This window comes from Camelus bactrianus, chromosome 2 (genome assembly GCF_048773025.1).
Source record: "Camelus bactrianus isolate YW-2024 breed Bactrian camel chromosome 2, ASM4877302v1, whole genome shotgun sequence".
NCBI classification, from domain to species: domain Eukaryota; kingdom Metazoa; phylum Chordata; class Mammalia; order Artiodactyla; family Camelidae; genus Camelus; species Camelus bactrianus.
The window spans coordinates 55,599,419-55,743,597 of NC_133540.1; the positions used below are offsets into that span (position 1 = coordinate 55,599,419).

At 35.9% G+C, this 144,179-nt stretch overlaps 1 protein-coding gene across 2 annotated transcripts; it reads left to right on the plus strand.

Annotated features, from left to right (window-relative positions):
• The first annotated feature begins 50,523 nt into the window (after positions 1-50,523).
• Positions 50,524-118,642, plus strand: ARSJ (arylsulfatase family member J). 2 transcript variants are annotated; one of them, XM_010952613.3, is made up of 3 exons: positions 50,524-50,734; positions 51,327-52,677; positions 116,177-118,642. In XM_010952613.3, the coding sequence occupies exons 2-3, from the start codon at positions 52,280-52,282 to the stop codon at positions 117,573-117,575; spliced, it is 1,797 nt and encodes a 598-aa protein (XP_010950915.1). In that variant the 5' UTR covers positions 50,524-50,734; positions 51,327-52,279; the 3' UTR covers positions 117,576-118,642. The 2 variants fall into 2 exon arrangements, with proteins under 2 accessions (XP_010950915.1, XP_045370946.1); XM_045514990.2 differs by lacking the exon at positions 50,524-50,734 and adding an exon at positions 89,128-89,183 and having other exon boundaries at positions 52,588-52,677.
• Positions 118,643-144,179: the final 25,537 nt, after the last annotated feature.

The window sequence follows — 144,179 nt, forward strand, 5'->3', positions numbered from 1 at the left end:
TGCACCATACATGCACTTCCTACCTTGACCTGCACTTACCTATCCCAATCCATTTGTGTTTCTCCTTGGCCTCCCCATCAGATGCCACCGAGCAATGCATAGCTAAACCATGCTGATGGAACCCATGGTCCCTGATCCATATGCTGCTATTCTCCAATCAAATTTAACACCTTGTGAGCCATTCTCTTAAGGTTACACTCTAATTAGAGAGGGCTAATCAGAAAAACTATGCCAGAAAAATATGACAATGATTGCTGATTGCTTTACTACTTTTTGAACTGTTGAACTTTGGAATGAAAAAATGACAAACCTCTTTTCTTTGGTAAATGTTCAAGTCTCACTTTAGATACTTTGATTCTCATAAAAATCCTGTTGTCTGATTTAAATTATTCCTGAACTACGGAAGGCTCAGTTTTTAATGAGATGTTGCTTACATGCTGGTTTGAATTTCTAAAACAAACTGTATTAACAGTAAGATGTTTCCTACCAATTGACTAAACAGCAGCCTAAATTCAGCATTCTTTAGAAACTACAACAGAATTTGAGGTTTTATAAAATACATGTGTTAAAATAGAAGAAATAAGCAAATTATTTGGCCGGATTTTAAGTTATTTTGCTTTATAGTATGATACTACTTTTAAAATGTTATGTTTTTCATTTGTGAAATTAGAAAATGGCCAAAAGTGATCCAATTTTTATGATATCAGACAATTTGAAGACATTCCAAAGAGATTATTACCTAATGAAAATTTTCAGAGAAAAAAATAGAAGAAAAAGTAATATTTAAAAAAAGGTCTGGGGTTTTCTATAACAGAAATAGAAAACTTTAACTTACTGACTTTTTACCTTCAAAGAAAGTGGATAAACGATTGTAGTACGCTCCACCAAAAGTAGACTCGCACACGCATGTCAGAATTTCAGGCAAGCTCCACTTACTGGAAACTTCGGCCCTGCCCTAGAATAAAAATCTCAGTGAAGATTCCACACAAGCACAGGTATTGGATTCCAGATGTTCCTAAATTACTGAGAAGTTGCACCACCACCTGACATTTACATAAAGAATTCATGCATACAGAGGCAATAAGCAAAATCTAAAGTTCGTTTAGTTAGCATTTTTACAGAGCATATGGAAGAGAAATCAAAATTGATCTCTGATTCTGATCTTAGCTTCTGCCTCTCTTCTCTCCCCTCTGTCTTTGGTTGCATATTCCCCATCAGTGTTTGTCACTCATCAGCTTTTCTCTACCTATAATTCCACCACAGAGTATTTGGCTGCTAGGACAAACCAGAACAGTGCTCCGGTCCTGATTGTCAGCCAGCTGGGATGTCCAGCTTACAGAGAACTCTTGGCTACATACTATCCACTCCAGATTGCCCCTGAGAGCTGGTGGTTCCAACTGTTAATGTTTCCACCTTCTTTTGGGGACTTAAGACGTCTGTGCTTTTCGACCATTTCCCTGAGCTCTGTCACTTCTGATAAAGAGTTTTCACCAAACCTGAAGTTTCCCTACAACCAGTAGCAGTGGTGACCTACTAATTTCCAGGAATGGACACAGGCTCTTTACAGGGCTTTCACTCAACTTCTTTAGCCCTCAACAGCCACATCTGTAAAATACTGTCATCATATTGGGTTGATATCTTGGAGACCTCCATAGTTCTTAAATTTTCTGAAATTATGATAGAAAATATTAATTCTGTGCTCAAGATTGTTAAAGCTTGATGATGAGCAATAGGATTTCATTATACATTCTTTCTACTTTTTATACAATTAAAATTTGCCATAATAAAAAGTTGTTTGTTTTTTTTTAAATCCTCCATTATCTAAAGAATAATACCTCAGCTGATCTTCACAAAAACACCAATGGTAATTTGAAAATTGGCTTTGTCATCTTTATCTTTCAAATGAAATAGATATGAAAAAATTGCTATGATGGTAATTTAAATTTTCCATCTGTTCCACATTTTGTAAAAGCAAAATCAGTATGTAATAAAATCAAACAAGAATATTCTTCTTTACTTAAAAACAGCCCCAAATTTTGTCTTTAACGGTTGCAGCTTCCCCTGGGAAGCAAACATTTAATTCCTGTGGGAGCCCACCCTGATGTAACTAAACCCTGTGTTTTATTTACAATTCTACCAGACCTTGCCCAAATTCCTTTCTTTAAGGGGTGCACTTACAAGACAAGAGTTCTATGCTCCGAGATACTTCCATCCTGGGTATGATTGAGTAAAGAGTTTGAGTCACTCAGAGCTGGAAAATCCACTTTCTAAACCACAGCATTTCTGCTGGAGTATGCAATGTTCACCAAAAACCAAAAAGTCTGAGCAAGTTAATCAAATGACAAACAACATTTTCCCACATTACTAGGGTTCCACAAACAATGCAATGTTCTCTTTTGAAAGATCAGCATTATGAACAGTAACAGTTATCCCACTTAAATATTATTCATTCAAATAAGGAAAGCAAAACTCAACCAGATGTTTTATCATGGGTGATTTCATTCTTTTTTTTTTTTTTTTTTTAATTTTGCAGTCCAAAGTCCCTTTACCAATGTAAGAGAAAATACATGTTGTAAGTTTTGTTAATATTTCCTTTAAATTTTCATTTAGCTGTTAAACTCTTAAACTCTAGCCTATATAAATTTAGAAAGGAATGAGGATTCTTGCCAGTTTTATGACTATCTTTCTTCTGGAATGTCGATTTCCCTGCACTATTTAGAATTCAATGTGAGGCAGACAACATTTGATTGGTGGGAGGCTTTCTCTGAAATGGAAAATTAAAGAAGTATTGCTTTATTGTGTTTTAAAATATTTGGAATCACAAATCAATTAACTATTTACAGCTTATTTATGATTCAGAAATAATTATATATTAGATTCCATATATATGATTTTGATATTTCAAAATCTATTGGCTCAAAACCCCACAGAGAAACACAGCTTGAACAAACAGAATAAAATATCTCCATTCCACAGCCACTTGATTGGCACCAGCTCCCTCCAACACATAAATATAAAACACATATCTTTGGACATTTTAAAAATTTATTTTATTTTGCATCTTCAGAACTAGATGCTTTGAAAAGTAGCCATTCTGTAGGAAGGGGTTCAAATGACCAGCTTTAAATAAAGAGAAGGATGTAAGGGGTGATTCTCAAATACAGGAATTCAAAAATGGGCACAGAAGTTCAACTGAGCTTCCAGTGACATGTAAGAACAGAGTTAGTAAAACACAGACCAAGATCCATGTTTGAAAGCAGTTTGTAAGATGCTGCAAACTTTATAATTTTACAGCTTTGTTCATTTCCTTCTCACAACTAGCAGCAGTGTACTTAAATTGTGAAAGACCTGTATTTTGGCTATTTTCAGTAATCAGTATTCCCACCAATCATACTCTCCAGTCTTATTTATTCTCCATGTTCTCCAGGAGGCTGATCTCTATGGGATGCACCAATAGCTGCTGCCCTCTCTGGCCTCTGGTTGGTTTGGTCAATGGGAGGCACCCGCACATTTGGGAGGGTAAAGAAGGATGAATTTAGGGCATTTGTGTATTCCCCCAGGTCCCTCCCTGCTGGACGCTGGGAGTTGGCTCCATCTCCTCTGAATGTCACAGCTTCTGTCAGGGAGCCCTCTCCATAAAGCTATTCTCTCTGCTTTCAGTAAAGCTTTCCCTTCCCCTCACCCTTCTCCTCAATCCTCCTCAAAATATAGCAATCTAAAAGTAATAACACATGCCTGAGTGAACTGAAAACATTAACTCCGTAACAAAAGATTTTTTTAAATGCAGGGGAGTTGATTCACACCACATGTCCATTTCAATAGCCTGTTTGGTTGGTGCAAAGCTTAATAGGTCTTGGAGAATGACTGAGCCTTATCACAAACAATCTGTAGTTATGGATAAGGAAAAATCACTATGGTTCCCAGTAGCTAGTATTCAGCTATTGACTTAAACCATTTTTTAAAAATCTGACAAAGATAATCAGAAGTAGTTAGTTTCACAGAGACAAAAATATATCTTTACCATTTTGCCTCAGGCCCTCTGTCATCATATACTACTTTATAATTTTTATATGCCACAGAACATTATGCTGGATTGTTTATTATATTGACAATGTTATATTAAATGCATGTGATGATCAGGAATTAAGAACCCTAGACGCCTTAGTAAGGAGCCACGCATGTCAGAGGGTAGAAGATAAACTGGAGAAGTTTCAGAAGTCCACATCTAGGAAATGTCAAGATATTGCTTAGAAAGTGAGAGAAATATGCTATACCTTCCACAAAGAAAGGCACAATGCTTGTTGGATCTTTTGGATTGTGAAACAAAAATATACCAGGTTTGGGTTGCCAATTCAGAGCGGCTTCCACATCAAAAAAAGGCTTCACAGTAGCTCCAGTTAACCTTCCCTCCCAGGGTTATTTTGAGAATTAAATGTAGTAATCTGTGTAAATCACTCATTCCAAATCTGGAACACAGTAACTCTGTTAAATGACTGCTAGAAAAAGTCCCTTAAAGAGGTGCGTTAGGAGTGGGAAGAATGTTGAGGGCAGGGAAAGATGTCATACATAGATTTTTTACTCTACTTACACAATGCCCTCAATTTATTGTATTCTAAGTAGGTTTATCTGTAAGTTACATTTTTAAGAATTCTTTCAAATGCCAGATGTTTAGCTTTGAATTCAAAAACATAAGTTAGCATAGTCAAGAAGTTAACTGCCTGCCACAATGCATGAAAAAATCAAACTCTTCTAGTACAAATATTTTCATTTAATGTACAAGCTTCCAACTAAGTCTTTCTCCTACAATTTTCAACCCAGATAGTTTATTTTACTCCTTTTATTTTTATACATTATCTAACAGAGTAATGCTTAAATTAAGTACAAAATACATTTTTGTAAAATTGTTACAGCTGCGTATTTTATAATAATTACTGTACATTTTTCCCTTTCTACAATTCTTAGATAATAAAAGGAACTTGATTATGAGAAAAAAATAGACTATTTAAAAATCGGTCTACACAAATTTGAATAGTGAAACAAGTGTCACTCTTTCTTTATCTCTTAGTAGAGTCAATTGTCATGTAAGTGGAGAATCACATCAAGATTGATGTCATCAGCCCCTGCCATCCCCTGTGCAATTCTTTACAACTTCACACCAAAAAACTTTGGGGTCTGCAGATATTATGCTTCTGCCAATATTTTCATTGGGTATACTCGTGATGTCGGCAACTCACTTCATCTCACTTTACATCTGTAGCATGAGGGTGGAAGGGACTCACCCATAGTGACTGTTCCCTTGTTAGAACCCTGTCTGCATCACGTACAGAACCCCCTCCCGTGCATACCACAGGAAGTGTGTACCATGCCTACACCTAGGCCACACAACACTGACTTGATTTATGCCGACCAAAGAAGATGTAAAACAATTTCAAACATGAGAAGAAACAGATAAATAACACTGCACTATAAATACACTGAATGACTACTAAAAACATTCTTTTTGTTTTAGCAACCATAGTCATGATATAACAAACTCTTAAGTGAAAAGCAAAGTCTTAGTCCATTCAGGCTGCTATAACAAAAGTACTATAAACTGGGTGGTTATAAACAACAGAAGTTTATTTCTCAGAGTTCTGGAGGCTGAAAGTCTGAGATCAGGGAGCCAGCCTGGTCAGGTTCTAGTAAGAGCCCTCTTCTGGGTTGTAGACAGCCAGCTTCTCCTTGTATCCTTATATGGTGAAGAGAGGGAGAGGAAGCAAGCTCTTTTAAGGGTGCTAATCCCATTCATAATGGCTCTATCTTTATTACCTCATCTAATCCTAATTACCTCCCAACAGCCCTACCTCCTATTACCATGACATGAGGAGAGAGGGTGGGGTTTCAAAATATGAGTTGGGCAGGGGGCACCCAAACAGTCCACAACAGCAAATACCATTTCCCAAAATGCTATCTTGCAAATAATTTAAGTACTGCACATTGGATGTTTGCATACAACTTGGAACTCATCTTTTACTCTGGCCAGAGTGCAAATATAGACGAGCCTAGGAAAGTAATGATGATAAAGCAAGAAACCTCCTAATGAAATCTAGTAAAGGAAAATAAAGGTATTCTCTAAAAAACAAGAGAATTCTCTTCTCACAATGGTACTTTGAATCAAGTGCTATTAATGTTCCTACAGATTGTAGGCATCCACCTTTAATAAAATTGGCAGTGTTCAAAATCCCAGAAAGCTCATCGATCATATGGAAGCATCTCTATTCCACGTATAAAATGATTTGTCCCTGTTGAGACTGAGCTAATGACACCATCCATAGCACAGAGGTGGCAAAAAGACACTTTCATGAGCATTACATCCAAAGGGGTAAAGAAGAGACAGTTTTTCACTTCAATTACTACTTATCTATAGCCAAGAAAATGTAAGGTCTCCTGAGAATAAAACAGATTTATTACATGTCCATGTCCATCTAAAACCCTTATTAGGAGAAGTAGCTCAGACATAAGTGTTATTATGAAAGGTTCTAGGATGACAAATGTCAATGAGTGACTGATAGGATGTGATGCATTCAAGGTTAATGTGCAAAACAAAATTGCTGGTTTAGGGATTTGCGTTTATTTTTAGAGGAGAGGAGTCTTTCTGCAATAGTATTAGAATCAGTTCCTTCTTCCTGGACCCCTCTTTTTCCATATGAACAATATTTGAATCTTCAAGGGGATACTTCAGAATTCTTAGCTCTAAGAAAAAGATAGTTTTCAAGAATTCTTGCAAAAAATCAAAAATCAAAAAAATCCCTGTGCATGCAAGGAATAGTCTGAGGAGGAAAAATTTCTAGGAATTACCAAGTAAGGATGAAATCAAGGTTCATAGAGTGGCATAAATGAAGGATTTCTCACTAAAGTAAAAAGGAGTTGAAGTATTTTTAATTAATTAAAATATTAAATAAATTATTTTTTAAAAATATGACCATATACAGCTAAGCATATTTTTTCAGTTTCATCTAAGCATCATTCTAAGTATGTTTTTTCAGTTTCTCCTTTGAGTGATTTATATGCATATAAATTTTAAAGTGATTTTAATAGAATTAGAAAACACAAATTTGGGGCTAGATATAGAGACTTATCCGACAATTACTGCTGACTAACGTTGGAGTAGCTTCTTTTATGAGGTACCCACATGAGACTCATTCTGAGTATATTTGACCAGTGTTGTTAATGGTGCACTGAAGTGGGAGATAAGAAATCAGTAACTTTTAAAGAACATTCTCGTCATAGCAGCACTTTGCAGTCGCAAAATGGTGGAAACAGCCCAAGTGTCCTCAACTGATTAATGGATAAAGAAATATGGTATAGCCCTACAATGAAATATTTTTCAGCCACAAATGGGAATGAAGTATTAACATATGCTACAATGTGGATGAACCTTAAAAACTATATGCTAAATGAAAGAAGGCAAATGCAAAAGGTCACATATTGCATGATTTCATGTATATGAAATATCCAGAATAGGTAAATCCAGATGCAGAAAACAAATTGGTGGTTCCAAGGTCCGGAGATGGGGGGCAGATTGGGGACTAACCTATTAATGAGTACAGGATTTTTTTTTTTTTTGGAGTGATGAAAATATTTTGTAGTTAAATAGAGATGGTGGTCACACAACATTGTAAATGTACTAAATGTGGCTGATTTGTATATCTTAAAATTATTAATTTTATGTTATGTTAATTTCACCTCAGTTCTTAAAAGTGAAAAAAGTTATGATTAGGACAATTTGGTATTACTGGAGCACAAATAAATAGCCCAGTGAAACAGAATAGAAAACCTAGAAGAATTCATATTTACATATGAAAAATATTCCATTTCTATGATATACAACACATTTGTAAATTAAATTAAAATTCTGAATTAGATTTATAATTACTATTGTCATGTTATACGTAACCAACAGAAGAAATTAAGTAAATCATATATATAATTACTCCACTGATTTGAAACAGATTAACTCACATCCCCAAGGTTTTGACTAAGTACTAGTGATATAAGTGTAAGTTTATAGTCCAGTTAACCTTTCAAGTGAGAATTACCTATTTATATAAGTTTCTTAAATTTAATGAGGGTCAGAAAAGTGAGTTGATGAGTCAGTTGTCAATTATATAAGACAAAGGAGTTATAGCAAATGACTTGAATAAATTATGTCTAAAAATGATTCACTTTTTGCTTTCAAAATTGTTATGATTATTTTCAGGATCTGTAAGTCTGTGCTAAAATGTCTTTTTAACTGTTTTATTGTGGGGTGACACAGATCCTGGCCTAGAAGCTGGAGAAAAACAACTCAGAAAAGCCAGTTTACCATTAAAGATCCAAGGGATGCCTGTAAATATTTCATTTTGCAGGCCATTCTCTTGCCATGTCATCTACTATGCACATGCCTTCATGGAGTCTGCATGATGATCTCATTACTGACCTCTGTTCATCAGAATGTTTCCCCCGCCGGGAACTCTGCTGTTTAGATTGGTGGGACTTCAGTGCCAGGAAAAGTTTATTAAACAGGGGATGGGCTCCTCTTTCAGAGTCCAGGACCTGAATTTGAATAGCAGCCCCATAATTATAACTTGTGGGGCCTGAGGAGATTATCTATCCTGTATGAGTTTCCATTCCAATAACAAAGATTAATAAGATTAAAATCACAAGATTGTCAAAGGGATTAAATTAGATAATACACATGAAAAAAAGAATTTATACATTTTAAAATTATATATATATAATTTGTAAATCTATATAGACTTTATACATCTATGTAAATTGTATACATTTATAAAATTTATATATGTCATATATATATGTGTATATATAGAGAGAGAGAAAAATAAATATATGTACAGTGAGAGAATATAGCTTGGTATAAATGCCTCTTTTATAGAATTGTTATTGTACTGGGGACTGTTTTATGTACCTCATGAATCTCGTGGTATCTGGTAAATAGAAGGTGTTCATTAAGGTTTGAATGAATGAATGAGTCACAAGCAACGTCAAAACTATGTGAATTTTACCTTCAAAATATTCAGCACTACCTTTATTCTCTACATAGACACTCAGTTGCCTACCATTATATTTACAAAAAAGGACTTTTTAGCTATCAGAAAATAGAAGTATTTACTTTTAAACAGGAACAACCACACAATATAAAAAATATATGTAAAGATGCTATTTACACAGCACCAAAAAAATTAGTACTCAAAGTAAACATAAAAAATATGTGCAACATTTCCACACAGAAATCTTGTACATGAATTTTAAATGACCTACAAAATGAAAAGAAATGTTGGGATTATACATTGCAGCAATCAATATTATAAAGAAGTTAATTTTCCCCAAATTGATTTATAAAGTTAATGTAATCCCAACCAGAATCTCAACAGGTTTTTTGGTTTTGTTTTTTGTGGAGCTAGACAAACTGATTCTAAATTTTATATGAAAACACAAAGGGTCAAGAACAGCCAGAGCTCAAAGAACCCAATTAAAAAATGGGCCAAAGACCTTAAAAGACACCTCACCAAAGAAGTTACACAGATAGCAAATAAGCATATGAAAAGATGCTCCACATCGCATGTCATTAGGGAAATGCAAATTAAAATAATGATATCACTATACACAAATTAGAATGGCCAAAATCCAGAACACAGACAACACCAAATGCTGCTGAGGATGTAGAGCAACAGAAACTCTCTCCATGCATTGCTAGTAGGTTTACAAAATGATACAGCCACTTTAGAAGACAGTTGGATGGTTTCTTACAAAACTAAACATATTCTTACCATATAATCCAGTGATCATTCTCCTTGGTATTTACTGAAAGGAGTGATACTTGCACACAGATTTGTAGAACAGCTTTATTCACAATTGCCAAAACTTGAAAGCAACCAAGATTGTCCTTCAGCAGGTGACTGAATAAATAAACTAGCATATCCAGATAACAGAATACTGTTCAAAGTTAGAAAGAAATAAGTTGTCAAGCCATGAAAAGATACAGAATAATGTTAAATGCATATTAATAAATGAAAGAAGCCAATCTGAGAAGGCTATATACTATATAATTTCAACTATATTACATTCTTGAAAGGCAAAACTATGGAGACAATAAAAAGATCAGTTGTTGCCAGGGGTGGAAAAAGGAAGGAAGAGATGAATAGGCAGAACACAGAGAATTTTTTTTAACCAATACAGAGGAGTCTTTATTTTTTCGAATTGAAATATATTTAATTTACAATGTTGTGTTAATTTCTCGTGTACAGCATAGTAATTCACACAGCATGTACTCTTTTTCATATTTCTTCTATTATAGGTTATTATAAGATACGGAATATAGTTCTCTGTGCTATACAGTAGGACATTGTTGTTTATAACACAGAGAATTTTTAAGGCTGTGAAAATAATTTATGTATTATAGTGATGAATATACGTCATTATACATTTGCCCAAACCCATGGAATGTACAAATATTGAGAGTGAATGCTCTCAAATATTGTGAGTAAACTATGGAGTTTGGGTGATTATGACAACTCACTGTACGTTTATCCTGAGTGAAAAATTTGCCTTTCTGGTGAATGATGTTGATAATGGGAGAGGCTACGCATGTGTCGGGGTAGGAGATACATGAAAAATCTTAGTATTTTCCTCTCAATTTTGTTACATACCTAAAACTGCTCTAAAAAATAAAATCTTAAAAAAAGAATAGCCAAAGAATTTGAAGGAAAATAAGTTGAGATTTGTTTTACTGATATTAAGACATAAAGCTGCATAACTAAAGCAGTGTTTTGTTGGCACTAAGGATAGAAAAATACACCAATGTAACAGAACAGAGAGACCATAAATATACTTACTTGATTTATGCCAAAGTAGCACCAAAACACAGTGGGGAAAAGATGAGCTTTTCTGTAAATGGTGCTGGTTTAATTGGACACCCACCACATACAGAAAAAAGTTGAATTTGATCCCTACTTCATCATACATAAAAACCAATTCCAGATAGAGAGTAGATCTAAATATGAAAAGGAGAGTAATACAGTTTGATAAGGTAATACAAAATAAAATATTCACAACCTTGAGTTAGGTAGAGACTTCTTACAAAAAAAGTTCTAACGATAAGGTGGGGGGGTGATACATTAAACCACTTTAATAAGTAGAAATTGTGTTCATCAAAAGATGGCATTAAAAAAGTTAAAAACAAGTAAAAAGTGAGCAAATGCATTGCTACACACAACTATAAAGATGTGTATATGCAGGATAAATAAAACATATATAAGGAAAAAACACACAACTCAAAAGAAAAATGGACAAGAGATTTATATACAAATAACCAACAAATCTATGAGAAGTGTGGAACAGTGCTAGTCACCAGGAAAATTAAAGCACAATGAAATACTACTGCATACCCACTAGAATGGCTAAAATCAAAAGGACTTTCTATATCAAGAGATGGCAAGAACATAAAACAACTAGAATTCTCGTATTCTGTTAGTTAATGTTAAATTGATACAAAAATTTTGGAAATCTTTTAAGCAGTATCCTTTAAAACTGAAAGTATACATACCCTATAAGACAGCAATTCCATTACCAGGATGTTCCCAACAGAAATGTTTGCACATGTATCTCAAGAGGCATGTAGAAGAATTTTCAGTATCATTCATAAGAGTCAAAAACTGGAAACAACCCCAATTTCCATTACAGTGAAAAGATAAATTGTAATAGCCTTATCCAGTATAACAAAAAAACAGCGATGACAAAGAATAAAATACAGCCACTCATAAGAACATGAATGAATCTTTGAGGCATAATGTTGCAAGAAAGAAGTCAGGCATAAAAATATATATTTTATGATTCTACTTATATGAATTTTAAAACAAACCAAACTATAGTAGAAAAGGGAAATGATAAAAATTGAGAGCACATGAAGATATAGGTCTTTTATGGTGCTTGCAATTTTTTTTATTCCTTGATCTGGAAGGTGGGTAATCATTAATCTCTACATTCATATTTTGTGTACTTTTGATAAATGTATATCTTAAATTAAAAACTCAAAATCATGGTAGACAATTTTTTCTTTGTAGAAAAGTTTGACAACCATAAAACAGAACAGGGACAGCTATGAGTTAAGTTCAGGCATGTATAAAAGGTAGGATTACTAAACATTTAGATAAAATCCTATCTGAGGATGAATACATTCCTGGTTTAGCAGAGAAAAAAAAACTATGTCTGACTAATCTATTTAAAATTTCAAAACCACTAAAAATTTTCCACATCAAAGACTGGAAAAAATATTTCTACCAACATGACTAGGGGTTGGGAAAACATTTGTCATGGATAAGAAACTGGCTCAGAACAAGGAGGAAAAAAAATGAAGGGGAAGAACAAATTGCACTTTCCAGATAAGTTAATACAAGAATCTGTGCAATTTGGCCTGTTTATAAATAAACTTAATGGAGCAAACAATAGATTCTTTATATTTACTTTTACTATACTGTGTTTATCATAGTCTGCTTCAATGTCCCTCACATTTTCCCTCAGGAATCTTTCTGTGTTGTTCTTTTTTGTTTGTTTACTTATTTGTTAATTTGTTTCATAATATTTACTGCAGGTTATTGCGTAGGTTTAGTGTATACAAATACTGTGCTGAGCACAGAGGCATCCATGACAAACAAGCCAGAAGATGCCCTCCACTGATTTTGTATTCTACTAGAGGACAGTGGCAACAATCAAGCAAATAAAAAAAATGCAAGATAATTGCAGATTGTAAAATCTGCTATGAAGGAAACTAAAGTGGTATGGGATACTATTAAAATAGTAAAGGACAGATTAAATGTAATGTACCCTGGGGTGGGACCTACCTCAGAAACTGTATTTAGCAAAGGCATATCTGAGGAGGGGAAATTTCAGATAAAACCTTAGGGATGAAGTGTATTCATGTATTTAATTCAGTAAATGCATATTGAATACCTATTGTGTGACAGGCACCATTCTAGGCGCTGGGAAATCAACAGTGAATGAGAAAGACAAAGATGCAATTTTTATGGCACTGAAATTGAAGCCTATGAAAAGCCTTTCACGCTGATGCAACAATTACTACAAATAATCTGGATGGGAAAAGTCCTGATGGGCTCATTTAACTTTTCAAAGGCTTGAGTGCTAATACCATAGTGAACTATTAGCAGAGTGGCTTGCAATGGATTTGAAGAGAGGCAGGGACCAGAGTTTGTATGTATGATTCTGTAAGCCAGGGAAAGAAGTCGGCTTTATATTCTTAGTATAATTAGAAGTCATTGATGAGCTTTAAGCAGGGGAATGGTATGATTAGATTTAATTTAAAATCATACTTGCTGCTTTGCAGGGAATAATTTGAAGTGAAAATAGTAGACATAAAGAAACAAGATAGCAAGCTGTATTTAAGGCAAAAAAAAAAAGGATAGCGGTCTGAACTGAGTTAGGAAAATGGAAATGAAGAGAAGTAGATAGATTTGGACAATAATCTGGGGATAAATCAACAGAATTTACTGATAGATTGGTACAGCAAGGAAAAGAAAGAAATAACAAATTACTCTTTTGCTTCCAGGAGAGACAACTAGATGGATTTTGATGCTATTTGCTAAGGTGGCAAAGAAAAGAGTAGAGTTTAAGGAAGAGATTTAGAATGGAAAATTATGAGTTTCTGCTTCTTAACAGGTTATGTTTGAGAGGTACATGAAGCCTCCAAATGTGATGTCAGATAAGTCATTTGAAATACAAGACAAGAGCTCAAGGATAAATATAAACTTTGAGAGTCATCAGAATAAATATTGAATTTATATTCAACTGATGAGATCACCTATAAAAAGTATATTGAAGAAGCAAAGAAGATCTAGGACCTAGAATTAAGAAACCTGGACATTTAAAGGTCTAGTAGAGGAGAAGTAGCCAGCAGAGGAAACAAAGAAGATACCACTGAGTTAAAGAAAATCAATAGGGTCGTGAAACAGAAGCCAAAGGAGAAAGGCAAGTGGGGAAGAAAAAAAAAAAAAGCAATTATCTGTCTACAGGAAATTGAGCAAGGTGTAGACAGTGGAATGTTATTGTTGATCCAGCTAAGATTTTCAGTATAATGCTTGGCACAGAGTGGTGGGCATGGAAGTCCGATCACGGTGGGCTGAGGTGAAAATGGAAGGGGAAGAAATGAAATAGCACAATGATCAATCGACAGTGAAACTGAAAGAGAAATTATAGGTGGTTTGAAGAGAAAAAATAAAGTAGGGAAATTTTATCTTGAAAGTGGAAGTATGATCTCATTAGAAGAAAAGGGCAGGATCAAAGAGTAGTGGAAGTTTGAGATTTTAGATCACAGAGTCATGTGATCTTTCTCTAACGAAGCTTCCCAATTGAAATTTAGTCACAGAAGCAAATGGCAGCATTTTGCAAGATAACTGTAATGGAAGAACAGACAGACAAGGGATTGAAGAATATTTGCAATAAAGCAATTAGAATGGTGAAGAGAGAAGATAGGCTGAACAGGAGAAAAAATGAACTTCGGAGTGGACTGCTAAAAAGATGTGAGTAGGGGTTAGAGTCTGGATGTACTTGAAGAATTCTGGCAGTAGAGATACTTGAGTAAATAATCCAGAAAAATAGATGGTGGTAATGGGAAAATGGGTTATTTAAAACCAAGATTTCAGAAGTAGTGTATTTTCTGTATACTATATTCACACTGGGTCTGAAAGTGGCTGGCCAAGAGAAATAAAAAGAAATTTGAAGATGAAAAGAACAAAGAACCAAAAAGCCACCAACTTGGGAAAAGGGCATAGCTCAGTGGTAGAATGTGTGCCTACCATGTACAAGGTCCTGGGTTGAATCCTCAGTACCTCCATTAAAAATAAATTAGTTAAAACACCTAATTACCTGCCTCCCCCCAAAAAAGTGTAAAAGAAAAGCCATCATCTTAGATGCATTATTTATGTGGTTCTGAAGTCACAAAGAAATACACAGAATTTAGGAATCTCTATTTTTGGATAAAAGGGCTTTAATAAGTATGTAAATAGAGAACAATGACAAAAATACAGAGGAGGAATATAATTTGGTGGCATGAGCCTCAAGAGTAGTAGCAGGCATTAACAGGAAGGAGAAGAATGAAGAGCTAGTAGGGGAAATAAAAATCAAAGAAAACACCAATCCAACCTCTTTGTCAATGAAAAATTAATCAATAGAAAATCACTAAGAAAGGAATGTAAAATTTTATTCGAGCCAACCTGAGGATTATACCCAGGGAGACAGTCTCTCAGAGTGCTTTGAGAACTGTTTTGAAGAGGTGAGGGGGAGGCTAGTTTGTATGTGATTTTGGCAAAGGGGATATATGTAATCAAACACACATCTCAGTAGAAGATCGCTCCTAGTCATGAGGAACAGACCTCTTAGTTAATGGTTTTAGTGCTTTTCTAAGTATGGGAAGATGCAAGAAATTGGGTTCAAAGTTTTCGCCTGAAAATTTCTAACTATCTGAGGACCAGTTCTGTCACTTTTTCCAGAGCACAAAGTGTCTCATCCTGATCTTCACCCTGAATTCCTTTCAGGGCATATCATAGGTCAGTGACTACAGTGGCTAATGGCTTGATTCTTGTAGAACTGGATGGTGGGCAACATTCTTCATTTTACAATCCCTTCCTTTTCGGTCTTAATTTCAACCAAGGTTTGGGAGGCATTTCGTAACTGACTGATCTTATAGGACTGTGTATTTGGTCAATCGTTTCAAGTCACCAAATCATTGTTAATTTTATCTGAGTCTCCATCATACATTTAGTAATGCAGGAAACAATCTTTTAAAAATAGGCAGAATATAAGTTATGTAGTTAGTAATATTTAATAAGGTAATAAGTAAGTGTTTAAACTAAGAACTTCCATTAGGTGTGGCCTAGTGTCTCCCCAGGTTGTCTGACCGGTCTGCTCTGCACCAATCACTATCTTTAAGGGAAATGATATATTGGCATTGTACATAAAGTTCACCAAATATGTCTGCACGTACAAGCTGAGTGGTGGGTCATCATGACTCCTTACAGGATTGAAAGAGGAATGTTATTTTCTAAGGAGTTACACGGCTAATGCCAGAAGGGAAAAAAAAATTATCTTTACGGTTGAGCAGGTATTTCTGCCTTTGGAGTGGTCTAGTTAAGGTGTAATGCAGATGCATAATGAACACTGGAGGGGAGGAGGAGGCCCAAATGGGCAGAGAAAAATTTTATGCTTAAATTTTTCTTGCCTTAAAATGTGAGTTTTTATTTCATTATCTTATAACTCATTATGTCAGCGTGAGAAAGAATAAGCAGCTTTTATTTGAGACGTTCACATTAAAGCTAACAGTATAAAGGGACAGACAGTTTTTTGATAAGGCAAGACTATAAGAGAATGTTTCTAGAACAAATGGAACATCCAGGGCAGTTTTCTGATCAAGAACAAGAGCTCTAATGGAAATACGATGGGAGTGGGAGAATCAAACTAGGCTGGGCAGAGCAGGACAAGGATGAGAGTTTTTGTGAAGATGAGTACTCCTGTAATCAAATTTGTAGTTATGATGGAGATAAACAGGGATATGACCTATGATAGCACTGATTCATCTCCTGGGGGAAGAGAGCAACCAGAACTATTAACCTGCTACAAAAATACTACCCTTGATGGTAAAGAAGCATATTAGCTACGAGTCCCACAAGGCTTGGACTAATGTGACCACGCATAGTCAGTGGCTCCGCAAGGCTAGGGACAGTATGGTACCAACATAGGCTAGTAGCAGCTTCCCAGGACTTTGAACCATGTACTGTTGCATCAGCTTCCAAGCATTTTTCACAACTTTCCTCAGGTCCCACTTCCTTCAATGAAACTTTTCTCACCCCTCGAGACCACAGTGTTTGAACTCCTATTGCATTTACTGTCTACACCATTCTTCTGGTTATTTAACCACGTATCTACTAAATCTAGGAATTGTTTCCCACATATGCAATTTATTGTTTCAAGTATTTAATAAGTTCATAGAACGCAGATACCACATGTTATCCTTAGGGTTTACATCTCTCAAACTGTAAATTCAAGTCTATACGTAGCAACTGTTTTTTTCTGCAACTGCAATTAGTCTTTGCCTATTTCTCTTAATGGTGGAAATTTAATCAGATAAATTCCAGGTATATTCAGACATTTATGGGTTTTCTAAAAACCCACAAATGGTATCTATAAGGTATGTTCATCAGTCCTAAAATACTGAGTTAAGGAATTATGCTTTGAAACTTGAAAGCATAAACTTAAAACAAATTAAGCATTACCTCATATAGCTAATAATGGAACACTTTTTCTCTGAGGGATATTCAGGTCAGTCATTCATTCAACAGGTATTTAATAGCTGCTAGTGATTCTAAAGTCTATAAATAGATATGAGTAGGAGAAAAAAGTTGATAAGACACAATTGCTTGGATCAGAAAGCTTTCAATATATTAATATAAATATAAAATATTTCCTATAAATCGATGCTGTTTGTGTATATATTTATAACAATTATGGATCTATAAAATGATACTCATATACACTACATGGAAGGAAAGGAAAGAGAGAATAAAGAGGATAGGGAGGGAGGAAGAATTTAAAGCAAGCCTTCAACTTTTGAGGATAGTGTCAAGAAAGAAAAACCACGCCCTTCCATATGACCAGGACAGCCACTGTCATTAGCTAATGGCCAAACTCAGAATGAACAAATCAGGAGTGACAGATCTGGTATTCATATGTGATAATAATCTATTTTCACATGGAATATGAGTAAGTCATAGTGTGGCAGTCAGCTACTATTAAGAAATTTTTTCTCAATAAACTAGTACCTTCCCGATATTACAAATGAGCTATTTATTGAGAAAAGAATCTGCCAGCCAAAGCATGTATAAAAGTGGGAAGCCTCATGTATGATCCTTTGAAAATGATAAACTAAAGATTTAGGTTTTGTATAAACATGATAGTTACAGTTTAAATTATTACTGTTCATTTATTCATCCAACAAACACTACTACAGTTCTACTACGCATTAAGCATCTAGAGCATTTTAAAATACTTGTTTATACTGATTTATATTCCCAAGTAAGTTATTCCAATGCAACAATGAAAATACATAAATGTTTCACCTGCTCTTTAACATGCAAAAATATTCTCTTAACCCAAGTATATAAGCAACAGTATCTGATTTCAAAATAACAAATATGTAGGGTTAGAGAAAAAAATGTAAGGGCTTGTCAAAACATTTTAAAAATACACAGGAAAGATAACACAAAATTAACACAATTTTAGTAGTACTAGCATATTCTATGAAAGACATTTGTTCCTTGGTTTAAATGATGTAATTTTGAGATTAAACATGTGTTTTGACAAAAAAAAAAAACTAACAGACCATGGGGGAAAAAAACTAAAAAAGTCATGAAGAAACTAACGGTAACCTAAACAAGGTTACAAAGTATGCCTTATTCAATTAAAGTTCAGATAAACTAATGTACACATACTGAAGATTTAAGATGTCCCTAGGCATTAGTAACTTGTATAACTAAAACTTACATAATTGATTTTTGTTAGGGACTCTAGCATTACCACAGTTTATAGTCAATATGTCTTTAAGTGATTCTTTTCAATTTTTGCTTTCTCTCTTAGGTAAATGAACCAAGACATTAGCCAAGAAACTAGCTTAAACATAGTTTACAAACAGTAATTAGATTTGGTCTTTAAAGAAAAAGATCAACACTAAAAGCGACATGTAGGTTGGTATCTACAACTTTAGATATGTTTGGCCTCATAGAAAGAATTATCATTTTAATTACTTTTCTAAGGTTTAATCATTACCTAATCTTATCTATATTCTAAGTTAAAATGGACATGATAGAAAATAATAGACAGGCAGACAGACAGATAAACATACAGTACAGTATAGGTTGTCTCTAATAGGTAATTGATAATACACATATATATGCATATATAATATACATACACATACAGAAATCTTAACCAACAGAAATTTTAATGGCACGTTAAAGCATCATAATACTTTTGCCTATTTATTTAGTGGTTTTCCCAATTTTGGACTTAGACTAAATTTATATCTTGAATTGGGATTCAGATTTCTTTTTGCTTGCTAAGAAGGAAAGAAGAAACATCCATAGTCACCAGAATAAAGAAATTTACATTAAAGTGTGAACAATTAAAACAGTGGCAGATCTTCCAAATTGAATCAATATGAAGGGTGCTTTGCAAGAATATAGTAAACAAATATATCCTATGGAATGGATTTTCACTCCATTTACTCCATGCTTAAAATTTGAAAGAAAAATCTGAACCACCATTGTGTATTTAAGTTTCCATAGGAAGAACAGTGAATAAAACTTTAATAAAACATGCAGATTTTATTTGATAATTAGGTAGATTCCATCCAGAACTCAGTAACATATCAAAGAAAAACTGTGAAGGACCGTGTCAGTTACTGTCAGAGATAGTTTCTCTCTGTTCTTATAATAGTAAACATACAACTGATAGTCTAAATTTCAGGTGGTCCACTGGGACACTAAAGGCAAAAGTGGAAGAGTACTCCCTTCACATCCTTATCCATCCCCTAAATTAATTCAGCATCTCTCCCAAGAAGCAGTACTAACAACAAAAACTATAGTAAGTTTTCAGTCCCTGTTAGTTTTTGTATTAGTTTTCTATGGCTGCAATAACAAAGTACCACAGATTGAGTGGCTTAAACAACAAAAATGTATTTTCACACAGTTCTGGAAGATAGAAGTTGAAGATTAAGGAGTCAGTCAGAAGTTCAAGGTCAGGGATTTGGTTTCTTCAGAGGCCTCTCTCCTTGGCTTGCAGATGACTGCCTTCTCTCACTGTCCTCACGTGGTCTTTCCTCTGTGCTGGAGCATGCTTAGTGTCTATTGTGCCAAATTTACTCTACTTATAAGGACACCAGTCAGATTGAGTTAGGGACCACCCTAGTGACTTCATTTTAATTTAATCACCCCTTAAAAACCCTATCTCCAAATACATCCAGATTCTAAGGTACTAGGAATTAGGGCTTCAAAATATGGATTCTGAAGAGGACACAATTCAGCCCATAACAGTTATTATTAGGGTTATTATCATGGTTATTTTATTATCTGTTTAAAAACATCATCTTACGTAATCTGCATACCTATACTGAAAGGTAGGTGTTTCATCTCCATTTCACAAAAGGTTTTAAGACCTCGATTAAGGTGTCTTAAACAAGAACTAGAGAAACTAGAATGCCTTCTCTGAAATTGTTTCTTCTGGAAGGTAAGTACCAAGACAAGTTCCAAAGTGGACCTACTTTCCCTATCATCAGTCTTTCCAGCCTAGGGTTAGAAAAATTCCAACTTGCAGCTAGAGATAATGCTCCCTTTAACCAGGCAGAACACTCACACACAAATAAACATAAATTGTTGGCCTGGCAAAATGTGTTAATTCCTACTTCTGAATTCTTTCCCCTCTGCTCATAAGAATTCAAAGTTTGATCCTGGGTAGTTGATGAACATGTGTTTCTTCATCACAGAACTGCTAGCATTAGGATTTGGGCTTTAATGTTTGGGAAAGAAAAGCCACCATCTTGAAAATGGCCAGAAGAGTATCACAAAGTACATGAGATCAAACACTCATACCTGTTTGAAAGTGGAGTATGGTTTCCATGGCAGCAGCTTTGGGGAAGGAGAGCTGCAGCTATAGATTTTTTTAACAGTGCTTTTTTTTTTTTTTTTTTAAACATGAACCAGATTTTCAAATATATCATAAGCCATCCAATTAAGTTCAGCAAATACACTTTGGGACCCTACTCTGCGGCCTCTATGTTTGGAAATGTTTTTATTTTACTTAGACTAAGCTCTTGTCATGGGTTCCAGCACTTTCTCAAATCCACAGGGATCTCCCTACAGGATTCTGTATCACATTATTCTATCAGACCACACAGATGTCTTTCTCCTTGCTTCTCTTTGCACTCTTTATTTCATTCCCTTTTCTTTTCTCTAAGGAATAAATACTTGCTTGCACATGCTTAGGCAAAAATCTAATGAGTTGTTTTTTTCTATTTAGAAGCATTCAGATGTAATCAAAACTTGTTAAGGAAATATACTGAAAGCTATGACTAAAATGGTACATTTCGTCCTATATAATTTTCATTTGTTTATGTTTCTTTCTTTAGGAATATAATGTTGTAAGATTCTCTAATGATTTAAGCTGGCTAGATATGTTTGCTTCTTTTGTCACATGATATTATTACAAATTCAAAAACTGCTAAATGATTTCATTGTTCTCTTGCTCCTAAATGCCATATGGTAGAATAATATTTTGAATTAATCCCTCTTACTTGTACATATAGGCAATATTTGTGGAATATTTTTTATGTTTTTCCAAATAAGTGACATTTTAACAGGTAATATCAGCTCCTTTTAAAATAAAATTTAAAAAAAGAATTAGAGAAAAACAAATTTGATTTCAAAATGAAAGTCAGTTCCACTATTTCATAATAATTTAGGACAGTTATGCCTACTTCATCATTCCATTCTTCCACCATTTTATCAACTGTTTCTTTTTATTTGACTATAAGAAGAAAGAAATGCTGTAGCCTTAAGTGACTTTCTGAATGTGTCCTGCACCATGAAATCAGTGGTCCCTGTGGCCTTTTCACAAAAAACTTCCTGTGAACTATTTTTTTTTCGTACCTCCACCCAAATTACAAGTCTAAGGCAGTTCTCAGGCTTAGATGTGAACTTTACCTTTCAACACCATTTGATTTTAAACAGCTTATTTTCCAGTTGAAAAAGAAAAGTAGATGAGATTAGACCTGGCATAGATATTATATATATTGGATTCTACTATGTTTATGAAACAAATTTCCTTCATACTTAGAAAATTAACCAGAAAATTCTTAGCAAAGGAACCAGTTAATTTGTAACAATTTTATCAGCTAGTCTGTAAAATGGCAGATGTTCTTTTTCTACTTATATATTTAGTTCACTGCTGGCATTCAACTCAAAAACATATGCAAAGACGTAAACTTTGAGAAGGTTATTTTTAATACAAAGACTCATATGCTAACCTTTAAAAATGTTTTCCTGTTGGTTAGAACATAGTAAGTCAGCAGTAAGTCCCTAAATATAGCACAATCAATTTATTGGTAACATGTTTCACAATTTCTGCCAGTTGACACCAACATAGGAACTATACTCACAATGTTAAGCCAAAGTTAAAAAAAAGAAAAGAAAAAAAAAAAAGGTGTTTAAATTTGAAGGAATAATTAACCTATAAATTCTTGCTAAGTAGAAGTCACTGGACTGATCCTGAGGATAAAATGAGGCCTAAAAAGGAAAGTTATGCCTTAAGAAGTTTACAGGCTACTTTAGGAAAGAAGCCACATAACTATAAATATATCAACCCCAAACTAATCACTATATCCTATTATTTTAAGAATGCGATATTTAATGGATCAACAAATATTCTCTCTACTCTTTTATAATGACTGTTAAGATGTGTTTTTCCTAAGAGGCTATCCTACGTATGTAAAGAAATCCCTACTCCTAGGCTAGTTGTTTTTCCATAAATCTTTAAAAGTAGTACATCTTGGACTTCCCAGATTTTCAACACTCTCAAAATTTCCATGGGCTCAAAAATATGAAAAAAAAATTACAAATTGAAATTATTTTAATTGATTATAGCAAATGTACAAAATTGTGTGTTATAGCAACTATTCAACTGTATTGAAACTGGACTAATTTAATTATATATAAATAATGTTTAAAGTGGAATGTGGGAACATTTAATATATTTGTTTTAAGAAAAAGTCAGACTTAGTCTAAAATTGCCTAGATTTTAAGAAGGCTTTTAAATGGTCATGTCCCAACCAAAGTATTCAAATGACATTGTTAAACATTTTGAGTAAACAACATTCAAACAAGAAATTAATCTTCAGCTCTCTCTGGTACTTACACAATTAAATAGTAGGATTAAAACCATATGAATAATTTTATGAACCTCAAAGGAATAGAATGTCTTTACCAAAATCAAATAGGAAGAAAAAACACAAAAATAGGTTTTGTAAAATCTGTAATAATCCTATTATCTGGACTAGGTAGTAAAATTTCAGTAAATGCAACATCCAAATAAAGGTAGCAATAATACTCTGCTTGTTCTATTTTCAATCACTGCATTCACTTGCAATCTACTAGTAACTCTGTTGGCCGATCACTTTCCACTCTGAAATGATGTTATTTTTACTTCTAATTCTCAGTTTATGTTTTCCTCACAAGGAAAGTCTTTATCTTTCTCAGATCCAAAGCCACCCATTTTTTTGACCTTTGCATTGAGAGAAAATCTTCTACACTAATTAATAAAAACATGGTGTCATGTTATTGTCATGAAAGATACATCTATTTCTTCACATTCAGTTCAAATTTGAGAAGAATTTCAACTGCCTTGGTCTTTTGATCAGTTTCTTTACATCCATAGAATGAAAAGCAAATGGGGAGAATTGTACCATCACCTCAGACACTGTGGTGCCTGTGCTTACCCATGATCCATTATTATGTGCTCCCCATTCCCTGCTCCCACCCCCTAAATCTAGGAAGACTGCTCCCTAGTGCTGGACTGTATGCAACATTCTCACGCATGGAGGGTTCTGATCTCTGCTGCCCAGGCTCTCTCCACTGGTTCTTGATCTAGGGTTCAGGGACTTTCTCCTGGAGTTCTGGGTTGGTTCCCTCTCCATTATGATCCTTCAGCACAATTTGACAGCTTGGTTTTCACTTTCTCCATGGTTCTGACCTTTATTATTCATGTTTGCCCACTTTAGTGCCTTCCTCATTACTCTGAATTGCTCATCTACTTCCTCATGTGTCACTTTTCTTGTTTATTACATTCCTTAAGCCTCAGCTTCTTAACTCTTCTCAAATCCTACTTGATAAATCTTGTTCTCTTGGTTAAAGTTCTTCATCTTGCATTATAATATTTATTATCAATTTTTAAACATAGTGATTGTCCTCTGAGTGACCATTTTTGACAGGAATTCTGCATATGGTTTACTCTCATATTGGAGCACTCCGTAGAACAGGTATCATTTCCCTCTATTTAACAATGAGAAAAGCCCTGAAAAATTTAGAGCCTGGTTTCTCTGACTTCCCGTCTACTCCCTGCCCATTACAATGATAGCTCCCGTACTAGGAGAGTTCTCAGAATATACCTAGAATTTCTGATTCTAGCATTGCTGGGGCCACACTAAGAGATTCCAACAATAAGCCAGGCTTGGAGCCTATCTACTGCACATGTTGCCACAAGCCTACTGTAACGGCTACTGTGAGCACCCCCCAACCCTTGAAATGAAACTGAAATTGTTTTTAAAATCTGTAGTGTGTTCTTACAGATTCATGAGGCATAATTTTACTTGGAGGAGTTTCATGTACCAGTCTACTTACATGAAGAATATGTTACACATTCTGAATTATGTGCTAACCTCATTCTCTCCCCTTCTCTGTTTTTATACTCAGACCTCACATTTGAATAGCAGTTGGTTAACACTACTAGTCTTGGAATGAGAATTTTTTCTCTGTAGGACAAAAACCATGACCAGGAAGTCAAAATCATATGGACATCGCCAAGTTTCCATTATGTATTGGGAAGAAATTAATAAGATGTAAGCATGCTCCTCTGTAGTTACTAGCACAAAAAGAAGTATATGCAATTGTATTGCACATATAAATATATCAAATTTTAACCTAAGTATTCTAAAATAAATATTTCTACTAGAAGATAACCATGAATGTTTTCCATAACTTGAAAATATACTTTTTGTTTCACCATTTAAACTAAAAACAGGAAGCAAACAAAATTATTAATTCTTTCCTCTGAGACTTTCTAGGTGCTTAGCAGATTGAAGTATTAATTCTTCTAATGCAGATTGAGATAAATAGGATAGTTGCAATTATTTTTGCTACTTGTACTCTACATCAAATATATTGACATTCAAAAGTTTTAGAGGAATAGTGAGTAAATCTTCAAACTGATGAATTAAAAAAATAAGAACAAAACATTTACAAAGCTATTTTACCAAACATGGTAGTGTCCATAATTTTTTCCTCATTTATACAAGCAATGGAAATGAGGTTATGGAGATATCCAGTAACCCTCTGAATCAATTAAGGATTTACTAGAAGATACAGGGAAAAAACCCAGGATGTATGACATGAGACTGTGCACTGGGCACAGAAGTGCCTCATGATGCTAAATTAATGTTCCTACAATGCTTTCCCATTGTTACAGATCCTCTTAGTCAACACTATCAATTGTGTTTTATCCACAAGCCAATAAAATAAAAACTGATGTTTAAAGTCCAAAGTAAAGAAGAACAATAGCGGTATGTTGTTTCTGTCTGGTTATCGGTGGTAGAGCTAAAAGTAAATGAATCTGGGCCTTGGTTGATCAACTCTTCACATAAAAGACCTTAGTTGAATACAGTTGATCTTGGGATAAGTCCCAAGAGGGAAGAGAGGTCTACTGAGATGGCAGCCCAAGAAGGCACTATTCCAGGAAAGAATTTTAAAAGTCAGGAAGTGAATCAGAATGGTTGTGAATGGAGGTAGTCAAACACATCACTAAATCAGGAGGACCAGGCAGACGGGAAACCAGAAAAACATACTCCTCTTTGGAAACTGCTCATTACAAATGAGATTTAGGCCAGATAAACTGATATTCTACTGGTTTATTCATGCACCTCATTGTTCTTTTTATCCATAACACATGCTGGGGAGGGATAATTTCCATAAAGCAAGATATATCTACTCTCTTTATGTTTTTGTGTTCCTTTAACAGAGAAACCACGTATCCTTAATTCTGACCTGCTGTCTGGTGTTGTGCCTCTTGTGAAATCTAAAGAAAAGGCCAAGAGGAAGATCTCAAGATTAAACATAGATGGCATCTTTTTTCAAGGATGGAAATTTGGCTATAAGTTAGTATTGAATTTCTGGCAGTTATTCATTTATCTATTCAACTAATGTATTTGTAATCTAGACAAAGTAGGATGACACGAAGTCCTAAAACTTTGAGCATATTACCAAATAAAGGCAGCCTTGCGATTTAGTAACGTGAATTTAAAAAGAATAAGAAATTCTCTAGTTCTCCTCTCATAATCATATTGCCTAGAGCAAGCAATCAGATACAAATCTCAGAAATAAAAGAAAAACCAATTAATCTATTTATGCCTTGGAGAGCTAAGCAAAGTGAGAATGCCTCTAATTTGTTTTGCTTTGATAAATCCTATGAGCTTTATACCTTGTCAAAAGATTGCCCTCTTTTCATAACAACTTGATAGATGGTTTTATAAATCTTGCATTTATAATTTAACATTGGAATAAGGCAATTCAGGATCCTCATCAATTATTTTATAGGTCATAAAATTGGTATTTAGTGACTTGCTTAAGGTTTACCTGCAAATCAGTAGTTAGAATAATCAGATCCTTATCTTACTTAAACAATATTACCCTCTTACACCAAAGAAGTTTTCCAGTAATAAAAAGTACATTTACTATTTTATCTGTTGTATTTTCTCCCCTGCAGGCTACAGGCTTTACCACATTTTTTGTTGCTGGGGGAGTGGGGACAGAGGATGCCCAATTCTGTTTTATAGATCCTTAGGAAAGGGAGTCTGTAGGTAGAAAAACATTCCATTGAGATACGTATGAAACCCAAGCCAAATTAGCCGCAGCATTGGGAAGTTTATTCTTGTTTCTTTCTGCTTAACCTATATGGTCATTGATAAAATAATATTTCTAAAATAGACTTTTGAAAGCCTCTGAATAGCACTTTGAATGGAGGGAGTCAAATATGTCACTAAATCAAGAGGATCAGGCAGGCGGGAAACCAGAAAAATATACCCCTGAAACAAAAATATGTTTATTTCTCCTCTAACAAAAATGTAAGGAGGTCTGGACAGTGAGTTGCTTTCTGTGTATATGTGTATATTTGGAGTGTGTATAATTTCTTAGTTCTTTAGTTTTTTTAATAGTTTAATTTTGCTGCTTATTTTAATACTAAGTCATGTAAAGTGGTTAAAATAGGCATATATATGTATACATATATATATATACACTTTTATTCTTCACAGTAATCCTATGAGAAATGAATTATTATCCTTATTTTATAGATTAAGAAATTGAAGCCCCTAAAATGCAAATAACTTGCCATGAACATGACTGCCTTATATTTCAACAACACCACTTAAATTTGCAGTTCATATATCACAAGTAAACTATTTCTTGAAGGGTTTTCATGTACTATAAAATAAGCAGCAAGGGAAAATTCCCCAAATACTGATATTTTAAATTAAAATATAATTCCCCATTTAATATATTCTGCTTCCTTGAGATTAAACAACAAAATACAATGTGAATATGCATTTAGGATCAAATCCAAGTTAGGCATTTTCATTAGAAATTAACAGATTTTCACATGAATCATTACTTAGAAATTTTTCACCTATCATACATAAATAGCAAAGATTTTTATATGAAGTAAAAAAGATATAAAATCTGTCTTTTTCTTTCCTCTTTTCTCTCTAGACCTTAATTTTTCCTTTTTCCAAATATAAGTGCTTTCAAAATTATTTTTATTACTTTACTTTTGTATAGAATCCAGAAAGTATTGAATTGTACCTGTGAATACTTGTGCGACAGCAATTTCTTGTTAGAGTGATCGTAATAATAATTACACAGTCAGATATGGTCTAGACAAGTCTTTCATTTGTCATTTTAAAGTAACACAGTTCTACTCCGGATGTTAGAACACATACCTCCACCCAGGTGTGGGATGCATGATCATTTCCCAAGAGAGGGCTTAAAGCCCATCCTTTCCAGGTGTTCGGTGTTTTTTTGGCAGTCTTCAATTTGCTTCTTCCACAGGGAACAGCAGAATTCCAAACACCTCACTCATAACTTTCAAGGTAGATCTCATTGTTTGGAAAAAAAATATTGTGACTTTAAAAAGCTGCTGCCAAAATTTTAGAATATTTACGCAGAGCCCAGTATGAATCACAGGGAATCATTCTGTGGCCAAAGGCTGACTCTAATAATCTAACTTGGTGAGCAGGTCATTGAAAGTGTTTTCCCTTACTTTATGCTAATCTTTCTAGAGGGTGGGGAGAGGGGGTGCCATAACCAAATATCAACAGGATCAGTTTTTCTATAGTTTTTAAAGACATCTAGAGAAAAGTGATGCCTGTGAAATCATATTTTAGAGCTTAAAAAGAAGCCATGGCTTTGCCCATCTCTCTCAGGTATGCTAGCAATGGTAGTGTGACAGAGGCTTTTTTTTCTGCTCCTGTCCGTCTAACTTACTCTCTACACTGGGCCAACTTATAACATAAATGTGCAGTCCCTGCTTTTATTTTTTATGATAATGGTAAAAGCATTCATTTTTCCCTGTTGCCCCTATGTCTCTGTATTTTTTAACACTGAGACTTGTGTGTGCTTAGTTTTTCCATTTACACAATTCCATTATGAACAATTGAGCTCATTTTTTAATTTCACTGATTATTCATATCCCATTTTTAAAATTGACTATGAAGTTAAAATTCCTATGCTTCTTTCACTTTCAATTAAAAATGGAATTATTTATTGAACAAATGAGAAAAAGGCAGCAAAACATGGTAGAAATCACTCTAGACCTGAGTTAAAGGATCTCAGTCTAAAATGCAACTCACTAACACTATCCATAAAAGTGTTTCTAGATCTCAAATTCTGTGTCCAATACTGAAATAATATGGTACACAAAACATTCATTTTCTCTGCTCTCATGACACAGTCTGGGGAGGAAGACAAGTAATAAAATAATCACACAAATAAAAATATAATTACAAAATGTGACAAATGCATTAGAATGTAGAGAAAATTTGACTGCATCAGAAAGGTTAAAGAATGCTTCTTAGAGGAGGTGATATCTGACCCAAAATACGAAGAGGTTGGACATAGGGAGAAGAGAACACCAGTCCAGGCAGAGGAAAGTCTTTAAGGGAAGGCCCTGAAGTAGCAGAGTAGTTTAAAAAGGAACTTTAGGCCCCTAGGTAAGCAAAAGAGAGGATCCAGATGTGATAGGAGAGGCCAGATCTTGCAAGATCTAGGAGGACTTGTTAGCAATTTTGGTCTCAATGTTAACAGCAATGCAAAGAAATGGAATTGGTGTCATCAGACTTGCATTTAAACAAATTACTGTGCCTACTCTGTGGAGAATGGGTTAGAAAGGTGCAAGAGCAAAATCAGGGAAGAGACTTTTATAAGAATCCAGAAGATAAATTATGGTCATTTGGACCAGAGAGGTGTTTAACAGAAAGAAAATAAAGTAAGTGGATTCAAATATTCTTTACTTTAAGAGTAAAATGAATAGAACTTTATGATGGATTGGATGTAGTAGATGAGAGCACCAACAGGGACTTACAGGTTTGGGGCTTGCATATTACCACAGCCTGAAATGGATAATATTTGCAGGAAAAGTTATGAGTCTGGATTTAGATGACTATATTTGAGGTATCTTTGAACCATAGCTTTCAAACTGAGGCTTGTAGGGGCTCACTTTCTGTATCTCTAAAATGAAAGAGTGAGTAAATCATCTCTAAGACCCTTCCAGCCATGTACTCTGATTTTATTCCTTCTCCTTTAAACCTTATCTATAGGAGAAACTAGAAAACTGAATGTCCTTGTTCCATTTAAGGCCTGATTATAATCATAAACTTTTAGAACTGGGGAAAAAAACCTTTATCCTAATCTTGACTAAGTATATTTTCAAAGTGTAGAGGAAAAGATCTTTGGGGTTCAAACTGTCAACATAGTTTATTGTTCTTGGCCCTAAACTGAATACAGCATCTAATTCCCTAAACAGTTCCTCTGCCTGTTGCTCTCAAACACTTTTACAGTTCTCTCTTCCATCAGGGGAGGGTGGAACAGTGATAACCAAGAACGGGTAAAAACAGAATGCCATCAAAAATGCAGAAAGGCAGTAAATACACAAAAAATAAAAGGTCAGTAAGAGTAAATTTTACAGTCAAGTCTACAAATGTATTAAATAGTGCATACATTTCAGCAAATGTCAATCATAATTAGCTCAAGACAACACTACATTTGCAGAGATAACACAGGGTCCTTCCAGAAAATGACAGTAATTCCAACTATCTACATAAACATGTTAGAAGTAGGAATTCAGTTACTGTGGAAGGCAGCCTCTAAGATGACCCCCAATGACCCCTACCTGCTGGCATTCACACCCTTGAATGAATTGCACCCTTTCTGGATTGCACTGTGTCCTTAACTCCACACCTAAAGGCCAAGAGTACATCAGCAAAATATTACTCACTTATATTACATGCATAGCAGAACTTTCAATTTTTATTTGTTCTCTGAAAGATTCACCTGTCAGTAGGAAGAAGCAGTACAAACTCCAGCTATGACTCCAAACACAAGAAAATTATATACCCTAAATATATCTCCATGTTTTCTCTTGACAGTATCATTCATCCCCACATCAACTGTATATATCTCCACCTGAACTTTGAAAAACCTTAGGAGGATATAAATAACACGTTAACATGGTAATCACACTTTGAAGCCCCTGTGATATGCCAATTCTTTCATATAATCTTCACAATAACTTTATAAAGGACAAGCTAAGCACATTGTTCAGGGTCTTATCTAGGAACTACTAAAGCAGAGCTTGTATACTTCTGGTTCTGATTCTGCCATTTTTCCATGGTCCTGTTCCCACCTCTCAAAGACATGACTGAAGAAGTGGCATCCAACTTCCCAAAGAGGCTACATTCAATATCACCAGCTATCATAAGTCTTTGTCTCCTCGCAGGACCAGTAGCAGATTTCCTTGCATCTTTCAGAGTTGGGGATGCTTCCTTTTGTTTGGGAGTTCTCAAAAAAGAGAGAGAGAGACCCTTCAAAGAATGCCTCCAGTGGTCCAGAATGGCTTTTATTTCTATCTCTGTCAATTTACTTTCTCTCTCATATTCTCTCTTTCTGTCTCCTCCTCTCCTCTTTCCCTCCCTCCCTCCCCTTCTCTCACTGTCTCCTATTGCCAGATGTGTATTCCTTTCATATTATTGAGATCTTTACATTCTTTTCTCTTTTGTTTTCACTTCCTGCTTTAACACCAGCAACCCTTCACTCTCTAGACCTGTAGACTGTGGAGAAGTGCTCCTTAAGCCCTTTCCCTCTCTCAAGCATTCTGTACAATCTGGTTATGATACTGGTGTTCACCTTCAGCAGGAAGGAGAAACTCTCCCACCAGCCACCCAAACAGCCTTCCAGCTTTCATCTTTAGTTAGGGGTGGCATTCCTAATCTTGTTTCTTGGGGCACAGCTATCAACAACTTGTTTGACTAACTGTGCAATAGAAAAACAAATACATACGTTAAATACGTTCTGTTTAAGCTGATTTGAGCAGGGTTTCATTTTAGTTTTCCACAGGGGGATGGAAGGGTAGGGTTGGCAGGGTTATTTTTCAATTTGGGTTCCATATTCCTAAAGATGAAAGAATCTCTGCTCAGCCAGCTAAACTGCACATTAATTCTTCAACCCATCCTTTCTGGGAAGGTAACACAGTCCTCTCAGGTGAGTTAGCTCTCAACCACAGACACTGTCCTGTAAGCCAATGTGCCATTGCATTCTGCAGCCATATTGCCAACTGTGAAAGTAGACTTGGCTAAATGGTCAAAACTTCACTACTCTTTATTCTAGTGTTTGTTGCAACGTATAACCTCAATATTTGTTGAGGGGAGATAAAAGAGCAAATTAGTGAATATAAGAATTATCTCAGTGTGCCTGTGAAAGATAAAAGCAATTTTTTTCAGCCACACATTTGATGGAACTTGGCAGCCCCCAAAACTTCCCAATCAATCTCTCACATTCAAAGGGCAGGGGGACGGAGGGTGGAGTTCATAGAGGCATTTTTCAAAGCTAAGAAACAATATCAAAGATCCCAGTGTTGCAGAAAAAATGCGTTACAGCTCGGTGTTACAGCTCAGCTGTGACAGCAACCTGGATCCGGGTGAGAGACCAAGCAGCACTCAGAGAGTTGGAGAACTCAGGTTTATTACACCAACAGGCACAGAGGAGTTAACACTCCAAGCTCTGGACCCTGTGTGTAGGTTTACACAGGCTTTTATAGGCTGCCAGTTTATACTTTGCAACATCATATGCAAATAAGGTATAACAAAAGTTGACTAATTAGGAACAAGCTTTGTAGAAATGGATCAATCAGGAGGGAGAGAAATAACCAATCAGGAGTGAGCTCCATGCAAATAAAGTACTACAAATGGACCAATCAGAAGTTAGGGAAATGGACCTATCAGTAGTGAAGGAAATAACCAATCAGGAGTAAGCTCAGGGAACCAATAGAATTTTAGGGGTAAGTAAGCCGTTTTAGAGGCAAAAAGTGAGATAGAGCTTCCAGGTCAGGGAACTGGATGGTGCTGACAGGAGAGTAGTGGCCCTGCCTGGGGGTCCTGCCGGTCTTTTTATGCAGCTTTCCACCTCACCAGGACCTTGATATTCACTGAAGAAAATTAGACACAATGCAGAAGAAGACCCTGGTTCCAAACAACATTGATTTCCATGGCCCCTCTTCCTGCAGCTGATATTTATTAAGTACTTGCTATAGAACAGATACTGTGTTAAGCCCTAGGCCTAGAACAGTGAACAAAATCTGACAGTCCCTACTCCAGTGGGGGCGAGGAATGGGCATTAATCAAATACACTATCATTATAAGTCAAAACAAACAGTCTGGACAAAAGGAATACGGGGTAGATGGAGGGCAGGATTGGTGCATTATCTGCTCTGCGATTTTTTAAAAATAAAATTGCTGAAAGCAGAAAATCAACTGAAGAAAAGCCAAGTAATTAGTCACTTTGCAAGGGAACTGATTTTTTAATATTGCATGGAAGAAACCTCATCTTATGTGCACTTGTCTGAAACTTTGAAAAACAAATTTTATATTCCATAAGGGAAAATATGTAAGCTGAGCAACATCAAGGCAAAGTTACTCTATGTTCATGGTACTTTTGATGTATCATTGTGTATTCTTTTCATACATGTTTTAACTGGAGTTGGGCCTGAGTGAGTGTCAGGCAAGTACCCCTTGTTAAAACTTGCTCTAATCATTTGCTCTAATAAAGCTTCAGGATATGGTTACTAGGAAACCAGATTCAACTAGTTGTATGTTATTTCTGAATCAAAGTACTAGGTCAACAACACGGATTCTTAAAAGGAATCACAAATACAAAATATACCTTGTCATAATAGATTCCTCTAGTTATTTCCAGAAAATAACAGTTACTTATATTTAGCTGATATACATGATATAAAAATGCTCAAATTAGAATAGTATGGGAAAATAATATCTTTTTATTTAGTGATTTAAATAAAATATATTCAAAATGTATGAGATAACTCTCCCATTTTAATCTTTCCATCTTTATGTAATTATATTTGTATATTTACTGTTTCTAAAAAGTCAATTACTCTTCCATTATTGCTCTACAATCTTTTCCCATTTAATCTCAAATTATTTGAAACACCACTGTTTGCTTACCAGCCCCTATACAGTCTAAAGTCCACTCAGAAAGTTTCTAACATTATATTTACTTCCTTCCCTTGCATTTTGACTTTTTCTACTTCACAAGGTATAAACTAAATTCTCTCATTACAAATGTCATTAAAGTTTACAGCAGTGAGGGAAAGAATGCTTAACCAAATCAGAATTATTTTCCACCTATCAGTTTATAAATTCGAAAAGTTCCCATCACACTAGCTGCACACCTGTAATTATTGGTTATTTTATGTTGAATTCAAATACTCATAAATTAATTGGATAGTTCCACAAGAAAGATACTATATGATTAAATGTATATTTACATGTAAGTTTTTTCCTAAAACTATTAACATATTATCATAAAGGAAATACAGATTCCTTAAATTCATTCATATCAAAAGAAATTTATGAATATTACAAGACTAGTTTCCAGCTGTTATTAAACTGAAAGAAAAAGAATAAATACCTTCATTTTATTTCCAAAAGCTTTTAAGGTGATATTTTTTATAAATTAGAGTCAAACTGTACTTTATAACCAGACTTTATGACTCAGAATTCTCAATATGCTAACAGAAACATCTGCAAAAAATCTACTTTTTTATTTATTATGGAAAGTAAAAACAAAATAGCCACAAGGGGAAACATGACATATAAAATCTTATTCTTATGAGCCAGATCTTTGAAATGAAAAGGAAATTATATCAATAACAGTAATGTTTAAAACAAAAAAGTGCCTTTCTCATGGTATTATTTTAATATGAAAATCTGAGAAAAAACTTTTTAAAATTAGGAATGTCATTTTAAAAGACATTTCAAAAACTCTTATCAGCAAAATTAGTGTACCCCATTTTGGACAAGGAATAATGCAAAACATCTGCATTTGTTTTAATGTTGCCAAAAGACGATATTATTACTACAGTGGACCCAGCAACTTAGAATCAAAAGCTTCCTAAGAGGCTAGGGTGGGGGCTAAGCATTGTATTCTATTCCATTATAATGTAAGAGCATATTACTGCCAATTCCACTTTTTTTCTGAAAATCAAATTCCTTCTGAATAACTGAGTGTAAGAACTGTCCTCATTTATGATATCTTTACAGAGGGCTATGCTTTTTAACTTTTTCTAAGTTATACTCTTCCAGCATTTAATTTATTAAAAAGAAGGAAGACACCTACTTAAAAAAAAAAAATAAAGAGCATGATGTCATGAAAAAGGAAAGTATGAAAGCAGACGCAAAAGAGAGGTCCTCCTTTCCTTGCCTCTTTAGTCACTGATTTGCTACGTGACCTTGAAGAGTCAACTAACAACTCAAAGCCTCCCTTTACTTGTCTATGAAGCAAATACATAGTAATAGTTACCGCTGTTTCCAGGGTCCATGAGTCTGGGCGGGATCTTCCCATATTACATAAATACACCTCAGCTGATCCTGGCTGAACCGGGCCATAACCAAAGGATGGGTTCCGGCACAAGCCTCAGGCCCAGCCGGACACCACTCACGAGGCGCCAGGCTGGAGTCCGTCCAAGAAGGCATCTTCCTCCCACGGACGCACCACATCTACAGCTACATATGGAATAATTCCCTCTGAGAGAGACCTGAAAACTGGCTGAATGGCTCCTTCCCCTCAGAAAGTGAGAAAAGGGCCAGGTTGAGGTACTGGGAGGGGCTAAGCACGGGTCTCGCGATAACCACGCCTTTTCCGGAACCCACAGTCACGAAGGAGCTCAGAAGTCTAGAGCGTCGGTCTGAGGAGCAAAGGGTTCCTTCACCGCATCAGGCCTCTCAGCTTCTTAAGGCCTGCACCTGAGAGATGAACCCCTGAAACATATTTGAAAACCAATGGGGTCACGTCCATGAGACCCCGGACTCTGCAGGGAGTTAGAAACTGCTCTTCAAGGTCCCGCGTAGACCCACTCGCCCCAGGACCCAGTGCAGAAGCAGCGGACTGTAGGTGGAGGTTCAGTTGCTGATGTTAAAGCCTCCACCAGAGGGTCAGGGCCTGTCAGGGTACCCCCCGGGCTCGGAGGAGCGCCCCCTCCCCCTTGCTAACACCGCCTGGCGCCATTTTTCCCCTCGGTGGGCGCCATCTTCAGGCTGTCCCTCCACGCGCTCCAGGGCGCCGGGAGAACTTTTACACACGTCTGGTGCCCCGGTTTTTTGCGGCTTCAGTTTAGGGGACATCCCTTGATCACCTGGCTCTGGAGGCCCAGGATTCTTGTGTTCCTGGGACCCACGGGACTGCAACAATCGGAGAGACACTGCTCAGCTGACTGCCACCCCCACGGTGATGACTGAAGCAAACCTCCAGCTTTTCTGGGAAAGAGGCCTGGTTTTTTTCTCCTGAGGAGCAGGCTTTTCTGGTCGGCACCTTCTACAGGCTATGAAGGTGCTGTCAGAGAACAGAGGCCAGGACGCCGTCTCTGTGCTCCCGTCTCCTCACTCCAGCTCCCTGGCATCTCCCAGGAAGGAGTTTGTACCCCTGTCTGGCGCCCTGGTTTTTACAGCTGCTGCCAAGGGACACCCCTACATCACTTAGCTCTGGTGAGCGGTTGGGCTTATTCTCATAGGTTTCAGAGGACTATGACCAAGGGAGAAAGAGTTCTTACACCGCTACCACTCTCAGGGCATGGCCAGAGGCAGCAGAGCCAGGAGCCCAGCTTTCTGTGAAAAGAGGCCTGTAAGCTTATAAGCAGAGCTGCAGATTGAGGGGCAGGCTTCTAATTCAACATACATCTAAGGGCCTACTGTGACCTTCCCTGGGAGCTCAGAGGGTGGGCGCTGTCCTCACTCCCTCTGCCCTGCTCCAGAGCGGCAGCAACTCCAGGAGAAAACTCTCACGTGTGTCTGGTTTCCCAGTTTTTGAGGCTGCTGCCCAGGGGATGCCCCTTATCACCTGGTTCTGCTGGCCCGTGGGGCTTGCATTCCTGGGCCCCAGGGGACTGTAAAAATTGGACAGAGTTCTTGGCAGGCTACCACCCCCAGGGCACTGCACAGACTGCAGACTGAAATGCATCCCCAGCCTTTCTGTGAAAGGCTTGTTTACTTGTCCTGGAGCTCCAGCCTGAGGGGCAGGCTTTAGGTTTGCCACAGATCTAGAAGCTATGGAGGTGGTCTCAGGAAACACAGGCTCGGGGACACCAATTTTGTGCTTTTCCTCTGCCCCATTCCAGCTGGCTCATATCTCCCAGATAGGAGCTTATACACTCATTTGGAGCCCAGATTTTCACACCTGTCACCCAGGGGCACCTCCAGATTGCCTGGTCTGGAGGTAGCAAGATTTACAATTACGGCCCCGCAGGACTAGATATATTTGCATGCTTTAAAAGCTGTTGCCTGAGGGTCTGTCTTCCAATCAGCCTGAAACTAGGTGCTGAGATCTTTTTCTTTGGGACACTGACAGGTTTTGGCATGCCCTCAACAACTGGGAGCTATTAAAAGTAAAATAGACTGCTTGGACAACCACAAAGGTTCGAGGAGACAACCAAGAGCTAGGGCAAGATTGAATGATAAGTTTCGTCTTCCACAAGGCCACTCTTTCAAAACTGGGAGATGCAGCTGTTACATTTACTACATAGAAACAAACACAGAGAATCAAGCAAAATGAGAAAAGGAATATATTCCAAACAAAAGAACAAGATGGAAACCTCAGAATAAAACCTTAATGAAATGGAGATAAGTAATTTACCTGGTAGATAGTTCAACATAATTGTCATAAGATCCTCCCTGCACTTGGGAGAAGAATGGATGAACAGTGAGAACTTCGACAAAGAGAAAATGTAAGAAAGTACCAAACAGAAGTCACAGAGCTGAAGAGTACAATAACTTAACTGAAGAATACACTGCAGGGGTTCAACAGCAGACTAAATGAAGCAGAAGAAGGAATGGCGCCAGGCAACTCAGGTGAGAGCACGCAGAGAAAGGTTGGGTGCACTGGGAGACAGGCTCTCTTCCAGTCACTGCAGAATCAGGAGCAGAGAGAGCAGAAGTGGAAAGGGAGGAGAAAAGAGAGGAAGGAGGGACACAAAACTAGCACATTTTGAGCAGCTGCTGTAAAATGCAAATGGCAGTGGCACCTCAGAGAACGTTGTGAGCATTGATGAGCTTGTCTCTTATTGGAAAAACTTTAGTGAAATTCCTAAAATAAGAAAGTGCTCAAAAAAAAATTGGTTTTAGAAAGGTGGCTTAGGAGCCAGACTGAATGTGTTCAAATCTCTGTTCCAATATATTAACGGTATGACTTACTTCCCTCTGTCTCAGTTTCCTTAATTATAAAATGGAGATAAATACAGTACCTACTCATAAGGCTGATGGAAGGATTAAATATGTTAATACACACGTAGCGCAAAGAGCCCAGTACCAGTAAGCCATTCAATGAGTGTTAGAGTTGGTGAGCATATCACATCCTACCAGGTACTGTGCACGATGCTTTCATAAAATCATCTCATTCTCCATGCCCAATTCATGTTCTCTAGGGCAAAAAAATGCTACATAGTAATCTGTAATCCCTTAAAGAAAGATATCATGAGGATGGTATTATGTTTATGACCCTCAGAAAATCTTACATCAAATAATCTTTTAGAAGTTGATAGCACTGGACAGTATGGTATTATTAAATCCTAAAAAATCCTAATGGAGAAATATTCATTGAATTCACTTCTTTTCCACAAGTATTTATTGATATGTGCCAAAAATATGTTGAAACTCTGTATGCATAATATTGAAGGGATTTCTTTCAAATAGGCCCTTTTATTATATGTCAAAAGTTAAGGTCAGAATAGACTTTCTACCATGTACATGAGATTCATAACTTTTATTTCCAGGAGACTTTTTTTCTCTAGTTTTGGATCTCCTTTCTAAGAAGCCATTCAACTTGTTTTTTTCCTCACTTTGGTCCCTGGAATCAGTCCTTGTTGGTCTTTCCATTCTCACTACAGGATGGTTCTCTTTTAGGAGCATCCATTGATCCTGACCCTTTGTTGTCAGGCTTTGTATCATGGTCTGGGTATGGGCAGAGCCAAATTAACCATGGCGTGGTGACTGCTGCTGTATAGCAAACAACACCCAAACAGAGTCACTTTAAATAACAGCCATTTTATTTGCCCATGATTCTTTGAGTAAGCTGGGCAATTCTCCTGGTCTGGGCCAGCTTGGTAGATCTCTGTGGTTAGAAGTTAACTCAGCTGGGGCTGCTTATCTAGGATGGCCTCATTCATTGCTAGTTAGGTCTATCAAGCTTCATCTTTGGAATGAAGACATCTCATCTCTGCTTCGTGCAGTTTCCCATCCTCCCTAGGTTAGTTCTGGTTTCTACCCATAGCATCTCAAGGTTCTGAAAAACAGAAAGAGCAAAGGCAAGTCCCAAAGTACAAGCACTTTTTAAACCTATGTTTACATTAAGTGTACTTGTGTTTAATTGAACAAAGCAAGTCACATAGTCAAGGAGGGAAAAATTGATTCCTCCTCTTGATGGGAGGAGCTCAGCAAAGGGCAGCATACAGAAGTGAGAAGAATTTATGACCAGTTTGCACAGGAGGCTAAGCCTAAAAAAAAAAGTCAAGATATCACTATTATTGCAGAAAAAATGAAATTTTTGGTATTTGAAATTTCAGAAGGCATTAAAGTGGTTATAATGGAAATATCACTACTAAGTTGAATTTCCTTATACTTATAATGATATGGGATCTTGATGTTTTAAGTTATATGTGGAACAAAGATGGGCATCAACTTCTTTTCATTACTTAATGTCTTAGTCCATTTGGGCTGCTATAACAAAATACCACAGATTAGGTAGCTTATAGGCAACATAAATTTATTTCTCACAGTTCTGGAGACTAGGAGTTCAGGATCAAAGTCCCAGCATAGTTGTGTTCTGGTGAAGGCCCTCTTCTGGTCATATCCAGCGCTTTCTTGCTATGTCCTTACATTGTGGAAGCAGTTAGGGGTCTCTCTGGAGCCTCTTTTATAAGGCACTAATCTCCATGAGGATTCCACCTGCAAGGCTTAAGCACCTCCAAAAGGCCCCACCTACTACTACTATCGCCTTTGAGAGGTTAGGATTTCAACAAATACATTTTGGGGCGATCATAGCACTTAGAAACCCTAGGGATCTTCCCTCAGTCCTCCTTCTCCTCTCTCTTAGTATCCATAATTGATACAGTGTTAGAAGAAGCAGTTTCAGAAGTAAACCTAAAGCTTAACAGCTCATCCTAGTTTTATGGCGTCAATAATATTACCATGGATTCAGGGTACATTCTCAACATTCTAGGTTCAGAAACTCCAGCTCTGTTGCATTATTTCATCCAAGCGTGAGCATATTAGCAATTTATGTGAGAGTAATTTACACTAACCAAAACTACAAGAAAGCAATAAAAAAATCAGAAGGTCAATTTATTATTTTGAAGTGTATTTATATTTTCAGTAGCCAGATAGGTTACATTTGCTAGTAATGGTAATTGCGTTCTCTTTTCCTTATACTGTGACTACTAATGAAAGTTCAATCAATAAGATACGAATCAAGGCAAATAAATGTGATGATTCTTAGGAGACAGTTCAAGTAGGTCTGAATAGAAGATGGATATCTAGGCTCCAATATGGAGAAAACCTACATATGTTATGTTTTCTCTGTTAAATTTGGCTATATCCTTCTGGCATGAGATTACCACATGTCAGTGACAATTACATCACAGCCTATCTTACATTGATTACATTTTAGCCTTCAAAAGCTATAGGAGAGAACCTTTAAAAAGATTAAAAGAATAACTAAACAGCAAGAAAGACTCTGCTGAGACTGAATAGCATGAAATAAAACATTACTCAGCATCATGGAAGCCACAAAAAGAAAAAGAGAACTGTTTACCTAAAGTTGGGGTGTGATTGCGCCCATATAGGTTAAAACTCCTGTTTTAGACTCTCATAGAACTATACACACCACCTTCATAGCACTCATCATGATTGTAACCATTTTCCCAGTAAACTGCAATCTCCATGAAAGCATGGGCCATGCATGTCTTATGCCTTGTATGTATCTCCAATGGCTGACCAAAAGTGGGCCCTCAATAGGGGATAGTTGAACGAATGGCAAGGCAGGAGGAAGGAAAGAGCAAAGATGTAAAGACATGAGGGTATCTTTGAAATGAATCAAAAGACTGTGAGCTGAGTGAAAGGAAAAATAGTAGATGGGCCTGCCTGAACAAGTTAAGAAAGGAAATGATCATCCACTGAAAGAATGATAACAAATAAAAATATATTTGGTAGGAATGAAATTAGAAGTAGGGCATGAGCAACAATTTCCCATTTTGAGGAATTAGGAGGCCCAAAGTGAAACTGAGCCTAAGGGTGGTTAAAGTTGAGGTAAGTAGATTGGGGAATTAAAGAAGTTGATAAATCAAAAAGCCAGAAATACTACTCTATACCTAGGCAAGAGGAGCACCTGCCCCAGATCCTACCCTGTAAAGGGCCTACTCTCTGGCCCTCCTCCAGTTCTGCTCCTTCCTAGAGAGCAGGAAGCCCACCCAGAGTCCACATGCCCTCTTTTAGATCACATTTGGAGTGTCTGAGGCCCCAAAAAAGATCCCTTCTCTAGGTCTGTTCTGAGGGTGGACCCCACAGCTATAGTAAGCTCCCAGGATCAAGGGGTAAACAAGACAGAGCTGTTTTGGGGGGGGCTGTGGACAGTTTGATCATGTAGTCTGTTGTATCTACACGCTAGGTATCTAAGGGCCTTCTGGTGCAAGAGCAAGGACAGAAAGAGGTGTGTGAACTGGGGACCACCCAAGCCACAACTAATGACAGGGAACTCTGACAAGTGCAGGAATTATTATCTTGATAGGCTTCAGATCATTTTGAAGGTGGATATACCCTCCAGCTCTCAAATGATATCTTTGTTTCCCATGTATATTCCTTTGGTCTTTCTATAATATGAAAATGCAGGATATCTAGAGCAGAAACAAGTTAGACACCAGCTGAGTTGATGAAGTCAGAGATTTCAAACTGAAGCCAACCAGAGGAATTTATTGTGGATGGGAGAGTAGAACCTATTTTATTTAACAATTTATTAGCTTGACTTACAACTATTAAGTATTTAGATATATGGCATATTAGCCTCTGTTTTCAATCTTGACACCAGCTCTGCTATGTTAGGGGTGGGCCTTTTCACTACGGGTTGCTCTTGGCTGGTGGTGGATTAGTATCCATAACTCTTATTTTTATGTGGAAAGTTAACCAGACTATTCTACAACCACTGGCTTAGGTTTAGCGTTCCACCCATTCTTTTCAAATGGACACAGACTCATTCATTTACTCAGGAGTCCTCAGAGGCAAAGGGTTTTCTCAAGTCAGAAAAATTAAGAAAACTGGGAGGAAATGAAGGACCAACACGTATATGTGCTTGATGATGTCAAAACACTTTCATATTTATAATCTCAATTTGGTTTTTAAACTACCCTCTAAAAGTAGATAGGGAAAGTATTATTTTCTTTCTTGACAGCTGAGAACACTGAAACTCAAAGACCTTGCACCATGGTGGGTAGCAGAACTAGAACCTGAATCTAGTCTTCAGATAACCTTTTATTTTTCAAGTAAGGAAAGAAGTAACATATTTACAAAATTTGAGGATATTTTTTAACAAAACAAGATATATGAACCTACAGTGAATACATATGTGTAATTTCGCTCTGAGAAGACGTTATAGTACTCTTTGAAGAGACAAATTCTTCCATTTGTCTTCTGTTTTGAAATATGACTTCATCTATTTAGCTGGTGTCCAACAGGCTTAAGGCCTGGAAATCCTATACTTTTATTAAAGAGAGAGAAAAGGAATATAAAGGTAAAACAAAGAATATAATTTTAGGGCTAGAATTCATTTTACTCTTTATTTTTACTTGAGGTCACCAAGGCTCAGAAAATCACAAACAGGTAGAAGGAAGAACTTGACCATGAAACCACAGCTGATTCAGAACTTCTAGGTTTCCATTCTCTTTGTGTCATGCGAAATTGTCTTCACTCCCTCTACTATAAATAGTGGTCCCATGACTGTTTTCATCAATATACCTTTTTTGTTCTACTGAATTATTTTCTTAGGATAAGTGTCAAAAAATACTATTACTGAGCTAACACGCTGAGATATTTGTGTGCTTTGTGACATGAGATTGTGTTATGTATTGCCATGTTAATTTTTTAAAGGATATACCAAACCAATGCCCTCAGCAAGTGCCAGTTTAACCACAATCTTACTAATGTTATATATCATTACCATTATTTTTACTTAGTAAGTATAAAAATGTATGATAGTTTGCTTTACTTTATATTCTTTTTATTACAAATAAGATAAATAGTTTTACTTTCATTTGATCCACTTCTATTTGCATTAATTGTTTACCCTAATTCTTTACATACTTATTATTGGTGGTCAAAGTATTTTTCTTATAAATTTGAATGAACTCTTTATATGGAAAACATATGATCTCTCTTCTTGCTATAGTATGAGAAATATCTTACCAGTTTATTTCCCTTTAGGATTTAGTTTTGTAATTAAATTTCATACTGTTAAAATTTCATACTGTTAAAATTTCTGCCCAAACAGCAGGTTTTTACAACTTTGTTTTTATTTCTGTGTCCCTTTAAATTCTGTGGGCCTAACTTCTCTTGCCTTCAGACTTTTGGAGTCATCCCCAAATAACAAATAGTCTTCTGGAAGCCATATATCACAAAACCTAATCTGAATTCAAAATTAGGATGCCCAGCCATATATAATTAGGAAAATGCTAGCCTTCATTTAAAGTAAATCTTTTGTTCCTTCCCCAGATCAGTACTACTTCAGCCTGGAAACCTAGAGTGATTCTCTGGTTCCCTGTTCCCTGCCTAGTATTTCCACTCCTCCTTCCCTAGTTTGTTAGCTTCAACTTCTACTCCTCTAGGATCAGTGTGCAGGGAGAGGTGGCATGGGAATAGGTAAGGGAGTCAAGTAAGTTCCTGAATGACCCCCTGATATATCTGGGCCTGGCAGGTGCTCAGGGGTGACTTTTTCTCACATGAGCCCCTCACCAACCTTTGACAATCTTATCTGCAATTCCTTTGACATGGGAACAGGCATCTCTAGGCATATTCTCAAGAGTCAGCCCCTCAGAATGGACAGCTACCCCTTGATTCTCTTTATGGAAGTCTGCCTGAGCCTGTAAGAGGCCTTCCTGAATAGGACCTGAGACAATTGTAGACCTGCTTCCTTTCACATATGGTGCACACCTGTTTCTCAGGGAACACTCAATCATCCTTTGCCCCAGCAAACCTTTACAGAGCTGACCAGCCCCTGTAAACTCTTCTCTTCCTCTGGTTCATTGGCAGCTGGTCTTTGGGCTTTCTCAAGCAGCAGCCAGACCACAGAATCTCAGAGTCAGTATCTTCCACCTCAGGCCCATGTAGGCAGGTTTAGGCTTTCTCATGGCACACCAACAACTTTATTAAAATGTCTTCACAAATCCTCTCCAGTTTCTACACACTCTGGCCCTTTATTACCTTGGCATGAGTAAGAATTTTAAGAGTTGTCAAACTGGTTTTTAATAATCTCCTTTGAAAACTGGTATCTTGTTCTGGCATACCTCTTTGGAAAATCCCAGCTTGAAGCTTGGCACCTCTGTTGAAACTTCTGATTTAATAGTCTGTTAAAAGTATTTCATAATCAATCTTTTACCATTGTGATGTCTATATCACTTCAAAACTGAAAAGAGAATAATTTCCTCCCACATCTGACATATAGTCAATTAAATTTTCTATTGGGGTTTCTTTTCATTTAAATATATATTTTAAGCTCTCCAATATCAACTAGATATATTTTTTTTCTCTTGGTGTGTGATAATTATTCATTTTTTTTTAGTATGGTCACATAATTATCCAAATGTTATGGTCATCACTCTGAATGCTTACCCTTTCTCTCATTTCAAAAAGTTTATTTTCCCATATTGTTTTCCGATAACATCAGATCCATTTTTGATCTCTTCTTTCTTTCATTAATCAGCATTTAATTATTGTAATACAATATGTTCTATTATCTGGTAAGGCTGGGGACTTCTTGTTACTCTTCTTTTGGGGATTGCCTTATGTTGAGTTCTGCATTATCAACAAATTGAAGTTTTGGTTGAATGACACGAAACTTAGGAAACTGTTGCTTTTAGCCATTGAGTTTTGGAGTGGTTTGTTAAGCAGCATTGTTTCACAACAACTAAGTAATATGCCACATACACTATCAAGTAGGTACTATTCTTACCCCCATTTTACAAATGAGAAAAATGAGGCAAAGAGAGATTAACTTATTAGCTAGCAAGTGGTCAGAATGGCTCCAGAGTACATGCCTTTTACTCTCTTTACAACATTTGGTCCTTAGTTTTGAAGAAAGTTTATTCAAACCATTTATTCCAATTTTTTTTTATCTCAATGTAAATACTTTGTAGGAACTCTACATAGGTCTCATTTAGTCATTCTAACATTTATATTATTGGATGATTATTGGGGGTTTTCTTTATAGATTTTGAACTAAAACTTTGTTTTCTTTTCAAACCTACTTTATTCATCAATACTGCAAAATCTTAGAACTCTACTGTTGTCAGTGTTGGTACACACAGATAGGTAAAAAAACTTTAGTAAACTAAAGAGTACTTACTTACTGCAGTGAACTAACACCTACTGTGTTCTTCATCTCACTGTCCTTTTCACTCTTGACTCTGTTGACCTCCTACTTCTTGGTGTGCTGGTTCTCTGGCCCTTGGCTATTTGATATTCTATTCTCTTTGATGTCCTTCTCTTACTTCCCACTCCTTTGTGTAACCACTTGGTGTAGCTCAACCTTGTTTTCCTGACACATAAAGTGGTAATATTAGCACTTATCTGCATAAGTAAAGATACAGTTGTGAAGAGCACTCAGACAGTTCATGGAAAACCACATCATAAAATGCTGGCGCTGGCACCATGCCATTACCAAGTAACATTCAATAAATGTTGCCCTCTTTGTAGTTATATTTCTCCTGCTCCTTCTTAATCTCCTTGTGGACCCTGTTTCATCTTCCCTATCCTTCAATAGTTCTATCCTAGACCCTTTCATGCTCCCATTGTACTCCTTTCCCTGGGAAACTTTACCCACACTATCTAGACATGAATGAAATTTTCTGTTCTGCCCTGTTCCCTGGAGTGTAGACCCACATATCCTATCTGCCACACTCCTCCATTGAGATGCTTCACAGACCTCAAATTCACCAATACTAAAGTAATTTTTTGCCATCTATTCCACAAACCTGCTAGTTCTTTCATGACTCCTACCATTACACATGGTACCACCATTCAGTCAATGTCTCCAAACCAGAAACTTGGTATAATCATTCATTCCTCCCTCATTCTTTTCTCTAGTCACCAACTTCTATTGATTTTACTATTTATTATCTTATAAATTCATACAATTTTTATTCTTTGATTCTTATGATTCTTATATTCTTAAATTCATATGACTGTTATAAATTCATAAAATCCATGGTCAGGAATATACTACTTCCTGGATTCCAGATCAGGCACTTACTCTTACTGATTAGCATTGACTCCGGATTTCACATCTCAGCCCACTGAGACCAGACACCAGATTACTCCAATCCCAGGTCAGCACCTTACACCTTTGGCCAATGCCACAGGGAGAGTACCAGGAATTTTATCCAAAGAAATCACAATGGAGGAGATGGACTTACGACTTAGCTTTTCCTGCTGGTCTTCCCTTTGAGTGTCTCTAAATCCAGCAATGCCTGCACAGACTGTTGTCCCTGAGTGGGTATTCACCCACCTACTTAGGCTTTAATTCCTCACCCTTCTTTTCTAGATCCTGGTGGCTTAGCCATATCCCAACTGTACTTTTTCCTGCCGTCTTACAGAAACTAGGTGCTTAGTCCTCAGATGTTCTGACTCTAGACTTACCCACCTATTTTTCAGCTGTGTTTCCCATGTTATATTTGGTAGATGGCACCATTATCCATTAAGCAATCGCATTAAAACTTTTTGATGCTTTAGATCAGTGGTGTTCAAAACTCAATACACACAAGAATTACCTGGAAAGTTTTTTCTAACATAGATATTTTCAGACTTTGGATATTTGAATTTACGGTTTGGGTGGAACTGTGAATTTCCTTAAAATAAAAATCTTTAAAGGGTTCTTAGAAGCAGCTAGGCTTAGGAACTAATATAATATTCTAAACAGAAAATTGCTATGTAAATAATACAGAATTTTATTTACAATTTAAACAATAAAAACAGATTTTTAAATTATAGAAATTATCAGGTTTTTCCATTATGAACTTCTGTTTAAAAGTCTGCTTTCACATAAAGATGTTTATAGAATGGAAGAAAGATCCCTTCTTTGACAATTCAGATTTTCTGAGTTTCTAATGTTGAAAACCTTGCTACTTTTGGGTAGCTACATTTATACATAATTGAAACTTTAGTGTCTCACCTTTCCTTTATAAATTATTACAGCTTGTTTCAACAGACTTTCAAAAAAAGGGAGGTGATTTTAACTTAATTACCAAACCATGTTTTTTAAAGCATCCTACCGGATCTTATTCAGAGACCCGTTGTTTCTTGTGATAATTCAATGGCTCAAAGTAGCCTTAGTTCTATAGTGTGATAAAAAGTTAATAATGATTAATGAGGAGTTTATTATATGGGATCAATGTTAAGATCTCTGTTTTAGGACAAACATATGTTTTAGACACTTTGTGTATGAATTTAAACTTGGTGACATCCTTTCATTTTTGTATACCCAAACAAGCAGCAATTAGGATTTTAAATCTTTTTAATAGTCTATAAATCCCTGGATTGACCACTGTCACATTCTTTTAAACCTGTATTTAAAAAATAGCTGTATCTTGTAAGCATCTGAGAACATGTTTATTGAAAGCAAATACCTACAGAAGAAAAGAATATAGTGTAGCAGGCATGCTGCCCTACTAGGCAAAGCAAACAAACAAATGTTTGGTGTATGCAATTTGTAAGGTAGGGCAATTCTGTCCATTCAAAATGGGAGGAAATATCTTTATGCTGAAGAGTAACATAAATGTTTCAAAGAAATACTGTGCAACTACCTATTTCACAGCTCATCTGTGATTTTCTTAGCTTCTCTTTTTACCCATAGGTTCCTCATATCCACTCCTTCATTCCACCCTCCACCCCTCACCATCCACTACCCTTGGTCTGTCCCCTGAGAAGCCCCAGGCCACACTGTGGTGACTTATTCTGATCTCCCCTCTCTGGTAGTGACCATCCTGCCAATTTACCCACTCTTTTCTTCTTTAACATTATCCAATCAAAGGATATCCTGTCTTGTGTCCCTTATTTCTTTGTTCTTTGTGTTCCTTTCTAAACTTTGAATGAATGCCCATCTCCCATCAGATGGCATACTTTCAGGTTAAAATTACAACTCTTCAAACTTCTACAGACTGAGGCAATTCACTTGCAGCCCTCAATCTCTGTAAATCCCAGAAATGATTTAATAAGATTTAATAGAATATTTTATCATCTTATGTCTTGTTTAAAGAACCTCATCACTCCTAATTCCCCCAAAATCAAGTTCCAGTCCTTAATGTCAAAGACCCTCAATGTCTGGTGTCACCTGAACTTCCTAGTATTATTTCCCAAACTCTTCCAGCACAAATGTGTCTCAGCCAGTTGGTCTTCTCTTTTCTTTTGCCTAAAATGTCCTTCCTTTAACTTCTCCTCCTCCTTCCTAAATTTCTATCACATTTTATAAAGCATGACTTCAGTTCCCACCTCCTGATTAAGCTTCAACTGAATAATCAGACCACACTAATTACATCTCTAAGCAATTCTACTTTTCTTATTTTTAAAAACTGAATCAAAGGTTACCTTTAGTTTTTATATAGTCATTTCTTAACTAGAGGAGTGCCAAAATACACCTAAGATGTGATTCCACTAGGAAAACTGATGCCTGAACACCAAAATGCTAGCTCTAAAGTCAGGAAAGAACTCTTTGGTTACAGAGGGTCTTTAACTTGGGATTTCATGAGGATGTTAAGAGTGTTGCTTAGAGTGCATGAAAACCAATCCTATAGTTAAAAATGTGAATTTTTGTACTTTTATAATATCAGGATATGTACAAGAAAGCATAGAGCATTCAACAGCCTCTGATACTGTTCTCAAGTCTTCCTTACAGACATGGGAACAACCCTTCCCTATTTCCTACTGTGGATTGGGCACCCAGCTGCTGAATTTTCCTCTTTGAGTTACATGTCATTTGGTCTACCATGGCATGACCATTCTTATTTCTTAGCTCTTATTACTAATTGTAAGTAGTTCTTAGTCTTCCTTAGCATTAGTCTTATTTACTCCAGAAATGACTTTTTGAGGGCTGAGTCCTGCCTTTCTGTCATAAGTGTGGAGAGTCTGCATTCCTTCTATGGGGATTAATAGGATTCTCTGACTCTAGCAGCTGTGTTCTTTCTGTGCTGTGTGGCTGGAAAAGATCTTAAAGCCACTTGTGGGAAGAACAGCTTTTGAAAAACATGGGTTTTAAAGTCAGACAGATTTCCAAGTCTAAATTTCCTGCAAAAGGGGGATAACAAACAAAATAATATCTCCCTCAGTTTAAAGGTCACTTCTCAGTACCACCTCACCCACTAACCACACCCAGTCTAAGTCAGCTTTCTTTAAAGCTTTAAAATTTCATTAAATTTTGTTCCTTCTCTTTTGAGTATTTGTCTGAATACTTATTTGGAGTAGTACAGCATAGTAGGTAATGGAGTTTGGGGATAATTAGTTGATGAGTATATTTCTTTCCCACCACAGTGTAAGTTTCACTAGAACAGAGGCTGTGCCTGACTTAGATCACCATTATGTTCTCAGCCTCTACCACTGGCCCAGCTCCTCAAATACTTGTTGAATCGGTGAATACCTTATAAGGTTGGTGGAGAAGGAAAGGAGGTAAACTGTATAAAACACTAAAACAGTATATAAATACTTAAAGCATATATACATATGTTTATCAGTATATAGAGTACTGTTGTTAGCACATGGTAAGTATTTTATAAATATTAAGTTTCTTTTTTTAACTCTTGTTTGAAATCTGAACTGAAAATGGACCTGTTTCCTGCATAGCCACATGGACACTTCTTGTGTTATATCATTGATTCTCCCCAAATAAAAGTAGCTGGATTGATCTGAATATTTATTGCATCTTTTCTACTCAAGCACCTGGTTAGGCCCACAAAACCAGGAGCATTACCTCACAATACTTTCAGTCTCCCAATACTCAGTTTACTCATTACATATTTGGTGATTTAATTCACAGAATTGCTAAGATCCCATTTCCAAGCAGGACTTGTAAAACTGCCCATTTCTCCACAGACTAACCAGAATGGCCTCAGGGAAGAGAACAGACTAGTAGCAGGCTACACATGTTAGCAAAATTAACTGCAAGGAGCACACTGCAAATTTCAAAAGTGTTAAGTTTCCATTTTACAAATGTTTTGCCCAGAAACTTAACAGGAATTTTAGCAACAGGGTAGAATATAACATTGTAAATAAACTACATTTCAATAAAATAAGTAAGTAAATAGATAAATATAAATGTAAATAAATAAATAAATAAATAAATAAATAAATAAATAAATAAATAAATAGCTAAGTGAAATCTAGATTTATGCTTAGGCAACTGGGAGTATCTGACGTTTTTTGTGCCAACACATAGTAGGTGCTCAATAAATAACTTAGATAAAGTTGAGGGAGGGAAAAGGGCAAGTCTCGGTGGCTCTTGGCATGAATTACCTCCCCTACTGATCCTATAAATCCCCTTCCTGACTTTGAGCAGGGCTTTAAAAACCTACAATTCTAGCAAAAGCAGGCGTATCTTCACAATCAGGACAAACTTTTGCTTTACTCCACATAGTTATTTTAAAAAAACGTCAGGGGAGCGGGACGAAGTTCATCAGATTTCTAGGTGGGAAATGGTGGTTTCTTTACTGCAGGAGTGCAGACTGGCCTCGCGGTTCCTGAGGGTGAAATGTGTGACTCCTCTTCCTCTCAACTTCCTTGGCTGGAGACACGCTGTGGGTAAGTTTGGGGAGAGGTAAGAAGGAGGAGGCGATTTCAATATCTTCACGTAGGGACACGCTAAGGAGGAAGTCAGGCAGTAAGGGCCAGCAACAGGGAAAGGAAATTCAACTTGTAGTCGCGACTTTAAAAAAAAAAAAAAAGGCGGGGATAAAAGAAGCAGGAAAAATAGCGGGGTGGTGTGTATGGGGGGACTGAAAGGAAAACCAGAAGAGGAAGAAAGGAGAGAGTGCTACGCAGTTTGTTGTTTCTCCTGCTTTTCTCTCCCTTAAGAATCTGGAAAAAGTTTGCACGCGCAGCATTCGGGATGGGTGAGAGGGCTCTTCATTTACAGACCCACGAAGAGAAGCTCCCTTCACCCTTCCTCATTCCCGCCGCCGCTGTTTTTCCCTTCTTCAGAAGCTGGAGGGCAGCCCGGAAAACCCAGGGAAGCCGGAGCCCAGGCGGATCCTCCTGGATCCCGCAGGGCTTAAGCAGCGTGCAGCTCTCTCTAGCTCTCCTGCAAAGCCTCCCCTGCCTCCATCCTCCTCCCAGAAAGGAAAACGGAACGATCAAACTTCTAAACTGGCTTTATCCCTCCCCCTCTTCCTAGGGGAGCTAAAGCAGAAAGTACCGTTCTGTGATTCACTGGAGAAAAAAGAGGGTGGAGGCAGCAAAGAACTCCGAGTGCCAAAACTAAGTAAGTTCGCTGACAAAACGCACGCAGCTGGCACCATCCCCGGGTGCACCATCCCCGCGGAGACCAAGTGGGCTTGGCGTGGAGTGGGCACAGAGTCAGGGGCCAACTTCGGTCCCTACGCGATCCAGCGGCCGGGAGAAGGAACCGCTGCCCGAAGTTCCTGCAGAGAAGGGGTGGTCAGTGGAGGGAGATCAGTAGAGCGGGGTGCTTTTCCTCACTTGGCCGCCTGGTGAGTGTCGGGGAGATTGGCGAATACCTCTTAAAGAACCGAAAGAAATAGCCGTGGAAAAGTGGAGAAAAGTGATCGGGAAGCCGGTCCACTCCGGGCAGCTCTTCATCTCTCCGGTTAAGAGCGAGGTGCGGGGATTGAGCTTCCCAGCGCTTTCCAGGTGAAGGGACTGCCCGACCGACTGCCGACCTTCGACTCACAGCCATCGGTGCTCGCGAGCCTGGGAGAACCTCGCTCCTCAGCATCGAGGTCGAAAAGTTCTGGTCACGTCTGGCCAGGAAAAGTTCCTGCCCCAGGTGGTTCTCAATTCCTTACTTGATTTTTTCCCCCTGACAACTTTTCGATAGAGGTATTAACTTTTTGTACGGAAGCTGCTTTGGCGAGCGAGGAGGAGGAGGAAAGTGAAATTTGATGGAGCAGAGCGACTCCTCCTTGTTTTGCCTTCTTCCCATACCTTAAGCCATCACCTCTGGAAGATTAAAGCTGTTGGACGTGGTGACAGCTGAGCGCAGGATTTCTTTCCAGGTGGAGACCCTCCATTGCCTGTTGGGTCTACTCCTCCTGCGTGCATGTGTGCGACAGCTGCGGCGCAGGGTACTTGGTTCTGCTCGTGGAGTCTCAGCTGCGACCCGAGTGAATGGCCCCCAGGGGCTGCGCGGGGCCTCTGCCTCCGCCACCCTCGCAGGCTTGGGTCTGGCCGGGAAAGATGCTAGCCATGGGGGCGCTGGCAGGCTTCTGGGTCCTCAGCCTCCTCACCTATGGTTACCTGTCCTGGGGCCAGGGCTTGGAGCAGGAAGAGGAAGGGGCTTTACGACCTCAAGCTGGAGAGAGCCCAGAGCCCAGCATAACTGCCAACTCCCAGCCTCATCTCATTTTCGTCCTAGCGGATGATCAGGGATTTAGAGATGTGGGTTACCATGGATCAGAGATAAAGACTCCCACTCTTGACAAGCTTGCTGCGGAAGGAGTTAAACTGGAGAACTACTATGTCCAGCCTATTTGCACACCGTCCAGGAGTCAGCTTATTACCGGAAAGTAAGTATTACTGCTTCAGTATTTATTCCTTGAAGATATCTTAAGCATATTATTAAGATCCAGCTCCTAATTTAAGGAAGTAGCAGAAAATATGGGGAACTGAATGAATAAATGGATGAATGAATGAGTAAAATGTATTTAGTTATGATGGGTATTAAAACGCATGCCCTCTTAATGATCTTGAAAGTCTCCTTACTAGTTTAGTCTCAGCTTGCTTTTAGAGCTTGCTGTAAAAATGCCTTTGGGGGTTTTAAAATGAGATCAGAACTTGTAAACTCTCACCTACCAACCAGAGATCTCCAGAAGAGTTCTCCTTTTCTAAATCTATTTTGGCTTTTGAGCATGCTTAGGTTTTCTTTCTGGTGTCACAACAGAATTCACTGTCACCATCATTGCTAAGAAAAAGAGACCAAAATTCTTCCATGACTCTTGGTGCATTCTTAAATCTAGAACTGAATAATCAAAGCTACAGGTAATCACAGAGAAAAGAGGGGCCAAGGAAACATATGGAAGGCAGTATAAGAATCTCACCACTGTATATACGACTCTGTTTGAGTCTTTGATAGGTAATTTCCTCATACAGGATCACTAAGAAAGGCAATATGTAATTAGTAAGGCAGTTCTCAGATGTGGACAAATACAATGGTAAATGCTCAACACGAGTCAAACTTCATAAGTTTTCTGCTGCTCCTCCAGGAGAATTTTCTGATTAGCTCTAAGAAAAGTCAGATTAGTTGGATGCTTAAGCAGAGTGTTTTTAATATTATTATTGCTTTGCTAAATAGCTAAATCTTCCACTTAAGAGTGTTTATTCATTTTCATATTTTTACTCTATCCTGTCAGAATTATAGGTTATTGTGAATGATTTGAAAGTGCAAATTCAGCGTATGGAATAGAGATAAACTAGGAGACCAGTAGACTAGTGGTCCATCTACCACTGGACAGAGGTAGAAGAAAAGCTTTAGTGATTTCAGTGTATGAATCTTGTGATTTTCAGTTTAAGGAACCCCTTCTTCAGTGAAGTTGTTCTTGGAATTGGATCCTATAAAAGTAGCCAGTATCCATTGGAAAAATAAAGACTATTTTGTAGGAATCTCTGTCTTGCAGAGACTTTTGCTTACTACATGATTTCCACTGCTTAGCAAACTGTCAGAACTTAGCATCATTGCCAGAAAGTTAAAAAATCCAATCCTTCCCTCTCTTGAGAAGGAGAGAGAAAAGAAGTCTCACTGTACTTCGAAGTCATTTTAAAGGTTAATTGTGGCATCAGAAAGTCAAGGGTATTTATGTTTATAAAGGAGCAGATTGTTGGCTGGAAAGTAGCAAGTCCATCCAGTGGCCTGGGGTCAAATTCTTCATGTCTAATCCCAAACATTCTTATATGTGGTTTACGAAATAAATGTGCCATAAAGTCTCCCTGAACCTCTTCAACTAAATTTATAGAATTTAGATTTATTCAGATAGCCAAGAGTAGCTGAAAAATATGTAACTGAATTATATGAATTTATCTTTCACAAAGGAGCATATGTTTAAGACTTTTCAGCAAACAGGAGCATTTAACTCCTAAACATTATCTTGTGCTGATAAAATATTTAGGTTTTATCTTTTAATCTTTATGTTTACTTAATGACATGAAGCAGAAATGAAGGTGGAAGTAAATCCTCATTTTCCCCTTTTCTCAAAGGTTGAATCTCATGTTCTTTCATTGCAAACATCTCACGAGAAGATTTATTCTCCTATTAAATTTTTCTGTTCAGTGCAACAAGTTGTGTAACTGTCTTACAGGCAAGAGTTCAAATAGCTACTGTGATTTGACTTAAATTTCTATTTGAATTAAACAGTTGAATTAAACATTTGCACTTTAGGTTCTCCTTTTAAACAAATTGCTGGAACTTTTCTTAAATGAACACAGCTGTAAGAAAGAAAGTGGCTATGGACACCTAGTCCTGGGCCTAATAGTAATAATGCAAGGCTGGGGATGTGGTCACTTGTGCTCTGCATGAGCACGTGTCTGTGCTTCCTGGATCCTCTAAAGTTAAAAAGAAAAGCAATAAAATACCTAACTGGACTGAAGGGATATGAAGGGCAAGAATAGGTTATGTGAAATATGATAGGGTTCAAATATCTTCACATTTATAAAGAAAGAATTTAAGTCTTTGAAGCTGGAGTTACTTTTGATACTTACTTTAAACAAAACAACCCTCCTTTTATATTTTGCTGGAGTCAATATGTAAAAATCTGTTCCCTTATACTGCATAAATCTATAATAAGTTACAGATTCCTTAATAATTTACATCATATCAGTCTGGCAATATTGAACATAAGTCAGCCTGTCAGTAAGCATTCATTGTGTGCAGATCCCTGTATTGGAACTGTGAGGAACAAGTAAGCAAGCCCTAATGTCTGGACAGTGATTTTCAAATTTGAGTGTGCAAAAAGAATCAGCCAAAATGCTAACTAGAGTGCAGATTTCCAAGCCCAACCAATGATTCAGCTTCAGTGGTCTGGGGTTGAGCCCAGAAATTAATAGTAATTTAACAAATGTGTCAGGTTATTCTAATAATAGCACTAATATAAATTAAGAGTGTTACTGCTAAAGGCTAGCATCTACTGAGCAGTTACTGTGTTCCAAAATAATGCATTTTTATCACATTTAATCTTTACAACGTTCCTGGAGGTAGTTACTATTGTTACCCCATTTTATGTGAATGTGCCAATAGAGTCCAAGAAAGGTAGTGATGCAGAGTTTCTGTACACTGGACTTTGAGAAACAACACTATAGATGTTCAAAGTTGAACTGGTGATATAAAGGTTGATTGAGAAAGTGGCTGCCTACGTTTGATTTAGTACAAAGTACTTTTCTCACCTTTTTTTTTTTTTTTACAGTTTTTAAAATAAAGACATGGAGAAATGACATCATTTCTTCTTTAAAGAGAATATAGTGAAGGCCTCAGAAAGAGAATTACAAGTTTTGCAAAATTTAGATGTGTTTTATGCAGACTTTAGAGTAGGAAAGATTGGCAGTATGAGCTGAATTTATATCTTTGGCAAAAATTTTGTGTTTTTACTATTTTGTTATTCATTTTTCCCACTTGAAATACCACAATGATTATTTTTAACAAGTGCAAAGGTAACTCAAATAGTGTGTATTTGTAATAGGATACTTGATACATTAATTCTTTTTAAAAAAGAATCCCTGCCTCTCGCCATGGGCAGTCACTCTGCCAACTTCTCACAACTTAGGTTAATTTTACCTGTTTTTGAACTTCATATAAATGAATTATAGAGAAGGGTTTTTTTTTCATATTTGGCTTATTTCTCTTAACATAATATTTGGAAAATATATCCATATTGTTGCCTGTAGATACAATTTATTTATTCTCATTACTGAATAGTATTCTTTCGTATAAATCTACTATAATTTATTCATCCATTCTCTTGAATGACATATGGGTTATTTCCATTGTTGGGCCATTGGCCATTATTAATAGTGCTACCATAAACATACCTGTATATGTTTTTTGGTGAGCATATGTACACATGTCTCTTGAGTATCTATCAAGAAATAGGATTACTGGGTTATCAGGATGTGTATGTTCCATTTTTATAGATAATGCCCAACAGTTACTGAAAGTGGTTCTACCACTATACACTCTCATTAGCAAGGCATGGAGAATTCTGTTTGTGTCACATCTTGGTCAACATTTGGCATTGTCTTTTTCATTTTAGTCATTCTGGTTGTTATGCATTGGTATACAATCATGATTTGATTTGCATTTACCTGATGACTAAAGAAATTGAACATCTTTTCATATTTTTATGGGCTATTTGGATATCTCCTTGTTATTTATTCCGTTTTTTGGCCTTTTTTTTCATTAGGTGAATGCTTTTCCTTATTGATTTGTGGTGATTATTTTTATATTCTTTTCCTTTGTCAAGTATTTGTATTGCAAATAGCTTCTCCCATTCTGTAACTTGCTTCTTTAGTCTCTTAATTATGTTTTTTGATGAACAGAGGGTTTTATTTTTATTGTAGCCTTATTTATAATCTTTTTCTTTAGGTCCTATTTAGATATCTTTGACTAAATTAGGATCATGACAATGGCCTTTTTAAAGTTTTATTGTTTTATTTTTCTGTTTACATCTACAATTCATCTGGAATTAATTTGTAGTATGATATAAGTCAAGGTTTAAGAATATTTTTTCCATCTGTGAATCTATTTGATCCACACATTTATTAAAAATATCATACTTTCTCCACTTTACTACAGTATTACCTTTTTTATAAATCAGATAAATGCACATATTTGGGTCTGTTTCTGGACTCTATTCCATTCCATTAGTCTCTTTGTCTATTCTTTTACCAATCCTACATTCTCTTAACTACTGTAGTTTTATAATAAATACTGATATCCGGAATGTAAGTCCTTCTACTTGTACCAGTTTATTCTTTTTAATATGAAAAACATGAGGGTATGGGTGTACAGATTCAAAGAGGTTGAAAGATTTGATTTTGGAGAATATGAGGTAATTCTCTTCTGAATTATCCTACTTTCTATATGAAATAACAAATGAGGTCACTAGATGAGAATAAGGATCTGATGGTTTAAAGACAGAGATAGAAAATATTCTTCTAGGAGAGTGAGAAAGTGAATTAAGTAGGGAAATGCTGTAAAAATACCGGACAGCAATGAGAGCCTATTTGAGATTTGTGGTCATAAGTTTAAACAGAGACCAGTCATCACTTGTTTGTTTTTCCCACTCCATGTTCAGGTGCTTGTGTGAAGAGGTGGCTTTAACTAGATTTGGAGCTTTGACAAATGAATAGAGTAGGATCGTGCACTCTAAACCAGGCAAAGAAAGGCAGAAGACTTTAAGGGGTTTATGTTCTCAAAAAAAGTGCCATGGTCAATGGATTGACTGTCTGTCCAGGGTTGAAGTGAGGACATTACAATAAACTTGGAAAGCTGAAAAGATAGATAATGGTAATTGGGGTAATGTGTGCTTGGGATCAAAATTTTATAAGTAGTATGGTTTTTAGAAATGATAGGGGAATGGGTCCTAAAATGAGATGGAGGAAAACATCTTTAGATGTGAGGAAGGTGAGGTATTAGAAAGGCAGGGAGTTGGATAGATCACTTAGGTGGATCTTTAAATCATTAAAAATAATGGGAGAAGTTGAAGTTAAAAAAAAGCAGTGAGCCAGTTACTGAAATCATCTATAACAGAGGATTGGGAGGGCAGGGCCTAGAATTGGATAAAAGACTCTAACAGGGAAGATACTGAGTCTATAGTCTGTTGCCTCACTTTTCAAAAAAGTTGAACTTTTAAAAAGAGACAGGAGCCAAACTGTGTAGAAGTGCCAGTGAGGAACTAGAGGGATACGCAGCCCTGCTTCAGACTCTGTGATAATTGGGGTTATCACCAAGCCAGCACCAGGCTGAGAGAATAGCTAGCAATCAGCTAGCGGAAGAAGGTGGGAGGAATGTCCAGGAAAAAGATGAGGTCATAGAGGATTTTGCTAATGACAGACTTTCAGTAACAGAAGGCTCTATGGAAAGAGGGAGTTAGCAGGGGAGAATGACTGAATCAGAGCTGAGAAATGTATAGAGATATATAGAGATTAGAATCTGAGTTAAAGCAGATACGTTGGAAAGATTGACGTTATGATGAAGACTCAAATAAAAAGGGCTGAAAAGCATAGTGGGATTTTTTTCCAGACAATCTCTTAGGAAATGGTTAAGTGTCAAGTTTTAATTACAGCTTCTTTCTGGAGACTGATTGAATTGGACCTCCTGCCTGTCCATAGCCAACTTCTGCATCCACACTGTGTACAGTCAGGCACACAGTCAGGAGGGCTGGGGGTTTGGTCCAGGAAGACAGGATCCATGGAGGCCTCTGAGGACTGCAGTGGGCTCTAGAAGCTAGGGGAATGTGTCTTCCAGGAGTTTGAAAGGTAGTGTTTCTAAATACGAAATTATCAATGAACAACTACCCTAGTGTTGAAAACCTCAGAAAAGTAATTGAATTCTTTCAGCCACTATCATGGGAGAAAGACTCAAGGAAGTGAAGGGGAGTAGGCCTGTGGCACATAGACACATTTTTCCTCTACTTAGTTCGTAATCATCAAGGGTCATGCACGCTTCCTCTTCCATCCACTTCTTTTATCCAAGGGCTGGTTTTAAGTAGTGTTCTACACCCTCAGAGTATACAATATCAGTTACTAAGAGTTCACCTTTTACATTCATAAATATTTAGTTAATACATAAACATTTAGAAAAATATTTATGGTTAGAAGTTTAGAAGAAACAAGAGTTTTTCCAAGCCTCACTTTGGCTTTGGACAATGAATGTAACAACAAATGGAGAGGGTAGTTTTAAAACCTCACATATCCATTTCAAAAAGAATTCAATAGGCAAGACCTTTCAACAAATAGCTGCCTCTTCCTTTTTGACTGTATGGATTTTTCTGGCCATAGCATCATGGTCAATTAAGCTATTGGCACACCTTTATGATCAAAGTCCCTACTTTGAATGAGTCTTTTTAAAAAGACGCACTTTGAAGTGAATCCCTATTCAGGTAATTCTGTTGAGCTGTCCTGAAAGGTGGAAGTGTATCCAGGTGCCAAAGGTTCAGATCATTTTCTTTCATCCATATGACCTTTCTCAGAGATCCAAGATGGGAGGACCAAAAAGGCTTGAGACCTCTGCTTCTAATAGGAGCTCAGTATGAAAACTTTTATTTCAACATTTGGCTGCATTTGAATTTTTTCCTAAACCATGTTATGGAATTAATTTTTATGTAATCTTTTTCTATATTTTACTTTGATGTGATTAGAGTATTGCCGCGTTCCTTTATCATTCTAGATATTAAATATTCCCAGGAGTGTTACCTCATTGAGATATTCCTTTCCCTGTGTGCTCAGCTGCAAAACAGACTTTTTATCTCTACTCCTTTACTCCCTGTCTCTAATTCACCCCCCACGTTTCATGACTCTCATTACATCACCACCCTCAGCAAACACCATCCCTTGTTCCCACAGACTAGCACAGAATGGGGAAGAAAGTGATTTTTACTGAGGGCCTTCTTGTGCCAGTCACCTTTCAAACATCCTGTAATTTAATCTTCACATCCATGCTGAAGGTAAAATGTTTTTATTATTTTGAAGAAATATTTATGAAATATTTAACAATGTCCTCATTTTATGGATGACATATGAAGGTTTTAGAGAAATCATGTAAGTTGTTGGTGGTCACACAGCTTCTAAGCAATAGAGCCTGTATGGAAACCTAAACTCTTGTGGCTTCAACAAAACCCTTGCTGTTTTCATCACTCTGTTCTGCCTACTATGAAATTTGTAAGCACTTTAGTCTAGTCTTCAAAAAAACAAAACAAATTTGGCCTTACCTTTCTCTCCCTATCTTCAGACTCTCTACTCCAGAGAAAAGACTGATTCACTGTTTCTCAAGCACATCTTACACCTGACTGTCCCCCTTCTTTTGTACATACTGTTTCTACTCCTTGGAATTCACGGTCTCTCTTGGCCCAAATGCCAGCCATTCATTAAGACTCAGCTAAAATATTACCTTCTCTATGGAGGTTTCCATGATTCCTTAGCCAGAAATATTTATCGCAGTGATGACCTTACATACTTCTTTCTATTACTGTCTTATTAGGCATGATTTTCCACCTCGTTCACAGTTATTACTGAATCTCTTACCTCCATGCCAGTCCTCTGGGCAGCAAGACTGATTTATTACCTCCATAAATTTCACAGTACCCAATCCAGTGCCTTGTACTAATAAGCACTAAGAATACATGTGAAAAATGAATGAGTGAAAAGATGAATAAACATTTATTTATTTCCCTCTGGCAGGCATTGTGACAGAGCAGAAATAACATAGAATATATAGTGAGGAAATCTGAATTACAGTACTAATTCAGCAAATTCCTGACTATGTCCTTGAATGAGTAGTTTAATCTTTTGAAGATGCCATGATTTCATCTGTAGAATAGCAATCATGATAACCTCAAAGGTTATAACACTTAATTGAGAAAACATATGTGAAAATAGTTTGCAAACTTTTATTATATCATTTTAAGTAAAAATTCTTATAAAGTTAGAGTGACATCTCCATAATGTTTCATCACATACTAACTTTATAAGAACTACTTGTTCTTTTTAAAAGCTTTCTGTGAGTATAGTCATATCTCTTTTCCAATTTCAATATGTAAGTACACAAATTTAAAATTAAACTCCATATGTTTCAATTTTAATAAATTTATCCATCAGGATTTTTCACATATTTTTAGTTCTGAGATGTCCAGGAAGGTGATTAAAGTTACATAGTTTCTAAGTTTCTACATTTGAAGATTGTGTGTGTTGCTGGTGGTTGTTACGCTTGGCATGTTGCTGCCGTCATGCTTGGCAGAATCTGTTGGAACCCTGCTAATCTTGTGACAAGCAAAATCAGATGTATATTTAAAAGTACCACACTAAATGAGAAGAATTAAAAATTGGGTAATGGAAAGGCCAGTGATTAATCACTTCAAATTCCTGTAATCAACAATAATTTTAAAACATTTTATTGAATATGATTAATATATCTTATACAATTTTGAAGTTAGCTCACCCCAGGGACTACCACTCAGTAGGTGTGCAATAAAGAGTTCTGAATTAAGACATTGTTCTAGGCTTCACAGTGAGTGGACTTTCATGGGCTCCATGATTACTATTTCATTGACCTCCTAAATGATCATATTGCCTGTAGCATTTGAATCCACATTCCACACTAAGACTTGAGTGAAATCTCTGCAACACAGTGAAAAGCATGCCACTCCCTACTTAAAATCTTTTGGAAGCTGCTATTACCTGTGAACAAAAGCCCAATTCTTAAGCATTCCATATAAACACTTTCAAAATCTGGCCTCTAACAAGATTCTGGTACTCCCAACATGTTCCCATTTATACCCTCTTTGGATTATCAGGGTACTTGTACTTCCTACAAGGGCTCTGCCCCTTAACCTCCCCGCCCCAGTCCTTTCTATGCAGAATTCCCTTTGCTGGAATGTTTTTCATTCTCCTCTGGGAAAATGTTATTGCATCCTTCCTGACCCTCTACTCCCCTCATCTTCCCTCCAATACTTCTCTGATTATTTTACACCTTTATACACAGGCTTTATACACATTTTCTTAGATTTGATAAGATGCGGCAGTCAACATACAGTGATAAAATTCTTAGAATTCAAAAGCATGTTGTACATTGTTTTTTCCAACAGTGAACATAGCTGAACATTTTATAATATTGAATGGGACTCTTCTCTTCACTGACCATATAGAATCGATACCATGTCTTTTATCATATCACCAACAGCAGTTGACCAATCACCTGGACCTGATGGAGAGAAAAGCCAGAAAATAATCACTAAGTCATTGTCTCTTGCTAAGGAGATACATTGATATGCTTTCTCAATATTTAATTGTGCTTACGCTTGCTGGAGAGGGTAAGGGAACCAGCCTTGGAGGAGAAAAAGGCTGGGGAAACTGACAGGACCCTATGAGAGTACTGGATTGTCCCACTCACAGTGTCCCAACTAGCTGGGTAAGGATGGTTTGGCAACATTTACTGTCCAAGAAGGTCCAGCCAGTAGGTGGACACAGAAGCAAGTGCCTGAGTGGCAGCCAGTACTTGATTAAATTAAATTCATGACCACAAATCCAAAACAGGCATGCAAAAATGCCTGGTCATCCTTTAACCTTCCTCTAGTATGTGTCCAATTCTTCAGGACTCCTATTTCAAAATTTCTCTTTCCCTCAAACTAACAGTATCCCCTCACCAGCTCATTACTTTGCTTCAAAATTCCATATTCTCTCTTTCATATTACCAATATAAAATTTACCAACCTACCAGCGTTGTTTTCTACAATCCATCCTCCAGCAGGCATTGAAGTACTCACATCTGTCAAAGATCAACACCTTCCAGAGCTCCTTCTGCCCTCCTCATGCACCTGATTCCTACAATTTTACCCTTTGTCTCCTTCACTATTAATTTTTGTATCTCTAAAAAATCATTCCCCTCTGCATGTAAATGAATTTAAGTTCCTTCTATCTACAAAAGCAAAGCAAAAAATTAATTGATCCAGTTTCTCTGCTCTCCTACCTAGCAAAAATTCATGAGTTATCTGTACTTGCTAACTCAATTCTAATTAGTAATTTATACTATATTAACCTATCAATCTATACTATAATTTTTGTAATATCTTATAATAGTAACTGTATTAATGTGTATCATAATAATATAACTGTAATATTAATATTATACATGATCAATAATCTTAAGACTTTTAAGAAACCTGTAATTTATTAGAAATTTATAAAAAGATTGTGCCATAATCTTGAATTCAAGGAACTTAAGAATTTTTAAACTTTTATTATACTTTTAAAAATTATCTTTGAGATTGAACAATCATGAGGTTAAAGACTGTTATATCCTTCTAACATATCAGATTCTAGCACAAGATAAGGCCATAAAAAATGTATGTGAACTGAGTAATTCATACTTATCAAATTAAAGTTTGATTTAGTTTAGAGTTTTTAACACAGTTTAAAATATAAGCTCAAATACTTGAAATCAGTTTTTTACCTTGATCCTTGTTTGGTTGTCACTGTAATGCTATAAAATTGATTTAATCACACATTTTTCTAGCTAAAGGACTTAGTTGAAGATAAAACATTGGGAGTAGAATTGTAACATTTATTTGGCAGTTAAGTATTAAGGAATATATTTATATGTATGTATATTATTCTCTAATACATATTCTTTATCTATATATGTATATGTCTATGTCTCTCTATATATTCTCTAAGCCTCATAACTTGGGGATAATTAATAATATCCACATTTTACATAAAAAGAAATCAAGCTCACAAAAGTAAAGTATCTTGGACAAAATCCCATTGTAAGTAATGAAAGTAGAATTCAAACCCCAAAACTATAATTTTCCACTACATTACTTGGAAGGTTGACAGAATGGATTTGGTATAGCTGAACAGCTTATCATTAGAGGAGAAATAAATGACTGTCTTATTAAAGTAAAAGAACAGAAAGCTAAGGTATAGTTATTTTAAGAATCAGAAATTTATTTCAGACTGGCTTACCCATTCAATTTGGGGAAACTAATCCTTTCCTGTTCTTCCTTTGTTTCATATATAAATTAAGGATGACATTACTAGTTTACTTTTCAGAATTTGTAAGAATACTTAAATTAATCAAGTTATTCACCATCTGGAGAATTTGTTAAAGCATTCATTCCTCTGGGTCTTCCCCCAGAAGTCTTGTTCCAGAAGGTCTAGGGTGGGGCTGGAGAGTCTACATTACTAACAAGCTGCCTGGTGATGATGAAGTTGCTTATGTAGGAACCACACTGAGTGACACTGCAGTACAGTTTTGGCCTTTAATGCTCCATGACTGTTTATTACCATCTTTATCTCTCTCTCTCTCTCTTTTTTTTTTACCATTTATTTAACACTTACTATATGCATATGACTATTTAATTTAAGTACTATCCAAGTAACAAGTCCCTTGACTGTTTTTCCTCATATACTCTACAATTGAAAGTTTATTTCAGGTCACATAGTTTTTGAAAGAGACATCTTCAAAGACTTTCAAACTTTTGAAAGAGACATCTTCTCTATTAATATGTTTCTCCTCTCCTATAGAATGAACAATAAAAAAGATTCCTATTTTGGACAACGCAGTTGGCTCAAGAGCAAAAGAACAACTGAATTTTTGAGGACTAAATCCTGAAATTCAAAGTACTAGGAGATATAGACATTTTGGCACAATGCTCTTTTCTTTTAGAACCTTTCTACTACAATGCCAACTTGAAGAAAGTGGACATTTATTTCAGGGCCTTGTTTGGATCAAATTATGAATTTGATCTAATTTGCATCTATTTCCAGATGAATATATATATATCCTAATTTTCTGTAGTGTTTTATGTAGTCTGAATTAGCTGGGGAATTCATTCTCATCATTTACCTTTAAAAGCAAATTGGGTCATTTCTATCAGTAGTCTGAGATTTGCTAAAATAATTCAATGATTTGGTTCCAACAATAGAACTTTTCAAATCTCTTTTCTTTTCTGATGTGGCTCTGAATGATCTCAGATGTCAAAATAACAAAACAAAAAACAGAAGTAATTTAAAATTGAGGGTTGTTTTTTCTTTTGAGGCAAATGTTTGCATTATGTCAATTAATCATCACCATAAATCTATGGTGTAGATAAATGTTATTACTTCTCAGTCTTGTAAAGGAGACTCCCAAAGTTAAATGCATATCCTTAGAGGTTCTATAGGGGAGAAAACAATGCATTGACTAATTTGTCAAACTCATTTATAAGCCTTCGTGAAGCTTCCCATTACCAGTTAATGGTTCATGAGGTAATAACCCTTGATTTAATTGGGCTTCTTGTTTTTATTTCCTTGAAATTCATTCCTTATTCATTCATTCATTCAATATTGAGCACCTACTCTTTCCCAGATACCATTCTAGGCCCTGGGAAACATATCAGACCACACAACCTCCCAAAGTCCCTGTTCTCATGATACTTATATTCTAGTGCAAGGAGACACAAACAAGTAAAATATATAGTATGCTACAGGGCAATATGCCCCGTAAAGGAAAGGATAGCAGAATAGGGGTGGGAGTTAAAAGGTTAAGGGTTCAAGGTGAAGAGGGCAATATCAAAGGCTGGGGAAGGCCTCACCAAGAAAAGAGATGAAGGAGGGAGCCTTGTATGTCGCTGTTCCAGGCAGACAGAACAGTAACTGCACAAGCCCTGAGACAGGAGCACCCCTGGTGTGCTCAGGTACCATCAAGGGGCCATCCAGCTATGCTGGATTAGAGAGCAGACAAGGGAGATTAAGAGGAGGTGGGGTCAAGGCAGAAAAGAGAGCCAGATCCTGTAGCGCAGTGCAGGCCAAGGCAGGGACACTTCCACTCTGAGTGAATGGGAGCCAATGGAAGGCTTGGAGCAGAGGGGTGACATGACCCAACTTGTGTGTTCACAGAATTGCTTTGGTGGATGTGTTGAGGATAGATCCTAGAGGTAAGGTCTGCAGCAGGAAAACCTAGCAAAGAGACAATCGCACTAACCTGTGTGCCTGTGTGAGATATGATGGCGTGCGGAGAGGGATAATGGAGAATGATGGATTCTGAGTACATTCCACAGGTAGAGCAGACAGGATTTCTGGATGAACTCCAAATGGGTTGGATGGGTTGGGAAGAAAAAGAGGAATCAGGGCCAACTTCAAGGTCATTCATTCTGCTCTAAGAAAAAACAAAAACAAAACAAAAACAAAAACAAAAACAGTACATGCTCGCTCAAGCAGATAAAGTTACTACTGATCACAAATTACAGGAACTTCTTTGACAATTACGTTTTACACTTCAAAGCCCACCAATGAAAAATAGCCTTTGTTTTTCCATTCTCCTTTGCCTGACTTCCTAAAGTTTGAAAGACTGCAATATATATATATATATATATATTTTTTTTTTTTTCATTTCACAGTATTGTTTGGGGAAAGAGTGGTGGATGGGGATCAGATGATCTACATTTGCCTTCTGGCTCAGCTACTTACTAATATTCTGAAGAAAGACAAAGTAGCACAGGTAAATGTGGAGGAGAAGGCTGTTCAGGGCAAGGATGGCATTGACTAGATGAATTTGCCATCCCCATCACTTTTACCACATCAGGCTTACAGACACAAACCCCGCCCACTATTAGCATATCCAGAGTTTCTTAGATGGTTGGTGAAAAAAGGAAACCAACCAGAAGAACCATTGTATGAACTCAACTTTCCTCACTATTTCCGTCATGCTGAAAATGCTGCTACTTCAGGCAGATTAAATATCATGTGTACACAAACAAATATGCACACACCCACATGTTTCTCCCTCTCTCTTGGATTGATGGCAAGGCCAGAGAGTCTGGGCAGTAGTTGGTGACTGGCTCTGTACCTGTAATTTTAGAGTTATGATGTTAAGGCTTTACTTCTGGTAATATGTTGTTTTTCATTGAAGGTACACCCATTTTGGTTCTCAGTTTAAAATAGCTAAAAATGGAATGTCTGCTTTCATTTTTTTGAAAAGAGCCATTTAAAAAAACTTTCCACATTGGCGATCTCTTCTTTTTGTTCTTCAAGTTAGTAAAGCTCTTATGAGTGAATGGGAGTCAATGGAAGGCTTTACTGAGGGTAAAGCTCTTATGAGCTTTACTAAGTTTATGAACCAACCCACTGACTTCCCCTGTTGTTTTCTGGACCAGAGAGCAGCTGCTCAGACACTGAGAAAAACTGTCTTGAGAGGAATGTTTATTTCTGTGCATTCACCTTAGTTACCCTCCATGCTATTGAGATCAAAAAGTTCAACCTCCTCTGATATAAGAGTGAGCCCACACTTTCCCTTTCTAGGAGTTTAAAGACAAGCACTGTAAAAAAATCTCTTATTAATGCAAAAGAAACTTTTTAATGGTTTATTTCTTAAAGAATGCTGAATCTAAAGAACATTTTTTTACAATTTCAAATTCCTCTTCTAAGGCTCTTAATTTTAGATCTTAGTGTAAAACTGTAGTCAAGCCTTGTTGTCTTGTCACGTAAGTGTTACATCACTTCCCAAGTGCTGGAGGCCTTCCCCTTGTCTCTGAGAGCAGGGTTTTAGTATCATGTGCCTGGCTGTCTACACAGAAACCGCACCATTGTCTCTTTCTCCATTGCTTATTTTTGACCTTGAGGAGTTGGCCAGTTCACACATGTTTGTCTGCCGTAGGTGAATTGATTTATTTCCTTGTTGTACTTGGAACTTGTTCTGTGATTTAGAAACATTTTTCTTTTTACTGTGGAACTTTTTATTCAAATGAATTCTTTGCTGGAGCAGCCCAGTATACAAAACATATGAAAGTAGAGCTGCTGGTAGAGGTTCCCAGCCTTAACTCCTTCATTATCTAACATAGGCTCAGGGCCCCTCTGCCCAACCTCCAGGGCTCCTGGGTCATTGTTCGAGAAACTCAGGCCTCTTTAATCTCTCGGAGTAATTTTCTCACATGTCAAGGAAGATAAATTACTGACTGAATGCTACAAATGAGTACCTTTTCAATAATGCATTCATTCTCAAGAATATAGAATACAGGCATCAAGAAACAAAATGTGAAAGTAATGATGCAGCAGCATCAGCGACAAAAAGCCACCAAGCTCCTAAACACATTTTTTAAAGAAAAGCTTTGATTACAACATTTTGTTTTTACAAACTATGATGTTCATTTTTATGCTTTTAAAGAATCGATGACAGCTTTCAAAGGTGAGGCAGTTCAGTAGTAATCTTGAGGCACTGTGGGACTATAGTAGTGAGGGCATGGAAGACTTTAATATTCAAAGGAGGGGTCGTGGAGCTACCTGGAAAATAATAATGAAACAACGTCTGTACAGCAGAGAAGACTTTTCAGGTGTCAAACTTTCAAGCTTTTCTCTTGTCATAAAATATCATTTCACTATCCCAGTAGAGAGAAAAGAGTAGGAGGAAACTATCATTCAATAACTAAGTTGTAGGTAAGCATGTTGCCGAAAAGTTATTGAGAACTAACATTTAAAATTTGTTCTCCTATGTGCATTTTATAAAATGCTCACTATAACTCTACTGCCTCATTATTAGTTCTCTACCTCTACAGCAGGGGTATCAGCTGTTCAGGTGAGAAATGAGAAGTTGAAAAGACATAAATAACAATAAGAATGGAAAAGAAAACAAAAATTTTAGACAGTTAGTGATAGAATGGACATTACTTAATACCTGAATGAACATAGCTTGAAATAGAGGAGAAATTGGAAGACCTTCCAAAAGTTCTGTTCAGGTGACTGGTAGACCATAGTAACATTACCAAAATAGACATTAATCAAAGTTCAAAGTGTGGAATATTATGACTTTAAATCATGCTATTTGGCTTCATATTTGCCTTCCAGTTTTCAGAAACCAAATGCCATTTGATAATATGCAACCATATACAACATTCTGGTGAAGCAGTTAATCCTATGTTTATTTTAGTTGTCAAAGTCTAAAAAAAATCAAGGTAAATAAATAGAAAGTGAAATATAGTAAGTGTCTATAATGTTTGTGTTTAAATACTACACATGATCATTGTACCTATATAAATAAAAAAGATAGCAAACTGAGTCTCTAATGTTGAAATTCACAAACCATAAGACATGAAGCATAAAAATTGTGAATCACTGTATTATACATTTGTAACATAGAATATTGTACATCAATGATACTTCAATTTTAAAAAAAGACATGAAACAAAGGAAGTGCTGTTTCTCTCTTATCCTGGCCTCTCATGAAAGCTAAAAATTCTGTTTCCCTTGAGACTGTGAAATTGTTCACAGGTTCACATATGTCCCTGATGTCCTAATAGCTAAGTGTCTGAGGGAGCTTTATTACTCTGACTCATGTTTGACCAGATGATTCAATATTAGGGAACTGATTCACTAGGTCAGGATTGGTCTGTGCATTTGAAATGTTAAACAGGAGATTTTTTAAAAGGAAATGTCATGCATATTTAGAGGTAAAGCTGTTAATGGGAGAGAACACTGGACTGAGGGTAAACATAAATTATTTCTCTACCTTGGCACCCCTTCAATGTGCTGTTGGCTTATGAGGTATATGTTCTGGAGGAGCCTTCAAAAAGATGTCTACAGAAATTTGAGGCAGATTACTTAATTTAACAACATTTGCCTGAAAAGAAATGTTATTTTCAGACAGTTCTAGTTATTAGTATAATTTTTATAGTGCTTTAAAGTCACTATTTTAAGAAAAAAGACATCACTTTATCCCTCTCATTACCAAAACTAAAATGGCTTTGATTCTGGAGAGGTTATTAAAAGGGTCGGTGGAGTAGAAGTAAAAAGAGTTTGTGTAACCTGTGTGAGGAGTTTGGCCTTGAAACATAAGCAAGAGAGAAGTAGTGTGGTAATTTTAAAAGTAGCAGGTTCAAAGAGAGGGTATTTTCAAGATAAAGACAAACGCTTGAAGATGTGAGTGAAAGCATACCAGAAAACAGGGGCATTAAGTAGGAAGTAAATGATTAAACAAATGAGAGGTAAAAGTGTACCACAATCGTCCTCTTCTCAGCCTATTTGAAATCTTAATTTATACTTAAATATCTAGATCGATGTCCTCCAAATCTGCTGTGCCTTAAGCCCTGTGATAGATAGATAGATAGATAGATAGATAGATAGATAGGTAGATAGATAACAGCTAAAGGTAAAATATCCAGAATAAAAAAGATAGAGAGAAAAAAATAGCAAATCTATGATGTAGGGGCCTGATATTTATCAAAGCTAATGGTTTACAGAACTTTAATTATCATAATGGTGTCTGGTTTGGGTAACATGATATAATTAGAAACATAATTAATTGATTCCTTAATTTCTCGACACATAGGGAAATATTAGACTGCAATCAGTCTTTAGTCTAACCTTGATAACACTGTGCTCCTGGTTACGCACATAATTTTTTTTTATTATAATTTTGCTTCTGTAACTTTCTCCCCAGTTTGACTGGATTTTCAGAGTGCAGTGCTTTATGTACAGGAACATTAAGTAAGTTGGCTGGCTTTTCATCTTTTTTACTCAGCCGCCTCACTCAGTTCAAGTTGCATCAGGAGAACTGCTGTTCAGCTTTCTTTTCCATGGTAGTTTGGAAGGAGAGGGTAAGAGGAAATAGAGGCTCTGGGCAGTGGCAACAGCTGGAAGGCATCTCTAATTAGATTCCAGGCGGACTTGGGCTGCGTTTATAACTTTCCATATGCTGGCTTATAGTTTCTTTTAAGAAGTTCCCAAAACAACATGCAAATTTAAAAAGATTTGTTGCACTTGTATGTGTCACTCAATCTGAAGCTGTTTTCTTGAGCACCTTAGTATGGAACATAGAATGGTAATCGCTGACTCCTAACTTAGAAGGTGTTGTCCAAGAGGATGTCTTAGAAGGTCTGTGTGCTTGACTGACTTGTTATTTATGCATAAAAGTTCTAAGACTGCCATTACATCATAAAATTAAAAGATATATTTAAGCCGTGTAGATGATATTCTGACTTTTAAGGTTCTCCTCACATAGGCAGTTTGGAGTCTTTTTTGCAAGGTAATGTTACTTATTTAAAAAAATAAAAGCATAAAAGAAGCAAACCATTATATTCAATATACAAACAAATTAGTGACCATAAACTATGAAAACATACGTTGTGCATTTGTGATTATGGTTTTGTGCTCAGCAATAGAGAGAGAACTGGAAGTTGTTGGGTTTTGTTTTTCAATGTTGTATCCTGGAAAGGTTGATTTAAAATTTTCCTACTCAGTGGAGCTAAAAATCACACTTGCTGCAGAAGAACTTTAAAGACCTATTGCCATTCTCAAATAAACAGTTGACTTAATTTTGAATTTTATTTTTCAGTAAAATGTATTTCTTATTAGTTTTATAGTCATACAGGATTTATTTTTGTTTTCACTTTTCTCAGGAGAGGTCTCTGAAATTAACTTTTGAAAAGATGTGTAAAGACGGTAATAAAGATATGTAAATAAAGTGGAAATAAGATATGTAAATACAAGGTGTAAATTTTAAAAATACCTTTGAGAGAGTTGAATATAAGAATTGTCATTATCCCAAAGCATCAGACATCACATTGAAGCCTTGATCGCTATTTACTTACTATGTAATGAGTTCCCCTCAAGGCCCACCTTCCCAAACCTAGCCTTGCCTAAAAACATTGCATAAAATAAAAAGATGTATTTAAGCCATGTAGATGATATTCTATCTGACTTTTAAGGTTCTCCTCACATAGGCAATTTGGAGTCTTTTTTGCAAGGTAATGTTACTTATTTAAAAAAAAAAAAGGCATAAAAGAAGCAAACTGTTGTATTCAATATACAAATTGGTGGCCATAACTATGAAAACATATGTTGTACATTTGTGATTATGGTTTTGTGCTCAACAGTTGAGAGAGAACTGTGCTGCCCACAATTATTAAAGACATTAATTATTCTAAAGTAAAATGTATTCTTTAATGAATGACAACATACATAATTACGTAGGTTCATCTTACCTGTGAAGTGGCAACAGTCTGTGAAATGGTCCTTGGCCACTGTTCTCTTCCTTCCACCGTTTTTTTCCATTAAGCTCCTGGAATTGTCTTACTAAATTGCATATCAGATGGTGCTGTTGGCCATGGGGAGCCCACATCTCAGCACAAAAGACCCGTCACAAACCAGCCCCTCGCTGTCTTTCCAGACTCCTTTCTCACTGCTCCTCGAAGTATCCTATAATCTACTTACATGCCTGATCATGTCACCATTTCATGAAGTTATCCCTTTCTCATACTTTGGTGCCTTTTTGTGCTGTTTCTTTTGAAGTGACTTTTACCCCTTTCTCATCCTGTGTATATGTGATTTATCCATCAGAACTCAAATCAAATTTTACTTCCTTTGCTAATTCCTGCAGATAAGTGTCTCCTTTTTTATTCACATATTTTATTTACACTTATCAGTACTACAGCTCTCATCACCATATTCTCCATTGCACTTTGAGCTCTTCAAAGGCATATGCCTTATCTTAAAAATTTAAATTTCCCCATATCTGACATTACATGGCGTAAACAGTCAATAAATATTTATTAAATGAATGGGTGTCTAACTAATTTCCAGTATATTTGTAATACTTCTTTTTTAAATTTATCTTTATTTTTTATTGAAGCATAGCTGATTTACAATATTGCGTTAGTTTCAGGTTTATAGTAAAGTGATTCAGTTTTATATATATATATATATATATTATATATATATATATATATATTCTTTTTTCAATTATTTTCCATTATAGTTTATTACAAGATATTGAGTATAGTTCCCTATGCTATACAGTAAATCCTTGTTGTTTATCTATTCTATATATAGTAGTGTCCTTCTATTAATCCCATACTCCCAATTTATCCCTTTCTCCCACTTCCCCTTTGGTAACCATAAGTTTGTTTCCTATGTCTGTGAATCGGTTTCTGTTTTGTGTATAGACTCATTTGTATTATTTTTTAGATTCTACCTTTAAGTGATACCATATAATATTTATCTTTCTCTGGCTTACTTCACTTAGTGTGATAATCTCTAGGTCCATCCATGTTCCTGCAAATGGCATTATTTCATTCTTTTTTATGGCTGAGTAATATTCTATATATATGTGTGTGTGTGTGTGTGTGTGTGTGTGTGTATACACTCACATCTTCTTTATCCATTCATCTGTTGATGGACGTTTAGGCTGCTTCCATGTCTTAGCTATTGTAAATAGTGCCACTATGAATATTGGGGTGCATGTATCTATTAGAATTAGAGCTTTCATCTTTCCCAGATATATATCCAGGCATAGATTAATAGATCATATAGTAACTCTATTTTTAGTTTTTTAAGGAACCTCCATACTGTTTTCTATAGTAGATATGCTAATTTACATTCCTACCAACAGTGTAGGAGGATTCCCTTTTATCCATACCCTCTCTAGCATTAATTATTTGTAGACTTTTTGATGATGGCCATTCCAACCAGAGTGAGGTGGTATTTCACTGTAGTTTTGATTTGCATTTCTCTAGTGATTAGAGATGTTGAACATTTTTTCATGTGACTGTTACTCGTCTGTATGTCTTCTTTGGAGAAATATTTAGGTCTTCTGCCTGTTTTTTGACTAGGTTGTTTGTTTTTTGTTATTGAGTTGTATGAGATGTTTGTATATTTTGGAAATTGAGCCCTTGTCTGTCACATTGTTTGCAAATGTTTTCTCCCATTCCATAGGTTATCAATGGGCTTCATTGAATATTTGGTTATAGTTTAAATTATATTTTGTTCCAGATAATTAAAGAGAAGCCTAAATCAAGTTAGTTGGAAATAAAGAGACAAAGAGAAGAGAAAGGGAAAAGGAGAAGTTATCATTAGACTGTAAGCCAAATAGCTACCATTTATTGCTACTGTGAATTTTAAATCAAATCTTTTAAAGTTTTAAAATTGTTTTGCCTTTACTGAATAATTTAATTTTACTTATTATAAGAGGAAAGATTTTTTATTATCTATTTCCTTAATATATTAATTTCAGGATCCAACAAGCAGAGTTTAAATTATGTACTTTGTCTTCTTATAAATAAAAGGATGTATTATTATCCCAGAACAATTTGGGAATGAGTTTTATTTCCTTCTATAGCAGCTTTGGACATGGGCCACATGTTAAGTTGACATTACAGGATAGCTAAACAATCCCCCAAGGTAATTTTCATTAAAAAAAAAAAACAAAAAAAACTAGAGAAAAAAAATCCAAAGCCTTTTCTGATTTAAAAAAGTCATGGTTATTTCTAACCACATAAGCAGGAAAATTCCCTTTCCCAACCAATTTTAAATTCCGGTTAAGCTGCTTCTGTTCTTCCTTATATTCAGTGGGATTAGAACACTTGCCATGAGCTGTCATTTTCATAACTTATAAATACCTTAATTCATTCCTTAGCCTTACTTCCTTGACTTTCTGTTTTTGTGGAGTGTTTTTCTGTTTCATCATGATTGGGTTACACACGTAATAAGAACTCTATGTAAAGTAAATGTTAGCAAAGCACTTTAATTTTCATAAACTGAATAATGGTTTGTGTAGGTATATACTCTAGTTTATATATAATAAATGCATGTTTATGATTCCAAAAGAACATTTTGTGACAATAGCTACTCTTATAAAATAAACAAAACTTATGAAATAATGTAGTATAGACTAGATACAATGCAATAATCCAACCAACATTGCATTCTTCCTCACAGAAGTGAATTTACATGAAATTTTTTCACATAAATAAAAATATATCAATGAAAATGAACAGGTTGCATGTATATCTACTAGTGGTATCATTTAAATTTCTGATATTTGAACATTTTTAACCTGTAAAAATGGCGCTTTTGTACCTAATACATACATTAATAAAAAGATGATACAATGTCAGGAAGTGGTAAATACTATTAAAAGAAAATAAAGCAACTTAAGGAAAAAGAAAATGAGAGGAACTATTTCTATAGGGCACTCAGAGAGGGTGTCTCTGAAGAGGAAACATTTGCAACCTGAATGAAACGAGGAACAAGGTAAACCAGTTGATCTGGGCTGAGGGAGCAACAGTGTTAAGGGCCTGGGATTGGAGCCAGCTTGGCATGGCTGCAAAATGGTCAGGAGGCTGGTGTGGAGTGAGTGAGCGGAGTGTGGTAGGGAGCGAGAACAGAGACAGAGTCAGGGGCCAGACTACATATGGTCTTGCAGCCCATGGTAAGGACTTTAAAATTTAACCCAGAGGTGATGGGATGCTATGGAAAAGTTTTGAGCAGTGACATGATCTAATTCATATTTCAAAATGATTTTCTCACTTTCAGTGCCTCATTCAGACTGTATGAAGCAGAGGACTACAATCTCACAAATTAAGGAGAGTGTGTCTCCTAGGATAGAGTGAGATTTGCTTCCTCTACTCATAGTCACTTGAATATTGGGCTAGGTCAAGGGTAAGTTGGTCCACAGAAGCAAATGTTGACCCACAAACAAGATTTAGAATCAGAAAATTTCATTTTGGAATATGAAAGTTATGGTTTAAAACATTGTCGTTTACCAATGTGATCTTAACTAGTTCTTTTTACCTCCATAAGATTTAGTGCCCTTATCTACAAATGAGGGTTATAACAATTATGAAGGTTAAACAAAGGAATGTGTAGACTGGAAAGTACTCTACAGATGTTTGACATTATTATTTTCATGGTATTTATTGAGCTCCACTCATATAAATTTAGTGCTTAGAAAAACCAAACAGACTGCATCCTAATGGTTTCTCTTATAAGAAAAACCCTGGCACTACCCCTGAAGGATGACATGGAACTTTGGCTTCTGAGTATTTCTGTTGATTTTTTTCCCCAAATTTCCTGTTTATATAATGATTTAGATTACCATGAGTCCATGTAGACTTAGGACCTAAAAGAAGTTGGTTAATCAGTTGAGTTAACATGTAAATGATAACCAGTCTGTCCACTTACTTTGATATATTTTAATGAGAATTTGGGGTAGGGAGAGGTAGATATAGTATGTCTGCCGTAACCATCTCAAGGACTTTCTCAAACGAGATGTCCATGCCACTGGGTCTGACAGAACTCTAGGTGGCTTTAGTGTTTTCCTGATAATGAGCGTCTCCATCTTTCAATTCCTTTTCTACCCTTCCATTATCTCCTGCCTATTTTAAAAGTACCTTGATCTCCTTTTCCTCAGATTTCTCCAATAGCTAATTTCATCCACCTGGCATAGACTCAGAAACAGATGCTGTGTGCTCTCATATGCTAAAGAAAACAGTCAAGAAATTGAGAGAAGGGGATAGAGAAGAACATAGCTCTGTTTGTTAGGGGAACGAAGGGGACCAAAATAACGTAAGACAGATACGTGAACAGAGAATAACAAAGAGGAAGCATTACTGCATTAGAACAAATTGGAAATTATTTCTAAGAGGTTCCAGACATCTGGCTCCTGGGGTATAGGTGTTGAATGTCCATGGACATTTTAGAAACAGTGCAAATTTAAAAGGCATGGCTCTACTTTCAGCAAGTGGGCCATTGGTGGATTGCTGCCCAGGACCAGCTGGCTTCATCTCTCTCGCTGCTGTGAGATACATTCCCACCTATTGGTAATCTCCATACATCGAAAAATGCCTTTAATAACTGGAAATCTTTGTCCATGGGACAGTTTGTGCAGTGAGTTAAAGGAGATTGATGTGGACTTCTAAAGTACAATCTATGTTTAACTTTAAATGAAACAAAGGAAGGTATTTTAGTTTTTTGAAACATAGAGCTTCCTAGGTATTTTGTTTAAGGCAGAATTTGAATTAAGCATTTCATTTATTTTCTTTTACAAATATTTGAAATCTGTATCCTCATAAAGGATGGAAACACAAGGAAATAATATGAATTATGGATTTATGTTCATAAACTTGAAATTTTGTTCTATTTCATACTCCTTGCAGATTATATTCTTTAAGATCAAAGAAAGCTATTAATATTAATGTCAAGAAGAAATCTGTATTAATTGCAAGGAATATTCTCATATGCTGGGAAAGAGGGAGGCAGAGAGAAGGGAGATCATTGTTAACAAATTTCCACATATTCAGATATGTAATGAATATATTCAGATATCTAATGAGAAGTCAGTGACTCTGGGAAACCAGAGGACATCCTTTCAGAAAGCCTAAAATAGATTTTGGTTTTAATATATTATTTTAATTACTTCTTTGCTGAGAAAGCCATTAGAAACACAGAACAGTAAAGCTATAAAGAACCATACTTCTTTACTTACTCCTAGAGCTTGTTCTAGAATGCTTCCTATACATTTAAAAACATTGCCTTTTTTAATCTCACATTTCTTAAAACAACTTTATTCAAACTTATGTCATGCATAAGTGACATGACATCAGTCCATGACATGACATCTTTGACATCAGTGACCTTATCATCAATTCTGCTACCTTTTGAATCTTTTTCCCCCAGAGCACTTTAACTTCACTTCCATCTAAGCTATTTAGCATTCAGCACTTTAAATAACCTTTATGCTACCACTTATCTTATTCTTTGGTTTTACAGATACTAAAATTGAAAATCTTTTTTTATCCTTTTAAATACTTCCTCCCATAATTAATTAGTATGCATTTTTACTAGGACGAGCTGGTGCTACACTTACGTGGCCAGTATTTGAGGCCAAAAGGTGTAGGTTCTATTTGAAATTCAAATTATTACTGAGAATCTTTTTTACACTAAGTTTTTTTTTAATCCATAGGACTAAAAAAGTGATATGTTTACAAAATATACATTTACCTCAAGATTTTAAAGAAAATAGAATATATTTTGTTTTCACCCTCCTTCAAAAGCAGAATGAACTTCAAACTGTGAAGAGTTGATGGGATATGATTACTAACATATAGAAGCCCAAGATAAATGGGATGTGTCTACTCTCCACAAATTCTGAGAGAAAGCCAGGTCTTTGAAGCAGATTGTCACAAGCTTTTACCATGCCTTCTTCCCAGACTTCTAATTATTGAATCAGGATACTCTGTAGCCTTTCAGCATAAAGAATACATGTTTTGGAGCTCAACAGACCTTTCTAGATCCTAGCTCTGCCACTTAATTTCTTAAATTCCGGTTTCCTTTTTATGAAATGGGGATGCTATTACTTTCCAAAGGTTGTTTCAAGAATGGGAGAGATTGTTGGTTTATTGCTAGACATATAGTAGACACTCAATATACTGTAGCTATTATTGCTGAGTCTGTGCTGTTTTGATCTTAGCTTTGAATGCAGACTTTGACCATGACAAGACTCCTGTTGTCAAGGCCATTTTCTGACATTGATACCAACTTCCTAAAAATGTTTGTCATTGCTGTGTTCTCCATCTGAGTGCTGACTGGCAGATCCACCTTGATCATGTCCCAGTTCTATCCTAGTTCTTATGTGAACTGTATATCTAAACTGGAATTTTTGGATAAGCCTAAATATTCGCTTCTTCTACAGAGGGCTGGCCCTCTCTAGCCTAGAGGTAGGTCTCTGGATCCTAACCTGCTGTCACTCAGTCCAGTACCTATTTCTCAGCCCTCTATTGCCCTCTAGTGACTACTTTCAGCACTACCTCATCCAGGGGTTTGTCCTTGTAGAAGGCACTTGGTTACCTGAGTTAAGAGACTAAGAATGGTTAACTGAATTGAGACTCCACAGTGGATTAAATTACATGCTATATTTTGTACATTAACATGTGTGTGAAAAAATTGAGAAGCAACAGTTGAAGACTCTTGAAAAGCAAATGTATCAGAATATTGAAGATGTGCAGTATCTCGGTGTCAAAGAGAAAAGTCTGGATTATAAGAACAAAACTGAAAAACTGATTATGGTGGCTTTGTTAAAAATTCTACTTGACTAGGCAATGATTGTTATTGAGTAAGTTAGTAAAGGAATCAGTGATCATTAGAATGTACCCCAGGTTCAATGAGAAGAAATCATGTCCCAAAGTATCATTTAATTTTCTTTTGGAATGCCAACATCAGGGGAAGTTATAGGTATACAATATCTTAGTTTCAACAAAACTTGTAGAAACATCAATCCTTTTCAATTAATAAAAAATTAGACTGAATGATAAGTAAAAAGTTGAATGAGTCATTCTAGGTGACCTGAGTAATAAATCAAAGTTGATCTGAGGGCAGGTCTCCAGCAACATTTCATAAGGCTTTGTTCAGAGTCAGTGCTGTCCCCTCAAAATCGATAACACATGATTCAGATAAAGACACATATTTACCAGAATTAACAGGGGAGGAACAGCTAACATATTGGATGACAAAATCAAGTATCTTCTAAGTCATTAAGTAGCAGGAAGGATGAGCAAAAACATCAGGAAGTGGGCAGTTCTCTGTGTAGATTCACCAACTTAACTGTTCTTCTACAAGATGTAGGAAACCTGGCTTTAGAAAGTCATACACACAAAAAAAATAATAACTTGTGGTTTTAGCTGCCTGCAAGCTTATCATGTGCCAACCACATGATGAACTGCCAAATAAACTGATGTGGATCCTCATCAAATATAGACTTCACGTCAAGGATGGTAATAGTGCCGCTCACCTTTGCACTGTTCAGACCACATCTGGAGTATTGTGTTCAATTCCCAGTGCCAGATTTTAAGAAGGACACCGAAAGACTGAAGTGCATGCCAAGGAGGAAATCTGGCAACCGCAGGGCGTGAGGATTGGCTGAAATAGCTGAAACAACTCAGAAACATGGTAACTGTCTGCACGTATTTGAAGAACTGTAATGTGGAAGAGAGTCTCCATTTATTAAGATTCCAGATGAGTAGAACCTGGATCAAACCAAATAAGAACCTTCTATTAGCAAACTCTTCAGAAATAAAATGAACTTTTTGGTGAGAAACTGAAATCCCCACCCCTGGAAGCATTCTAGGACAAGCTGTCGGACTACATGTGGTTCTTTACAGCTTTACTGTTTGGGGTTTTTAATGACTTTCTCATGTATTTTTAACTTCTATGATTCTGGTTCCTTTCCCTCTCTTACATTTTTTCTTTGAATATGGAAACCTTCATTTATTTTCTTTTACTCCCCAATTCCTTCTCCCAAACTTGTACAAAGTTGGACAGGAAGTATCATAAACAGAATCACATACTATTTCAGCCAAACCAGTATGCCAGTGCTTCAGCTTTATGCAGATTTCTTTAAGAATAGGATGCTGTCTCAGAACATACTCCAGAGAAAATAATTCCTATTCCCATGGCCAGTTATGATATAATCAGAAGAGCACAGCCTCTTAACATACAAGCCTTTATAAATCAGTAGCTATAAAAACGAAGAGAACACAGGCACTTTAGCTAAGCCTAAGGAGCTGATGCGCAGTGTTTTGATATTCCTATTACAGAACAAATAGAATTTATATAACTCCAGAATTTGCAGGCCTTTTGAAGCAAAATCAGTTTTCTCTCTCTCTCTGTGTCTTATTCCCTTCTTCCTTTCCTCCCTCTTTTTTCCCTCTTTCTTTCCTCCCTCTTTTTTCCCCTCTTTCTTTCAAGATTTATCTCACAGCTGTTGCATAATGCTTCTAAGCAGAATGATTCTGCGCTCTGTTCCTGTGTTTCTCTTGAGCTGTTTCCTTATTACCAAACCAAACCAACAGCCAGGTCCAGGGCTCATCTGGCTGGTGCTTCCTACATCTGCTGTGCTAGGAATAGCTTTCCCTTCACCAGCTGGCAGTGAAGCAACCGTGAGGGTGCAGGGGAGGGAGGCTTAAGGGGAGCATAAAAGGAATGGGGAGGGTGTAGAATAGAAATGTCCTTTCTTCTCTGTGATGGATTTCCTTCAGGACAACTCTGGACAGCTGAAATGGCTTCAAAGGGAGGGAAATAGAGAAGCTGTTCTTTCGAAGCAGGTTTCTCCTTTCAGACAGCCTCTTATTACTATTCCTGTGTAATCACTTTTCAGTACATTTTATTAGAACTTCTTTTTATTTCCTGAGAAACCATATAGTTTGCATCTGTGTAGCATGCATTTCTGCGGACCCCTAGAACTTCTTGGCGTTTACAGCGTATGACTCCATTCTCAGATTAAAAGTAGGAAAAACCTTGGAGAGAAAATGCCCCCATACTCTTTTTTTTCCTCCAAATAACCTTTAAAAATCAAGTGGAGGAGAGGCTTCAAGCCAAGTAACAATGATCTTCATCTGCTTAGCAGGGATGCTGGGAGGCATAAGGAGCTAATATGATACGTAGAGTAACTCTACATGTTTCAAAGTGCTTTATTAATAATGAGACCATCAGCTTCATCTCCTTATGCCTTCATTTCTTCATATTTAAAATGACACTACTATATCTAACCCATGGTGTCATAATGAGGAATAAACAGGAAGAAGGAGGTAAAAGCCGTTAGCACAGGGACAGGCCTGGTCAAACTTCAATAATACTCCACATTAACATCATTCCTGTCTATTTTTTTTTATTTCACATTTTTAAAAATGTATTTTTTTTATTTTGGAAGAGTTACATAGCTTTTATTTATTTATTTTAATGGAGGTACTAGGGATTGAACCCAGGAACTTGTGCATGCTAGACATGCATTCTACCCCTGAATTGTACCATCCCACCTTCAGTCCTGTCTACTTTTAAGTTGGACATTGGAGGGGCTATCAGTAAATATCTGTGGAATGAAAGTGGGTCATTGAATACCAGTCCTAGTTCATTGTATGCAGATCATGGACTTTGTTGAGAAATGACAGATTATAGCATGTGCTTCCTCTTTCATCCGTGTGCTTTTTCTTCCTCTGATAAAAGTCAAGCATGGAGGAAAGAGATGGTCCCTTGTATTTACCTCATCTTCAATTCTAGCGAGAAAGATAAAGTACTGTAGATGAGGTAGCACATTTCTTAAAAGTGGACTTTAAGAAACTCTTTGAACATCTGTTGCAATGAAGAGATACATTTAAAAAAAAAAAATTTAAGAGCAGAGCCAAATGAAGAGATACAGAAAATTCTAAGAACAAAGACAAATATCCAAGAAGCCTGGAAGAGGATGTGGAATAGCTGTATCCAGCTCACTTGTGACACAGGGCTGCACTCTCCCCTTTGTGCTCCTGCAGTGATATAATTGTTACGTTTCCCAGAGTACACTTAGGAATTTGGTTCTAAAATATGATTGCCTAGACATCGATAGATAAAATCAGTAAAGCACAATAAAAATGCAAAGCTATAAAGATAATGTTAACAATATCCTTGGAAAAAAATTCTAGAATGTAGCATGCTTGCAACTATTATCAGAGCATAAAAAGTGTAAGCAGTTTGTTTTAAAATAAGTGAAACTGCCTAGATATTACAAAATATGACATTTTGTACGTCTTTAGGGTTCCAGAGAACGTTCAACTCTACCATGTTAATTGTAAAGAAGATTCTGAAGTGAAGAGTAATAATTTAAAAATTTTCCCTAGTTCACATTTCTTGGTGGTTATAAACCTTTTGGGTTTACTGATCTATAGTTACGAAAGAATGTAAATTTCAACAAGTAATTCCTTACTCAAGCTCTTATAGATAAGACAGCAGAATGAAGCCATAAATAACTCACAAGCATAATACTTCTGTAGGGGAGGAAAAATCCCCTCTTCCTTCTGTGAGTCTCTGGCTGGGCCTAAGAACTGATATTAGACAGATAAACAAGAGAAAAGCATACAAAGTTTACTGAATTTTTAGATGAACGTTGGACCCTTCACTAGAGAACAAAGACGGGAAGAAGTAACCAGAGCAGGAAGCTTGTATACTTTTTGGACAAAGAAACAAATTTGTGAAGAATTGGCAAGACAAAGTGGGCTGTGGGTAGTAAATGGAGAAGAAGTAACAGCAGCTGTTTATACAGCCTTCTCTGCCCTGAATTCCCCTTCTCTGGTGATGTGAATGCCTCCCTTCCTCCTGCTGCAGGGAGGGCACCTTTCACATGGGAGGTCTATCTTCTGCTTTCAGGAAAGAAATGGGGAGATCAGAGTGACCTTCCTGCTTCTGCTGCTTAAAATAGTCGATACACTAAGGTGCCATATTTTGGGGTAGTGTGTCCTGAACCCCATCATTTCATAATATAATAAATAAAACACTATCTTTTAATATAGTTTATTAGATTAAAAAGGTTAATGACAGTTTCCAAATGCTATAATTAAAATATTCTATAACCAGGTAAATTTGGTGATATATTTTACCATATTATACTTATCCAAAGAAAGTATAAGATTTCCCAAGCTAAATGATTTTAAAACAGCAAAATTTATTAAGTAACTTGTAAAATACGGTCTGTGTAATTTCTTTATTTAATTAAGGCAGTTTATTTTCTACCTAATAAAGAAAAGCGATTTTTTTCACTTTTAAATCACAAAGTACCTAAACATGATAGTTTGAAAATTTTTACTGTATGTGTCAATGTTGTATAAAATATCTATTGACAAAAATAAAAATAAAATGTTTTCCACCTAGTTTATGGAATTGATAAGAAGTGATATTCATCAAAATTTTTAATGAATCATCATTTATTGGATACTACTCCATTTTACTAATGCATCATCTCTAATGGATGAAGATTTGATTATATTAACTTCTAAGTTGCACAAATAACTTTTAACTATTATTACAATATCCTTAAAACCTGTATAATTAAAAAAACAGCAAATATGTTTAGGAAGAGAAAATAAGAACCTGGAAAACAAAATAGCTATAATTCAAATCACCAAAACAATTTTAATACTGCATTTGCTTCCTCATGGCTGCACACTGAGCTCAACTGTAATAATGTGTGTGGAAATTAATTGTATAATTTATACAAATATAAAATATTATATATGCATTATTATTGCTATTATTAAGGCTAAGGAGGAATGTAAATTTATGTGAATCAAAATTGAACTTGAGAGTTTGGCATATTAAATATATAAATCATATTTGCTGACACATTTGTGTGCACACACACGTGTGTGTATACCTATGTGTGTGTGCTGCGTATATATAATACCATCTTTCTTGATTCGTTTTTCACTCTAAAATATTCAGTAGAGACCATGTGGGAAATTTGGGATGCTGATCCACTGTAAACCATGGCATATTTAGGTTATCTTCAATATCTCAACATTCTTTTCCCTTGGGTACATTATTTTATGCTCCTAGCAATGCCACTTGCTATAAAAGGGAGTTTTCTCTGGGCTCTGTGTGACTGCATCACATTGTATTTATGTTTAGTGGTTTGTGAGTCATTCAAAGATGGTGGTAATAGCATTGAGGATTTGTTTTCACTTTAATTTTGGAGAGCAAGCACAGTCCCTTGTTGTTTACAGTTTTAGAAAAGCATGAAGGAAGCAGATAAGAAAGTGGTGAGAAAGCCATCTAGGAGAGCAAACGAGTAAATTCCAGCTCACTTTTTACTTCCTCTTCTCTAACCTGGGGAATGTAGATAGAAGTGACTTACACCTCCTTTATTTTAAGTTACTCATCCCCAAAACCACAGGGCACATTATTTTACACCAAGAAGTGATTCTTAGTGGGAGGAAATTTAAAGAGTAGAAGGAAGGCAGTTTGTGAGAAATTACTTTCCTAGATCACTCTGAACAGACTGATATTTCTATGCCCCAAGGATCCTCTCCCAACAACCAAGATTGTTCGTTCAAATCAGAAAAGAAGCTGTGTGGAAATTACTTAGGAGAATTATTTTTCATTTCATAAGGAAGAGAGTAAAAAGAAATCAAAGAACAGGCAAACTGCAAATATACAGGCTACTTCTAAACAATGGTTATACCTCTGTATATAAATGTCAGACACATAAAGGTAAACTGCATTAAGGATTTTAATATGAAAATGTAGCAATGAGATTTATGATGACAATTAAGCTAGTTTTCTCATACTTCTTCATAAAACCTTTTTCGAAAGATGATCAAAAAACGCCCCTTCCTCAAAATTCCTTAGCATTTGAGTGTCAGAAACAGGTTCATATGTACTCCATCACAATAATGATATCACCTATATTCTGCTAGACAATTATATTCCTAACTATTGAAGATTTACTTATTTCTGTCCTTTTCTGTCTCATTGTCATAAATGGGCATTTTAAGAGAGATCACCAAAGATCTAATCACAGCCAATAACTTTCTATTCAGACTTCAAAATTCAGACTTCCCTTGATTTTTTAATGCACTATTGTTATTCTTGTTACCATGTGTTAAAAGATAAACTGAGGAATATTAAAATTTTTGAGTTTGAGCAAAATTCATTTCGAATTGGGCAGCATCCCATCTAGAAAATAAATAGGAGCTCCAAGGAGCTGTATAAAATGAAAAGCTTTTATAGGCAAAAAGAAGCAGAACAAGGAAGTTATACTAGACAAAGGAATGGTTTAATTATTGCAAGGTTACTTTCTTTGAGGGATGGTAGGCTGTATCAGGCAGATTACCTGACTAGTGTTGATCAGGCAGCTCCTAATTGACTGGTTTAAGATTCTATTTCTGGAGGGGCCTAAACTGTAATTAGGTTAAGTGTTTAGGTTTTTTGACATGGAGCTTAGCACAGGTGACTCCATTTTGGGCTTGTTATCTGGTTTTTAACACATGTAATTTCAAAAGATAAATTTTTTTTTCTTTCATTCAAATATAAATTAAACATGTAGAAGGTTTTATTGAACTCATCAGTTTAAGGAAGGAACCACGTAGAAATCAATATTCAAATGAGAATTTCAAGAATAATGTATATGCAATCACGAATGCTAAAATAAATATTTTAATAGGTGCAAAACTGGTTAATATTAATAGGGCAATAAAATACAATGTTTGGAATGACCTTTTTATAAGGCAGAAAGCAGTTGTTTCTATTTCTACTGAACAAAATTCATTTGCATTGCTAAGAACAAGAATCATTTTATTACCCTCAGTTCTCTACCCCTTAACTTCTAACCCCTACAGAGTTATACAATAGCCAAGTCAATAATAAGACCCATACCCCTGTGGAATTGATAGTCCCCAGAAGATCCCATAGAACACTCTACCTCCCAGCACAGCCCTGAAAGGACACTCAGAAATCTCTTTTGTCCATTTCCATGTCTTGGACAATATTTCCTTTAAAATGTATGTAATTTTATTTGGCAAGTTAGTCTTAACTATTTTTCCTTTAGGCAATGAATCCCTTTTAGTGACTAGATAACTCTAAAATTATAAGGAAATCTTATATTTCCTCAAGAAATCTGCCTTATGAGGAACTATCAGATTAATCTAGCAGCCTCAGTCTTGAAGACAAAGCTTTGAATTTCTTTATACATTCCTCTTATAGTCTTCCCATTGTCCACACAATTGCTTGATTCCAAATCCTAGAAATCATCTTGGCTTCTGTTTATCCATCTTCTCCGTCCCAAAGGCACAGACCCACACAGATACATACACATACGTTTGCGTGCACACACACACACACACACACATATCCCATGTCTAGCTCTGTCAGGTCTACAAGCAAATAAATTCCTAAATATCATTTCTCTGAGTCTCCTGGTTCTAAACCACAGGCCAACCCACAGATATCACTTGCCACTTATTATAGCAGCATTCACATTATTTCCTCTTTCGCCACCAAAATTGCATTCTCCACAGGTTAGCCAAAGAGATTTTAAAAAGCTTCAATCAGATCATATCACTCCCCTGCTTAAAAATTTCCAGTGGTTTTACCATTTCAGTTAGAGTAAAATGCAAATTCTATGACACAACCCACAAAGTCCAGCATATTTTGGCCTCTACTTGCCCCCTTAGCCTTTTTCCTACCATCTTCCCTCCTTTGCTGTGCTCTAGCCAACCATCTCTCTCTTACATTTACCTTTCCTTCTGCTTGAATGACTTTCCCCCATATCTTTACTTGGCTTCGTCTCATCATTCAGGTGCCAGGGCAAAAGCCACACCCTCAAAGAAGCCTTCCCTTTCCCCCTACTTAATGTACCTTTCTCCAGTCACTCTGCCATTAGCTTTAGTTTTTCCATAGCAGTTATCACAACTTGAATTTTCTTATTTGCTGATTGGTTGAATTGTTAATTATCTGACTCCCCTGTAGGGAATGAGGAGCTGTGTCTCACACACGCTTTAGTGCCTATCCCAAAGGAGTGTTCAATTAATATGTGTTAAAAGAAAGCATAGGCAAGCCTCAATAAAATGTGTTTGAGATATTTACACAGGAATTTCTGTTCAGTATAGGAAACCAATCTGCTACATGTAATGTGGTGGGACAACACGGAAAGGTGCTCAGCACAGTATGAATCTGGTCCTCTATGTCCCAGCAGAGTGTAACAGTGGCAGAGAGTCTCTGTACTCTAGGACTAAGAGGAACCAGCCGAGTCCTCAGCTATGAGCTAAGGTGTGAAGGATTCAGGATCATAGGAGCCTGGGAGAGGAATAAGAGCAGGGAGGGTTGAAACTGGAGCTTATTGTAGGTGCTGACTCCTCCGTGTCAACTTTGAAAAAGTACCTGAGCAGCTCTGATCCCCCAAAGATGAACTTTGACCAAAAGAATCTTAGTAGCCAACAGAAAATCCCTGATACTGCTTGGGTTTGAGGACACATATTGGGATACACTAAAAGGTCAAAGCCTGCCTTTGTGAATGAGCTTCTTGGGATCCTTAGTAGAAAGATGCTTTGTACTCCTAGTTGTTAGTGTTTTTCACTATCTAGGTAAATTTCTGAGTCATTAGGCCAGATATTTTCTTCCCATATATCTGTTAGCTGTTCCAGAGGGTTATTCATGCCTGGCTATAATGGAACATATGTCTTGGGTACTGTTTAAATAAACATGTGGTAAATATTTTTCATATTTTTATGACTTCCATTTTAAGGAAAAACTTGGAAGTTCCAGCAGCACTGCCCATTGTGTATATGCCAGCCCTAAAATGAAGATCTGAGATCACTCATCTCCACTCCTTGCCAAATCTAACAAGAACGTTCCCTAGTGATTGTTGATGGTTTTCTACTTTGTGCTTGAAGGAGGGAGGAAAGCTCCACGACAGAGGTGGCATTCAGAATGGGCCTTTAACGGTGGAAGTGGTTCCAGAATAAAGATTCATTCTGAATAAAGTCACGGGAGTGATGTTGTTTGGGGTTTATTTGGAACAGTGGCAGAGTGGGCCCTTGTTACTTGAGTTTCTGAAAATTCACAATAATTTCAAGGCCTTCACATTCTGAGATGTCTTATACTTTGTGTATTTTGTAGGTAACTGGTTTTTTAGCAGCAGTATTATGTGATTGGGCTTTATTTATAGAATGTGGATCCCAAAGCTGCTTAGTAAATTAATTTGAGCTGAATGACATGAGAAGTGAGAAGAGGGGGTGAACATGTGAATTCAGAAGCTACTACCATTGATTGAGTAGGTCTTCAGGGCCCCCCCAGGATTTGATCCTTCTTTGCCTTTATTGCACACTACTCATCCGTTATTTTCCAGTTAACCTTGACTGTTCCTGTGCTCTTCAAATTCAGCACATTTACCTAACAAGATTCCTTGTAGCCAGTCTTCCTCCTTCACTGTCTCAACAGTTGAATTGTATTTCAAAGAAGTCAGGTCCTTGACACTTTCTCTAACCCGCTCCCACCATCATCCCTACAACTCCACGTTCTAGAAGCATGACTTCTTATATATTTCTTAACTCTAAAACCTCTAATTTCTGATTTGTAATACTTATAATATCTTTCTCAGAGTTCTGCTATAGTAGATAATGAATGAAAAGATTTTGAGCATTCTTGTTTTTGAATTGCTGCAGTTTTAAGTTGGTAAAATTAATTTAACATTTTGCTTGCTTATAATAATTTATGTACATGAGTTATTGCTTCATCTATATTATAATTTAATTAAAAGTAGAAATTATATATTATTTTTGTTTCCACCACAGAGTTTTGTGTGCTGCTTTACACATTAGGACTTTAAGTCATGTTTTTAATTTGAATTAAGTGACATTTTATAATTTTTAACAGTACATCTGTCTTGAATTGTGATCATTTGGGGGCTTCTGGGCAACACACCAATATCAGATACTTTATTTTGTTGTAAGTTATTTGAGGGCAGATAGGCCGTGCTTTCCCATCTTTTAAACTCCTGGAAGATTTTCTTCCATATGGTAGGAACCAAATAAATATTTGATGAACCAAAACATGAACACAGAAGAAGCAACTCTTGTATCATATAAGATGTTCTGAGATGCCAAAGAACTACATGTTGGCTTGCTTTTTTATGTAACTGAAAAGTGGTTTTTTTGTTTGTTTTACAACTTTCAAAATCCTTAGAAACGCTCACTAGTGCATCTTGCTTTCAGAATGTCGGGAGTGTTCCTATGTTGCTGTGTACATCACGTTTACATCTGGAAAGGAGGTATTCATTCTTTTTGGAAATACTTATCAGCTTCTACAATGTTCCTGGCTCTGTGAAGAGTGCAAAAGTTCCAATGTAGAATGAAATGGAAAGATCTATTTGTTCTTTGTTAATAAACCTTCAAAGGCTAATCAGCTGGAAGGCTGTCTCCTTTTTCTCTGAAACCTGGAGGTTTACTTCAGGAGGGCCTTGTAGAAACTAGAAAAGAAAAAGGAAGTCAGTTGTGTAGGGGCCCCTAAGAATCTTACTCCAAAAGTAATCTGCTTTAAATATACATGCCCAAATTCAAGAAGTATGTATGCAAACTGTCAAAATATTTGGATTTAACATGAAAAATGTTTTTCTCTTATTTTAAATTTGTAATCCATTTTGAATTTACTCTTTAATATAACTTTTTCTTAGAGCCAATTCTAGGCCAAGTTTTAAACCAGATAAAAATCCATCTTTGGTAACTCCTTTTCCTTTTCTAGGTCCCCTGTCTTTATCCCCACTTTCTAGGCATTCAGGATTATCCTGTTGCTTAATCCAGCAAGACCTGATTTACACTAAGGTTTTAGTGTCCTTTCGATGCGTTAATGTTCTTGTGTTCACAGACTTCAATGCAATATAACCAAAAGTGGGGATGTGAGTATACATATGAATAGAAGATGTTAAAAACACACTAATATTTCATTTGAAATAACCAAATACTTATTACATTCTTAGAGGTTTTTTGAAAATTTAATTTTGCTTCATTATTATTCTGCTTTTATGAACTGCAAAACAAAAATGGTTTGGTATTTGAGCTATAAAAAAAATGTCTTTACCTCTATGATTAATGACAGTGCCCTTCTAATTATTTTGAGATTAAAAAAGCCTACAGTGAATCTGATTATGTTTCTAAAGTAATATGTATTAGTTTTTTTAAAATAACTAATTCTGTGGTTAGATTATTTCAGAGTAGTATAAAAAGTAGTAACCAAGTTAGTTTTTTAATTGGTACATTATTTTTAATTCTAGCTGTTAAAATTTTATCTTCTTTATATAGTAACATTCTCTAAACAATTCTCTATGTCTAGTGAAAAAATATTTTTCTGTATTTATAGGTTATAGTGAGGAAGATTATATTATTGTCTTTATTTTTTGCAGGGGTTAAAGACACTATAATTGTTTATATTCCTTGCTTGATTTTAAGTGTATAAATCCCATAAAGCATCCTGCCCAACTTCTCATAAACTGTGACTAGTCAAAAAGTATCCGTTGTTAGCAATGTGTCTGTTTTTCAAGGTAACTTTCCTCATTTATAATAGTTAACTTTATTCCCTTCTTCACTCTGCCACGCCCCTATATTAAAACACTCATGCTACATACTATTTCAGTCATAGTATGCACCAGGTGCTTTGCAGTGCAGCAAAAATACAGTGATGAAGAAGTTAGAAAAGGCCCTTGCCTCCGTGGAACTTATATTCTAGTTCCAGTGAGCAGCAAATAGAGAACAAATAGCCCAGTGAGTAAGATAACTTCAGATCATGCTGGACAGGAAATATACAGGTTGAGGTGATGGAGAATAATACTATCTAACATTCAGCCTTCACTCATGCATGCATTCGTTCCATTTATTTATTTGTTAAGTAGCTACTATATACGCCAGAAACTACAGACTCGAGCCCCTGTGTGTGAAGTGCTTAAAGCAGCTACCTAATGAAAGTTGTAGATGTGTTTCCAGAATGTTCTTCAGTTTCTTGTTTTTTTGCTGACCAAACCCAGTTGCTCTTTGGAATACATCTGCCTACCGTGGTCTACATGCAAATGTCCTCTTTTTAAAAGGGTAGCAGATACGTTCTCTTTCTTTTAAATACCATCTGATCCATGAACATATAAGTAGACAAAATTCATTCGTTTACTCATTCACTCATTTATTCATAGCCTTTATTTCAATGTGCTTGTAGGAAGTAGAAAACCAGAACTCAGACTCTACCCTCCAGTTAATTATAAACCATGTGACATCATCTTTCTATCTACCCAGCCAGAATTAGAAGGCCCAAAGAATTTTCTGTCTTGCATATATTTCTATATATGTCTTGTCCTCCTTACTTAGCTCTTTATTTCTCAGGTATCTTGGCATTCTTCATGATATCAAAAGTTGCATCTTACCCACAGAAATTGCTCATCTTTATTACATGAATGAGGAAAAGATCAGACTAAGTCAGAGCTGTTACCTATATGATCACTATATTTTTTCTAGGTTAGAGCGTCATATTTGGAATTTATTTACACTGTGAATTATGGTGAGGAGATAGTGGGCAGCACGTTTCCTAATGATTGGTTTTGTGTGATATTTCATTCCCTCAGTTGGTATCCTTAATTACATAAGTTTAGAAAGAATGTTCAAAATTCATTTTAAGTTTTCAGAGATACTGACTTTCAGAAGGAAAATAATATAAAATCCAGACACTCTAAGCTGTTATTTTAGGGGAAGTTTGAGAATCATGTTGTACACTTAGGATAAATGGGAGAGTAGAGAAAAGACTGAACAAGTTGTCAGAAAAAGGACAGAGAGGATTGCTGAGTCTGGTTTGCACTGAAAAACTGGTTTTGTTTGCTCTTACTTTCTTGGATCAATTCCTATTCCAGTATAGTAAGATAAACTCCAGGGTTTAGAATATACAATTTTAAATTGTTTATTGTTTTGAATCACTTATGTGTTCTGAGGAGGGAAGTAAATAAAAAGTTTGCTTTGGGCCTTGTTAAGTATGAGGCACAGATTAGATGTTAGAGTGGAGTTGTCAAGCAAGCAATTAAATATAAGAAACTGGGGTTTGGAAGAGAGATTATGTATCTGTAGATGTAAGTGAAAGGCATTTAAAAGCCATGATACTATATGGGATCCAAAGTTGAACCCAAGCACTCCACAGTTCAGAGGTCTAGTGGATGAGGGGTGTCAAAAGGATACTGAAAAGAAGCAGCCAGTGAAGTGGGAGGAAACCCAAGAGAGAGTGTTCTAAAAGCCAAGTGAAGAAAGTGGGTAAAGGAGAATCAAATGATCTACTTTGCCAATAGCTAATACTCACAGATCAAGTGAGAGGAGGACTGAGTATTGACCATTGGCTTTAAAAACGTGGAGGTCAGTGGTGATCTTTTAGTGGAGTGGTGGGTAGAAAAACCTATTAGAAATATGTTCAAAAGAAAGTGGGAGAAAACTAGGTGGAGGCAAGTGTCAACAAACATTTCAAGGGGTTTTGATGTAAAAGTGGCTAAGTGAAAAAATAGGGCAGTACCTAGAAAGGAAAGTAGAATCAAGAAAAGCTGTTTTGTAAGATGGAATAAATAATAGCAACATCACGTAAGCTGATGGAAATGGTTCCACAGAGAGGAAGAATTTGCTGTTGCTGAAGACAGTGTGACAGAATTGCTGGAGAGATGTTCATGAGTAGGCAAGAGAGGATGAGATCTAGTGTGCAAGGTGGGAGGTTGGCCTTAGCTTTGAACACTCAAAGGAAGGCAGAGTGTATGAGCTCAGAGGCAAGGGTAGTAGGTTGGCATGATTCTGTTTCCTTCATGAAATAAGAAGTAACTTAATGAGCTGAGAGTGAGGATGAGGGAATAACTGTTAAGAGAGTTGAGGGGAAAAGTATGGCATGTAAAGTTAATCTAGGAAAATGAGAGAGGTGATGAACAGGGAGAATAAAGTAGGACCGATGGTCAGCACTAAGGGCCCACTTGAGATTAATGATCATGACTTTAAAGTGAGACTAGTACACGTCATTGTAGGTTTGTTTTGTTTTGTTTTTTCTGGGAATGGCTTAGACAGAGAGTTGGATTTAGGTAGAATTAAGATTTCACCAGAAGTGTGATAGTTAGAAGGAAGGAAAGAGAGTTGCACACATGTGCAAGGAGGTAATTACAATGAAGGCACATGGGATTTAAACTAGGCAGTGGGTACAAGGATAGTGACAAGGTAGTAGAATACATTGATTGTTAGTCTCAGGGGACACAGATTTTTTTTTTAAATTAAGGTACCAGAAGGAATGAGTCAAAGAAAAAAAAAAGGAGTCAGTGATCAAAGAATTAGGTGTTTGAAATTGTGATTACAGTGAGGTTTCCAAAAATGGTGATGATAAGATCTTCTAGGATGTGATCACAGGAGTTGGTAGCTGGGGAGACAAGATCATGGGAGGAGAGGATGTAAAGGAACCAAGTTTAAAGAGTTGGAGGATCATTCATGTAGATCTTGAAGTTGAGTTGAGTGTTTTACAATAAACAAAGAGCCAAAATCTTCAAAAACTGAAGAAGAAGAATGGTATGAAAAAATGACATACAGTATCTTCTATCGTCTGATAACATGAGATTCAAAGTTTGAGTTTATAGAGAGGAGAAAGAGAATTGTTTGGAAGTAGCAATGAAATGCAAGTAGGGTATTTACCCAATTTTCGGGCCTGGTGGTGTGGAAGAGAGACGAGCCATTGCTTGAGAGAGCTGGAGAGGCTGGAGTGTTGTCAGAAGAGAGCCGGTTTTCAGTGGCAACAAGAAGATAAAGATCATGTTCAAAAGTGTGAAAAAGAACTTTGCTTATGACTGCTCCAGAGGACACAGTGTGTTGGGGAGGAGTTGGAAATGGGAGTGAAAACGAGGAAGGAATATACAGATGCTTAGTGGTATCAGAGACTGAGATGTTTGGAGACCCAGGTTTTATCTGGGATGTGACTTAAATAGAAATAAAGAACCAAATGGAACTGGAGCTGAGCCACAGCGTGGTGGGGACCTGTCAGGATTGTAGGAGGGTTCTTACCAATGGTCTGCAGAGCTGAGAATATACTATCGGAAAACAAGTGTATTTGGCAAATGAGACTGTAGTTTTGATGTTCTAAGTGGAAAGGTAGAATGTGAGTAAGAACAGAATCTTAACTTTTGTTAGAAAATTCGCTTTGGCTCATTTACAAATTGATGATATTCTGTAGAAACAGAATAGCACAATTGGCCTCCTTCTCTATGCTTCCTTGCTTTGGTTATCTCATTAATTGCTTTTGCCTCCTCTTTTCACTTAATCTTGGATCACTGTAGGTCCAAGAGGAGAGTAAAGTTATTAATGAACAGGAAAAATTCACACTTATTACTTATCCTCTTGCTCAAAAACTTGAATTTGGGCCAAAGCAAAGGAAGCTGAGCTATTGACAGTCTTCAGTTTTATGGATATTTATTTATACTTCTACTGGCTACAGTTAGTAGACTCAGAAACATGTGTGGACCATATTGGAAAATCACACTGAAAAGCAGTCCTTAATTGCTAATACTTAATTGAGTGATATTTGACTTTTAAGTTTTCATGATTCAGAGTGTGATATTTGAGTTTTCAGCCACCACATTTAAAATGCACCTTTTTCTTAGAAAAAGAATAAGTACATAGACCAGGTAAATTGTTTATTAATCTAAAATATAAATTTTCATATGGTATAGAATGCTATTGTGTTGGCATAACTGCTGCATTTATTCTCTGCTTGAATGGAAACCAAATTATAAGCAGAAACTGGTTAGTGAGCCTAGACCTGGTGGACAGGCTAATGATTCTAATGTTTTATGGCTTCCAAAATTGATTTTTGTTTATTGCAAACAACTTAGAATTAAAAAATTAGCAGGTACCCCCAACATATGTGTATATATTTATTTAATCATACATTAAATATATAAATAATATTTAATATGCATTATAAGAAATAATATACCCAAAACCAGAAATTTAATAAAAATTTAAAAATATATACAGTGTTTCTAATATTTTCTTTCTGCCTTCTACCTGCTCTGAGGTGGAGACATCTGGTTTAGAGACCCCTAACCAGGTCCTTGCATCTTTGCTATAGACATAAACTTGTCACAGTAACTAGGCAGATAGAGTTGAATAGCCGAGGCACCCAAATGACAGAGCAGTCTCGGAGACACAAAAATAGACTGCCCCTTTGACTTCTTTTTCTGGGTCACTTGCAGATTATTGGTCCTCATTCTGAGTTACACATTCCTTTTTATATAGGTGCTAATGTCATTGGTAATTAACAGTGGATGTCTCCGCCAAGCGACTTCGATACATACTAAAATTCTCCCCTAATCTGGTTAATTTTGTAGTCTAATTCTTTCCTCTGAGTTTGTGAGGATACTGTTCTCACGCACCACTTTGCAGCATCCCACACTGCTGCATTGTGTGCAGTGAAGCTAGTCCTCAGTCTGTAGAACTTCCTCTGATTGACCAGACATTGTCAAAAGTGAGGTCTATGACGTTGGCTTCTAGTGTTCCCTCCCTTATAGCTGCGCTCCCCTGCCCCACTGTGTAGTGCCCTCTTGGTATACCTGATTGCCTAGTCCTGCCCTTTATGGACAGCACCTGAGTTCCATGCCCATCTCTCCTACATCCAATATTTTGAAATTTTATGCCTCCCCATTCCTTACTAGAGGAACTTTTTCTTGCTATAACTTGAAAGCTAGAAGAACTTGAAAACTTTAAAATTCTATTTGCAAAGTTGTATCAGCAGACACTCCAGTTAGCTGGTTTTTCCTATCCTTTTACCACATGAAACCCTTTCCTATATCCTCAACCCTGGCTTTGCCTGCCATATTGAGCTACTTAGAATTCCACCATTGTGCCTGTTCACATCATTTAGTCTCTGCTTGAAAGTTTTTTCCTACCCTCTTCACCTTTCTATTCTGATATTCAAATCTCATCTTAAATATTTCCCTAGAGAATATTTCTTTGAACTTTCTTGAAATGTGAACATTTGAGTTTCCATATCACACTGTCATCACCCCTCTTTAAGCACTTAACATACGGAATTTAAATTTACCTTATCTTTTATTATTTGGCTATAAACTCCTTGAGATAAGCTACTCTATCTTGTTCACCTTTGTTTAAGCAGCACCTTCATTAAGGAGAGAGGGAGGGAGGGGAAGAGACTGGAAGGGAAGGAGAAAGTTAATTATAAAACTGAGGAAAACTAAAGAGCGCTGTGTCTTCCATCTTTAAACAGACAAGTAAATATTTGCTGGAAATCTTTCATAATATGAAACATAGGGACATAAATTTGAAGCTTTATAGTTATAACATAAAATAAAAACAAATTATCTTTGTTCCAAGCTATTTGTCTCAATCTTCCTGCCTAATTTACATCTTATGGTGCTTTTAGAATTTTATGCCACTTTGATATGCAAATTTCAAACACATACATTGCTCTGGGAATGTATTTCATATTTTATTGATTATAAGATGCCGTTAATAGTCAAGAACCCAATGTATTAAATACAATTATATTAAATATGCAAGTTAATTTTAAAATTCTAAAAAATTTTGGAATTGTTAAGCTATGAAAAATGTGCATTTTAAAATTGAGGATTATGGTACTATTACTAACAGTAAAATCTAACAGTTATTGACTGCTTACAAAAAGCCAAGTACTTTACATAAGTTATAATACTTAATTTTCAAAACAACCCTAGTAAATTCTATAACTAGAAACTAAATGCACAGCATTCCCATTGCTAATAAGCCCTGGAAGTAAAATTTGACTCTAGACAGTCTTACTCTAGAGAAATACAGTCCAATAGAACTTTCATTCAATGATATAAATATTCTCTATCTGTGTTACCCAGTATGGTAGCTACTAGCCACATGTGGCTATTGAAAACTTGGAATGTGGCTAAAATATCTGAGAAACTGACTTTTAATCTAGTTTAGTTACTTTTAATATAAATAGATGCAGAGAAAGAGAGAAGTTTATTTTAAGGAATTGACTCACACAGTTGTGGAGATTGGCAAATCCAAAATCTACAAGGTAGGCCAGCAGGCTGTGGTGCCTGCAGTTCAAGTCAGAAGGCAGAATACTGGAAAATTTCCCTTCTTCAGAGGACATCAGTCTTCTTTTTTTTATTAAGGCCTTCAGCTGATTGGAATATGCCTACCCACATTATGGAGGACAATCTGGTTCACTTAGTCTGCTGATTTAAATGTTAATCTCATTTTAAAAATATTTTCATGGAAACATCTAGAGTATTATACCAAATATCAGGGTACCATGGCCTAGCCAAGTTGACATAAAAGTTAATCATTACATGGTTCACTCAACATTTTAGTATGTAGTACATAAACTGCATTGTTCCTTGGAGTACACTAGAAAGGAATTTGGTACTCCATTGGAATGGCTTTCATAAAATCAAACAAAACTGACATGGTTAATAAATTACCAGATAGAACATTCTAACTTAATGTTACATTGTTCCATAATATTCTAAAATTCTTTGATGCTATCTAATTATCAACTACTACTTCCTTATTTTCTATAGTATATGAGTAAAAGTATGAAAACCACTTTAAATGTTATCATTTCCCCATAGTGAAAATATAACAGTGGTTGATGGGAGTTGACTTTACCATTCCTTCCATCAAACACCTACAGAACTGTCTAATATATTTGGGGGAAAAAAAGCATAACCTAGAGCTGATGGGATTATGTTACATATGCCATAATTAAACATGGAACAACAGCTAATCATAAAAGAATAATTAGAATATTTGTAATAATCCTACTGTTTACATTTCAAACATGAAAATTGAGTGTTAAATTGTACTTCTTCACTGATTACAAACTCAGTAATTGGAACTATGTAAAATTGAGTAACAGTGTTTGATTTTCCTCACAAACTATAATGTTAATATGGCCCTTTTTCACATTTAAATGAGGAAGGTGGATCACAGGGAAGAAAACATCGGTCCTGTTCATGTGCAAGCATAATGGTTGTCATTTGGTTTTTTCTTAGAACTCTTTGAGAATTCATTGATATTTGTCTATTTGTTTAGACTCATCATCCACCTGAAGTTTTCACCAATGCAGCCCATTCCTGGTTGTTGTCCACCAGGCTATCTGTTTGTGGCTGTTTTGAAAGATGAAATTTTATGTTGCATTTGGTTTAGAAACTGCTGTGCGCAGCCTTTATTTTAGTACTTTGCAAAATGGAAAGCTGGACTCAAAGTGACTGCAGCTTTCTGACTATAAGAAGAAAAGCTATACCATGTGGTGGGTTTAATTAACACAAAGCTGGTGAAATTATTCCTAGAATGATGGGTTAATAATCACTTAGCTGGTGGCTTGGAATACAGCCTGGATGAGCAAGCCTGTGTAATCAGCTTTGTGGTTAACCTATCTTGTTGGTTAAAAGTTACATTCCTGGTAGATCAAACAAATTTTGTAGTTTCAGGTGAATAACTCTGAGAACCTCTTGCCCCTTCTCAATAAACATTAAATAGAGGGACAGTCATTCAAGATAATAAGAAAAAGTGTAGGTAAACTAAAAGAATCTTCCCTAAATCCTTTGCACACACCTCCCAACCCCCCAGGTCTCCTAACAGCCTGATTCTTTGTGCTCTTCCTTCTGTTACTGGAATGAGTAATTCTCAGCACCATTTATGGAAGTTTGCAAAGCACTTGTGTCAACAGGATTCTTTTCTCTCAAGGCTTGTCATCAAATACCATGGTTTTCTATAGTTTCTTTTCATTTTAAACAAAGATGACTCAAAGTTTAAAGCTTATAATTTTTCTTTCTATACTCTGGTTTCCCAGCAGTTTCACAGTTATGGTCATTTAAAAACTATGTCAGTACATCTATTTCAGAGAATTTTAAACAATATTCTGCTCTCTCTCTTTGATTTATCAAATTCAGCTCCATACAATGGTCCACACAGTCCAGCCATCCCATTTTGTGCAGTAAACCCAAGATGTCATTATTGGTACCATTGCTTGTCGATGGCCCAGATTAAATTGTTCAAGAATGTAAATGTGACATTTGCGGTTATCCTAGACCTCAGGGGTATTTAAAAAAAAATTTAAACTTCATTCTTATTCTAAAATGTGATCATGTACATTAAGTACTTACCAGACTGACTTTCTCATCGTCGACCTTCAAAACAGGCCATGGTCATAACTCATGTCCCAACATGGACTTACATTTGATGTGGACTTCTATGCTAAGTCTGTGCCACTTTTTAGTTAGCCTCTGAAGAAACTTATAGGCCTCTGGATTCTTTATGATTTTTCTCCTTAAACAAAGTTTTCATTTTGGGAGAATTCAGTCTAGCTTTCAGCTTTCAATTGCTGGTAAGTTCCTAACTCATAGAATGTTAGAACTGAAAGACCCTAGAGACTCCCTAATGCCAGACTCCCTATTTTATATAAAAAGTTTTACAGTTTTTTTGGAAGGGTTTTCCTGATGTTGTCTAGTATATTTCTTTATGTGTATCACCAATGCTTAGTGTAACCTGTTTCTGCAAATGTATCAATAGGCTACACTGCACAGGGATTTTGAGAACTGATCCTGGATAATTTTTATGTTTGCTACCTTGTTTTATGAATGTATACTTTAAGTATGCTCACCTGTACCTAGTAACTACTGAACATTTTTATAGAGAATATTTTATGAGATTTGAACATTCATGTAAACATGAACATTCTGTGGAAGCCTTTTCATTCATACTGAAACTGCCCTCTTATAAGAGCTAGAGAATAATTATGATCTTTAGCAAAGTAGTAGTATTGATTTTTATAACTAACTCTCAGAAGCTAGCTGTTGGCTTTGTATGAGGGAGTACCAAGTTACTTTCACTTTTATTAAAATACAAAGGGGTATATAGAACAAAGTGTTCAGTACACAGAAGAAAGTGCCTCCTTTCCTTAGAACAGCATGTTTCTAGTTCCTACTAGAAATCTTTAATAAAACATGACAATACTCACTTTACAGAGCAAGATTCCTGTTAGATGCAAAACTATTTCAATACCCACCTCTTTGAGAGGGATCTACAGGACTCCGTCTTACCCCACCTTACTTAATAATGATTACTAAACTTGTATAATATTTAATTCTTTATAAAGGGCCCTTATACATATTATCTTATTTAACTTTCACAACAACCTGAAGAGAAAGGCAAGTGTAATGACTATGACCATATTAAGTGAAGTCAGATGTCCCTTGGAGCAGACATTTAGTTACCCATGATCCATAGTCAGGGCTGGCCAAGGACACTCCTGTCATTTCTTTGCCTTTCTCGGGTTGTCTCCTGCATTTGCCCATCTTCTAGCTTCCTCCCCTGGTCACACTGAGCTATGAACCTCTGCCCTCTCTTTTCTCTGCAAGATTCTTAATGCTTTCCTGAAGCATTACTAACTTTCCTGAAAACATGGGGTCATGTTGTATAGCAATAGGTTTCTGCCATCTTTCTGGCTCTCCACCTCACAAACTACACCTTCCCAAAGCCCACAGACGTCAGACATGCCTTGACCCTCATACAAGAAGGGTAAGTGTTGGACCCAAATGATAGAGCATGACCTGAAAGTTTGTTCTGAAGACAGAATCAGGGCTCCACTTGTTACTTTAACAATATCAACAATAATCATTTGTTTAGCATATTATAGTTCATAGAGACATTTTATTTATGTTAACTCATTTTAATATTTTTAATAATCCCCTCAGGTAAGTATTATTGTTCCATTTTAAAGAAGCAGATGTGGATATTGGAGAATTAACTTAACTAAGGCAGTGCCTATTTGTTATCACTTGACTTTACCCTTTCCTTTGAGATTTCATTTACCTAAAATTGATTTAATCTCCTAACCCACACCTTGTGGGAAGTCCAGTAGTACCCCAAGGATTTCTGTTAATTACTAAAGTTCAGAGTCTCATGGTCACCTCTTCCTACAGCTGAGTCCTTGATCGCATCTAAATCTCTTCTTCTTGCCTGGACATTATACCACTTAGCTTCAGTGCAACCCAGACACGAAAAATAGTCAGTTAGTCAGTTATTTATTTGTTTGTTTGTTTGTTTGTTTGTTTTACTTCTCATAAAAACCAAAGCCAGCTACTCCAAAAATTGAAGGAAGCAATATAGAAATTTTTTACCACTGACATGAAAATCCATACTACCCAGACAATCCATACTATTTTGACTTTCAATAGTAACTTTTTCATTTTGCTAGAGAGTTAATAATGTATTCAGTATTGGAATTTTTACTCCTAATCTCATGTTCTTTTTTCCACAAAATACTATTTCATAGAATTAGTTGTTATTTCAGTTTGATAATGATCGATATCTATTCAGAAAATTTTAATCATACAATAATTCAGAGAATATTAAGACATCAGTGTTTCTCAAAACTTTTTGGCCTCAGGGCCCTTTTGCACTCTCAAAAATCATAAAGGACCCCAAGGAGCTTTTGCTTATATGAGTTAAAATTATTGTTTTTGACCATAAAAGAAATCAAAACTGAGTATTTCTTTAAATATTTATTTATTTATTCATTTAAAAATAATAACAAACCAATTACATGTTAACATAAATAAGGTATTTTTATGACTATAACTATATTTAAAATAGTAGTGAGCAGGGTAGCATTATTTTTCATTTTTCTAATGTCTTTAATGGCTAGCTTAATAGAAGATAATTGAGTTTTCATTGTTGTTGTATTTGAAGTATGTGATGAAAATTCAGCTTCATAGAGGTATATAAATGGAAAAGCAAGATGTATTTGAGTCATGTTTTCAGATATATGTGAATATTCTTTTTGATTACTACACCAAAATTTGACAATGGTAGTTATTTAGAGATTCTTACTCATTATTAGGTGAGACTAGACAACAACTAAAGGTTGGGAAATGTGTTAACCCCATTGAACTCTGTTTTTTTCTATTGTGTTTCTAAATGCTGGACACCATTCTAAGCACTTCACATATATTAGCTCATTTAATCCTCATAATAACTCAAGGAGACAGATGCTAATATTAACCTCATTTTGAGGTTACTGGGACAACTGAGTAACGGAGACATAAAAATGGAAATGAGGAAAATGAGGAAACTTATGCATAGAGATTCTCAGAATGAATTTACCATTTTAGTCCTCTATTGTTTTACAGAATAGTAAATTCAAAATAAAATAAACCTAATGACAAGGACAAGTAATAGAATTGCAAAGTTATTGATAAGCACATGACATATTGAACACTAATAATTTACTGGTAAATTACAAAGGGAGATCATATAGTCCTCCTTTAGTAGGCTAAAATCATTTATTATTCCCTTAGTATGCCTCCAATTATATTTTCATGAATGATCTAGTTTTGTTAACTTGTTTCTAATATTTTATTCTGCATATGACATCTAAGATCTACATTAACACAGCTTCTGAATATAATTTTTAGCTAATCAATACATGTTTGCATCACTTTTCCATATATTACTATAAAAATACCATTAAGCTAATTTTGAGAATCTGTGTTCTGGATCATAGTAGAAATGCAGCTAAAGCAACATTTAACAGCTTTTCAGGATTGCAAAAATTCAGAGAGTGGCAGTCTTGGACTTTACAACACAGATTTTTAGAGTTGGCAGGCATGGCTTAATAGGACACACGATTCCTCCTCTTGGTACAGGAAAGTGGGCCATGGGCAGTAAGAGAAGCAGCAGCTTCAAGAACAGTTTTTATTGCAGTGAATCTTAATGGTACTTTCTGGGAGCTTTCCACAATACAGTCAGCTGGGGAACCTATGATCACTAATGAGTGTGCTTTCCCAGGGTCATAGATGTAGTATCTGTGTGATATTTTGGAAACCTATCTGTTATGGTATGAGTAAAGAATAAGAAACAAATTGGATGGAATATACCAGCTGAGATTTATTTATCAAATCTTTCCTCTGGTAGACAATATAAGCATTACTTAATAATATTAAAGCACATCAAAGAAAATTTGGGGGAACAAGTTTATCCTCACTTCTGAAATATATAAAGATGCATGTATTAATACTGGAAGGTATGACTCAGGCAACAAAGAGGTCAGTTGGTTTTTGTTTATAAGTCATTACGATTCAGCATGCCATAAATATTCCTATAGTTTCAGCATCTATCCTTCATTTTACAAACTATCTTCATTTAGAACATTTATTTTGTAAAATAGAGCTGAGTAATTGGCAAGGAACATGAGTCTCCCTGTAGATCAATGTGCATTATTTCTTTGCATTGCTCCATAGACATTTAAAGGAACTGACACATTCGTCAAGTTAAAGGGGAAAGAAGCAACTGCATGGGATAAACTTCGGTTTGGCAGTGGGGAATTCCAATCTGGCTATCAGGAAGAGAGACAGTGGGCAGGATACTAGTTCCCTATTCCCAAGTGATGGCATCATGTTTTGCTTTGGTTTGGTTTTGGTTTCATCACTTGCACACAACAAAGCAGTAGGAGGAGTTGAAGAGATGGTGGAGAAAAAGGGCACAGAAGAGAGAAGATGCAGTAACAAATAGTTATAACTAGCATTTGTATAAAATTTTACAATTTACTATATGTTTTCTATATTTTATTTCACGTAATTCTGACCAAAAAAAGAAAAAGAGTCTATGGAGGGATCTTCGGGGCTTATATATTTTTCATATGTTCAGCTTTTAAAATGATTATCACTATGGAAATTTTTTTGAAATATTATTTCAAACATACTAAAACTTCTTAAGAATAATTTAGCAAATATTCTGGATATTTTTCTACACAAAGAAGAAACTTGAACGAAAAGTATTATTACATAAAATGAAGGCAGCTGCAACCATGCTGTTGTACATGTGGGTAGAAGAAAGATGATCTACAATAATGATTAGGGCAAGGGCTTCATTTAAATTTGCTAAATTTCTTTCATTTAACTACTTATAAAGTTCAGCACCTCAGAATGTAAAACATCAATTCCACATTCTTATCTGCCAGCATTGATTGCTTATTAATACTGCCATTTTAATAATAAATCCTAAGCTATTTAAAATAGTTCAATATCTGTATTGAGGACAGAATCAATAGTCATCACTGCTGGAATTTAGAAAAGACACCAATAGAAGGACAAAGTCACAGATAGATTCAAAGTCTGTGAATTTATCTTTTAGGAAAGAAATGATTTAATACATGTCGGTTGGTTCCTATGTTCTATTTTGAAACAATGCCTACATGAAAATGCATGGCTCTAGCCCTGAGAATTTAGTCATACCAATTAATACAATTTTTACTCAATAATTCCCTTTATCTTTAGTTGAAACTGCTTTATAACATAGAATTATAAACTTCCTTTACAAATAATGCTAATTAACTGAAAGTTTAGTAAACTCAACTGCCCTGAGGAATAAGGAAGTAGATTCTTTCCTAAACTTTCCCTAAAACGTAAAAATTATTCTCTGCTTTTGATACTTGTATATAACAACATGTTCTGTAGAGTTATTTATTATAAATTCTCTCTATCCTTTGTGTTCCCCCACAATACAGTGCCTGGAATATTGTAGGTTCTTAATAAATGTAGTTTTTATTAAATTGAATTTGTGAAATTTTCTGGAGACTGCCATCGTTTTCTCTACTAAGCCGTCTTGAGTTTCAATTTGTTTTCACATGGCTTGCAGCTTTGGTGCTGATGCCTTCCACTTGAGTTTGATGTGAAGTACTTTCACCTATGTGCGGCTAATTTCAGGGGCAAGGATACTCAGTTATTTGAGAAATAATTCCTAACTGTGGCTAGGAGGAGGTAATCCTATTCAAGAATGCAAGAATGTTATCACTTTTTGTCAGGCTAATTTCTAGAGAAGACGCTTGGAGAATAGAAATGTCAAGCTCTTCCTAACTTTTCTTTCTTCAAAGAACTACAAACAAAATGTTGGACTTTTCTAACATTTGGAAATACTGCAGTGCTGTATCTAAGGGAATTAACTAAATGATGGACTGACACACATAGAGGAAAGTGAATAGACCATACTTTCAAAAAGTTGAAAGGATTTTTTCCTGAAATAATCTAAATCTTACAAGAAGAATTTTAACTAATAACAATAGAATATTAACTAAGGATATTTTCCCTAACACATCCCGTCTCTAGGGCAAAGTTGGTAACATGAAATGTGGTTTAATAGCTACTCTCTGTTCTACACATCTAAGCACATTTTCTGTTTAGAATAGAGGAAATAAATCAAACATTTTTTAAAAATTGATTTAATAATACTCTGTGGTAAGAACAGCAAGAAAAATAGAAATTTTATTTTGACAGTATGAGTACACTTTGCTTTATGGAATAAATATGTGCTGGAAAAAGTCTCTCTGTAAGTTAAATTTTAAATTCACCTCTGGAGTTCCCTACTGAATTTTAATCTTTAAATAATTTTACAGACAAGGAATCCATTAATTATAGAAGTGAATGTTCATTTAGATAAATGTTTAGTAGTCTTTAATTTGTGTATTAAACTTTAATTTTTTTAAATAATGGAGTGTAGAAAGTATGGATCTTCAAAAGAAATAATTCCAAAAGAGAACATAGGAAAAAGGTGCCAGGGAGAAGTCCCTCTAGATAGGGTCTAAACTTATTTTTTTGATGGAAACTACCAAGAATTCACACACACTATAGATGAGATTATAAAGAAAGTTTTCAGGAAGAAACCACTTAACATGTGATTTGCAGCCATGTTTCTAAGGAGACCAGGAAAACTGTTATCAGTGTTATCAGCAAAAGCTTTGATATTATAAATGTTAACACACTGTGGATGAGTAAGGCAATTGCAAGGACAAACAGCAGGCTCTAATGACCATTAAAGACCATTCAGAAGCAGGGATTTTTTTAGATTATGTGTCAAGTTATCCTTTTGCTTGTTCAGTGAATGTGGACATTTTCTCTGGGTTTTAGTGGATAATTACAGAATTCATTTAGCTTATTCCATCCCCTTTTTTCTGCTCTAAAGCTAATCTCCCAAGTAGATGTCCTTACTAGGAATAACATTCCTTGATGAGATGAATGAGTGTTTCCATTCAATTGGCATTTTGGTTTCTTTTTTCACTTTAAATTGCTAACTAATTGCCTTGGTAAAATTAGTCCCCATATTAATAATTAGTCTGAGTAGAATAAGCTAGTTATTTTGAAACTCATTCATCTAAATTTCATTTATATATAAATTATATAACAAAGTAAAGACTTCCTCTTCTCCCACGATTGTTATCCCCCTAGAAATAATCATGTCTGATTTGGTATATAACTTTACATTTTTTTATTTCTCTTTCTTTATTAGTGAATACATGCAATTCACATTCATTCATTCCCTTATTTAAAAAATATTTATTGATGTACTGTTATGAGCCATCTATTGTTTTAGGTGATGTGGATAGAACAGTGAATACCCTACCATCATGAAACTTACACATTTTTATTATAAAAGGTAATAATACAGTAAGATACTCTGCTATAGCCATATGTTTTTGCACTCAGCAACACATCATAAGCACTTCTCCACATCAGCACTGAGAGCCCTACCATATTCCTTTTTTCTCTTTTTCCACGTATAGTCTTGATGTAGTCTATGTTCACCATCTATACATTTTCATTTTCCAATCATGTTTCAACTTACAAAAATCTAGGCTTCTTCCCACACCATTGTACTAAAATATACTTTATCAGGTCACATGTGCTTGCACAAAATCCAGCTGATGCTGTTCAATTCTCACGTACTTTGGCTCCTTCGCAGTATGGGATGCAGTCAACTCTGCATAACTCCCCTCCATTACTCCAGTTCACACAGCAGCTGTTTTACTTCAGACTCTTTCACTGGTGCTCCTTGCTTTTCTTCTAAATGATGGCATTTCCTTGGCCCTCAGTCTCCATTCTGTTTTTAGATGGTCGTGTGCTCCTATGAATTCACGTACCATCTGTATGCTAATGAGTCTCAAATCTCTGTTATTTCATCCTGTACATCTCCAGATTGGACCCTTACTGGTGCCTCCAGCTAAATGCGAGCAGGATTCATTCCTGTCCCTCTTCCTGGATTTCTTAACTTAGTATAAGAAACCTCCTTTCACCCAGCCACCCAGACAAGACATTTTGGACTCATTTTCAACATTCCTCTCTCCCATGCTCCTCACACATGGTCCGAAAACCTATCAATGTCCCTGTTTATAACCTCTAGTCTTCTCGCATCCTCACTGTCACTCATCTTAGTTTCGACTATCAATATTTATCTCTTAGATTAGAGCAAACTCCCTTGCCTATGCCCTATTCCATTCCAATCCATTCTTCACACTAAGCTGGAGTGATGTTTCTAATGCAAAACTTACTGTGATGTTATTCTCTTTTCAAAAGTACTTCTGTGGATTCCCACGAGCTCTGCATTTAGTACAAAAACCTTAGTACAGCTGTAGGCTGTAATACAGCTCTCTGTAATCTGGCACCTACTTGTCTATATACTCTTATCTCCTGTCAAAATATGTCTGAATCTCTGTTCTTATATTCTAAACTGTTGATTCACAGAGGGTCAAACTCTCTCCCTTTCTAAACATTCTCTTCCTCTTACTGAAATGCTCTTTTTGTCTTCCTTTCAACCCTTCACCTGGATGACTCTTCCTCCCTCAAAAATCATCTCAGATTCATGTCCCCCTGTGATTCTGCTTTTGTCCATGTTGTTCCAAGTGTTTGAAATATTAGTTCTTTTCATTCACCCAGGTACTCTTATGAATGCACTCAGATCTAACATGGTCCTTTCTGAAAGCATTTCCTGACCCTGCTATGAACACAGAATGCTGTGGCTGTCTTTGTTGTAGCATTTACTCCTGTCATGATAATCTTCTAATTGTCATATGCCTCTGAGTTCCTTGAGAGCAGGACCCATCTTATTCAACTTTATGGCACCCAAAGCTAGCAGTGTCTGGCTCATGGTAGGTGAAAGAGTGTTAAATAAGTAATTCATTCTAGACTGTGCCTAGTTTTCATCTCATGAGTGAGTGGATATTTTTGTTCATGAGATGAAAAACAGCATAGACCTGTTATGACACCCCTTCCCCACCTCCATCCAAATCCCCAACCAGAAGATATAACTAAAAGATGAAATTGAGGCCTATAAATAGCAATTATAGTCTTTGAGACAAAAGAGTCTCTTGAAAGGAGGTAATAAAGGAACACCTTTCAGAATACAGAAAATTAGTTATAAATTTCTAACTTATAAACATCTGCCTGGCATTTGCTTTGTAAACTATTGTTGCTTATATCTGTTTCTTTCCCTTCAGAATATTAATTTCTGCTGCATTATTGGCTGATTTTGGGCTCCAGCCATCCTGGATTTTAGAGTCTGCATGAAGCTATTAGAATTCATATTTTATCCTTGTATTTTGTACTTATTTAATAAGGGCACATTAAATATGTAATTGGATTAAAATAATAATATTGTATTAGACACTCTTAGAAGAAGAATTCAAAAACTACCTGCCACTACCAGCACCCAGTAATATAAATTAATAATTAAAAAGATTACAAAACTCTTCTCATATTCTAATGCCAAGCTGAAAGGCCCACTTAGCTTTTTCCTTTTAAGTTGGCAGGAAAGTGAGACTGATTTGGCATCAAGTCTAGGTTTACTGTTGTTCATATGGAATTTTCTTCACATGGTAGCCAGATGGAGACCAAAAAAAACTACTGCATTTCAAAATTAGTTTATTTTTCAGCAAACATGATTACAGTATGTATTCAGAATATATTATGTGAAAAACCTATTTTTAATCTAACAGATTATTCAAAGAAAGAAGTTAAATATATATTGATGCATTGTGGAAACTTGTTTGTCAAATACCTATACATAATATTATAAACTTGGTTTTGTAAAGCTGCTCTGAGGTTGCAAGGAGTTCTTTATGCAAACACTAAGCTATAGTCATTGACCCATGGATTCTTATAGAAGGACCCTTAGAGATCATTTTTAGTACTTCTTTTCCAATTTAGGAATATCTTTTACAGAATCTTTGGTAGATGACCATCTAGCCTATTTTGTTAGTCTTTGTTTCTTTTCTTTTTTAGATTTTTTTTTTTTTGCATTGAGTTGAAATCTACTTCCTCCTAATGTTACCCATTAATCCCAATTATATACTTTGAAATAAAAAAGAGACCAGATGATCCATCTACCATTCACCAAATTATGAAAGCCACAGATCTAGAAGTTATTCTTGATTTTTTTTCCCCTTTCCTCTCCCATTATCCTCCCTTCACCAATTTAGTCCTCTCAGTCCTAAGTCCAAAGTGTACATTTGATCCATCCACTTACTTCCATTTTTACTGCCACTAGATGGTAGTCCAAGCCACCATTATCTTTGACCCAAACTATTTTAATAGTCTTAAAAAAATTTGTGTTTCAATATTCATCTCCCTACAATCTCCTTTCTATACCAGTGCTCTACAAATTGTAATCCAGACACCCTAGGGCAACACAAGGTAATTCATTAGAATAACAAGAAATACAAGAAGAAATACCAGAAATTATATTTATTTTTATCTCCTCTGTTTTAATTTCTATTTTTGTGTAAGTTTCTATAATGTTTATAAATGAGTAGAGTACAGTACAGTGTATATAATTTATAAATAAATAAATGCACTTATATTGGGAGTACATGCTTAAATATTGAATACTACATTCTAAATATGTTCTGATTAGCACAGAGTAGGATTATTACTTCTCAAAATTTGCACACTGACTTTATATAATGTAATATCTGATTAGTATTCTAGCTCTCATTTTTCTTGTTTGCTTTATATTGCATTCATAGTCTGATAGATCCAACTTCCCACATTTATTAACAGTCTTATATAACTAATATGTAAAAATTGATTTTTAAACTAAAATTTAATGCCTTTAGTTTATCCCATTTAGATTTTCTTACATATTTTTTTAAAATTTTGAAACCATCTTATACTTACAGAAAAAATTCAAGTGCAGCACAAGTACAACACAAGTAACATTTTTTCCTCAACCATTTGAGAGTTCATTGCCAACCCGATGCCCATCATCTCTAATACTTAAGTGTATATATCCTGCAAAGATTTTTTTTTACATTAGCCATAAAACAACTATCAAAAACAACATTATTATTCCCATTTAATCCTCAGACCCCATTTAAGTTTTGCCAGTTCTCCAAATACATCCTTTATTTTAAGCATTCCAATTCAGAATCACATGTTGCATTTATTTGTCATGTCTCTTTAGTCTCTTTCAAACTGGAATAGTTTCAGTCCTTCTTTGACTGACATAACCCTGATACTTTTGAACATTTGGGCTACTTATTCTGTAGAATGTCCCTCAATTTGGTTTTGCTTGATGTTTGCTGAGGATTAGATTTGGGTTCTGCACCTCAGGGTAGAACACAGTAGAAACAATACTGTGTTCTTCTCATAGTGTTAGAGCAGTCAGACAGTTGGAAATGAGCAGAGAAAGTGGGATGCAGGCCAAACAGCAGGAATAGGCAGAAAAAGGAAGGGGCATGAGCCAAATGGCAGAAAACCATATATCTTATGAACAACAGGGGTCCTTGGGCAGAAAAAGTACATAAAAGAAGAAGGAACCTCCTGGCTGATAAGAAATCACAGATTTTGTGGTGACAAGTATCCTGGAAGCCAACAAAGAAAGGTGGGAAAAGGCAGGAATTTCTGGTGTCCAAATGTAACCTTTTGCTCATTAATGCCCTTATTACAATAAAATTAGCCTTGCAGATTAGAAGTATCCATCATGCACCAACACCATGACATTTCTCATCAAGACTAAATAAAGACAAAAGTCCCTCCTCCCCTTGGGAAGGTGGAGCTGGGATGAAAATCAGGACATATGACCCCAAACCTTTCCCTCCCCAATGAATATTCTGCCCATTCATTTTCTCACTCTGTGTAACCAACTTACCAAAGAAACTGAGGAGAGCTACTCACCTGGGCCTGCCTGCTCTTCCCTTGAGAGCATACTGTCTACCCCTTAATAAATCCTCATTTTACCTTCTTGACCTCCAGGTCTTGTCTCTGAATTCTTTCTGCGACAAGACAAGAACCTAATCATCCATAACAATAGCATCCTATCTGATGGCACATGATGTTTTAACTTTGATGATGTTAACTTTGATCACTTTATTAATATGGTGTTTATGAAGCACTTCCACTGCACAATTGCTCTTTTCCGTATATGTAATGAATCAATGTTTTGTGGGAAGTTCTTTGGGACTATATCACTATCCCATTCCATATCAAACTTTTGTTATTATTTATTTACTTATATTAGTATGGACTATGGTTTCCTATTTTATTCAGCAGGTATAAGTTATTACTATCACTATTAATTTTGATACTTGCATTGTCCCAGATTTAGCCAGTCAAGAGCTCCTTAATTCAGGCTTCTATATCTTTTTGACATATTTTCTTCAGTCTTTGAGCCCTTTCTTAACTTTCTATGTATATTTCATTGTATTTGTTTCAACAACATTTCAGGTCCTTCAAGTCCTTATGTTGAATCTTCATCATGCCACCTTTAATATTAACTATTTCTCCCAGATAATGTGCATGTCTTATATTTCTTTATTCAAGTCATGGATAATAATAATCAATGAGTTGAAGCCGAAGGAAGAGCCCAGTTGTGGTGCTCTAGAAACTGCCTTCCAGATCAGGGGTCTTCAACCAGTTAACCAGTTAATACTAATTAATATAATTTTGAAGAATTACCTAATTGGTCTTCCAGCTGATTGCTGTTGCCAAGTCAAAGTCACAGACAAGCCAAAGACTCTACCAAGATCTTCCCTAGATGCCAACCATCTCCTTTCTGAAAGAAAAAAAAAATTGTTGGCATTCAGTGCTGTTCTCCATGACTGACAGCACTGTCTCCATCTGATCCCAGGGTTCAGAGAACTGATACCTTCACATTACCCCATCAGCAATTATACTTTATGAATCTAGTGCTAAATAATGCTTATGAAAAGTAATAGGATCTTTACTTACAATCCATTTACTAGGATAACAACTTTGAGAGGTGGGAAGAGAAACGAAACAAAACAAAAACTTAATTCCTGGCATACATTCTACATTCAATAATATTACTTAACCGAAGAAATGAATAAATACTGAAGATTAATGCAGATAAATTAACCCAAACTTTACATGGGTCTAGCTGTTCAGGGAGCTGTGAGTGTACCATGGAAAAGTCGCCAAAGCCAAAAATCTGGATTCCAGTGTAGAATTCAACTTAACAGCTGTAAAACGTGGGTGAGCCACTGAATTACTCTGAGGTTCAGTGTCCTTTTATTGTTGTTATTGTTGTTAGAGGGAACTAATAAATGGAACCTCCTTGCCTGTTCCATACAGTTGTGGAAGCCAGAGAAGATCATGTAAGTGAACATTTTTTAATGCAGTTAACTGATATGAAAATGTAAGATTATCATTCTCATCATGAATATAGAGTGCTGTCATACAGTTGATTTTCCATTATTTTACCAAAAACAAAAAAATCATGAGCAGATTCTTCAAATGCCCATCATTTTCCTAAGCTATTTTCCTAATTCTGATCCTTTTTAAAAAAGAAAAGGAAACTAACTTGGCAGGATTTTTCTTTTTGACTCTGCCTAATTTTTGTTCTGAAGTTGTCACAAATTTTCTCCTTAAAGAATTATTCTCAGATTTTTTCCCTGGGATCAGTATAAACCTCACTATGTGGTTTATAAATCCTTCCTACCTTTAATTAGAAAGAACAGATTCACTTCTCAAGACAGCATCTTTTCTCTGCTCCTTGATTTTTCAAGGAGTACTGAAAGTAACTCTTAAAGAGACTAGAGAGAGCATCAACCTTAGTCCTTGTGGCTCACAACCCAATTCACAGCCTGGTAAAGTAGGTTGGGGGAGTTGCGGGACATTTCTGTATCTCTGTTCTCCCATCTATAAAATGATGAACATAAAGAATCCCACTTCTCACTGTTATGATGAGGACTAAATGCAATAATGCATGTGAAAGAAGGCCTATAAAACTTTAAATAAATATGTTAGTAATGTATGACTCAGAACTCTGGAATAATAATAGTAAAAGCCATCACTTATTGAATGTACTCTCCTTACCAGACTCTGTGCTCTCTTTCGATGCTACAGCAACCTAATATGTATTATTATCCCTATTTTACAAATGAGGAAACTGAGGATCAGAGGGGTTAAGTACTGCCCAAAGTCACACAGCTAATAAGCACTGGAACAAATTCAAACCCAGCTCCGTCTGACCCCAAAACCTATACCTTTAACCCTTGCCTCCAATTCTACCTCAAACTCCCTCCCATTTGGCCCCAGAGGCTTGAACTCATTTAAGCAGGAGCTGCCCTGAAAAGCTCTCTTCTATTAGGAGCTGCTGCCAAACCTTTATGCTTTAGATTCTAAATTTTCCAACATGGAAACTATTCTACTCTTCGGAGAAGACAGAAACCACACAGTTGATTAATAGCTCTGAACTCTCCTATTTACCGCTAACACTGTATCATCTTCTGAAAACATCAGACCTCTTCTTTCCTACTCTTTTGTGTGTACAATTTCTGTATTTTATGCTTTTCAAAAGCCCCAATTCCTTTTGCCTTTAGTACTAGGTGCAAAATGTCCAATTTAATTAGAAAGGCTCAATTGTTCAGCTGTTCAATGAATTGAATATATAACTCTGGCCAAGTACATTTTCTGCATGAGATAATTATTTAGTTAATAACCCATGCCAACGAATCCTTCCCAAAATTCTTACTAATGCAAATTTCTCCTTTTTAAATATCTTCAATGTTTATGTTGATGGGTGTTACCAAATCGTCATGTACTTATACAAAAATTGGTGGTTTCACAAATGAATGTTTTCAATACTGAGCTGGATCAAAAAATATCAAGAGCAAAAAAAAATTATCAAGAGCAATTATACTTTATGAATTTAGTGCTAAGTAATGCTTATGAAAAGCTTATTTCTTTGGGGGTTTATTACATTTTAAACTACCACAACTGTGTTAATTGTGAACTCTGACAGCTAAATGACCAGCAGAGTAGACAGGACCCATATAAATACTGCTTTGTGTTAGTGACCAGACATCCCTACAGCTTCTGTGAAACCATCACCATGTTATTGCAATTGACACTTTGAAATAACTCACTGTTGCATTGTACTGTAAACTGAACAATCTTATGGTTACCGGGGAAAGGGGGTGGGAAAGGATAAATCTGAAAACTTGAGATTTACAAATGTTAACCACTATATATAAAAATAGATAAAAAATAAATTTCTTCTGCATAGCACAGGGAACCATATTCAATATCTTGTAATAACCTTTAATGAAAAAATATGAAAATGAACTTATATATATGCATGACAAGGATATTATGCTGTACACCAGAAATTGACACATTGTAACTGACTATATACTTCAATTAAGAAAAAAAAAGATGAGTCAAAAAAAAAATTGAACTATTCTCCCAAGGCATGGGTAACACATTTGCCTTTCAGGTTCAATTGATTTGAAAAAAAAATCATTTTTAATTTCAATATTACTCTTTGTAATTTGATTTCAAGAATATTTTTACTTTTATAGTAACAGTCTCTGAAAACTTCATTTTCTCATAATCTCTATATTTCCTATTTAAAAAGTCTTTTTGAACTTAAATAATAACTATAGAATTAATCGCTTTTCAAATAGCATGAACTAATGAGCACATCTTGACCCAATTGAAAATTCATACACTTATGTGATAATAACCATTCTCTAGAAAAAAAGCTGTTTGCAAAATATCCTTGGGAAGAGAACAGTGCCAGAAATTAACATACCCTTAATTTTAATGTATGGAAAGAGTTACCTTGTTTTCTTAGACTGAATTGTAAGTGAATATAATTTTCTTAAAAAGGAGACACTGTGGGAAACATATGAAAGGACTCACTTCCTGCTGTTTTTGGAAAGATGTAATCCCTTCGTTAGTACTAGCTAAAATATTTACTCTAAAATGCTTTTCAACAACAATGTATTGTGAGTTAGAAATATTCTCTCTTTACAGAGATTTAAGAGGTTTTGACAATCAAACAGGAGATTTTTGTATAATTTTTGCAGATATTTTTAGGACTCCCGAATCAGCTTGGAATAAATTGTTTCAGGAAATTATTTAGGACCTAATGTGAGGCCCTTAGACCAACAGCAACAACATACTACCGAACCAAACTTGGATCTACTCACCCATGTGTAGTGTACAGTGAAGTCAATCTACTGACATCAAGTTGTGGTGAAGGAAAGTGCAGTGTTTACTGCATGGCTGCAAGCAAGGAATACAACAGGCAGTTAATCCTCAAAAGACCCTGAACTCCCCCAAAGACCCTGAACTCCACAATGGCTTTCAGGGAAAGATTTTGAAAGGCAGCATGAGGGAGAGGGTTGTGGTGCATGATCAGCTCGTGAACATTCTTCTGGTTGGTTGGTGGTGAGGTAATTGGGAGTCATCGTCAGCAACCTTCTTATTCCAGCCAGTCTGGGGTCTGCGTGCTTGTGGGCAGCATACAGTTAACTTCTCCCACCTGGTGGGGGTTTCAGTACCTGCAAAATAGTTCTAGGATATGGCTCAGAATATTATCTACAGCCCTCAAGGAGGAACTAAAAGGCCTTTGTCTTTGCTTAATGGCCAAACTATTAGTATTTTGTCTTGCTTGATTGTTTTCCTTTGTTTCTACACTTTCTCACTTCTCTGATTAAGTTTATTCTTTGGAACTCAGGGAAGGCCTAGGGGGCTACAGTGCTTCTACAAACAAGAGGCAGGCAGAGGACATGGGGGAGGGGAGTGGGGAAGGGGACTTCTGCCTTGAGAAGGCCCCATAGGATCCTGCTTGGTCACAGACACTCTGAATTTATGTCCTTTCCTTTATCATGTTAGTTTTCTATGTCATATAATTAAAAGATTAAAGTTTATGCAAATTAACTCTGCTGTAAGAATTTTAAAAAGACTGAGGTAAGTGGTGAAATCTTAGTTTCAAAAGTACTGATTCAAAGTGAAATGTTTTTCAGACATTAAATATGTACCTAATCAGGGTAGGACTTTGGGGTCAACAATAGAAATGCTGAACTGAGCATATTTTATTTGTTTCTTCATAGAAACATTGTTTAATTTAAGAATCATTGTTTTATGTGAAATCTCTCTTTTATCCTCTACTAACAAATTTTTACTCTGTTGCCAAGGTATCAGATACACACCGGACTTCAACATTCTATCATAAGACCTACCCAGCCCAACTGCCTACCTCTGGACAACGCAACCCTACCTCAGAAGCTGAAGGAGGTCGGATATTCAACACATATGGTTGGAAAATGGCACTTGGGTTTTTATAGAAAAGAATGTATGCCCACCAAGAGAGGATTTGATACCTTTTTTGGTTCCCTCTTAGGAAGTGGTGATTACTATACACACTACAAGTGTGACAGCCCCGGGATGTGTGGCTATGACTTGTATGAAAATGACGATGCTGCCTGGGACTACGACAATGGCGTGTACTCCACACAGATGTACACTCAGAGAGTGCAGCAAATCCTAGCTTCCCATGACCCCAGAAAGCCTATATTTTTATATATCGCCTACCAGGCTGTGCACTCCCCACTGCAAGCCCCCGGCAGGTATTTTGAACACTACAGATCTATCATCAACATCAACAGGCGCAGGTATGCTGCCATGCTTTCCTGCTTAGACGAAGCGATCAACAACGTGACCCTGGCTCTAAAGACGTATGGTTTCTATAACAACAGCATTATCATATATTCTTCAGATAACGGTGGCCAGCCCACGGCAGGAGGAAGTAACTGGCCTCTCAGAGGGAGCAAAGGAACCTATTGGGAAGGTGGGATCCGGGCTGTTGGCTTCGTGCACAGCCCGCTTCTGAAAAACAAGGGAACGGTGTGTAAGGAGCTTGTGCACATCACTGACTGGTACCCGACTCTGATTTCACTGGCTGAAGGACAGATTGATGAAGACATTCAGCTGGATGGCTATGATGTCTGGGAGACCATCAGTGAAGGCCTTCGTTCTCCCCGAGTGGATATTTTGCACAACATCGACCCCATTTATACCAAAGCAAAAAATGGCTCCTTGGCCGCAGGCTATGGGATCTGGAACACTGCCATCCAGTCGGCCATCAGGGTGCAGCACTGGAAACTGCTCACAGGGAACCCGGGGTACAGTGACTGGGTGCCCCCTCAGTCTTTCAGCAACCTGGGGCCGAACCGGTGGCACAATGAACGGATTACCTTGTCAACTGGCAAAAGTGTGTGGCTGTTTAACATCACAGCCGACCCGTATGAGAGAGTGGATCTTTCTAACAGGTACCCCGGAGTCGTGAAGCAGCTCCTCCGGAGGCTCTCCCAGTTCAACAAAACTGCAGTGCCTGTCAGGTACCCCCCCAAAGACCCTAGAAGTAATCCTCGGCTCAATGGAGGCGTCTGGGGACCCTGGTATAAAGAGGAAAACAAAAAACAGAAGCCAAGCAAAAATAAGGCTAAGAAAAAGCAGAAGAAAAATAAGACAAAGAAGAAACAACAGAAAGCAGGCGCATTTCCAAAATGCCATTCAGGTGTTACTCGTGGATAAGTACACATTTTTTCCTAACTTAAGCTTAGGTCAGTTCTTAGTCCTTCACCCGTATTCTAGGTGAACCAGCAAAATTTGGCTCAATGGGATCACTGCCATCAGCATCAGACTGTTTTCGTGTTGGGCCACTCCAGAGACTTCTGCTGCCTGGAAAACTTTTGCTCGGTGCCAAAGGTGCTACTCTTGGGAGCCACCCTTAGAGGATAACAGAGATGTTTCGTTCTCTTGCTCCTTTATACAAGGTGTAGTCAGTGAGGAGTGCAGCTGTGCTTCAGCCAACCGACCAAACACTATGCGTTACATTATAACATAGGACTGCAGTCTGTGATTGATTTACATGCTAACTCGGTGGAAGTTACAGGGTAGCAAGATTTAAAACTACCTTTGGTAAAGTCTAGTCAAAGGTTGCATCACCTCAAAGGCCTTGAAAAATACTTTTTCTTAGTGAATTTTTCTATCTCTGTTATAGGACACTTGGGGTTTTTAATTAATTCCATTTCATATATCATTTTCCTTTCCTGTGAAATTAAGCTGTTTTTTTCTCACACGTGAACAGCTTGCACCTCATTTTATCATGTACGAGGGAATGGCAAATAAAAATGAGCACACTGCCAAAACGTGAATGTAACTGTTTTCTAAACACTTTAATAGAGTTATGTTTCAGCATAAAGTACATAATTTATTTTTACAAAAAAAATTAATTATTTTGTTTCATAGAAAGTTATACAGATGGTTTTTAATTATTTTATTTTTATTTTCTACATGTCATTTGAAGAGTTTTATTTCATACCATCAAGATTATCAAGCACTGTAATATTATAAATTACTGTAATACTGTGTGAATTCATAGAATATGAAAAGAAATTTTTTCAGAAAAAATGATAATCATCATTGTTCAACCATTATTTTGAATGTAATAAGGTGAATATATTCCTTACAAATTACTTGGGAATTCAATGTTTGTACAGAATTGAGAGACAACTTTATTGTTGCTATCATAAACACTTTATTTATGTATCTTAATTATTAAAATGACATTTTATGGCACTAACAAGTTGTGAGGCTTTTCTGATTTGACGTCTATATAAAATTATATTATTCACTTTAACAAACAAAAACCTTTACAAGTAGGCAACTGAAGGTATGATTTGCTAACAACCTAAGTGATATAATATGGATTTTGCAAATAAGACATGTTTCCACTTGTCTATGGCATGGACAAAAGTGTTCTCTTGTTAATAAATAAGATATATAATGACCCTACTCTTATACAAAGTCAACATGATGGGGAGATACAGAGAAATGAAGATCTGGACCCTACATGGAGTAGTTAAGAATCTAGTTAGGAACTCACACATGCAAACCTCATAAGGAGGATTAAAGGAGTGTGATATGTAATGAGGTTTATCATGGGTCCTCAGTGAGGATGGGTTGATGTGGTTCCTGTCAGCCCTGGAGTTTTCTTTAAAGTGCCCTCTCCTAATGTGGCCTCCAAGCCTCATAATTTACACTTGAAAATTCACAGAGAGCTAGAACTGTGATATGTGAACTTACAACTGTGATTAAAGAAGTGAACGTGGTGGTGTGGTAGCATACTATTAAGTACATTTATGTCAGCATTCAAAGGACAGCTTCTCACAGTTTATGGAACTCCATAAAAGAATTGATGGACTATTATAGAAATTACTAAAATGAACAAAAATAATTTAAGTTTTTTAACTTCTAATATTTCACGTGTAGAATATATATTTCCATTTCATTACATAGGATAAAGTACTACTTCCTGAGTTTGTGTTTTGTCAACTGTATGGTTATTCTTTATAGTTTTTAAATTTTTTATTAAATTTTTTTTTACTTTTATATAATTTTTAAAAGTTACTTTCCATTTACAATTACAAAATATTGGCTATATTCCTCGTGTTGTACAATACTTCCTCGAGCCTGTCTTACGCCCCAAAATTTGTACCTCCCACTCTCCTACCCCTTTACTCCCCCTCCCCACAACTAGTAACCACTAGTTTGTTCTCTATTTTTGAGTCTACTTCTTTTTTGATATATTCACTAGTTTGTTGTATTTTTTAGATTCCACATATAAGTGATATCATACACTATTTATCTTTCTCTGCCTGACTTATTTAACTTAGCATAATGCCCTCCAACTCCATTCATGTTGCCACAAATGGCAAAATTTTGTCCTTTTTTATTGCTGAGTAGTAATCTATGTGTGTGTGTGTGTGTATGTGTGTATATATATATGTATATGTGTGTGTGTGTGTGTATATATATATATATATACATACATATATATATGTATGGAAACAGATGAATGGATAAAGAAGATCATATATATATATATATCCATTCATCTGTTTCCATGTTTTGGCAATTGTAAATAATGCTGTTGTGAACATTGGGATGCATGTATCTTTTCAAATTAGTGTTTTTGGGTTTTTTTCCAGATATATTCTCAGGAGTGGAATTGTGGGGTCATGTGATAGTTCTGTTTTTAGTTTTTTGAGAAACCTCCATACTCTTTTCCACAGTGGCTGCACCAATTTACATTCCCAATAACAGTGTACAACAGCTCTTTTCTCTCCATGCCCTTGCCAACATTTATTTGTAGACTTTTTGATAATAGCCATTCTGACAAGTGTGAAGTGATATCTCATTATGGTTTTAATTTTCATTTCCCTGATGATTAGCAATGTTGAGCATCTTTTCATGTGCCTATTGACCATCCGCATTTCTTCTTTGGAAAAATGTCTACATCAGCTGTATATTTGAATGGGTCTTAAAAATCAAAGGCATGCTGTCAGTGTTTTCCTTTCTTAGTGGCACATAAAATAATGAGGTGACTTTAAAAAGATGGTATCTTACAATTCAAAAGATAGAGTTATTCTTACATTGAAAAAGAGTTCCAAGGAAAAACAAGTTCAGGAAATGCGGAGTTCAGCATGGCTAAAGGGGTCATTTTGTGCAGACTTAAAGTTTCAAAAATTGTAGTTTGCTTTGTAAATCTCTAACAGAAGGAAATTTTTATACAGTATTTTCTAATTTACTTCACCATAAAACCCTTGTCTGTAGCACACTACACAGGACTAGGCAAAGTGTGGAACAGATTTTGGAAATTGTTAGTGTAAACATAGACTCTTCTAGGAGACAAAAAGGAGCAAGGAAGCAAATTAGGATTAAGAACATTAACTCACATTTGAGCCCAGTAGGTATTATGTAATATGATGTGATTTTTAAGTTCTCTATAAAATGACCATACCTTTCTCAATGAAAATAAATTAGCCCACAGTCTTCTACCTGGAAATAGTTTCATGGATGTTATTCATTGTTTTTAAGAGAGTACCTGCCCCCTGCACATGGCTCTGGGTAGGCTGTGATTTAAGAGAAGTCTGCCTTGCCCTTAAGAAACTTAAGTCTAAAGTAATAGTCATACATAAATAATGAACAGAAATATTTCCAAAATGCTGTCAGCAAATCACTAGGTATTTAAAGATGTCCAGGAACGAAAATACTGTACTCTTGACTTTTGTGCCTTAATCATTAAAACTATGTTCACATGGGGGCATTAATTTTCAGTGTCATTTTCTGAACTGCGATCCTCAGATTGCCTTTCTAGAGCTGCCTGTGCCTTTTTCAAGTGTAAATCGCACCTCTTTAAAACCTCTGATCTTTTTATTAGGATAACAAAGGAAACTCCTGGACTGAAATATGAGTATTCCCCCTAGCTTTGTCAGAAAATAAATTGTGACTATGGTTTATGTATCTTGGATGGGAAAGGATCTAAATCATTTTACTCAAATGAAAAAACAAAACTCTGTGGTGTCTTTCAGTCAGTGAAAATATCCACCCCAGGGCTGTCAAGTCTTGTTTCATGTGTATTAACATGCTTTTCCCCTCACTTTTCTAAAAATTGAGTGAATGTTACAGTTTTCTTGACCAGACCCCTTTTAAAAACCTTTGATAGTTGAATAAGTAGACAGTTAATACATTGCAACATTTGATTTTCCAAGGAACATGAATTTGGCATCAGGATTAGCTTCTTAAGCATTTTATTCCTAGAATTCTTGGGTACACACATTGTGAATTTATCAATAGCAATCAGAATGTGTATTGTTGGTAGGGAGAAGCTGGCTTGCTGGAAGTAGCAAACAAAATTCTGTGTCAGAAGTTAGAAACTTCATTGTTTCCTCTTAGTGAAATTACTTATTAAAATTCATTCATTCAACAAATATTTATTAAATCCTACTGCCTGCCTGTCAGGCAGTGTTCTGGGTGCTTGGGATCCAGTAGGATCCAGTGTCCAGTGGACAAAAATGGATAAAAATTCTTATTGCTTGTACAGGTTACATTCTAGCTGAGTGACACAGACAATAAATAATAAATCTAACTGATAAGTAAATTATATACTTTAAAGTAGCATGAAAAAGAAAGAGTAGATCAAGATAAGGGGAGAGTTTATTCAATACCAAGTTTACCCATCCATTCATTCAACATTTGATACATGCCACACATAATGATTTATGCTGGGATATGGTGGCAAGCAAAATCAGAGTCCCAGTCTTCAGGTAGTGCACATGCTCCTGGGAGACACAGCCATCAGTTAAATAACCAAACACCCTTCTGTCCCCCACTCTGCTTCCCTATTTAATCTTTCTCCATAGACTTATCACCCTTTAATATATTTCATATTTTACTTACATATTTTAGTTGTTCTCTGGCTCCTCCCACTAGAGTATAAGCTTCTTAAGAAAATAGTTTGTCTGCTCTATTACATCTGTATTGCCAGTATATAAAACAATGCCTGGCTTACAGTCAGCATTCTATATATATATATATATAGATATGTATATTTTGAGTGAATAGATAAAATAATCACAAATATCCATATGTTCAGCTACATTTACTTGGGTTTCCATTTTCCAATGTTGTATAGAAATTTCATTGTTGACAAATAGAACTGGTCATCCCTAATAGGACTCCTCATAATAATAGCAATAATGTGAAAAGCAGAAATTTCTGGCATTAGAAAAAACTAACTTGAATAATGTATAGTTACAGGAACAGAGTGTTATAGCAAAAGCCAAGCAAAACTCACACAAAATTGAGAGCAAATTTTATTTATATAATCTTTATTACTTAACAGGGTAGAAAATTATTCTGACATTACTTTGAATATAACGGAATACAGTAGTTTGAGAGTTTCCAGAAAGGAGAAATGGGAATTCAAATTGTAAATGATTTTTGTAGCAAGCCATAAAAGGGAAATATATAAATAACAAATAAATCTCTATGTCTTCATAGAATTATGAAGCCAAATGGACTATATCTCACATCCTTGAGTATCTTATTACAAAGCTCTACAACTTGGCAGAGGAAGAATTCTACTTCTTTAAAGGTAAGTTTTTCTTAAGCATTTTAGTGATTGTAACTTCTTTGTGAAGTCCATTGACTCATTGATCAGATATGACATTATAAAACACATGCCACCAAAATATTGTCCTTGAGATTTAGTCATACTTGACCATATTTACTTGATTTTCCATTTCATATCTATGATTTGAAATCTCTTTCCTCTAAAATTTGCTACAATCCTTTAATATTCATTGTCAATTGGGTTATCCAATTTTGGATAAAATAAATCCCAACAACTGAAAAGTTTCAAGGAAATAACATATGCTCATTAAAAATGTCTGTGTATTTACTCTTTGGAGAAATTCTTTGGGTGATAATTATAAGTGAAGAGCATCTTATCAAATGAATCAAATAAAAGTAAAATTTATCTTTCAGAATAAAAATCTAAAAACAATTTTCAAAATGACATATTAATCTCTCTGGAAATAATACTTTAAGAATTAAAGTTTCTTCAGCTTTGAGTTGTGAATGACTGGGAAATACTTTGAACTGAACACCTAAACTATGAGAAAGAATGTTCTTATAACCAAAGTTAAAAAAATAAAACAAAACCTTGATTTTACTTAATAATCTAAAACTGTATCTTCTCATGTCACCATCACCAGAACTTCCAGAGGCTCCTTTTCAACAAAAATGGTAGCATAACTCACTAGTCATGGAGACCCATCCCGTCTCTCATACATGTCCCACTAACATTTCTCTATTTTAAGATTTTCCTGCTTGGAATAATCAATCTCTAGCACCTAGGAGGAGGGAATTTTAAGCATATAACACCTACATTAATTTCTACTACACATTCAGATTTAATAGCAACAAAACATAGGGGTTCAGAGCATGTCACCCCAAAATATGCCCCCTTGGCATATTGGTTGTTTTGAGTGAGTAAAAGGCACTTTGAAAACAGCAGATCAAGCAGCACTTTGACCTTCTTTTTTCTACCAGAAAGGAGGAGATAAAAATCCCAGGTGAAAGGTGCCCTCTCTATACCAAGAGGAAAAAAGATGTTCTTATCACCAGAGACAGAAAGTCAAGGCTGAGAGAAATCTTTACAAAGTAACTTGTTAAACTAACCCTCATCTTTCTAGTCACTTTTCCACAACTCACTACCCTAGCCCAAACCCCTCCGCCTTGTCATGCCCTCACAATTTACCATCTTTTGTCCAACCTAGGACATAAGCATTCAGCTCTAATTGCTTCTCTGGATCTTTATTTTCCTAGGACGGTGCCCATGTATATGTAAAAATAAAATGTACAGTCTTTTTGTTAAACTTGTTTTTCTTTTCTTCAAGTTTTGCTCAAAGTCCTAAGGGTTAACTAGCATTTCAAAGATTACAGTCACAGATGCCGGCGTAAGCTATTATCTCAGTGCTGGGAGAAGTGGCTGCAGTGACAGGCGAGGTGAGAGGGATCAGTGGAGAGATTCTTCCCTTATGTTTTTTTCCTTTGGCTCCATGCCTGTGGACCTCCCAGCACCTGGGCTGTGGCTAGACTGTTTCTTCCTGTCCTCTCACGTAGAACTATGGCTCCATATTTTACATTCTTGGCACCTTTATTATCCATCTCTTAGCCCCACACCCTTCCTGCCCTTGCGCTAGGCACATAGACACCTGTGCCAACATATTAACGTTTGAATCCCTCTCCTCCTGAAGTTCCCTAGCAGAAAGGGATGGGTGTATAGAGCTACCCCTATCTGCTGGTGTTAAGAAGTCCTGAGCACCACTCCTAAACCTTAAGGCAGCCGAAATCCAAGCAGAAGGGGAATGGGCCATCAGGAGAAGCAGACAAAGTGTTTCCATACAAATAAGTGAGCTCTATCTTCTTTCAAGTTCAAACAGCTCAACAGCTGCAATGCCCATAACCTTGTTTTAGTTTTGGGAACTAAATCAATGCTTCCCCTCCTGTTTGGAGGATAGAGCAATAAACAAAGTAACTTCTACTGTTTCTGACCTATATAAAGCCCAGCTTTGGGGATTCCTGCTCTGTCTCATCTAGTGTAGAGGAGAGCAACAGAGATTTCTAACATTCTCTACCACCTATAGCCCAATTTCAGGAATGCCTAGACCCTTTCTTCCTTTGCCTAGAAGAGAGAGCAAACACCAAAAGCAATATTTAGGCTGCTTGTTCCAATCCTACCTTCCAGTCCTCAGCCAACAAATGTCTTTCAATCCTTTCAACATGTCTACTACTTGTTTCTGTGGACTTCTCTCAAATCCTCTGAGCCTATGGGGTTCTCCTCTGCTTCTTCCAGTGAACCATGTTTCAAACAGGAAGCCATCCTTGTCAGCAAAATTGATACATTTTTACTGTCTCTATTTCTTCATTGTCAACCTAAAAGCAATCATGAAGCTGCTAGAGCAGAGATCAGAGTCATTGTCATTGCCATTACTGACTACAGTGACTACACCAGTTTCCTTCCATTAGGGTTACCTGAATCCGTGTCTCCCTAACTGCGATTCCTAACATTCCTGAGCCTAAACTTGGGTCCGCTCACCTGAAGTGCAGCAAGGCCATTCTACTGACACTGGGTTGTAGTGAAAGAAAATACAGTGTGTATTTGCAAAGCACCAAGCAAGGAGAATGGGCAGCTTGTATTCAAAAGACCTGAACTCTCCAGTGGTTTTCAGGGAAGGGTTTTCAAAGGCAGTGTGAGGGAGGTGGCTGCAGGGTACACAATCAGCTTGTGCTCAGTTCTCAGATCGGTTGACATTCAGGTGAAGTTTTGAGCATCATCAATCTTCTAGTTTCAACTGGTCAGGGGTCTACATATTTTTGGCCAGCAATTTCCACCTGTTGAGGGTTTGGTTTTTGTAAAAACAGCTTAGGAATGTGTGTCAGACCTTTATCTGTATCTTTCAGGGAACTGGGAGTTTGGCGACTCTGCTATGTGGTTGATTTATAGTCTAGATTGTTACCAGTTTCCACAACCAACAGCTATTCTTTGTTTCTATATGTTCACATTTCCTGATTATTAACTCTTGAACCATAATGTGAGACTCAGAGGGAGGCCTGAGAGACTAAAGCAAAAGCCTTTCACTTCAAAAGATGAGGATATAGGGGGCTTCTATACAATTTCATTAAGACCCCAAATAAAGTCTTTTCTTATCTGCAGTCTCCTGCATTTACTTTTGGCTGACAGTAGGAATGTCTACTGTGTGCTTACCCTATGACACAGCAATTCCACTCCCAGATATTTACCCAAATCCAGTGATAAAACCAATATATTCCTAGCAAAGTGTCTTGCACACTGAAGCATTAAATTAATGTTGAATACAGAACAAAAAAGTTCTAATATAATCATTCAGTATTTTAAATCTTTTTTCCTACCATGTTAACCAGCCTGTGGGAATTAGTGGGACCTAAATAAACATCTCCCCCATTACATGTCACAGATGACTGTCACCAGGCGTCTTGCCAACTGGTTTCTTTCAACTGATTGAAGCTGTATGTAACTAATTTTTAATTATTTAAATCCAATTTCTTTAAAATTAAATCATGAAACTGAGGCAATGTGAATGATATATTGAGTGGTCAGTGCAATTAAATCTGTATATGCATTTCATTCACAATTGATTCATGTTTAATAATCATGATTCAAACTCAATTCTAACCAAAATTGCTAATAAATATAAACAAAGAGGCATGTATATATGCATGTATGGCTTTCTGATTATATAATACTTGACTAAGAAAACATAGATTCCCTTCAGATCCCTTTCTGTTGTTCTTATCTTTTCAGTGCCTGTCCTGATTCTCTGCCCTGCCCTACTCCACCACTGCTACTGTTTCTCCTGCCATTTCTTTATTTCCTACTCCTCTGTCTCTTTTCTCCTTCTCACACTTACCTTTCCTTCCTCAACTTTCAATAAATACATAATGTATTTAATATCTCTAAAAACTAAGCAAACCCACTCCCTGAAATTTAATATTAACTCCTGTTAGTTCTGTGTTCCTATCTTTAAAAAAGTCTTTGAGCAAACTTTCATATTAGGATGTGCTGTTCCAAATTGCCATTTAAGTTCCAACCTAAAAAAAGAGTGAAAAAGACTACTGACTGAAATTTGTATTTTTACCTACAGTCAAAGGTAGTGATCATATTTCAACAATAGATAACTTTATTTACTATTACCAGGTTCACAACTATCTTTGTATATATTTTTATATTTAATTATAATCACATAATCATATAATGTTTGCTTGAATTATAGTTCCAGAACAAATTACAACTATTACTATTAAATAAGGAAATGTGTTTGCAGCTCAAAAGTTTGTCTTGCTATATTTCCTAGTGGAAAAAGTAATACACTGGCAGGATATTAACTAATTTTCAGTGGATTCACATTATTACTATGCATGATAAAACTGTAAGCAAGGCTCTGCTCTGTAGATTATGAATTGTTAAATATTTATATTATTTCTATTTGCCTGAATTATCAATACTTTTATGTTTATGATCACTTTTGTAAGTAAAATTAATGTAAGATTTAAGTACTTATGAACAAAAGAAATGAATCACCATTTTCTATTAAACTGCATTAATTCTTCTAAGCAAAAAGTAGTTTAATAAATTATATCCTACTAACTCTGAGCATTGATACATTTATTAAATACCTAATAGGCTGTTACAGGGCAATTTTAGTTACTATATTGAATTATTTTAAATTGTCTTAAGTTGACTAGTAACTTTAAAGAAACCATAGCTATTTTGAGTTACCTAATTCTACCTCTAAATTTCACCTAGCTCTTCCTATTAAAAACAAAGTTAGAGTTTCAATACACTTCAGATTATTAATACATTATAGTCCTTCTTTTCTCTCTAAACATCATTTGGCCATTTTTTCCACCATGAATTATTTTGTTTCCTTTAAAATTTTTAAATAAATCTTGGGGTTTTTTAAATCAATATGGAAATATTCTAATTTCCTTATAACTTGTTATTAATACTAATTTACTTCATAATTTATTTGCCCTTTAAAACATCTTTCTCTTTTGACATTTTTCTTTAAAATCTTTTTGTAAGCTGCCAGTTGAGCTGAGACATTTCATCAGCTGATTTTGATGCTGCACATGCTCGTGAAATACTGCCACGTAAATCTTTGAAAATTTCGTCTGTCAGTGCTTGTCTTTTCTCTTACACTAAAAAGTATTTTGCACACTAAATACATGCAAAATATGAATTTCTGAAATCTGACTTCCAAAACCTTTTAATTTCACAGAGTGAAGGAACTTGAACCTATAGATTTCAGCTACTGTTTAAATGTTCTAATATCTCTTTATCTTACAAAATGTATTATTGATATTGCTACTATTACTGTTTATTAAGTCTTTTTAAAACCTTGTCATATCCTTTAAGATATGAATATGCCTAATAAATAATGAGCAATATGATCGAATTTGCCACATTAAAACCATTCACCTAGTTCTCACCTCACACTCACAGTATGTGTTGTCTTAGAAATTCTCCAGGAATCAAGAATTAAACCAGTGTTACTGAGTGAACTTCCTACAATTGTGTGTGAAAAGAGAATAAATGCCTGTTTCATAGAAAATATTGATAACTTCATTTTATTTACTTTACTACCTTTCTCTTAATGAGAAAACCAATCTTAATACATAAGTGGAAGAAAAATAGATAGAAGCTTCACATTGCTGGTGTATATCCTCTACAGAGGGAAAAACCCCCCAAAATTGTATTACTAAGATCCAAGTCCTTAATTTTTTGGTTTTTTAAATTATTTTGCAGGATGAGAAACATGAGAACTTTGTAGGAGAGCTATGTTCTCTTAGAGCAACCATTTGTATAGGGCCTTAATTTCCTAAAAGAGAGAAGTTTGGACTAAATCAAAGCAAGGCAGTAAAAGGCAAAACTGATTTTTCACAAATTATACTGTTTAAAAATATATGTCACTCATTTCCTTAAACTTGACAAATCCCTCATGAGTCTCACCTGACTCTCACCTGAGTCTCACTTCATCCTTTGGCTGTAGGTGGTTAACAGAACAACAAACAATAAACCGTCTGAAATCAAATAATGAGGTAATCCTCCCTTCTCCTTTCAATTCCTCATACTTACTCTCAAGCCTGGAGAGACCCAGGGAAAGTTGTTGTTCCTATTTGTTTATAAAATATAAAGTGATGTGTGCATAATAACAAATAATAATACAATATTATTATTATTACTATAAATAGTAGAAGTTTATTATTATTTATTACTCTTAATAACAGAAGTACAGGCTAAGAGGCATATCATTGTTAAACACATTATAAGAAGTGTTAGCTGAAACTCCTTGGAGCTCATGAATAGATTAAAGTGTTTTTGAAACTGTCATAAGTGACTCTAAAGCAAACCTAGGACTAACAGGTTGAAATTACTGAGAGGCAAATTTTAGCTCAATATAAGCAAGAACTTTCTAGCAATTAGTTCTGCCTTCAGTGGAACGTGGTAGACTTGGAAGACACCATGCTTCCTATTACTGAAAGAAATCTAATAGAAGTGGAATCATTATATGTGAGGGACGTATCCAGATTCCACGTGTTAATTAGAGCCAGGAGAGTGATCCAGAGCCCAGACTGCTACAATAGTCTGGATCTAAAGCCACCTTACACAGACAACCAGAAAAATGACCTCCCGCAGTTTCCCAGTGCAAGGTTCTTTCCCAGCAGTGGTTCTAATGATGTGCATATGTGCGTACATGATTTATTTATTTCCCTGACTTCAACTGAAATCAGTAGAAAAAACAACAGGTTTGTGCCATTCTCAGACGCTTGTGAGCATAGAGGTTCCACTTCTCCCTCTGGGACATCACTCGAATGTTCTCTCTCATGACTTCATCTTTTGTTGATGGTGTACACCTGTTCCAAACTCGCTTCCAACCCTGTCTCCAAGGAAGATAGGGCTACCTCTATTTATGATTTACTTCATGTTCATGTGGTTTTCTCATTATAATCTCTTAGCATAAGAAGACACACCTGTTGCCAAGGCAACCTAAATGCACGATTTGTTTCCACGCCACTGGGTCAAAGTCCCTCTGTGTTCTTGGTTGGACTCATTTTTGTATCATTAAAATGCAAGCATTCTGCAGTTTCCCTCATGTTAATTTTCCTGGGTTTTTTTTACAAGGTCTTGTTGATTTGTATTCTTTCCCTTTGATTTACTGACATTTTATTTTTCTTAACTAATTCAAATACATTTCCCCACCTTGAAAACAAGACATTTTCCCATCTTTTACGTATGTTTGTCTCAACATTTTTATCTCCATTAAAAAATAAAGAAGGATCAACTTCTGTATCTTAAAAATCTATCATTGATCAAAACTTTAGTGTCTGTCTCAAATAGTTGAGATTAATATATTGCACTTTTTATTCAAGTATTAGAAGCCTATATGAGGATTATAATCACTTTTTAACTTGTTCTGTCTTCATTTCATCACAGAATCATGTGTCTTTTAACATGATTAACGTGCTTAAATTGACTATTATCATTTTTTCCTTTTTAATGTTAAAGTTGATATCCTGGGCCCATGGAAGTCCTCTCACAAACTAGCCTCTTTTCCTTTTTTTTCATACTACCTCAGATATTTCTGAAAGCATCCTTGTTTTTGATAACATTAAGATATTTTAAGTCCATTCTTATTTTTCCAATCTTAAAAGGTAGCGTCATCTGTATTTCAAGAAGTTCTGGTTTTCTTTTAGAGAAGAATATTTGAAGCCATAATGTTGACATTAAATCATGCATTAGACCATTTCATGTGATTTCAAGAGGCAGAAAGAGTGACACCAGAGAACCCAAGAAGTGTCTGCTTGCATCATTAACGCATATTGAATATTGGAAGAGAAAAGTATGTTCACAAATAACATAATGAAGCATAATATTTTGGCTTTTTCAAAATGATGGAAATGTTAAATAGTTTACAAAAGTGAAATTTTATAGCAATGATTTTTTTTTAGCATATTGAAACAAATCATATGCAACAGTGGAGTTTTCTCAAAAAGAAGGGACAATCAGAAACAATAGTTTTTGCCAATAAAATATTCTGCCTTTTCCCCTTATATATTCAAAACTAAAGAATGCAACTTGAGAAACGTTAGAGTTAGTTCTTTTCTATAAATGATAAGAATTTAAAATAGGTAGCTTGGGAAAGAGATTAGAGAACCTATTCTTTCTTATGCATCTTAACCAGTTAATTATATTTTTTTAAATCAGTAAATGAGGGAAACTTTTTCCATGTTTGCTTTCGAATGATTATAAGGTAACAGACATTTCCAAAATGAAGTTTTGAGAATGTATCTTGAAGATATATTTCTTCCATAAAATGAAACTTTAAAAAATTATTTCTGTTTTCCAGGGTGTGATTTTGTGGATTTATTAAAAGTATCGCTCCTTATTTTAACTGTAAATGGAAACTTTATTTAAACCAATTATTGCCAAATTTCATTCCGCCAGCAGCCATTCAGATGGTGCAGGTGTTTGTGATCAGCTCTCCCTGGAGAGCCTAAGTGTCGCATCAGACAAGTCAGTTCATAAACTTCTTAGCTGTGTTTCCAAGAGCTTTACTTCTCCTAATTACATCAACTACAAGCGTGCTAAATTTCTTCGTAGATATATGCTGAGCATTACGTCAAAATCAATCTTCATTCATTACAGCCACCCTTTGCTTTTTAATTATTAAGAAGCTAATCAGTGAATAAGACTATTGTTATACCTTTAAGTTAGGATTTCTTAATTTTTTTTCTAAAGAAATGTAATGGCTTTCAAAGAGGCTAGATGTGACAGAGATTTGAGTTCTTCTTGAAGGACAAAGTCTGAAAATAACTTAGTATAAAATCAGGAAGAATTTATAAAGAAATAAACATTAAATAAAAACAAACTCAACTGATCTTTGGCCATCAGATGAGAAAGTGTGGCCTTGAATCAATTTTTCATTTAATTATACCTTTGGCTGAATATTCTGTGTGGAAGGAACTTGCCTTTTTCTTATACTAATTTGTATTAAAACTAGATTAAAATGGTCATCCAAATTTTTTATTATTATTGTGCTAATCTGACTAAGCATAGAGAGAGTAGAAATAAGAATAGAAAATGAGTTTTCCCTTCAGGCCTTAGTTAGTTTAAGACTCAGAATAAGTCTTGGAAGTATGAAATTGAATATATAAAGGAAATTAGTACCCGAAAAGTTCTCAGATTGCGTGGCTCTATATCCTATTCATTCTGGACAATTCTGCAAACTAGAATGCTTTCTTATCTATATTTAATTGCACGTAATTTACTTTCATTGTGTATTTCTAATGCTATTTATAGTTGGCTGTTATCGCCAACAACCACAGTTGCCCATATTTTAAAACTTGTATTGTTTTACTACAAACATTAGTTTTTAATATAGTTCAGAGAATTCAATGATCTTTAATGATGCTTGCATAACATTTAGGCAAAGGACAATGTTTGTCTTTGATGATAAGTTATGTTATTAAAACACAGTGTTGTAGAGTCCCAGTGGAAAACTTTCTTACAGTCCCAGAATTAATGCCTTAGAGTCCACAGTCTAACACCAAGTGGTGCAAATATACTTTCCTACTTTCCCAGAATTAATGTCCAAAATCCACATTCTAAAGTCAAATTCTGAAATCAAAAAACTATCAGGGCCAAACACTTTGCAGAGAGGATTGCTGAGAGGCACTATTTCAATGCAGTTGGAACCTTCTGCCATCCCAACCCTCCACTTCCCCATATGAAGAGACAGAAGGCTGGAAGTCATCTTTTACAGGAATCAGAGCCGGTGGAGCAGTTTCCCATACTCCTCTCGTCGATGAGAAGGAGCTTTCAATATATCCTTTCCCATCCTACAAGGTTGAGGATGCCAGACACATTACTCCTTCCACTAAGTTGTGACGGGTGAGCATCCGTCTTGTGAAAGTTTCTAAGGAACTGAACCAGCGGGGCACTTGCTGCCCTAGACGTAAAGCTGCTGATGACAAAAGAGAAGGGCAAGAGACCTTATGAAGAGAAACTGCGAGGGGGCACAGCCTGTACTCCTGCTGTGTGATGTGGGCTATCTGTGTTTCCCACAGTCACTACAGGTGTCGATTAGACATTGAGTTAATTTACATAGCACTCCCTAAGAGAGCTACAAACTAGGATAGGAATCCCCAACCACAAGAAGTAATGAAGTAAACTTCTCCTGGCAGAAATGAGGGGTAGTACGTGGTCCAGCCTCAGCTGACTTTCCCAAGCCAGAACTATAAAGGGTGAGTCCCTTAGAGCTTTCCACAGAAAACCTGCCCATGAGAAAACCAGCATCTGGATGCCTAACACAGAGAAGTAGCTGCAACTGACAGGAAGAGAAGGGCAGTCCACCCATGGAGGATTCTTGGTTTAAGTAATGGAAGAGCAGTTTCAACGAACAAAGTAAACATCAGCCAATTATTCACAGGTAGTTGTGTATATACATATTTTGACTCTTCTTCCTCACTGCCTCAACACCAGCACACTAAAGGCTCAAAGAGGGGCAAGGTTCTGAGAGAATTGTTTGCACTCCCATCATTAAGCACAAATTCCATGTCGCTGGACTCTGGGGAAGGGAGAGTTTAAACTGATTACACAATTCATGTTCTAAAGTAGACAAGACTACATATTAACAGCCAGTAACTTGAATTCTTTTTCTTGTGTAAAATACCCATGTACATTTCATTTGTGAAAGAAAGTTCTGCCTCATCTGAAATGCTACGGTACCAACTATCTTCTCTCAGTGTTTGCAATGTATTATTTCACTTTTTTCTGACTTCAGTTTCCACTGTTGAGAAATCAACTTTTAATACAATTGTTCTTCCTTTGTGATTAATCTTTTTTACTCTCTGATACTTTAACTATCTCCTCTTTTTCATTAATATCTTGATTTCACTATGTTTAGCTGTGTATTTGTTTTTATTTACCTCCTTGGGACTCACTGAGTTTCCTGAATTTGATATTGGTGTATCTGAAATGGCAATTATCTCTTCAAATATTTTTTCTTAATATTTTATTATTCTGGAACTACCATTAGGAGTATGTGAGCACTCTCCTTCTGCCATCTCTTTCATATTTTTGTTTTCTTCTCTCTCTTTGCCGCATCCTGGGTAATTTTTTTGCATCAATCTTCCATTTAGTAATTCTTTCCTCAACTGTGTAATGTGTTATTTTATCCATCAATTAGGTTTTTGAGTCTAATTTTATATTTTAGTTTTTAGAACTTCTGTTTGGTTCTTTAGTAGTAATATTGGTCTTTGTTTACATTTTTAATTCACTCTTAAAGAATTTTAAAAGTACTCATTTATATTCTTCTGATTATTTTAACATCTACAGGCTTTGCAGGTATGGCTCATAGTATTTTGTTTCTGCTAACCTTGCTAATGGCTCATTTCTTCATGTTTTTAAATGACATTTTATTGGGAGAGGATATTCATTGGAACTCTGAGAAGTGTTTGAAAGTTGTGTTTCAAGTACTTTGCCCCATAGCAGATTTCTGTTTTCTTTTGCCAGGCTCTTGAGGCCACTGCTGATCCAGAGTCACTTTAACTTAATTATTGGCTTGGGTTTTCAGTCACACAGTAGTGTGAATTCATGACCAATATCTGTGGTCTTATGATGATTTAGGGCAAGAGGAATTTTGGCTTCGTATATGAGAGTTACACAAAGGAGGTAGTTGAGGGTATGGACTCGGGATTATTTGGCTTGTGTATGAAAGGCATGATCACAGGGAAGTTGTTTGCTAACTCTAAGAATTAGGTAGCCCTGGGAGGGACAGTCTCTCCCAGATTGGCAAGGCCCCAAGATATCAAAGCATTATAAAACACTAAAAATCATAATACACAAGGCTAGATGGGCAAGTACTCTCAACATCTCCCTCTGAAAGGGGATTTCTCCTTAAGTTCAGTCACTGCAGGTGTTGTCCTCTGGGAAGTGAGGTCTCAGATTTTTGAGACTATTGCTGACCCAGCCTTCTATGAAACTCAGACCCAGGCTTTGCCTCCCACCTCCGTGGGTGCATAAGAATTTACAATCCAGGCCCAAGGTTGCTGACAGGTTAGGGGTTCTCCGGGCAAACACTGACTCCAGTGCTCACTTACCATTCTGGATTTGTGTTTTCTTGTCAGTTCTGCCCTCTGATGTTTTTTCTTAATTTACTACCACCTTAGCTGTGATTTTTATGTATTTTATTTTTACTGGGCAGAGAGAGGTAATTAGGTCTGTTTGTTTATTTATTTTTAGAGGAGGTAATGAAGATTGAACCCAGGACCCTGTGTCTGCTAAGTATGTGCTCTACCACTTGAGCTATACCCTCCCCCAGCTATGATTTTAAAACTTTTTTTTTTAACATTTAACCCATTGTTTCAGGCATTCGACGCTGGAAGGGGTTTTTCTGCTCAATTAGTCAACTGTTTTGCTAAAATTAAAGTCTTAGATTTAAACTTTAATATCTCTTTGCTTACTGAAAGCTGTTCTCAGTGAACTCTATTAAAGCAAGGGAAAAATATTCAAATAGTGTCTAATGAAATTTCAATTTTGAATTTTTTTTAGGACTTTCAAATAGTTTTGTACATTTTGAACAATTTCCATGAATGTGTAAGCTACTTGAAAATTTTGACTAAATTATTTTATAATCTTTATTTTCTCTAAGAAATTTTAAATCTTTCCTATCGTTGTATATGTTGCAATCTGAAATCTAATTTTAAAATGTGAGGCCATCTCTCTTCCCTTGTCAATATTGAAACTATTTTTGTGAGGGATGTAAATATTTCTTAATATACCAATCAAATTTTCCCATTCACTGACCTTAGAATAGTTTCTATGTCGACCCTATCTTCTGAATATTCAATATCATCTAAATGGGCAATAAGAAAACATTTTAAAAACCAAAGAAGAAAAACTCAGTATGCAGTAGACAAGAATATAAATGTGTAGTTCATAAAGTATATTTAGAAAATAAAATTTGAATTGTGTATTACCTGCAATTTAAATTTCATGTTAATTTTATGTCACTTTGTTTTAATGTTCAAGTTCAGATAATACCCCAAAATACCAAAAAAACTGATAATACAACTTGATTATCATAAAAGACAACTATTTTTGATTGTTCAATAGAGCAATTTGAGTTTAATTTATTGTTTCATTTTAAATTTTAATTAAACTAGCTGGAAGTTCATACGAGTCAGCATGTTTTATGTTACCAAATAACCTTCGGAATTCAAACAACTATTGTCACTAATTAATCATTTCCATTTTCCTAATTCGTAGGAATCAAGCCAGATTTGAGAACTAACCAGTAAGCGGGATGTTTGGTAAAGGCCTGTTTAACAAAAGGAATACAAGCAAACATGTTTTATATGTAGTGACTACTCCAAAATTATTTGCCAATTAAGTTATTTACCTTGTGAGAAGTATTCTAACATTTATATCAAAATTAACGGAGAGAGGAAAGAGGAAGGATTAAGTTCTGATTTTTCTTTCATAAGAATCGGTTCAATTTCAGGAACAAAGAAGCACAATTTAAGACAAGATATTTTCTAGCTATCAGATTACCAAAGAAAACAGTGTTAGAGAAGGGGGAAGTGAAATTGATGCTTTATGCACAGTTAATTGAATACAAATTGCTACCAGCCCCAGGAGGACAAATTGACATTATGTATCATTAAAAACCTTTTTTAAATGTGTATGTATTTTAGCCAACTAAACTTTCAGTACTTTATCCTAAAAAACAAAAAATGTATGAAAAGATGTAGATACATGAATGTGTATCACAATTTTGTTTATAATTGTGAATGTTTATAACAGGAGTGAAGCTCTTTACTAAAAATATAAGCTGAAGAATTTGCATAGCTCTGCTCTCTCAGGAAGGACACACCTTCTGACCACTTGGGAAGTCACCTCCAACCAAGCATCTTTCTTAACTAAGGACTCCTCTTGCTAGCCTGCCTAGAGCATGGCTGAGTTTTTTGCCTTAAAACATGATTTCTGTGGTTCATCGCCTCAACATTGACTTAAAATTTATTAAAAATAATAATATATTGATATATCAATATGATAATATTGATAATTGTATAATGTTTACTTCTGACTTTTATTCTAATTCATTTTTATATTTTAGATCTTCTACCTCTTATTTTTCTTTAACTTAAAAGCTTATCCCTATATTTTAAATAAACATAATTTAACTTATTTTATAGTCTTAAAAACTACTTTTTAGTCTTAATAATCTCTTTCTTAACTTTACACTGTTTAGACCTTTCTTCTTTGGCATCTATTTATTTTCAGGCTTCATTTTCTTAAAATTGCTTCTTCCATATTTTAAAATTTATATTTTGTCTTTGGGATAAATTCTCTTGCCTTAAAATTATACCTTATCTTTGCTTTTTTTTTTTTTTTTTTTAGACTTCATCTAATTAAATGTCTGTTTTGTCACTTACTATTTCATTTTAACTTTTTTCCATCCTTTTGGACAACCTCATCCCATGGCTCTTATTCATGAGGAGATCTGGCCTTGCCCACAGGTGACTCCTCAGCCCATCTGCACAAAGAGGTAAAGCGGCTCTCTGTTCTGGCACGGTCCTCGCTAAGCTCAACTTGCACAAGAGAATGTCAGTTCTCCTTGCCAGCTCTGTTGAAACTTAACTGGCAATTAACTTGAAATGTAACTGGCAGTGTGTTGTGAATACAATCCAGTTCTTAACAAGGCTCATTTGAAAGAAATGTGGTCGATTGAAGACTGCTTAAAAGTTGTGCCACCCTTCCATGTCTCCAGGTGCTTCCATCAGAAAGCTTATACCCGAATTTATAGTGTTGCAGTCCCATCTAGATTGATCACAGAGAATTGTGCTTTGGTGTACTCTCGTTGGTCTATTTTGAAGAATTTTATATGAAATTGCCCTATGACAGTGTTATTGTATCTCCTGCAGAGAAGTTTTGGGGAGCATATTATCTCCGGAGCAACTGTTTTTTTCTGGGTTTTCTACGGCTATTGATAAGGTCAGTTTTATCTACTGACCTTCCACATTGTGTAATACATTTTCTTTTCTTTTTTGTTGGCTGTTAGAGAACATGCAGTCAAAATCATGGCCCATATCCAACAAGCACACAGTATCTCTTGGCAAACATTTTACTACTCCTAGTTCCATTTTCTCTCATTTCAGTATTCCCTTGTGGTGATTTTCTTAGTTACCTAGTTTAATTTTATCTGGATATATTATATGCATTGTTATACTCTACTATAAAGAATCTAGAAAATAGTGATACTCTGAAAGAGAGAAAAACAAAGAAAAAGTCAGCATTATAACCCAATTTTACACATTAAAAAACCAGGACAATATGATAATTATAGGCAGCCAGTCAGTAGCAGAACAGAAAGTGGAGCACCCACCTTCAAGTTAACTTAAAATTCAAGAATCCAAAGCCATCAGACTCTATTGCTATAATTGCCAGACTTCCATCAACACTGGCAATCAACCACTAGTCAGAAAAAATCAAATTCCTTGTGCTGTTTTCTCTACTTTATTTTGAGTAATATTAAAGTTCCAGAAATATATCAGCCCAGGCAAATCCAGTGAGTGTAAGTAACTAAAAGTGTAAGCTCCCACCTCTTTGCCATATGTTCAGAAAAAGAAAAATCTTAGACAAGTTCAACTTGATGTTTTGTGAATACCTACCTAGAAACACTGCAGTTTTACTGGATGGGGTTTTGAGGCAATTTTAAAGTATACAGGTTTAATCAAGGATACATAGATGAGTGTAAAATAAAGATCCATGTTGCCATAAAGATGTATTTTTGCCATTAAATATTAAACAAAATATTTAAATAATACTAATAAATATTTCAAGCAGTGAATAAATATTTCCAAGCCACAAACTCAGCCTCTTTGAAATTCAACCTCTGCTCCATGGAACTTTATATTTCTGTTGGAGCTCAATATTGTGTAAGTACCATCCAGAGCTTTTTCTACAAGACTCTTTTTGTTTTGTTTTGTTTTCTGATTATAAAATTAATTATTCTTACTGTTGAAAATGGAAGAAACCAAAACTAGACCAATGAAAATGAAAACTTCATGGAAATAATTATAGCTAACATTTATTCTGTACTTAGTGTAAACACAAGCCTAAGCATCTTACACACATTTTCTCTACCTCTCAGCAACAGTGCATGGTAGCTACGCTGCTTAATCCTATTTTATGGCTGAAGAAAACAAAGTTCAGTAAGGTTAATTAAGTGATTAAGTGAATGGACCATTCATTATAAAAAGTTAAAGTGAATTTTGAGATATTGCATCTTTTTTTTTAATTCATTTTGATAGATGAGAGATGGCTGGATAAAGAGAGATAGACTTTTCTTATTGTTAGGAGAGCTATATTTGAAACCTAATTCAGCCACATACAGTTACATCATGGGTTTTTTTTTTTTTCATGACTTTAAATTTTACCAAAAATTTAAAAGCCTGCTGAGTCAGTTTAAATTACATTCAGCTGGAAGGGACAGTAAACCTAACAGCTAAGTTTAACATTTAAACATGTAAGCAATTATTCGACTACAAGAATTTTAGCTATAAGCCGATGTAAGGCAGGTATAGTAGTTCAAGGATGCCATCAGCTCTTCCCGTCTTTCTTCTTGCTGTTCTTAACATATAGGGCTTCATCCTTATACTTGTCACCTTGTGGTCATATGGTGGCTGCTGCATCTGTAGCTGTCATATTTCAGGAAGGAGAAAAAAGTGGGGGTTGGAGGAAGAAAAAGGGTCATGGCCGTGGCTGTATGCCTCAGAAGCCCCTCTCATCGTTAGCATATAGTGTTTCAGTTATCTCTGTGCTGCATAACAAATTATCCCAATACTTAAAGGCTTGAGACAGCAACAAACTGGCTGACAACTCTGCCTTTTGGATAAGTTTCACTAGGGGTAGCTGGTCTCTGCACCAGGTGATGTTAGCAGGGGCAAATCAGCTGGGGCTGGAGGGTCCACGAGAGCTTCAGCCACAAACTTGGCACGCAGCGAGGCACTCAGAATGACTGGAGATTAACTGCGTCTCTCTCCATTACTTCACAGTTTCTCATCCTCCAAGGCCCTGCTCTATCTCCCATCTTTTTCTAGCCAGATAGTTAAAATTCTTTACATGACAACCAGCTTCTAAAAGAGTGAAAAAACAGAAGATGCAGTCTCTTCAGACCTAGGCCCAGAAGTCAACTAAACCACGTCCACAGTCTACTGGTCAAAGCAAGTCACGGGACCAGCCCAGATTCAAGGACTAAGGGAGACAGACTTCACCTCTTGATGGAAGGAGGGGAATACATGTACAGGGATGAAAGGAATTTGGGGCGACCATCTTTGCAAGTAATCCACTGCACATAGATGCTCCTATTCCAATTACTGTTTAGAAAAAGCTGTAGTAGGTCAAAAGATAGCCAGGCAACAAAGTGCCTTAATTCAAGCCCTTTTTTTCCCCAAGGAATGCCTATTCCCTCTTGTCTCTTTTTCTCTCTTTCTCCCTTCCTCTCTCTCTCTCTTTCACTCACTCTCTCTCTCTCTCTCCTTCTCTCTCATCCCCTCTAACTCTCATTCTTGCTCTCCCTCTCTGCACCACACACATACACACACATGTATAATCTCCTAGGGTAAAATAATGTAAAGTGATTGATTAAAAATTAAATATACAGGTTAACCTTAATTTTAAAGATAGGAAAAGAAATCACACATGAAAAAGTATTCTCAGTGTAGCAGTTGAGGGAAATAGGTGACGGGGATCAGGAGGTACAAAGTTCCAGTTATAAAATAAACTAAACAAGTCACGGGAATATAGTGTACAGCATTGGGAATATAGTGAATGATTTTTTTTGAAATGTAGTATAGTCAATTTACAATGTTGTGCTAGTTTCTGGTGTGCAGTATAGTGATTCAGATATATATATATATATATATTTTTTTTTTTCCTTTTCCTATTCTTTTTCATTATAGGCTATTACAAGATATTTTGTATATTTTGTATATACACACACACACCCCTCCATACATATACTATGGTCTGCTTAATTTATCTACCAATTCTTATGGCAATGAATAGCATTATTTCTAGTTTTATAATATATTTTTAAAATCTATTAATTATGAGGGCAAGATTTTTCCACTCTTAAAGGAAGAAAGAAAAATGTTTAGCTTCTCTCGGCTTTCTTTTTTTTAATCAGTACAAATAAATATTCAAATCTTTATTTCAAAGTCCTAAAATGAGCCTACTATTTATTTTCACTTAGAGTCCTAGAAGTATAAACATTAATTTGAGAAGAAATGACATCATTAATATATTCTCACAAGGAAAATTTTATGTTTATACACATTAGAATTTTTCCTGTTTTTCAATAAAGTTTCATAATTTCCTTAATGTGGATCATATTTCTTCTTAGGATATGTCCCTTTGTAGTATTTTGTTGCTATTTGGAATGAAATACTTTTCATTCATTATATCTGCTAGGTGATAATAATTTACTGGAAAGCTATTGTTTTTCATATCTCTCATATACCTGACCCTTTTACTGAATTATTTTGTGCTAAGAGTTTTCAAATTATTTTCTTCAGAATTCTTGGTATATACTGCATTTCCAGCAAATAAATATTATTGTCTCATTCACTGCAAAATAAAAATCTTATTTTTTCTATTTTACGTCTTACACTGGCTATAATTGCAGAATAATATATGATATATTTATTCATGCCACTGATTTTTAGTGAGTAATTGGCCCTTCTCTGGCTGCTAATCTGTGCCACAATTGGGTCACTGTGAAATTTCAGAACTCCATGCTCCTGTGAAGTTCTCCTCCCATTTTTGTAATTATGTTTCCTATACCAGTATTCAGACTTTTCATGGGAAAAAATCCCTCTCACCACTTTTTTTTTTTTTTGACTTTGTAATCCTAGCACACAAATTCAAATATTAGATATTCACTGGATGTTTGATGAATGGAGAGATGGATGAGGAGGTATGTAGTTGGAGCCATATCTATTGAGAATGAGCTAAGAAGGATGTGTTCATTCAGATGCATAACATTTCCACCCACCAATCTTTCTCAACCTCCAGCCCAAGACCTGTGATTCTGGAGAACAAAAATATTATGAGCTGTACAGCTAAACTGAAGGGACTTATTCCAGGGAATGATCTGGTAGTGAAAAGCAGCAGGAAGCACGGAGGCTTTGCAAAGAAATCTCATTTTTAGTCTGCTTGTATTCAGGATGTTCATGCTTCTCTTATCACTGAGGAGACCCTAAGGAGCAAACTCAGAACAAACTCTCTTTGATGTTTGGTAACAGGTTAATTGTGCGAATGGAAAGCCATTATAGCTACACAAATAAAATTAAGGATTTTGGTATTAACTTTTATGCGAAGTTCAAATGAGGCAATGGTAGGGGTAATCAATATGGAGAATAATGGGCAGAAAGTATTACTTTTTTGCCCCAATTGTCAAAATAACGTCTAGGGTTATATATGTGAATGGTGCACTCACCATTTAAAATCTTAATCCCAAAATTTAAGAGATTTAAGAACATAGACTGTTTTTGACACATCTAGTTTTTAACTAAGTCTTTAACAAAGTCTTTAACAACTTCAGTTATGAATTTGCATAAAAAGTGATTTAGGGACAGAAAAAAAATAGATTCTCTAGTCTAGACCACTGGTTTTCAAATCAGGTGTGCGTTTGTGGGTTGCGAGGAGATGGCTTAAAGGAACCGACAGGGCTCTAAAATTCCACTGCTGTTCTAGACTAATTATATATCTGAAGAATTTTATTCTAAGGACTAATTCTTGGATTTATGAATGTTACTATCACTCATTTTATTCAGGCTGAAAACAAGATTATACTGGAGGTCTTTTTTGAAAAATTATTTGCATGGTTGTTAATGGTGGGCCAGGAAGAAAACATTGGGTTTTTTTTTACATTGTTTTAAAAAATAAGGATATTTACTCATGAAATTGTAGAATTCTGAGTGAGTTTATTCTTGGTAATTTAAGAGCTTGGATCCTATAGCTTTTTAGTCTGCTTTATTTAAAATTGAAAAGTGTGTTAAACAGGAAAGCCAGGGCATTCCTTTTGGCTAGTACTAGCAGAGAATTGTATGATTCTCAAAGTACTCCTTGCATACTAAAAATGAGAGATAAAGTCAAATTAATTGTTTTATTGGATTCTTTGAAGTAGAACAAATATATTCTAAGTATTTTTGTGAAGAAATATTCTGGTATATTCATGATTTGTCAGTTGTCTCATGAGCTTGAAAAACTTTTTGTCATTGCCATAAATTGGGATAGTTAATTGTGCTATCATTCATTTAGCTTTCAGTATGATGGGGGAAATTCTACACTCATACAATACTATATAATAAAAGGAACATGAATGTATCACTTAGCTGCAGAGTTTTAAATTTGTCAGGTTTGGTATTATTGTGTTGGATATATAGGGTCTGGGGAGATAAAGGGAGAAATAAATGGAGAATTTCCTAATGTAATATTATCCACCAGAGGGAGCACAGACAGTCAGAAAGAATATAAATAATAACTAAAGTTGACCAATAAACTAAGTAGATTTTTACCTAGTATCAACTGAAATAAATGCGCAGCCTTAAAGTTGAGAGTTATGTTTTATTTTGCGTGACGACTGGAGCTAGGATGACAGCCTTTCAGATCACTCTGCGGGACTGCTCCGAAGAGGTAGGGGAGGAGCTAAGATAAATAGGAGCTTTACAACAAAGACCAGGTAGTTGGAACAATAAAAGATTACATGTTATCTAAAGAAAACCAGGCATCTCAAGTTAAAGAATTTAGTGCTTTTCTTTGTATGGGAGGAAGCAAACATCTGGGCTCATTGAATTCATTCCTTTGATAAGCCTCTAGCTATCTAGGGCCATTATTTTGTCCTTTCTTATTCTGAGTCCCCTCAGAGGGCACCATTGTGAGTGGCTGCTGAGGCCGGGCTGCAGGCCTGTCCTCACTGGGGGGTGGCGGCAGCCACTGATTCCTTGGTTTCAGCATTCTTTATTTACTGATATGGTTGCAGTATTTTCATTCACACTAGGCTTCAGTATTTTAAAAAACAATTAAAAAAAAAAAAGAACATTTCCCAAATAATACCAGTCCTCTTTCATAGAATCAAAATGTCATAAAAAATCAGATGTCATTTTATGAACAGTGGT

Excerpts from the sequence above, each read along its gene's own strand:
- ARSJ (XM_010952613.3), top strand. The coding sequence starts at position 52,280 with ATGGCCCCCAGGGGCTGCGCGGGGCCTCTGCCTCCGCCACCCTCGCAG. Across the intron at positions 52,678-116,176 it reads AGTCAGCTTATTACCGGAAA|GTATCAGATACACACCGGAC; the intron begins GTAAGTATTACT and ends TCTGTTGCCAAG.